At 33.9% G+C, this 125,076-nt stretch overlaps 7 protein-coding genes and 1 long non-coding RNA gene across 10 annotated transcripts; 2 read left to right on the top strand and 6 right to left on the bottom strand.

Moving 5' to 3' along the window:
* Positions 1-10,718: 10,718 nt before the first annotated feature.
* On the bottom strand, positions 10,719-18,506 carry LOC140045192 (carbohydrate sulfotransferase 11-like). The gene is made up of 2 exons (XM_072089995.1): positions 18,457-18,506; positions 10,719-11,761 (listed from the first exon to the last, which is right to left on the bottom strand). The coding sequence occupies exon 2, from the start codon at positions 11,656-11,658 to the stop codon at positions 10,909-10,911; it is 750 nt and encodes a 249-aa protein (XP_071946096.1). The 5' UTR covers positions 11,659-11,761; positions 18,457-18,506; the 3' UTR covers positions 10,719-10,908.
* A 6,363-nt stretch (positions 18,507-24,869) lies between these two features.
* On the top strand, positions 24,870-29,688 carry LOC140043830 (uncharacterized). 3 transcript variants are annotated; one of them, XR_011844416.1, is made up of 6 exons: positions 24,870-25,178; positions 25,997-26,062; positions 26,631-26,714; positions 27,271-27,356; positions 27,923-28,003; positions 28,610-29,688. It is a non-coding gene; the product is annotated as an uncharacterized lncRNA (long non-coding RNA). The 3 variants fall into 3 exon arrangements; XR_011844417.1 differs by having other exon boundaries at positions 24,870-25,200; positions 26,631-26,710; XR_011844415.1 differs by having other exon boundaries at positions 24,870-25,200.
* A 7,441-nt stretch (positions 29,689-37,129) lies between these two features.
* LOC140045191 (peptidyl-prolyl cis-trans isomerase Fkbp12-like) lies at positions 37,130-43,683 on the bottom strand. Its single transcript, XM_072089994.1, has 5 exons — positions 43,603-43,683; positions 43,222-43,282; positions 40,838-40,885; positions 39,216-39,328; positions 37,130-38,944 (listed from the first exon to the last, which is right to left on the bottom strand). Exons 2-5 carry the CDS (start codon positions 43,256-43,258, stop codon positions 38,843-38,845), a joined length of 300 nt encoding a protein of 99 aa, XP_071946095.1. The 5' UTR covers positions 43,259-43,282; positions 43,603-43,683; the 3' UTR covers positions 37,130-38,842.
* Positions 43,684-45,034: 1,351 nt separating this feature from the next.
* LOC140044285 (caveolin-1-like) lies at positions 45,035-46,212 on the bottom strand. Its single transcript, XM_072088763.1, has 3 exons — positions 46,156-46,212; positions 45,756-45,848; positions 45,035-45,328 (listed from the first exon to the last, which is right to left on the bottom strand). The coding sequence occupies exons 1-3, from the start codon at positions 46,210-46,212 to the stop codon at positions 45,035-45,037; spliced, it is 444 nt and encodes a 147-aa protein (XP_071944864.1).
* Positions 46,213-54,656: 8,444 nt separating this feature from the next.
* Positions 54,657-59,492, top strand: LOC140045188 (uncharacterized). Its single transcript, XM_072089992.1, has 2 exons — positions 54,657-54,819; positions 54,980-59,492. Exon 2 carries the CDS (start codon positions 55,257-55,259, stop codon positions 59,085-59,087), a length of 3,831 nt encoding a protein of 1,276 aa, XP_071946093.1. The 5' UTR covers positions 54,657-54,819; positions 54,980-55,256; the 3' UTR covers positions 59,088-59,492.
* An 8,252-nt stretch (positions 59,493-67,744) lies between these two features.
* LOC140043829 (caveolin-1-like) lies at positions 67,745-70,593 on the bottom strand. Its single transcript, XM_072088297.1, has 4 exons — positions 70,508-70,593; positions 69,679-69,913; positions 69,438-69,530; positions 67,745-68,748 (listed from the first exon to the last, which is right to left on the bottom strand). Exons 2-4 carry the CDS (start codon positions 69,910-69,912, stop codon positions 68,455-68,457), a joined length of 621 nt encoding a protein of 206 aa, XP_071944398.1. The 5' UTR covers position 69,913; positions 70,508-70,593; the 3' UTR covers positions 67,745-68,454.
* Positions 70,594-71,653: 1,060 nt separating this feature from the next.
* On the bottom strand, positions 71,654-76,663 carry LOC140045187 (cationic amino acid transporter 4-like). Its single transcript, XM_072089991.1, has 4 exons — positions 76,582-76,663; positions 74,680-76,296; positions 73,609-73,717; positions 71,654-72,800 (listed from the first exon to the last, which is right to left on the bottom strand). Exons 2-4 carry the CDS (start codon positions 76,264-76,266, stop codon positions 72,661-72,663), a joined length of 1,836 nt encoding a protein of 611 aa, XP_071946092.1. The 5' UTR covers positions 76,267-76,296; positions 76,582-76,663; the 3' UTR covers positions 71,654-72,660.
* A 2,746-nt stretch (positions 76,664-79,409) lies between these two features.
* LOC140045186 (nuclear pore membrane glycoprotein 210-like) lies at positions 79,410-110,522 on the bottom strand. Its single transcript, XM_072089990.1, has 41 exons — positions 110,353-110,522; positions 108,517-108,647; positions 107,993-108,124; positions 107,516-107,612; positions 107,246-107,396; positions 105,902-106,034; positions 105,111-105,239; positions 104,544-104,606; positions 103,038-103,144; positions 102,569-102,709; positions 102,301-102,444; positions 100,886-101,041; positions 100,275-100,383; positions 99,925-100,011; positions 99,668-99,816; positions 99,216-99,387; positions 98,768-98,988; positions 98,377-98,569; positions 97,656-97,762; positions 97,271-97,375; positions 96,244-96,345; positions 95,749-95,877; positions 95,020-95,147; positions 94,147-94,282; positions 93,547-93,609; positions 93,269-93,445; positions 92,625-92,837; positions 91,919-92,074; positions 91,464-91,555; positions 90,926-91,097; positions 89,646-89,818; positions 88,613-88,697; positions 88,225-88,354; positions 87,763-87,896; positions 87,328-87,445; positions 86,422-86,556; positions 85,681-85,934; positions 83,978-84,188; positions 82,985-83,089; positions 81,889-81,978; positions 79,410-81,363 (listed from the first exon to the last, which is right to left on the bottom strand). The coding sequence occupies exons 1-41, from the start codon at positions 110,520-110,522 to the stop codon at positions 81,200-81,202; spliced, it is 5,664 nt and encodes a 1,887-aa protein (XP_071946091.1). The 3' UTR covers positions 79,410-81,199.
* Between the last annotated feature and the right edge of the window lie 14,554 nt (positions 110,523-125,076).

Raw genomic sequence — 125,076 nt, 5'->3', positions numbered from 1 at the left:
TACCATAAGTCCTCTAGGTGGATACAATTTATTTCTTGTCTACAAAGTGTACAGTAGTATGCTAATTAGGTAGTTGGAGTAGTTTGGAGAGATACATCTATTTATAAGAGAGTACTGTATATATCAAACTATCTGTGTTGGCCGCCTTTGTATTTTTATATAGGTACCATGTATTGGGATGCAATTTAACAGTTATGAATAAAAAATCTCTATATGATGCTTTAGTGCATTTTTCAGCTGTGAAATATAAAATTGTTAATTGAAAAAGAAAATTTAGGGTGATCATCCCAGTATTTACAGTCTAAATTTGATACTTTATGCAACAATAGGCATAAAACGATTTACTGTACTTATGTGTTGGACCATACTGTAATGTGGCCCAGGTTGACGGGCCAGGAATGATGGTAGTGCCAGTATATCGTTTACTGTAGTTTAGCCTCAAGGCAATACCATGTAGCTGGAGTACCTTGGAGAAATACAGTAGAGATTTATGAGACTTGGTGTGTGATGATTCAGTATGATAATTTCTCCTGTGAAAGAAAAAATTGTTGAACTATGAAGAAAATATTGTAAAATATAACAAGAAAATTATACTATAGTATAATTAAGGGGTAACCGTATAATATATAATAATGCAATGGCAATTACTAATATTATGTATACAATACTACATTTAAATTCATATATTATTTTATTATGATAAGGAAATCTGTTTTAGAATGAGAAAAAGCCGCCCCAACCCAGCTATCAATAAAGCTACAGTATAAACAGAATGAATAGACCATTATTGTAACCGGTCTGGGTATAGGGGTAGTAACAAAGTGCGAGGCAGGGAAGGCATGCGAGGCAAGTCAGAAATTTATGCGAGGCATCGTTTTACCATCATCAAAAAATGCGAGGCATCATTTTATCATTTCTCAAAATTGCAAGGCAGGAAATCACCGAAATTGAAGTAGCCTAGGCCTAGGCCCGCTAGGCCAGTTTCCTTTTGCACCTGCCTTGTATTTTAACCAACTTTATCCTGAATACCACAGCAGAATTAGTAGGCCTACTTTAATGAAGAAAAATCACATAAAAGTAACAATAAATCCATTAAATTGGTGATTTTACAGACGTTGTTTTTCTCGCATTTCGCACACTCAATGTTCAATATTTTGGTTTCTATGGAACGCCAAAAGAGCAAAATTAATTAGAGGGCTAAAAACTCTGTGGAATCCATTTATATTTAACGCATTATTTGGTGAAAATCAAGTACAATTTCAATAGATTTTGTCACTGTCAGTAAGGAAAAATGTTACTGTTCACCGGTGTACTGTTGATAATGTACACGGTTTCGGTAACCTTTTAAAGAATAAAATAGAAAAATTCATCATAATATCCTTAGTAGGATGTCCTATGTCTAGACTAGGTAGTGATGTTGATTTAGGATCGATTATTATTCTTTGAAAATAGAACAGTATCAGCAGTAACATATTACAGCATTTTTATTGACAAATTAACAAATATATTGAAATAAAAGGGTGTCACGAAAGCTCAGACCACGAAAGCTCAGACCCCCTAAGACCTAAGATCACGAAAGCAAAGACCCAACACCTAAGATTACAAATACTAAGATATACTACAGCTTAAAAACAATACTTGTTTATCCATACATAATTTTAAACACAGTAGGTTTCATTTATTACCATAAATATAATTTAATACTACCGCAAAACATAGATAAACTCACATTATTTTCGCCCGTTGAGTAAATGTATATTTTTTCTTTACAACAAACTTGACGGGTTGTTTGTTGGTATATATTTACTCCATTGTGTTGGTTTAGAGGATGTTTTTCTTACGCACCTGCCTTTCTTGTATTTTGACTCCAAATTTGTTGACTAACTTTATCCTGAACACCACACTTTAAAATTAGGACTTATAAGTACTTTCAGAAGGAGAAACACATAATAACAAATAAATAAATCCTTTAAATTGATGATTTTACAGATGTGTTTCTTTGTACTGTATACTGATTACTGTAATGACAATGTAACTCCTCGAGCTCCCCCCATGCTCAATGTTTTTGTTTCTATGGAGCGCCAAAAGAGCAACAATAATAGTACAAGTATAAAAACAGAAAGAAAACGAAACAAAAAAATTTATCATGATTTTTAAATTAAAATTTATTTGCCAGTATTTATTTCTTCGTACTTGCATGATTATACTATTATCATTACAATTTTAATTTTACATTGTTCCATCCACACTCTAGATGGACTCCACAGAGTTTTCAGCCCTCTATATAATTTTTGCTCTTTTGACGTTCCATAGAAACAAAAACATTGAACATGGCCCATGGGGTAGGCCTACTGTACTGTAGGCTAGTCATTTTGTGTGCGAGAAAAACGTCTGTAAAATCATCAATTTAAAAATGTATTTGTTACTTTTTATGTGATTCTTTTTCATGAAAGTGCCAATTCTAAGGTGTGGTATTCAGAATAAATGTTGGGAGTTAAAATACAAGGCAGGTGCGAAAGATAAATATTTGTAATCTTAGGTCTTGGGTCTTAGCTTTCGTGATCTTAGGTCTTAGGGGGTCTTCGCTTTCGTGGTCTGAGCTTTCGTGACACCCCTCGCATGCCTCGCACTTTTGGAAATGATAAAATGATGCCTCGCACAAATATTTGGCATGCCTCGCGTGCCTCGCTGCCTCGCACTTTGTCAACACTCAGAAGCTAACAGGATAAAGTAGTAGCTGTCATGAGTGTATCCGAATGTGTACAGTTAAAATAAAAAAGAATTAGCCATGTTAGCCATTCACATGATAAAATATGAGCTACTGCCTGGGCCAACTTAGAGATTGAAGTTGCTGTTGCAGTGTTTTCGTTTTGTATAAAGTGGAATTTGTTGTCCCTTCACGCGCTTTAATGTGTTATAGTAAAATGGTTGGGTTAGGCCTACTGTCTGGTGGGAAAATGGCTCAATGGTATTTTCGTATATCCCAAGAGTAACTAGACATGAAACTCGTCACTTTGACGAGTTAGTTATCCGCACCACGACAAACGCCACGTGCACGTCATACGTTGGAATATTGCACACAGATAAAGATTATGGCATTATGACAAGAACTGAAGAATATGATATGCTGTTAGTGCTGAATTCTGTCAATTTTGTGTCATATAGTATATACATGCAAACACTACAGTATAATCTGTATACATATTACATACAGTGTAGAATAGGTGAAATTACGGGACCCGCCATTTATTCCAATTTTTAACATGGCAACGGTATCAAAATGAAACACTTAGATAGCAATTTCAGAAGGAAATTATCTTAGGAACAACACATTAACGTGTAGAAGAAATTTGAATACGTAAAATATAGATGCGCACCCTTTTAAATGTGATGAACTATTACGCAAAATATGAAAATAGAACTTTTTTTATTCAACTGGCCATATGATGACGTCACAACATCCGATTGGCAAAATGTTTACATGAATTCGTATCTAAAATCCAATAGCTTCCAGAAAACGTTTTAATCGTGATTATCACATTTTATTCTTACGAGCTATTACAGAATAAAATTTACTGTAAAGATGAAATTAATGACCCACGTAATTGAAATTTTTAAGCATGATGACGTCATAAAAATTAAAATATTTTTATCTCATGCTAAAGAAAGTTGATTGACCTACACAATATATAAATGTAGGAGAAAAAGGAATACAGATAAGCGTGATGCGCTCCATTGAATGTGATGAGCAATAACGAAAGAGACAAAAATCCTATATTTTACATTCGTGTGGCCATACGATGACGTCGCAATGTTTTTTTAGCTTTATCGATGCATGATCCGTTATCTACAACTCATCAACTTCTAGATTTTGTAATAAAAATAAACGGTTTACGGTTTACTTTAGAAACTATGACTGTTTAAAAAAAGACAAAATTTTGACGATTTTTTAAGCTTTTTAGTCGCGTGGAAGCGACTCTATAGTTCACTATGTCGGTCGGTCGGTCTGTCTGTCTGTCTGTCGGTCTGTCTGTCTGTCTGTCGGTCCGGTATCACTATGCGTTTTATCGCTTTCTGACCTTATCTTTATATCAGTTTAATCTAGCTAGGTCAATTTTTCACAGTATATTCCTTATGGCCAGGAATCAATGTGGTTATGTTTTCACGGTGCGCAATAAAAAGGTACGCGGTCTACGCACGATTTAACGAAATCACGTTTGTAATCATATCTTCACAACCATGAATCACAATTAAATAAAATTTGGTACTCATAAATTTCTGGGCATAAATCATCATATGGCAAAACAATTACGTGCGTAGCGCATGTAACGCATGCGTACGCGCGCTTAACATTCTCAAAATTTATTTTCGATGAATAAAAAGTACATTTCAGGCAATTTTAAGCGTTTACAAAATTGCCATGAGTGCGTATATTTTTGCGCGCGCACTGCGCGTTAAATGTTATTGCACACTCTTTTTGCCCGATTTCTGTTTTCTTGATTTACTTTTCAACTCGAAATTACGTTATACGAGCACGTCGAAAGTGACGGGCTACGCACGTGTAAATTTAAAAAAATCAATGTTTTTAAACATTTCAACATTTTTAAACATGTTCAGTAATTTCGGTCAGTATAGTTCACTATGTCGGTCGGTCGGTCTCTCTGTCTGTCTGTCTGTCTGTCGGTCCGGTATCACTATGCATTGTAGCACGCGACTTAATGGCTGTTGGCCTTGTTCATAAAAAACGCGCATGAAATGTTTAATTCAACGTGTTCGTATGGCGTTATTTAAATTGGAAAAGGTCTAAATTGTTTTCAAAATTACTAGGAAAGGCTTGAAAAATATAATTCAAGAGAAAAAAATATGCTACGTGCGCACCGCGTGCGTAAAAAAATGCGCGCCCGTGGGAATTATTGACATGCTCAAAATGACAAGAAACGCATAAAAAGTTGATTAGAAATTAATTTTGAAATTTTAAATGCGCGTGCGCGCGTAACTTCTTGTGAAACATGCCATTTTTAATCCGTAGAAAGTTTACCCCTGATATGACTTAAATTTTGTCAAAGTGTCAATACTAAATGACTTTTGGTTTTTAATCTATGATCAATCATTGAAATTCATAAAATTGCGCGTAAGTCACGTTGCGCAACTATGACGTCATTCAAAAATAGGAGGTGCACAACTTCACGTAAATGCCCATATGTCAAAGTTATGAAATGTTATGTTTACCCATTTTAGAGAAACACGATCCCCAAAAAGGAAGGATGGAAAGAAGAATAATACAGAAAAAAAACTGTTGATCTCATACAATAACAAGGAGTTATCCGCTTGGTATACCAAGCGGATAACTAATAATACAGAAAAAAACTGTTGATCTCATACAATAACAAGGAGTTATCCGCTTGGTATACCAAGCGGATAACTAATAATACAGAAAAAAACTGTTGACTGATTACCTCCATTCTTTAACATTTACATATTTACAATAATATGTAAACTGAGTCCTTGTTTAAAATGTTTAATAGATTGAAAGAATTGCAATGTATACCTAATGAGTGGAATAAAGGTACAATAATACCATTGTTTAAAAAAGGGGATGTAAAAAATCTAAACAACTATAGAGGCATAACATTAAACTCTTGTGTATCGAAAGTCTACAATAGGATAATCGCCCAAACAGTGTCAAGTTTTATTGAGGAATATGATTTATTAGATGAAGTACAAGGAGGTTTTCGTAAGAATAGGCGTTGTGAAAGACCATGTCTTTACCCTTAAAAGCATAATCACAACCAGAAAAGCTGAAGGTAAAAAAACTTACTTTGCTTTCATAGACTTCAAAAAAGCATTTGTCACTGTTTGGAGAGATGGCCTTATTCAGGCTATCAACAATATAGGTATCAAAGGAAGTTTACTTAATATAATTAAGAATCTTTATCTGAATGTACAATGTAAAGTAGCATTTGGAGACACTGTTACAGATTATTTTGGTATTGACGAAGGTGTAAAGCAAGGATGTACTATCACCCTTATTGTTTTCAATATTCATTAACGAACTGTATAAAAATGATTAAATGTAAGAACTTGGGTGTAAATATATGTAATACAAAAATATTGGTAACAGCTGTGCATTCTGCCAATGTACAAATATTCTCTTCCAAAATGGACTTCTATAACGTATAAATACGGATATTGCATACGATGAAATGGGACTCAATTTTAATTTAGTGGCAGAAACAACATTTAGTATTAAATAGTGTGTTGCCCGGGTCACTAGGGCAACACCCTTGGGTCTCGCCCTTGCACAGATTACAAAATCACAAAACATGAAAAACCGTTCAGGCGTTATAGGTTGTGTCGTACTTTTTATTATCCATGGCATTGACTGTATACTGTTTTAATAATGTAAACTGTTTTATTGCGGTAAGGCGATTGAGTGTTATGTGAGATGCGTTAGGAGAATTTATAGGTTGCAGTTGAAATTAGTAGTATTACGTACTGAATTAGAAATTATTATATTAATAAAATAATAGGCAAATAAAGATTCTTGATAGTTAAAATATTCACTGAAAACTGCAAAAGTAAAAGAAGAAAGATGGTATAATTAGTTTATCTTGGATAAGTTAACTTTTGGAATTTTCTATATTTTAAATCTGATTATCAAATTAAATTTGCTCCTGCAAATGTAAATTGACTCCAAAGTAAGGTTAATCTAGGCATATCTTATTCGTTAATTATTATTTTAATACGTATGACAAAACTACTATATCAACAATTTTTATTGAGTACCAATCATTAAAAGGAATTTGTACAAGGGGGCTTTTACTTAGACTTGCCCCAAGTCTGTATTTATTGTCTTTTTTTTTATTTATTTGTTTTTATTTCGACTGCGATTTTTGTCTGAAAATACAGACTTGTGAAACACGTATAGAAATCGATTTGCAAACCGCAAACATCCGATAAGAATGACGTAGGTTATCATACCGTATTTGGCTATATGGGGCGGGCGGTATGTAAATATGGATTTCGAATCAACCAATGATCATTTCAAAATGAAAAAGATCGAGACTGAACAACTGTTGAAATATAAAATCGTGTTGCCAAGTTGTTTTGTTTATTAATTGTTTAGTCCTGGCCTAGGCCTCCTTAGGGCTACTCAACTCGTACGTATTACCTTCCAAATAAAACGCCAATATTTAGGTACATACCACCACCGACCGGCACACATATAACTGGGCTACACCACCACACAGAACAGGACAGGGTCTGGGTGGGAATTAAATAAAATTTTATCTGCATAATAAATGATCCATTCAATGTTTAATTTGGCGGAGAAGCTAGCCTATCATATCAAGACGAGTTTTCATGTTCTTGGGAAAAATCTCATCAAATGTTTACCAGACTACTAGGCATATAAAATCATGTTTAGCCCTCAGAAACTTTCATCAATGTACCCAAGTACACATTGTCTAAACGTAACATAGCGCATGCGCATCGTCTTAGATGTTGAGTCTTTGAAATTCTGAAATATGAATATTAAAACGACGTACGAGTGAGTCGCCAATGGCATGCGGCTGAAACTAGTCAACTGGATAAGTTTGCTGTCAAGTTTTTTTTTTTTGGTAGGGAGAGGGCGGGTGGAAAAAAGTTTTTTTTTTTTTTTTTTTTTTTTTTTTAATGTTAATTTCTCTGTTAATTGCTCGCGAATTTGAGAGTAACAAAACACACTGAATAAAACAACGAGCTCAAACATCTATTCATAATTTGTTTCACACTTTAATTCTGTTTTGGGCGCGTTAGGCCCCGTGTCTAAACTAGCCTATAGGCTAGGCCTACTACACAGTAGGTCGTTGTTAGCAGGCCTAATTAAATATTTTTATTTTTAGAAGTTAGTGTACCGTATATTTCGGTGTATATAAAGTCGCACCTGTGTATAATAAGACGCACCCGACCCCTAACTGAGAGTAAAATATCGGTATTTTGTATATCGTCGATGTATAAGACGGCCGCGCCCAGCCTCAACAAGAAGGGAAGTCCCCCATTCCGTCAGTTCTTTCTAACTTGTTATGAATGAGTTTCGCACCCGCAACATCGAGTGCATGACCGCACGTGTGTGTGGGCTAGCCTCGCTCGATCCTTTTATCGAGAGGCGCACGTTTTCACGGACAATCGTATTCGATTAGTATCTATGTATCCGGGTATGTATCCTAGAAGTGTGTACGGTAGGTCTATGCTATAATCAACTGGAGAATATACTAGTCGAATACTGTGTACACAATGTGGTTGCCAAAAGGAGGGCTCGCTCGCGCTGGGGGTACGACGGTCGTGCGTATAACTATAATACTATTCCAATCGTAAACGTTTTCAAATGAAATTTTATCGGAGCGCCTAAAACAGCTCCATAATAAACAAACCTTTTCATCATATTTAGTACAAAATCACGCTAAAATGCCTTGAAAACTAGCAGGTTGCTGTTACGCTAGTACACTGTAGCTAGGCTAGGCCTACTCTTTAGACTTTAGTAATACTAATAGGCCTACAGTAGGCCTTACCTTAAAAAGCCCAGGCCTAGCCAACGAGGTGGCGATATCTGTGTGTTGAGGCATTTATGTTCGGTGTATAAGACGCACCCTTAATTTAGAGGTTAAATTTGCGTGTCAAAAGTGCGATTATACACCGAAATATACGCTACGTTATTATTTTTATTGTTTCATTCTCGCACACTCGATTTTTACACCTTTTCGGCCAAAAAAAATCATTAAAAAAACTTTTTTTTAAAAAGCGCCCTCAACGTAAAAAAAAAACTTTTTCTTATTTCCGCCCCAAATTTTTGGCGAAATTAGGGGCGGCGGATGACAGCAAACAAACTATTTTTTTTTTTTGGCCTAACTTATGCACCAAGTATTCTTGGAGTCAAACCACGTGACTTATGCGTGTTTCCCCAGACGGAGTATCCAAACTAAAGTAATACACGTATGAAACTCCATATGTGCAAAAATATTTATATTTTTACAAAACTCAGTCTGGAGCCCAGACTAGCTTTTACTATGCATTGTGACAATACAAGACTCCTAAGCCTATAAAAAAAAACATTATATAACTATTTGTACACAAGTCACGCAATTCTATACAGACAATGCTTATCAATAAGTTTAACTTTTCCAAAGAGTAGTTTTACACCATAGTGAATCCACTTTACATTTCAAAAAGGCGTTTCAAGCACGTCAGAAATTGTGTATTCATGGGCACGGTTTGGTAGTAAATTTTGTTCACAAATGTTTACTTACGAATTTCGGCTCCGCCTGTCCGCGATTTACTAAAATACCACGACGCAAATATATATCTGAAGTTAACAACATAATGAAATTAAGATTGAAAATAAATCCAAAATAATTGTGTGTAAGAATAGTAAAATGTCTCAATGTATTTAATATAAACTAGATTTGAACTCGTCACGATGACGAGTTAGGCTATCGCGCAACGCATCGTAATAATACATTATGCTATTTATTAGGCTTAGCCTACAGTAAGCTGCACCACAACTATTGCACAAACAGCATAGCATCGATTAAAATCGTTCAACAAGCGTCAACAGTTGACTGTATTGGCAAAACGGTTTAGTTGACGGTTAGTTTTTATTTTAAACCACTCACGTTTATGTAATTGTTTGAATATGATGACATTTTCAAATTAAAAATAAAGTTCATGTGTCTGAAGGAGAATGTTTTAAGTAATAACATTATTGAAAATTGGAATAAAATTGATAACGTTTACGCGATATGCGCTCTATTGAATGTGACGAACTGTGTCGAAAGAGATAAAAATCCAATTTTTTAAATTCAGCTGGCCATATGATGACGTCATAACATATTTATGATCTAAATTTCACATGAATTCATATCTACAACTCATTGCGCTTTATAATAAGTTAAAAAATAGGGGGTCACCAGCCATCCTGAAGAGCTATAATCGATTCAAAATAGGTATATTTTTACACAAATTTGCATAAAATTATCCATTTTCAGGCGCACGATTTTTAAAGTTTGACGTGCACGTGTGTCATTATTTTACATTCATAATTCATCAAATATGAAAGAAATATACCACAAAAATACTTAGAACATTAATCAAGCGCAAAAACGTGCTTTCTAGGCTGCATAAGGGCTAAGTTGGCAAAAGCGCGGGCGCAACGCAATTTGTTTTTAATGCAAGGCTAGGTCTGCGGGATGGTTTCTTCTTAGTTGCTATGGCAACAGGGATAGTGTTGAAAAGGCGACTGGATGTACCTTTCTGATGGTTATGTTTAGGGTGATCCCTTAATGCTTACATTAGTTGTATTTTGTACTTTTTAATAGTTTTATAGATTTCGTAGATTGTCAGTTATAGTTTTTTCCTTCATAGGTATTAAAGTTTAACAGTAGAAATTCACAGATGTTTCTCATTGTGCTGCATCCATAGGCTCACAGCTCTGTAAGTTTATGTCATAATATAAAAGATAATGTATGTAAACAACAAACTATGAACAATTTAAACAATAATATAGCATATATAATCATATTCATATGATAGCAAGGTTTAAAGTATTTCATATGTACTACTGTATTTGAATATCGATTTGAAGGAATTATACTTTCTGTTATTTTCAGTTATCATACGTACCATACACACATATTCAATCATTGAATAAAACGGTTATACTTAACGGAGCATTTCTAAGCTGTTTAATTTTGTGTCCGTGAAAACCACCGTTTTTTTAGATCTGTTGCGGACAAAAAATGAGGAGAAAAAATGAAATCTTTGACAATAACAATAGGCTATCGCTCTCCCATTTCTAGTATATCGCGTTGCATTGTAGTGATAAATAATGTGTTATTATCATATAATCGTTAGAAAAAATCAAGAAAACTTGACTTATTTTCTATTTTGATTTATGTTAAATGGTATTTTATAGTCAAAAAGTGCAAAATCATATTTGAATTTGTAATATAAATCAGCTAACATTGATACCGGTAAAGTGGAAAAGGCTTTAAATATCTTATCATTATCTGAGCTATACGTAGCATGTGATTTGGAAGGTTCTGGAAAACCTACACTTGTCACATTTGAAAGTGTTAAAATATATTTAGCATCGTTTGTCATATCCTCAAAATGTCCAATGACGTCATAGTGGATATCGCACGAACCGCAGACCTTATACATCTCACTCCAATGAATGTTGCCTACGTTAGAGACTACCATATTAATAAAATCAACAAATTCCACGTCTTCAGTTGCATTTCTATCCCATCTATAGTGACCCTTAATTTTGTTTACATATTTCTCAGTACCTCGTCGTTGGTATTTTCCATCTTTCTTCTTCATTTTGTCAATAAATGCTGATAAAAGTCGTGTGAACGGGTGTCTAACGAACATAAATTTAGTGTAGTTAGCCAAAATGTATTTCTGTTTACTCAATGGGAATGCACCTAGACGGGGTACATGTTTCTTCCACGCACGGCTAACCTGGTATGCGGTAAGTTTCATCACTTGTGTGTAGTTCATATATTCCGATAGTACCAACATTATTCGACACCAACTTACACTTCCGACTTTCGGAGTTTGACAGAAGACAATCTTGTGTTTCTCATTTACTAAGAGGTTTTCCAGCCAGACGTTTTCCATGCCGTAAACACATTTCGTTAGTATGCTTCGTTCGTTTTACATGAATTAACGAATATCTCTTCATGAACTCCTCAATACTTTCTAGTTGTTCTGTTGAATTAGCCTGATGATCAAAATAAAATTTACGTTAAAATAAAGGTTTAAGCTTGGTGCCTATATAGTATTTACAGCGCAACACAAGTCCGTATATACGCGCAACGCAAGAAATTTGACCAATCACGACATGGATGATTCACAACAATCGACTCATTATTTGTCAATTTACTGGCGTTCATGCTCTTAGGACCTTGTGTTGCGTATGGACGCGTTCCTGGTGCGGTGGTACGGTAAGATAGGCATGCAGTCCCGCCTACAGTATCATCAGTCTTAAGTTTTACCCGGGTAGCATTATTTTTTTTCCCATTAGGTTAAGGCAGAAACTATAAAGGGCCTGAATCTTCACATGAATATTCATGAGGTGACACAGGCAAACACTGGAAATAGTTTTCACGCGGTAACCGAAAATGATCTTTCGTCGTGCTGCTAGGGTAGCTGCATGCTGCCAAAACACTCACCAACCATGTAGCCGCACCTACGTACGTATAGTATTAACAATTGAGTGTAAATGAAATTGATTAAGAATTTGACACTAAAATGACGTACATGTCTCATGTTAGTCTAACATTGTACTTTCAGACATATCATGAATTATTTCCTATATATACATGGGAAAAATCTTTGGAACTTCTAATGCAAAAACAAAATAAATAAAAACGTTATAATAATTATATATATTTTTAGACGATGAATATTTATTATGATAATTATATATTTTATTACGAAACATAAAAGCGGTACCGTAACACTTTTACATAACATTTTACAACACAATTTATGATATTTTTGATTAGGTTCTTTGTCATTATCATTACAGTAAAAAACACACATACAAAAAAGTCTGCGTCGATCTTTCTAATACATAATGGTAATGCCGTTTGTAATTAACATCTGGCTAAATGTTTTAATATACTCTTTTGTGGTTAAATCGCCCACCTTTTATATCTATAGTGTCTTGTCAAGACGCTAGGGTATATTTCATCTCTTCTCAATAATCTATTATTGTATATAATACCCTAAAACACGTACTGCTATATCCACTTGTATTCATAGAAATTAGAACGCATTATGCCTATTGGTAACAAATACTCTATTAACTAATTATAAACTATCTAAACTAATTTCTTATTTCTTTTCAGAAACAACATGTTTACAATGATTTCAAAGAGGACTTTCACAAACATTCATTCCTTATAGTACGAACGCAACTGCAAGCGTATCAGCAACGCTCCATACCGAATACTGCTTTTGATTGGGACCAAAATAAAACGCGATGATCGATTTTACCATATTGAACACAAGACTATCGGGCCCTGCGCTAAGACGATCGGGCCCAACGATGAAGACGATCGCGACCACACATTCCGTCCGTGGTCTCGATCGACTGACAACCTCCGTACGCTACCACTCTTTACAAGCTATTAGGCCTACACAACTAAGCCCAACTAAGCTAGGCCTAGAAACGTCTACGAGAGAACTTTCGACGCGAGCTACTTAGGTAGTCCATTGTTTTTCACTTTTTATCATAATTAATCTTAATAGAACGCACATTTAAGACAAGAAATGACCTGGTTTAATGTTTTTAAAGTTATATTTTATGTATTATTTTTACGAAACGTAAATAAATGCAGGTATATGCCTATAGTACAGGCTATATGTGACATTTATCCTATGTAACCTTGAAAAAATTCTAATAAAAGGTCTTTTGGTATTTTCTTGTAGCTTTAGGTGTGAATAAATACCATAACATTTTTGCAGCCTTCTAGTTGCTGCGTTAGTGAGATATTGATGGTCAAAGGTCAGTGACCTTTTTGTGGCATTTGATGGCTCATAACTCCTCAACTCCTGGGTTTAAAAAGACAAATGTTGTGCCTACATCTATGTTTTAGTGGTCAAACAACAAAATAAAGTTTTTGCAAATTTCGGGTTACTTGTGCCATTGGTCAGATAGTCGGGTCAAAGGTCATTGACCTTTATTCATTAATAACTACTGCTAGTGTAGGACCTGAGTAAGATTTGTATGCATTCAATTTAGGAGAGTATATCTCAACTGTTATAGGATAATTTGACCCCAAGGAACAATATGGGATATGTGTCAAATTCGTTATCTGGGGCGAACATGCCCAAAATCGGGGTCAAAGGTTAGAAATGTGTGGTTCTTATATCTCGACAACCACTTGTCATACAGATTTGCTTTTGGTGTCAAATTGTTCAGAATATACATATTTATATTCAGTCTAACACAACTTTTACCCCAAAAAATGACCGGAAATGCTTTTACTGACCTTTGACCAAAAAATGACCAAAAAAACACATTTTCGGGTTAAATTATTCCATAAAATGTCAATGGACACACTGTATGGTATAAAATGAAAGCATATACAATATACTACCCATTGCTACCCAACTTGTATTAAACACTTTTAATTAGGAATATAACTTTATGGAAAATGTGCATAATTGACTTCAGTATTTAGAATTATTATTAATTTATCTTTATCAACTGGTACGACCTTTCCTGATGATTTGAAGTTGGGTCTAGTTACACTTATTTTAAAGACGCCTTCACATACTTGCATGGCAAATTTTCGATCTATTTCTAATGTCGCTTTCTTATCTAAGATCCTTGAGAAATGCGTTGCTTTAGATCTCATACATTTTCTTGACGACAATAATCTGTTCGACCCTCTTCAATCAGCATATAGAAAGCGCCACAGTACAGAGTCAGCCATTCTCAAGGTGCATAATGATATTATTTTAGCTCTGGATAAAGGTAATTGTCTTTTTTCTGTGTACCTCGACCTGTCGGCAGCTTCTGATACCATGGACTATTCCATTATTATTGCAAGACTCTCGTCTATTGGTATCCGTGGATCTGCTCTAAATTAGTTCAAGTCATATTTGTCTTCTAGGAAGCAGCAGGTCCAGATTGGTAGTGTCAAATCCACCTCTATCAACCTGAAATGCGGTGTTCCTCAAGGATCAATACTGGGTCCAGTATTGTTTTTAGTTTACACCTCGCCCATGAGTGATATCATTAAGAGACATTGTGTCCAATATCATGTGTACGCAGATGATACATCAGCTTTAATTCAGCAGAGTTTAATGAGGCGAAGTCGGTTATCGAAGCTTGTGTTGTTGATGTTCAGGATTGGCTAACTAAAAACATGCTCTTTTTAACCCTGGTAAAACAGAAATCTTATTTATTCATTCAAAACACTTCAAGAAATTGGCCATTGCTAGAAACATCAATCACATCATCGTTGGAGGTTAGATATATCGGAGTTGTATTTGACTCAGCAATGATTATGTCCAGACATATCAACAACATTAGTAAATCTGATACCTACCACCTTCGTAACATAAGATCAATTCGCAAATCCTTAACCCACTCCTCGCTTATTAAACTTGTCCATGCACTAATAACATCACGGTTAGACTACTGCAATGCCATTTTGTTTGGTCTACCAAATAAAGAACTTAATAAACTACAACTAATTCTTTTCTTTTTTATACCAAATATTTCATTACAACGCTAGAATTATTTCACCCAAAATAAACTTACATTAATTTATACTCATTTTTGTCTAAATTTAATAAAAATATATGCATATTTTCCAAAAATAACATCACATAATTAAATACAAGTTAGGTAGCATATTGTATGTGCTTTCCTTTGATACCAAATATGTCTTTTCAAACATTTGAATTATTTAATATCATAAATAAACCAAAATAAATTATCTGGTAATGTATACCCATTTTTGTCAAAAAGCAATAAAATATGCACATTTTTCACCAAAGTAGCATCATAATTACAGATTTGTATTACAAGTTGGATAGCAATGGATAGAATATTGTATGGGCTTTTATTTGATACCAAATAGTTCTTCCAAACACTTATTTAAAATTATTTAACATTATATAAATAAGCACAACAATTACACTACTAAATATTCATTTTTTGTATAAAAGTAATCAAATTAGGCACATTTTCCATAAGATTAGATTCCTAATTAAAAAATGTTCAATACAAGCTGGGTAGCAATGGGTAGCATATTGTATATGCTTTCATTTTATACCATACAGTGTGTCCATTGACATTTTATGGAATAATTTAACCCGAAAATGTGTTTTTTTGGTCATGTTTTGGTAAAAGGTCAGTAAAAGCATTTCCGATCATTTTTTGGGGTAAAAGTTGTGTTAGACTGAATATAAATATGTATATTCTGAACAATTTGACACCAAAAGCAAATCTGTATGACAAGTGGTTGTCGAGATATAAGAACCACACATTTCTAACCTTTGACCCCGATTTGGGCATGTTCGCCCCAGATAACGAATTTGACACATATCCCATATTGTTCCTTGGGGTCAAATTATCCTATAACAGTTGAGATATTCTCTCCTAAATTGAATGCATACAAATCTTACTCAGGTCCTACACTAGCAGTAGTTATTAATGAATAAAGGTCAATGACCTTTGACCCGACTATCTGACCAATGGCACAAGTAACCCGAAATTTGCAAAAACTTTATTTTGTTGTTTGACCACTAAAACATAGATGTAGAAACCACATTAGTCTTTTTAAACCCAAGAGTTGAGGAGTTATGAGCCATCAAATGCCACAAAAAGGTCACTGACCTTTGACCCTCAATATCTCACTAACGCAGCAACCAGAAGGCTGCAAAATTTTTTTGGTAATTATTGACACCTAAAGCTACAAGAAAATACCAAAAGACCTTTTATTAGAATTTTTTCAAGGTCAAACCATATATAGCCTCTACTACTAGTGTCTTTAACAACATCAAGAGAAAAAGAGTACAGTAAGTTACTGTCAGTAATTCTGATCTGCGAACGTGCATCAGGGAAGTGTGTTTGTTAAGTATGACGTCATGAGCTCAGGCAGGCATTATGAACATTCATTATTTTATTTTATTTTATTAAACATATTTAGGAAGGATAACATAATTCAGAAAAGAAAAGATCACAAAATTTCTGTTTTGAGATACATATACACGCCCTCTATAGTTTCTGCCATAACTTAATATGGGAAGAAAAATAAGGCACCTGGGTGCGATTTTTTTTTTGCTCAACGAAACTGCCAGCTAGCCAGAATACTGTTTTCTGATTGGATGTTGATGTCACGTGAGATGTTCAAATCACTCACGCATGCAGTTTGCCTCAGTAGTAGGTAATTCCCCCTCGCACTCTCCGACCGGTTGCGACTCGCACTGCTCTAGTCTAGCAATTCACGTGTTGTAGGAATCGTACATTTCAATGGCTCGCTGCCTGAGAGCAGCACGCTGCCTGAAACAACAGACAGAGGCTTACAATTTCCCGCATTTTTATCGTGTCGCCATCGTTGAAATGTTTTTTCGTAACATTTATTGCTCTTTTCTATATGTACAATGTTTGAGATAAAATAACTATAAATAAGAGCGGCTAAACCCAAAAAGCGGAAACTTGTGAAGGGTTTCTTGGAAGTATTTACTTTCCCTCGCCATGGAGTAATCTAATTAATTAATTAAATTTCCATGGAGGAATTCGCCTCTCTCAATGTTTATTTACGTTCCGCGTACGTTTCATGCATTAATTTCAAATTTCACGTGGAAAACCATGATTTATGCGAAGCGATAAGCAAGTCGCACCGCGGTAATCTTTTTAGGGCCTTCATGACGGCAACATCGGGTTGGCACGGTCAAAATACACTTTTGTCATCGTCATCCTTTTATATACTGACAAAAAAAGGCTCTATTCCTTTGGCAGAATTACAAGCAACAACTCATCTAAATATATATTTATAATTCACAGGGAAATAGTTTTTGTGATTATTTATTATCATTTTTTGAAAATTTTCAACAAATGATGTTGGATCATAAACAAAAACAAATTGACACCATCCAGACAAACGTTTTATCGCCAATGCGTGATTTCTTTATTATCCACGTTACGGTATTATCCACAACGATAATCGCTCTTATTTATAATTATTTTATCTCAAACATTGTACATAGAAAAGAGCAATACATGTTACGAAAAAACATTTCAACGATGGCGACACGATAAAAATTGTAAGCCTGTGTCTGTTGTGCAAGGAGCTAGTAGTTGAAATGGATTCCTACAACACGTAAATTGCTAGCCTAAAGTGCAGTGCGAGTCGCAACCGGTCGGAGAGTGCGAGAAGGAATTACCTACTGAGGCGAACTGCATGCGTGAGTGATTTGAACATCTCACGTGACATCAACATCCAATCAGAAAATAGTATTCTGGCTAGCTGGCAGTTTCGTTGAGCGTAAAAAATATCGCCACCCGCGAACGGTAAACGTAAGTTGATTTGGTGGTAAGAACCACGTACCAACCCAGCTTGGTCTCTACTAGGACGCAGCGAATGGACATAAGCCGTACGTAAATAAGCGAATTGACCAATAAAAGCGATGGATTGTCCATCCATACCATTGTGATTGGTATCCGCTTGCGTTGCAGCCACACGTCCTTTCTTGCATTGGGTACGTACGCAATGCAAGAAAGGACCAAGCTTACCTAACGTGCGGTTTGCGATGTTAGTGCAATATTCTGGTTACGGAGAACAAAACATAAAGATATATCTTGAATCGATGATTAGGCCTATATAGTAGGCCTATTTTAATATGTCTGTAAATAGTTGAATCCAATAATTGTTAGTTTAATTGTTAACTTACCACTAGATGAGTGTTGTTACTTAAGTGTACGTGTTTGAGCTTCGTTTTCCTGGTAATCGCCCAATCTATAAAAACAGTACAATTGTTTTTATGATTACTTTGCAATTATATTTTTGCCTCATGGATGAACTTAATCATAGAGGAATTAGGTAGATATGGAAAAAATTAAATGAAAAACTCACAAAATTGTTCTGTGTAAAATATTTCAAAACGAGATAGATGATAATGTTAATCATGTATAATGAAAGTAAATGTGTTATAACGATGTTTGTTATTCTCCAAGGCCCATCAATTTATCAACTTGTATTAAACCAAGGGCTCATAAATTTACCTACAAACTGGGAGATTGGAATGTTCCATTCATCGCAAATCAATACATTTGCATAAACGTATATTAAATCTATCAAAATAGTATTTTTTAAAGAAAATCGGCCTGTCTTCAACATTATGATACTGTTGTCGAGCTGTTCAACCGGTTTTCAGCTATTAACAACAATTATCGTAGGAGGAGATAGGAAAATGCGAAGTATCCTCGTATTATTGTGTGCAGGTATTTTTTCATGAGCACATCCATTAGACAGTGTATACCACGATCGGAAAACACCCCTATTTGGGGCAAATCGTTGAACCTAAATTCGTTTTAATTGTCAATAACTAATTATCTAACTCAATTTAATTAGTAAACAGGGTTACATCAGGTGGTTAAAATCAGTACCCAGATTCTAACCAACTTTATATACCATCGAGTAAACATTCTAGAAATAACACGCGATTTACCGAATTTTGCCCTTACGTAAATTTATATATAGACTAGATGGTACGCTCGCTTCGCTCGCGTACCATCTAGGTCGTGCCCACAGATGGTTCTCGAATACTAATAATGTCAGCGTTAAAAAAATGGCGATTTCAAATGTACGTACCGCAGGACAATAATACATGTCGTTTACAGGAACGAATAAACAGACACTGTGATTTATGTACTCAACTAAAATTAGCACCCTGGGAATTACTTCCGAAAAAGAAACTTGTCACAAAATGAGACCAATTGTTTAAACAAACTTAATTTGTGTTTTATATGTAACATTAGGGTTGAGGGATGGGGAAGAGGATGGTGCAAAGAAGAACAGTAAAACATTGCGATGTAATACTTTTTCTGAAACTATCACCGTCCTAGTCGATTGAAAAGTACAGTACGTGTAACGACACATCACTACGACGTGTATATGTTTATATAATGTATAACAATTTGTGAAAACCACCTCTATTCGGGGCAAATCATAAATTCGATTTAATCTTCAATAAATATTAAATTATCTAACTCAACTTAATTAGTAGGCCTAATGGTTTTCAATTGTTTTTTAGAGCCAATTCATACTTAAGTTGGTTCCTACCCTACCCACCAAAGTTGTTCTGCGTTTAGGGCATGTGATGCACCGTATGCCTATCCTCTACTGGCTTTACAACGCTACTCATGCCAGTGAGTGGGTGGTTTAACTGCAATAATAAAGAGTTGTACATAATATACGGCGACTGAAAACGCTAGCTCATTATCCGTTAAAAAAAAATTATATCCAACCTCTGCAGCACAGATTGAAAAAAAAATGGATCGAATTTCTGTTATGAGTATACAGTACTTGCTTTTACGACGCCTGATGGAATAGACACTTGTGGAACAGAGATTGGAATGTTCCATTCATCGCAAATCAATACATTTGTATAAACGTATATTAAATCTATCAAAATAAAATTTTTTAAAGAAAATCGGCCTGTCTTCAACATTATGATGCTGTACTCGAGCTGTTCAACCGGTTTTCAGCCACTAAAAACAACTATCGTAGGAGGAGATAGAAAAATGCGAAGCATCCTCGTATTATTGTCTGCGGGTATTTTTAAGACGGACATCCATTAGACAGTGTATACCACGATCGGAAAACACCCCTATTTGGGGCAAATAGTTGAACCTAAATTCGTTTTAATTGTCAATAACTAATTATCGAACTCAATTTAATTAGTAAACAGGATTACATCAGGTGGTTAAAATCAGTACCGAAAGTACGAACCAACTTTATATACCATCGAGTAAAAATTCTAAAAGTAAGGCGCGATTTACCGAATTTTGCCCTTACGTAAATTTATATATAGACTAGATGGTACGCTCGCTTCGCTCGCGTACCATCTAGTTCGTGCCCACAGATGGTTCTCGAATACATAGTAATTTCAGCGTAAAAAAAATGGCGATTTCAAATGTACGTACGGCAGGACTATAAAACATTGTCGTTTACAGAAACAAATAGACACAATGATTTATGTAGTCAACCACAATTAGCACCTAGAAACTTGTCACAAAATGAGTTCAAATTTGTTATTTGGACTCATTTAAACAAACCCAATTTTGTATCTATTAGAGTTCAGGGTTTTGTATCTAACATTAGAGTTGAGCGGTGGGGATGAGGATAGGTACAAAGAGGAAACATTTTTTAATATATTCTTTATATTAAATTATTCTTTATATTTCTTTATTATCCACTCAGTAACGAAATTTTTTTTATAGGCCAATAAATAATATACCACTAAATAGAGTAAAACATTTCCGATTTAATACTTTATTAAAACTGTCACTGTCTCATGGTCGATTGAAATAGTAAAGTACCTTTAAAGACCACTAATATGTTTATATTTTAATTATTAATTAATACAAATGTTGAGAAACAACTGACAGTATTAAAGTATTATATTATTATGTGTTTATAATCTAAAAGTAGGGGCTACCCACACTCACAGTGATAAAGTTTATTAGTATATTTGTTTATATTATATCTAACAGTACCAACACACTTTTGATTCAAATGGCGATCAAACGTGGTTAATACCTATTTGCAGTATTGTATAGCATTACAATACTATTTCTGTTTATTCTCCAAGGGTCTATAAATTTACCTACTTGTGTTAAACCATGGAGGTATGCAAGTATGGTTAAACCAAATAATTTGGAATGTTCCATTCATTGCAAATCAATACATTTGTATAAACGTATATTAAATCTATGAAAATAGTATTTTTTAAAGAAAATCGGCCTGTCTTCAACATTATGATGCTGTACTCGAGCTGTTCAACCGGTTTTCAGCCATTAAAAACAATTATCGTAGGAGGAGATAGGAAAATGCGAAGCATCCTCGTATTATTGTATGCGGGTATTTTTCACGATGGACATGCATTAGACAGTGTACACCACGATCGGAAAACACCCCTATTTGGGGCAAATCGTTGAACCTAAATTCGTTTTAATTGTCAATAACTAATTATCTGACTCAATTTAATTAGTAAACAGGGTTACACCAGGTGGTTAAAATCAGTACCGAAAGTACGAACCAACTTTATATACCGAATTTTGCCCTTACGTAAATTTATATATAGACTAGATGGTACGCTCGCTTCGCTCGCGTACCATCTAGGTCGTGCCCACAGATGGTTCTCGAATACATAATAATTTCAGAGTTAAAAAACTGGCGATTTCAAATGTACGTACCGCAGGACAATAATACATGTCGTTTACAGGAACGAATAAATAGACACTGATTTATGTACTCAACTAAATTTAGCACCCTGGGAATTACTTCCAAAAGAGAAACTTGTCACAAAATGAGACCAATTGTTTAAATTTAAACAAACTTAATTTGTGTTTTGTATGTAACATTAGGGTTGAGGGATGGGGAAGAGGATGGGTGCAAAGAGGAACAATTTTTAAATATATTCTTTATCCATTTAGTAACGAAATATTAATTGTTTTCATGTTTTACAAATAATATTCCACTACACACAGTAAAACATTGCGATTTAATACTTTGTTGAAACTATCACCGTCATAGTCGATTGAAATAGAAAAGTACATGTAACGATACATCACTACGACGTGTATTATGTTTATATAATATAACACAATTTGTGAAAACCACCTCTATTCGGCGAAAATCATAAATTCGATTTAATCGTCAATAAATATTAAATTATCTAACTCAACTTAATTAGTAGGCATAATGGTTTTCAATTTTTTCTTAGAGCCAATTCATACTTAATTCATACCCTACCCACCAACGCTACTCATGCCAGTGAGGAAAGGGTGGTGATGTGGGTGGTCTAACTGCAATAATAAAGATGTGTACATAATATACGGCGAGTGAAAACGCTAGCTCATTATCCGTTTAAAAAAAATGTATATCCAACCTCTGCAGCACAGATTGAAATGGTGGGGTTGGTTGAAAAAAAAAATGGATCGAATTTCTGTTATGAGTATACAGTACTTGCCTTTACGACGCCTGAGGGAATAGACACTTGTGGAACAGAGATTGGAATGTTCCATTCATCGCATCGCAACTTTATATACCATCGAGTAAACATTCTAGAAATAACGCGCGATTTACCGAATTTTGCCCTTACGTAAATTTATATATAGATACTGGACAAAAAAAACACACAAAATGAATAGGATGTGGTTTTTAGAAATACACATTAATATTTTTTTCTTTCACGTTACCTAATTTCTTTTCAGTCTTGTTTATGTTACAAGCATAATTGATTCTCTAGTGACATTTTCAAGTTCACATCTAGGCCTACTGTTGATTTTATTTGTGAACATTTTTCTAATGATTTAAAGATGTATTGTCCCCCAAAAACATGAAAAATGAAGATTAGTTAAATCAGACTTTGAATATGTTATTTTGTAGTTTTAATAAAGTTAATCACTTCCATAGAAAAAAAAATTAAAAAAAATAATGTTTTCACTGATAAATTGACAAAATAAATGGTTAAATTCAACTAAAAACACACTGGCTGGCAGCCAATTTGACCGCTTTTTGTTTTTAGATTACAATTTTTTCAGGTAAATACATTTTTTTTCGATCAAATTTTTGGTCAAAGTGGATTCCTATTATACATTGAAATGACATATTAACAAAAATTTTGTTAAGAATAATTTTTTCAGGGGGACAATACATCTTTAATAAAATTTATTTTATAGATACAAACGGTGAACAATGATATTAATTCATTGATATTTCACGTTTTGTACCTATTACAATACATTTTTTTTCGATCAATTTTTTGGTCAAAGTGGATTCCTATTATACATTGAAATGACATATTAAACACAAATTTTGTTAAGAACATTTTTTTTCAGGGGGACAATACATCTTTAATAAAATTTATTTTATAGATACAACCGGTGAACAATGATATTAATTCATTGACATTTTCACGTTTTGTTCCTATCACAATGTCTAGCAATAATGTACGGTTTCCTCAAGTGTATTAGCATTTTAAATCATGTTGTTATTAGGCCTAATTGCCTGTAAATAATACCACATACCATAAACATAAGTAATAGACACTGATTTATGTACTCAACTAAATTTAGCACCCTGGGAATTACTTCCAAATACATAAGTAATATCAAAAATCAACATAAATCCGGCACAGATGAGGACAAACATGAATAACATTCTCACATTTAACCTAGACCAAGCCATTCTGAGCAAATTTCCGCCAATCCGATTCCCCTGTTCATCGACTATACAACAAATCTGTCTGTTCATCTATCAATAACACAAATAATATTGCACAAAGCTCATCTGCATAGACAATATACCAGTTTTAAAGAACTACATCCGGTTCAACCCCCTAACCTACGACCACTTCTCAAAACTGAATGGCGATAGCCAATTTGAAACTTGGTATTATTACAAGAAGAATAGAACTTGTAAGTAAGCTTAATTCTATAGGGACTGGTTATACGTACAGCGACGGTACGAAAGGCAAACAGTTATAGAGCATTCGGATTTAGGACTAGCTTTTTTTTAAAATTATTTAGGACGAGTTTTACTATTTAGGACGAGTTTTAATATTTAGGAGGTATTTTAATATTTAGGACGTGTTTTAATATTTAGGACGAGTTTTAATATTTAGGACGAGTTTCATTATTTAGAGCGAGTTTTACTATTTAGGACGAGTTTTAAACCTTGTATGTCCAGCGGCGGCCAACTTCGGTACGTATAAGAAAAAAACACGTTATACGTTCAACGGCGGTACGTATATCCTTGTCCATTTGTATAATAGCGATTTCATGGCTTCTGATAAATAAAAGAAGATAAAGTAAGACTAAGATCGATGATGATCAAGTGCATACTATCGTCGATTTAAGGGAATGGCAATAAAGACTCATCAACTTTATGTATAGATATAAACACTTTTTTATATTAACTTAAATCAACCGACACTATAATATGAACACGAACCAACTAACAGCGAAAACAATGCCACTAGGTGGCGCACAGTAACAACAATAATACACGATAACGTGTGATGGCGCAACGCCTCTTCCTTCCACATTTCTTTCAAAAACAGAATAAAGTCACAGCTGTTTCAAACATACGAATTAAGTCATGCGCCCTCGACGTTACAAGTCGTATCGCTGGAGTAACAATACATAAACAATTACTTACAAATCCACGTGTGCAGAGTGGAGTCAAACGTCATTTAAAGACATGTTTTAAACAGCCAATGAGAATGAGATAAAAAAATAAAGGGTCGCTAAAAATATGAATATTCATTAAAGAGTCCCTGGGATGAAACAAGCACGTTGTCGTTTTGTTTTTAAGAAGAAGGAATGTAACGCTGAAAATTAATGGGAGGGTGGACCATAAATTACAAGCATAGACCAATTGACGCACGTGAGTGACATTTCCAAATTAGGTACATGTTTGTTTGTCCGTATCTTTAAAAAATGTAATTTTCACTCTAATTCTTTGGTACTGCATGATAATTTAGTTATCTGTGAATGTTATAACATAGTAATGGTCGAGAGGTGATGGTTGAATTTTTGAGCTATGGCCGTTTCAAATTGTGTCATTTTTAGGCTTAGGCTTATGTCTACTCTAGTTGCAACACTGCCTTTCATGTGACAGCTGACCCAAATGAGTTTGGAAATGTTACATTATTTTAATTATTTATGCCTGGCTGGGTAGGGTAGGCATATACCAATATTATAGGCCCTATTTTTATTTTAATACTAGGCCTAGGCCCTTGCTAGACCTGTGTTCTCTAGCAGCCTACTACAGAGAAGCAGCTTTCCGGCTTAGTTAGCCTGGCCTTGACCTTGAGTAGGCTAGCCTACTAGCCTTTATAGGTATTAGTAGGCTACCTAATTAAAATTAGGCCCAGGATCTACGCCTAGGCCTATATATTTTTAATATTATTTAATCATTATAATTAATTTTAGTTTTATTAAATTTACAGTATTCATTACAAAAACTGTAAATTTAATATTATGAGGATTATATATATACCCTATGTAACATGTATGCAATAGGGAATATTATAGGCCTATATGTATGTAATAATTACAATATAAATAATGACAAGCATCATATTAACATTCGGTTTTGCTCATCACTGCATATTCAAATTAGTATGCAATCATATTAAATTTAATAAGTTAAGTTAATTTTATAAAATTGTTATAATAATTATTAATGTTATACTATTGTAGATACATATATAGAGCAGTAACCTGAAGTGGCTAAGCAGATTTGGACCATACCTACCATCTATATAGGTAAGATTATTTTGCTGTTCAAGAAGTAGCAAATATTAAATTGTGTACCATGCTATTAATTTGTAATATTAACAATCAATCACTACCACTGGCTGGGTAGGCTAGGCCTATATCATAGGCCCTATTTTTATTTTAATATACTAGCTAGACCTGTGCTCTCTATCACTAGCAGCAGCCTACAGAGAAGCAGCTTTCCAGCTTATTTAGCCTAGCCTAGAGCAATTAGGCTAGGTATAAGTAGGCTACCTAATTAGGCTAGGCTCTACGCCTATATAGGCCTAGGCCTATTATTATTTAATTATTATTAATTTTAATTAATTAATAATATATTTACAGTATTTATTTAAATAATGTTTCTTATGAGAATACCTGGTTATATATACCCTATGCAATGACATAAGGCATATATGCCTACCCTGTATGTAATAATTACAATTATTATAAATAATGAATTTTAACATTCGTTTTTGCTCATCACTGCATATTCAAATTAGTATGTATGCAACCATATTAAATTTAATAAGCTAATTTTAAGTAATTCTTATAATAATGTTTTACTATTTTTTAGGTACATAGCGGCAACCCGAAGTGGCAAAAACATTTTAAACAGATTTGGACCAATACCTAGCAGCCTACCATCTATATACAGTAGGTAAGTTTATTTTATTGCTCAAGAACTAGTACATTTTAAATTGTGTTTACCATGCTATTAATTTTCAATATTAACAATCAATCACTACCACTGGCTGGGTAGGCTAGGCCTATATTATAGGCCCTATTTTTATTTTAATATACTAGCTAGACCTGTGCTCTCTAACACTAGCAGCCTACAGAGAAGCAGCTTTCCAGCTTATTTAGCCTAGCCTAGAGCAATAGGCTAGGTATAAGTAGACTACCTAATTAGGTCTAGGCTCTACGCCTATATATTATTATTTAATTATTATTATTTTTAGTTTTAATATATTTACAGTATTTTATTTAAATAATGTTTATTATGAGAATACCTGGTTATATATACCCTATGCAATGACATAAGGCATATATGCCTACCCTGTATGTAATAATTACAATTACAGTATTATAAATAATGAATTTAAACATTCGTTTTTGCTTATCACTGCATATTCAAATTAGTATGTATGCAACCATATTAAATTTAATAAGCTAATTTTAATTAATTCTTATAGTAATGTTTTACTATTTTTTAGGTACATAGCGGCAACCCGAAGTGGAAAAATCATTTTAAACAGATTTTGACCAATACCTATACCTATACCTACCATCTATATTATAGGTAAGTTTATTTTACTGTTCAAGAACTAGTAAATTTTAAATTGTGTTTACCATGCTATTAATTTTCAATATTAACAACCAATCACTACCACTGGCTGGGTAGGCTAGGCCTATATTATAGGCCCTATTTTTATTTTAATATACTAGCTAGACCTGTGCTCTCTTGCACTAGCAGCCTACAGAGAAGCAGCTTTCCAGCTTATTTAGCCTAGCCTAGAGCAATAGGCTAGGTATTAGTAGGCTACCTAATTAGGCCTAGAGGCTCTATGCCTATATATTATTATTTAATTATTATTAATTTTTATTTTTAATATATTTACAGTATTTATTACAAATAATGTTTATTATGAGGATACCTGGTTATATATACCCTATGCAATGACATAAGGCATATATGCCTACCCTGTATGTAATAATTACAATTATTATAAATAATGAATTTTAACATTTGTTTTTGCTCATCACTGCATATTCAAATTAGTATGTATGCAACCATAGTAAATTTAATAAGTTAATTTTAATTAATTCTTATTATAATGTTATACTATTACTATTACTATTTTTTAGGTACATATATAGCGGCAACCCAAAATGGCTAAAACATTTTAAACAGATTTGGACCAATACCTATACCTACCATCTATATAGGTAAGTTTATTTTACTGTTCAAGAACTAGTAAATTTTAAATTGTGTTTACCATGCTATGAATTTGTAACTTTAACAATCAATCACTAACACATGTACAGTACAGCAGTAGTACTATCAATCAATAGTAATTAGTTAGTAATTGAAATATAGACATACTATAGTATTACTTTTACATATTCATTATCATTAGGCATTGTTAAAAGGAAATCAATACAATGCAATATTCCTTTAACATTTAAAAATGTACAATATTTTATGATCATTAATGTTAATGAATCATTCTTTGTTGGCTTTCTTGCATTTGTTGGGTTTTATTATTTCATTTTGTATCATTGGAGATGTGAAAATCAGATGAGTCTAAGTTTGACTCTAATCCACACTGCTGTTTTGTGACGGTTGAGTTTGGCATGTATTAGCTCCCCGCCTTGCTCAGAGACCCCCTTCCATTCTCTCATGAATGCAATAGCATGGTGCTCAAGCATATGTAGCTTAGGCTGTATTACACCTGGTGCAATATGCCTGTATTCTGCTAAAAATACTTGTATGATATTTTTATGGAATTAAAAAATACTTAATTTACACATTAATACATTTTATAATTTCAGAAATTTTGTGATGAAAAAGTCAATCTGTGGTGACTGTAGAATGGACCCGAGATCTGACTATCTTAGACATTTAAATAAAAGAAAGTTCTGACAATTTTGTTGAATAGAAATATACAATGTATGATGTAATCTTAATTGAAAATTGGCGCTTTTTAAACTATGTATATAAATTAGGATGAGAAAACAGTTATTTGATTATGAGGTATGTTCATTTAATTAAATTTGTTAGTATAAACTTTCAAAAAGAGTGAAGATATAAAGAAGAAAAGCAGATTATGGAGCAGCTGTACCAGACAAAAAACTGTTCCCTTAAACGCCAGTGTGTTCTTTCACTTGTGAATGTAGTTTTGGCCCAGGTCATAGTTGTTGTTGAAGTGTAGCATGCCAAGCAATTTGGTCCATGCCCTGTTAATTTAAATGTTAGCGTGGTAGTATACAGTATCCATTGAAAATTCGCGAATGGCAGGTTGTATAAATGTATATAGGTTGTAATTTTACATTTGTTAGATTTAGTGCAAATTTGTGATGGTTTTCATATTTTTTAAGTTGTATTTTTTATCCTTTTCTTAAAATTTTGTTCCACAACAGAAGCAAGTAGAACGTAAAGCCTTTTCGTGAAACTGTGTTGCCTACAAAAAAGAAAAGAAATTTTAATTTTACCAACCTTTAATGTTATAATAATCATACAGTAGTTTGAGTATTTTTGTATAGGCTTTAATTTTAAGGGCCTAGCTAGGCCTGGTAGTTAGTAGTTTTACTAAATTTTTACATTTATGATGAATTATATTCAGTTGAAATAAATACAATGATAATAATTAAGCTTATTATTTATTCTATTGTAAATTAAAATGATGTATAGTATGATTACACTACTTATACGTACCAACTAGGCCTAGCTACAACCTAGGCCTAGTTGCGTACAGCCTAGCGAGCGGTTATCAGCCGCGTTCATCGACCTCTCGCCAAATACGCTGTTTCGCATTTAACAAAACAGTCGAGTTTTTAAATGAAAATTTCTTGAGATTTTCACCGTCACCTCCTAACAATTCAATGTCTCATGTAAGCATATATAATCAAACTTTTACCTAGATTTTCCAAGTATTTATGAAAATTACGAATAAAAACAAAAAGTGTACAATTTGACAAGCATTTTTTCAAACTTTCCATTGTTTACATTTGCTAGGCCGATCGATGTTAATTTTTAAAACTTCCGGGTGTAAATAATTTCGTAAACTTGTTGTTATGCTTAATTACTTACTATTTCCAAAAAATCGGTAATTAAGAATCTTATTTTCTAACAAATAGTATAAAAATGGTTTTATAATATTTATGACGAAATTGATTAAATTAATTTAAAGTGTAGTTATAAAAGTTGCAAATGTCGCGAAAGTTGAACGAGATTCAACCACTCGCGCGGCGTCACGCTCAGGCACATATCGCCGTCTGACAATATTGAGGGCGCTTGACTTTTTCTATTTATTTTACATTGGTTGAAACAGCTGTGAAGTAAAAACAAAAATAAAAGTCCAATGGAAAAAAACAATGCAAAGTCTAAGGGTTTAATACCCATTCTCCAGTGTTTTGTCATCTAGGCGGCTGTTTGTTTCTAGTAGAACGACGTTGAGGATTGCCATTAAAAGTGGAAGTTTCAGTAGACAGGCAGTGTATTTATAGCAACCGGTGGAGTGGTGTTGTCAACGTGTCGGATCTTTTGGTGAATGCAACAATGATGTTGGTTGTACACAATAGCAATCTGAGAATCGGACATCGTATAACTTGGAACGGAACTGTGACTAATTAGTAAATTTACGAAGTTGACAGTGGTCGTCCCAGATTTCTACCACCATATACTTATCACGAGGTTTGGTTTTGTCTCGGTCTCCACACAAGAATGCCAAATCACCAAGATTGATAGACCCATTTGTAGAAGTAGGGGTGGATATGAACCATGGGCATTGGACTTGGAGCTAGAAGCATGATTTTGAACGGAGAAAAAAGTCTTTCTTGGATGAGCTGTCGATCTTCGATAGGTAATTGTTGTCCAGTAATTTGGTCCCGCCGAGTCTAGATTTCTTGTGTAGATAGGCCACCCTGTCTAATTCTGGAATTCAAATTAGCAGTTGCGGTCGCGAGAGTAACGGGTGTTAAAGAGTCTCCTTCAGAATTAACATTAGGACATTCGACAAGACCGAGTTCTTTGATTGCGTTTTCTGCGACTGTATTCTTGTTAATTAAACACTGGTCTTCTGTTGCCTTTTTTAAACAATTGCTCATTTTTTCGACCACTAACATGCATAGCGCCATTGATTTTGTACCTCGGTCTTTGAATTGACGCTTTATAAATTGTGTTACAATAATAATAATAATAATAATAATAATGTTTTTAACCCTACCAAATTCAATATTAATACCAAGGTGGAATCTTGATCCAATCCAAGGAAACCTGGTGCGTTGTCAACACGAATAGATTGAGATTATCATCTCCAAGTGGCCTCAGCGCAAAGAGTAACAATGGCTGTACGTAGTTGATCGCGAGTTTCCGAAGTCATGAGAGAGTAAAGAGTATATGATGATACGGTTTCACGGATAACGAACAGGAATTGCCGATATCGGCGCATAACGTCTGCTGCAAATGATTGAGCAATACGATGTGACGGAGGTGATGTTGACTGAGGTTTAAGACTATATGGAATGCTTTTCAATAAAGAAAAGTGATGTTTGTGGATGGATGATGAAAACGAAGATGAACACGGTAAGAAGGCAATCGAGAAAATTACGGGGAACTATACAATACTGTCTCTAGTATGTTGGAAGTGCGAAGACCGTCGCTAGCAACCGTGGCTGATCTTAGGTACCGCTTAACATCGGGAATCTTAACCATTTTCTTAGATGGGCAGGTTCCTTGTGTCAGGTATGAATGAGTGCGTCTAAGATCAGGACATTCTAATTGGCTAAAAATCTAAGTGGCTGCACGGTTAGTAAATGGCATTTTTTAAGTTCCTTCAGTCATGTCTGAGACTGTAAATGCCCGTACCACGGAGTCTTCAATCTCTGCAAAAAATTTGCAGATTGATTTGGCATGAGTGGTTCGAACATTCAGGTGGGTTGCGTCAGCAATTTCGGATATGTGTTGAACATCTACCATGTAGCGACTAATTAATGATAAGAAGGTAGTGACTCTAGAGCTTGTAGAGTATTCACCACGCCGAAGCTTGTTATAGGCTTGGACGCAAGGACGACTATCGGTGAGTACTTGAGTGGTGTGCATAGACTGTATGATATAGGGTGCAAAATGTTGGACAGATGATCCAATACAAAATGCTTCAATCTCATATGGTAACCATGTGACCTGGTATTTTCGAAGTTTTGCATTGAAAAAAACGTAAAGAAATCTTTGCCATTACCCCCTCTCTCTCACTGAGCCATCAGTGACAATCCATAATTGGTCCTGGGCTTTAGGAATGGTAATGGTTTTATTGAGAAGTTTTTTAGTAAGAACAACAATGAAACAGTTATTATTATTATTAGAAATAATTGTATTAATCTGTTGAAGATGAAATGAATAAATACTGGTTAACGCCACAAAAGAGAAAAAAAATGGTTTTATTGTCTCTAAGGGCACTTTGAGCTGTGTTGAATGACTGTAACAGATTTTCAGTCCAGTTAATTTTGGTGATTGATTGTTGACCAGCTGTGACTTTGTCAAGTGGATCCATGAGAGCAGCATATCATTTAAGGACTCGGCTGCGAACCTTACAGGCCCCGACGAATCATCGTAATTCTGTAATAGTTGCTGGAGGTTTAACTGAAGTAAGTGCTGTAATCTTATGTGGACTGGCTCGTAATTGTTCCATTTGACCATATCCACCCTAATATATAGTAGTTTTAGGGCAGACATGTGTCTTTCGTGCCGAAAGGCGTAGGTTATTACTCGGGGTACCCGAGTCTAGGACTCGCTCATCTTCTCCTCTTCCTCTTCCATCTGGACACTATTGAGCCAACGTTCAAGTCCTACTAGTTCTTTACGCGTAATCTGACGGCTCTGAAACATGGCATGCATATACTAGGGTAAATAGGTGAACAAAGCTATAGAGAGAAAATGTTCGTACTTCAACCGGATACAGAATTATGACGTCCTAAAAATGGTACCAATCGAAAAAAGTGCGATTTATAATGTACTACTTCTCCCTTATTCGTTGAAGTATTGAGCTGGGATTTGGCATGCATATACTACAGGGACATGTCCTCAAAGCTATAGAGCCGGATTTTTTAATTTCAAGCCGGATGCAGCCATATGACGTCTCGAAGATGGTACCTTGGTGCCAAACGATTTTCGTCGTAATATAGCCGTGTTTGGTGTAATTTCAAAGGTCCTGACTTGGAGAATAAGAATATATACAGCAAAACATATTTATGATATTATGACGTCACTTCTGCTCCCGGAAATAGCAAAAAATATTTTATTTGGTAACGAGGTTATTGATGTGTATGTGACGTTACATACCCGTCTTATGACGTCATTACAGCTTCTTTTTCTGTACCCCGAGTATCGCACATTCGTGCTTATTTTTAGATAAGGCAGATAGTATTCGTTGCCAATTGCGGAGAATATCTCGGGGTGTATTGCCTCCAATGTCTATAAGTCATCTGCGATTTTTGAGACACATTCTTCTTGAATTAAATAACCCAGTACTCGGCACATAAGTTCTTCGAGGTATGTCTCCGAACCAGGCATGCCCATTGCTGAGCGTGTATAAACTATAATACCTTTGAATGGTGTAGTGACTCCACAATATCTCATGGAGTTGCTTGATTGAGGTCGGTGGAAAAAATAAAGTTCGTTGGTCGTCCAGAAGATTGGCACAAAATGCAAGATTTATTGAAAGTTTTGTTTCGTAGCTTTTGTTTAGACAAGTTGTTATACTGTGGCCTGTGCGGTCTGTTGAAAATAGCAGTGCGACATGCTTTGGAGTGGTCGATATTGCGAAGTTCGTCCAGATGAAAGTGCTTGCGAAATTCCTGGTTTAAGAGAAGTGAGTGATTTATTACGTAGCTCTGCTCCATACTTTTGTTTGACGAGTTGTGGCAAGCCCGGATTTACAAGTTGGAGCCACATGACAATAATTGTGTTTTCCAGTGACGGCGATAAGTCTTCATACGGACACCTCCTCACCATGATGCGTGATACCGCCGTCTTTTTTAAAAGATTGTCCTCGAAAAGGCTACAAATCGTTGATAGAGGTCATGAGGTTTTTCGTCGGTTGGCAGTTTGATTTTTGAGAGATCCAATAAGTGCGCTCCCGAAAACTGGAACCTAAAATGTTGTCGTATTTTCTGCCATTTGTCAGAGCGTGATGTTGATTGCTTTATAATAGAATTCCTGGATATAACTGAGCAAAAGTTTGCGATTTGGCATAACATAAGGTCGAATTGATTTTTTGTAGCGAGGTTTTTCTCGATCCGATTTTTTATAAATCAATGGGAGAAATTAACAAACGATACATGGATTCTCCAAACGATATTGGGTTATTATATAGAATTTATTCACAAACCGTGGCAACTACGTACACCAACTAAATTAAATCTAAACAACAAAATGATAACATTAAAAACGGTATTGTTGGTGGCCTTAGTTACACTGGGCAGAGTATCTTCCTTAATATCTATGGATATTAAGAACATGACAATATCACATAATCATGTGGTTTTTGTACCGTCTAGATTGTATAAGCAACATAGACGGATTATCTATTGATGCCTTTAAAGATTGCACGTGTTGTATTTGTCCGGTGCAAGCTATTTCTAATAATATGTGAATCACACCAGTACAATCAGAGGGTCAAAGACCCAAATGTGTATTAGCCATTCTAAACCATACAAGAAAGTAGTCACGGCTACAATAAATCGTTAAATGGTTGACATTCTGGGTTTGGCAGGAGTTAATACTGACCAATTTAGGACTCATTCAACTCGAGGAGCAGCGGCTTCCTGCTCTGGCCCACAGGATGGGAGTTTCATTGAATAATATTTTAGAGGCAGCAGGATGGGCCTCTTCAACGTTTAGTCGGTTTCTTCAGTGACAGAAACAGTTCTTGGTGGAGGAGCTTCAAAGTCGCCAATTAATTCGAGCCGAGAGAAGGTGAAGTATAATTAATGATTATGCAAGGGTACTTACCTGAAGTATAATCATGATTATACGAATCCTCTCAAGGTGAGAATCAATTCCCGCCCACGAAGATTTATGACAAAATAGCCCTCCTTTGATTCTCATGTTTTAGTGGTTTTAAATATGTATACTGTTCGAAGTACTTCAGTTTATTTTCTGCGTTGTTCTGCAGAGTGTTGATTTTACACGTAGACGTAATTTATTCATGATTAGGGGTTGCAGTCGTTTTTTTCTGTTTACTGTTTTACCCACCCTTACACTGTTTTTGTCAGGTTTACTTAAAGTTATGTTGTATATATAGTAATGCAGGGTGGAAGTGACCCACCCTGGTAAAGCCTAATGAGTTTTGGAAGCGGTCGTAGATCAGGGGTTTGAACCAGAGTTCTTTAAAAACCGGTATATTGCCTATGCAACAGATTAGATACGCAATTGATTCTCACCTCTAGAGGATTCGTACAATCATGATTATAATTCAGGTAAGTATTTATTTTATCGAAACATTGAAACGTCTGTAAAATCTAAATCAAAAATATTAATTTATTACTACATATAATATACATAACAGGGATATTTATTGGGGCGTCATCCGTTCACCCACTAACGAGTTTTACAATAACAAACCATTTTTCCTTACTCAAATTATAATATAGATTACGAGCATTTTATTCGACCCGTTAAGTGCCGTTCTAAACCCAGATGTGCTAAACCTATTAATCTGATTACAACAAAAATAGAATATAGGCCTACTGACTCGTATTAAGATTATTTTTCAAAATCGAAATTATATATATATATATATTTTGAAACTGCGTAGGCATAGTCAATACAGGATATTGTCGTTATTTAAAAAGAAACAGTGATCTTGCTAACAGGTTCTTTGTGGAGCTTGCTAACAAATACAATGTGTATGCTTACACATAATCGTTCACAACAGTGTTGATACAATACAATCACGACTAAATCACCTTCATTGTCACATTCATTTATGGAGTGAGTGCAGAATCTGTTTGGACTTTAGCCTATTCTCATTCCTGGTTATTTTGTACATTGATGACCGAATAAATATTATTATTATTATTAATATTATTAATACAGATCCGTAGTGTTAGTACATACATACATAACATAAGCCTATTTTCCGACAATTGATTACTTTTAAAATACTAGAGATAAACATTGTTTATAACTGTTATTTAAAATGTCGACAAACACTAATAACAATTTACTCAAAGGTAATTACGTCCTGAACGCATTATGATACACTGAATAATTCCTGTTGAAGATAATTGTCATCCACTTTTCAGCTAAAACCCCAGAGGACATACTCAATAAGAAACTGTATCAATGCGAAATCTATTTATGTAAGGCTGAAATTTTTAATATTTTGTAAACTCGACTAATTGATAGGTTCAAGCTGCTGTTTGTCTACACTATCAAACTAGTGGTTTGATGTAAATGTGATGTAACCATATATGGACACGATGACAGCATATCAATACCATATTCGGAGATATCACTACCATATTTGGGTACATCACACATCAAACAAGTTTGGTAGTGTAGACAGAGCTAAAGGAACGCTTTTCCTGTTATACAGTACTTTTTACTCGTTTCACTACATTCCTCAGCTGTTTGTAAAATAAACTTAAGCTTAGATGTTTCCTCGAGTGACTTTTTTTCCATTATTTTGTAGACCTAATTTTTCCGCAAATAAATTCTATTGTTTTTTTATTTCGAATGCTTTGTTTATGGTTTTCTATATTAATGTTATGTATAGTTTGTTATTATTTAAAGCATTACCGACATACCTGGGCTATAATACGAATACAAGCACTACAAATATGTAGCGCAAGTAACTGGTCTCTACCTTGAAAAGGGCACTTCAGGGAAGAAGGGGGTTCTTTTGAAACCTACTAAACCCCCTGGCTACAGGCCTGGAATAACTAAATAGCTACTGAGGTAATAATGAAGCAATGTTCATAAATTTCTGTACATAACAGAACAGGATTTGATAGGCGTTTCTGAAGCTGAGAAGATGTTATAGACCTACTGTACAAGGCGAAGGTTAGGGTAGAAGCAATATTTCGATTGCTTTTGCTTGTCCTGTCTTTTGCTTTTCTGGTTTTTTTTTGGTGCTATTTTTAAAGATCTCCTTTGTATTGCGCTTACGTTGTAGCATTGCGTCTAAGTAAGAACCAAGCGTAATAAAGGTAACTTGTTTGGTTCGTCTAAACCATAATAAATTTGAAGTAAAAACTGTATGTGTATTTTAAAGCAGTGCAGACCATGTCGAATTTGTAGAAAACAAATTCATAGCTGTTCAAACATCTAACAAACACAACAGAAAGTTACAGTAAATTCCAAATTTTATTACTAACAATCTAATTGATAACAATGATTATAATATTAATGTACGAGGTTATCAAAATGACGTGTACGGACAATTCCACAAAATACAGCTTATTGAAAAGAGAGGAGTTCCACTTCGAAGATGAGTGTAGAATTTGGTGGTATAGTGTGAAAAGTTAAGGAAAGTTTGTCGTCATTTTTTTTACACTAAATGTAAATATAATTTTTAAAATCTTTATCAATGGGCGGTTTTATTAGATATAGTTATGCTAATTAAATTGCAGCAAATTAGCATTGGACTGCTAAAGAACGAATAATCTAAAATAAAACTGTCAACTAACTAATAGGGATATCTTTGAGACCCAACCAACAAAGAATCCCCCTAATAGGTGTTGGCTGTTGTGTTAGAACATAAATTGCCCCTCGTTTGTTTCACAGGAAAGTGTCCCCTTAAAGGGGTTTCTTCCGAATAGGTCATCCCAAAGAAGGGAATCTACTGTGAATAAGTGAATGATTTATGATCGTACCAATTATTAAATGCAAAAAAAGTTTTTGGTAGCTGCTTTAATTTTTTTATCTTTAATTTTTGTTTTTAACGATAGACACATTGAGTGGGAATGATAAATCAAGTACATACTAATTGACTGGGGCAAAATCATTAAAAATATTGCCTCTCTGTTTAGAGTTAATTTAAACTTCATTCATTACTTTGATGTTGATGTTTATGAGTTGGTAGCGCAGGAAACAGACATTACTTAAGTTGGGCCCAGAAATACATTAATATATATTACTACTAATCATAATACTATGGTGTAAGTGTGGTTGACGTTAAGAGACAAACATTTACTTTATGGAAATTATCAATATCTCTTTAATGTCAACCATCCCCACCTTATCACTTAAGCCTGTTTTCCTGTCGACGTTATTCGACGATATCGTCGTTGATCGTTAAAAGTTCAACGACGATCTTTTGAAAACGATCAAGTTGAAATGATAACGATAGTACCTTTCCTGTAAATCGTTAAAATTTCAATGTTTATGTAGAAGATCACCGATTATTGTTAACGATAGCGTCGAACAACGTCGAAAGGAAAACAGGCTTTAGACAGTAACTGAATAGTATGATGATAGTAGTATGTCCTGTATTAAAATCGCATCAAGATAAAAACAAGTTTGACATCTCTAAAGGGTGCTATAAACAAAATGATGTGGGGATTGCAATATAAAAACTAGGCTTAGGATTTAGGCTTACCAAGAGTCTAAGACCTAGGCCTGCCAAGAGTCTAAGACCACTCCTACTTGCAGTCATAGACCTAGGCCTGCCACGAGTCTAAGACCACTGCTACAGTACATGCAGTCTAAGAAATATGCTTACCAAGAATTTATGACCACTGCTACTTGCTGTCTACGACCTAGGCCTGCCAAGAGTCTAAGACCACTGCTACTTGCATTCTAAGACTTAGGCCTAGCAAGAGTCTAAGCTAAGATCACTGCTACTTGCAGTCAAATACCTAGGCCTGCCAGGAGTCTAAGACCTAGGCCTGCCAAGAGTCTAAGACCACTGCTACTTGCATTCTAAGACCTAGGCTTGCCAAGAGTCTAAGACCTAGCCTAACCCAAGAGTCCTTTTTTCCCCCAAGCAAAACTATATATTAAATCCGGTCCAGAATGGCATTTTTTTGTTACAGCACCCTCTCAGAAATACCAGACTTGTTGTCTCAAGGTTTAGTTATTAGAAAAGGATATACATCGTGGAATCCCTGAGATCCATATGCATAGTCTGGTGAACAGGTTAACTTGGCCCTCTGTCCTATGCTCATCTGAAATCAAAACAAAGGCAAAATATTTATTTCTTTATTTCACCTGTGTCGACACATTTGAAATTTAAGAATCTCTTATATATACAATAAATATAACTTTCTTTCATATATCAATAGTTGAGTTTTCACTTAGACCATAACTAAAATCATTACATTTATGGAAGTATAAAGTGTGTTGCTTTCTCATAAAAGTGTGAAAATAGTCCATATTTTTAAACTTATCAAAACTGAAAATAGCTGCTTAAACATGACAGTATACGATAGTACATACCTGAGCAACGCCCTCGTCCCATCCTTTGATGACCTGACCTTGACCAAGATTGAATTGAAAAGGTTTGCCACGATCACGAGAAGAGTCAAATTTGTTGCCGTTAGTTAATGTACCTATGAAAAAACAAACATGTTTTACAGTTGCCTTACTGTAAGTGAGTGAGTGAGTGGCCGAGCGGTTAAGACAGTGGAACCGTAATCACGTAGCCATAAAATCGGCAGGGGTTCGAGGCTCACTCACTCCATGGTTCTGGTGGTAGAACGAGTCTTCTCGGATAAGGACTATAAACCGTAGGTCCAGTGTACACAACTTGCTCGTGTCCACTTTAAAGAACCTAGTACATCTTTCGAGACGAGTAGGGGGTTACCCCGGTGTATTAATACATCACAGCCACTGATGACCAACTGGGCCCTCTGGGAGATCAGTCTTTGACTGAAGAGGTCACCCAGTATAAAGATAAAACAAACAATCCAGCACATTACATTTTTGTAAAAATATTAATAAAAACTTCCACTTCCACTAAAGACAGTCTAAAATGTTAATGGATATGTGCTGGAACCATTTGCGTATGAATATTGACTGCGATAGCCTAGTATTTAGCAATACCCCTTTCACACCAAAAGCAAGTGCAAAACTCCGGAGACACTCCGGAGTTGACGCCCCGCTGTTTTGGTGCGAAAGGTAAAATCAAGCAACTCCGGAGTTTAAAACTGCTGGGTTGAACAGCTGAACATTCTCCGGAGAGCGAACTGCGGGGACACCCCAGTGTTTTGGTGTGAAAAGGTACAAACATCAAAACTCCGGAGTTTAAGGTCAAAAGGTCATCCTCATCACACGATCACTCATTGCTTTAGTTTTATTTCAAAATACTTTAAATATCTTTACAAAATATATAGCAGGTTTAAAAAATATAAGTAGTATCAATAAAATATCATATTACTTCTGAGACTTTTGAAAGTAATTATTAAATTAAAAATATTATTAATTTAAATGATTCTAATGATCGTCGCTATGTAAACAAACAAAATAGAGGGCGACATATACAATTTTATTTTATAAACCCCGGTGTTGGTTGGTTGGTGTGAAAGGGGTATCTCCGCAATTTCTCGACGTTTTGAATGGTCATAAACCCTGGGGTGTCTCCGGAGATCACTCCGGAGTTTTGGTGTGAAAGGGGTATAAGAAAAGACTTATGGGTGTCCAGATCACTCAACTGTATCAAACTGCCAAACAGTTAAGACAGTGGAACCGTAATCCATAGCCATAACATTAACAGGACTATAAACCGTAGGTCCAGTGTATGCACACTGCTCGTACACACTTAGTACAGTACATCTTTTGAGACGAGTAGGGGGTAATCCCAGTGTACTACTACTAGTACACACGCAGACTGTCGTGGACAGCCGTAATGGCGCCGTAGTTGGCTGCCGATAACACGATGTAACCCTTAGGGAAGAAGAATGTTGTTGAAAAGGTGTAACATCTAATTCCACAGCACTCTGATCTTCATGAAATAGTGCTAAATAAATGTCGCATTGCATTACATTGCCTTTACTGTAGGAATGTTGTGGGTAAAATCCGTTCGGCAAAAAATAAATGATTCAAAGGTGGTCCAGACTCACCTACATAATGTACAGACACCTTCTGTCCTACTTTGGGAAATGATTTTCCTACAAATAAAAACACACACACTTAATGAATACTGAAAATATAAGTACAAAATGAAGTTCATTTAAAAAACTTGGGTGTTATTGTTAGACTTTAACCTAGGTTAATTCATTCCTATGCTTCAATAGAATACACACTTAAACATTACATTATCAGTGTACATTAAAGATGTATTGTCCCTTTGTCAAATTCCCAAAAAAAATAAAAATAAAAATATTTCGAAAAAAAGTGGGTCATTTTGAAGCATTATAATAGTTATTAACTTTCACAAAAAATTAGTCGAAAAAAAAATCATTTAACTGAAATAGAGACTGTTTTTTTTGTTCAAAAAATAACTTTGACTTCCAGTCAAAGTTTTCGATCAAAACATATCTCATAATGCAACGCGCTTATTTTGCTACTCTGTACGCATAATCATAAAACTTCCTCGCGATCTGTGTGAAAACACCTTCTCAACTGTGAGGAGTTGTAAACAATCCTAATTAACATCATGCATAATGTATACTCATGGTTTGAAATCTTTGTTTACTTTCGCTCGCGACGATTTTCCAGACGAAATGTAATCAAATTAATTTAGCTGTTAATTACGTAAAATTGTTGTTTTTGGGTCAAATTTTCGAATTAAAGTAAAAAACTTTAATATTACCGTATATTTTGGTGTATAAGTCGCACCTGTGTATAAGACGCACCCATAACGGAGACTGAAATATTAGTATTTTTTATGTAGTCAATGTATAAGACGCACTTATTTCTAGGCCGAAATTTTAACATTTTACAATCAAAACAATGGTATTTTACATATAAAACAATGAAATTTGAGACATATTTATTGAATCAAATGATATAATTTTGTTTGATTGCCTTAATATTACATCGTAATCAGTCTCAACTGAACGTTCAGTGAAAAGAGAAATCCCCATATTTGTTCAGTTACGATGCACTGTGTGGGTAGGGCTAGCCTATGTCTATTTAAGTAACTTTAATTTCATATTATTTAAATATATACCTTCTTATTGTGTGTATGACCATTATATAAAATCAATCTAAACGATGTTCAGTTTTTGGGCTGAAAATGAAGCAGGAATATCATGTACAGTATATGAAAATCTTTCCTATGCATGCATGCATTTACAGTAAGGAGAGCACTAACCATGTGCTCCTCCTTGCCTGGCCCAGCACTGTTGGCCATATACATTATGAGATTAGGGGAAGCTACTTAACACAATAACAACACGCTCTTTTAGATATCGCTTGACCTACGAACTATCGCCTACATGATTTTAAATTTATTGGATTGTTGACATAGAGATGTAATAAAATAAACCACCTTGATCAAGGGAAATAGTTTTTGTGTAATTAAAATTTGACACCACCATAATTAATGGACTCTTCCATAAATATGTTGTGCTGTGTGATGAATACACACCTGCGAGTTCAGAGAGTACTTGGCCTGGATAGAATATCTCATGCAAGTACTGTAAATATTAATTATTACAGTCGGGGATGACAATTTATACCTTAATTAAAAATTCAATAAACTTGTTACCACAATGTGGTGATCAACCGTGATTCGACAGGAGTAACTAGCTAGGCCTACATTGCAGAGTAGTACACTATTTTTAATAGGCTAGGTTAGGTAGGTAGGCCTCCTAGCTAGCTACTGTACACTGTTAACTAGCTTTTTAAGGGTGCGTGAGGAAGTTACCGGTGTATAAGACGCACCCAAAATTTAGAGGTCAAATTTGCGTGTCAAAAGTGCGTCTTATACACCGAAATATACGGTACTTTGATATCGCCAATTTAAATTTAGAATATTTTGACCTTCATTTTTTGTGTTTCAAGGGACAATACATCTTTAAACAATGCATTTAATGTATGTAGATAGTTATATAAGTATTTTACTTAATCTACAATTGGTTATTGTAAATAGAGGATTTAACAATTAAAAAAAGTATACTTTGTATTACTATTAATGTTTAGTAAATTTAGAAAACAAAAATACTAAAAATGAATGCTAATGTTTACTATGGTACAAAAGTAAAGGTTAAAATTGTGATATATCAATGAGGGAAAACATAAAATAATGAAAAAAGATAGAAAATGTTTAAAAATTAAAATATGTAATGAAACATTGAATGAATAAAGGTGGTGGTGAACCACAAAGAATACAAAAAAAAAATAAAACATTAAGTTTCTGGACAAAGCAGCTTAATTACTTTTATATATACTGTCTATTATTATAGAAGATTTGAATTTACTTCGAACGAAAATGTAATTAAATAGAATAGGCCTAAAACTAGGCTAGTTTGAATCTTTCACTAATTTGTGAAATACTTACCATCACCAGGTTTGATTGTTTCCACTGTTACTCCCATATTGCTTGTAAATTACGAAGGTTACTACAACAAAAAAACGTAAAGGTTTAATTATTTTCCATTAGGCATAGCTACAGAACCGTCGGCTACAAGTGATAACAAAATAAACGGGGCGAAACGACCACTGAAAATAGGTAAAGCCTCCCGCGGTCATGCATAGACTAGAGAAACATATTATTATTATAGAGCAGGTAAGCCTTCATTCATGACACCAGACAGCTGATTTTAAAATGACTACCCTTATTATTAAAAGCCAAAAATAGCATGATTATAATACAAAAATATTATAGTTTACATTAATTACGTCAGGAAGAACAAATTTATTTGTTTCCAACAATTCTTACCAACTATTTTAATCAGTCTAAAAAATCAAACGCCGCAACTTCGTGAAAAAAAACTCACGCAAAACACATGCACATGCGCAGTAGTACGCATAATATTATATGATTGGGGGGGGGGGCGGGGGGGGGAGAAGTTTCTAGATTTTCCATCACACAGACACGTCACACGCACACATGAGGCCTCTAAAAACAACCATGCCGCACCTAATTTAATTACTTAAATTCTGGCTAAGGCTAATTACTAAATAATATTTTTGCATATGAATGGTTCCAGCTACTGTTACTGTGTTATAACTATTAGCATTTGAACTAGCGTATTCGAAAAACTCAAAACTATAGAGGACGCTAGAAAAAAATACATAAAACTAAAGGCCTATTTACACTAGAGCAATAGCGATGACGATAAATAAATAAACATACGTTTTCCTTGCATAAAACAAAAGAAAGCTGTCTTTGATAAAATTGAAATTTAAAAAAAAAATTCAATTAAATGACGTCTTGATCAGTAAAAACAATTATATCGTTGTATATTGTCACGATTATTGCTCTTACTAAAGATGACGTCATTTGATTGGACGTGTGAAATTATTATTTTCATCAAAGGCAGCATAGATGAATAAAATAAATAATAAATAATTGATTTTGTTTCAAGTATGAAAAATATGTATCTATTTATCGTTGATCATTATCGCCCTATAAATGGGCCTAAATTGCATTGTAGTAAACATGGGTAGAAAATACGATGCCAACTCATTATTTCACTTTTGAAATAATTTTTCTATTCTCTTTTTCTCACGATAAATATCTGAAGAACAAATTGGGAGATTTTGGGAGGACTGAATTATTTTCCTTTCTTTCAAATATGGTAGTGATGTGCCTAAATACGGTTATTGATATGCCCAAATACGGTAGTGATGTGCCCAAATACGGTAGTGATGTGCCCAAATACGGTTATTGATATGCCCAAACATGATAGTGATATGACATCATCATGTCCATATTGATAATGTAGACAAGGCTTAACACTTCCCATAATTTACAATTTGTTTCCTTCTTAAGGAATTAAAGCAAAACAAACACATCAAAGATCAACATTAATTTTTATTTTGTATTGTATTTTTTACGTCTTACTGTTTTAATACCAAATTTCATGTCAAGTAAATTGTACAAATAAATTGATTGATTTTCCCAAATTTAGAACAATAAAGATGATATTTGTATTAATAATATTAATTTATATATGATATAACAATTCGGCATGTTGGTAATTAATTTGTTGGCCATACGTTTTACTGAGAGTTCAAAACTGTTTGGTTTTTGCTCATCCAGGCTGGTTCATTAAATATTACATAGTTATACATTGGATAGTTAAGGCGGATTCACGCAAAATTTCAATTGGTTTCTTAAACCAAGACAAGATGTTTGATTGGCTTACTTAAACATTCTGAACAGACGCCCTAGTTTGTTCTCGTGAAATGCCACTAACGTTCAAACCAAATTGACCACGTAAGTAGGCAAACATCTGGCCAATTGACCCGAACATTGGATCTAGGAACGTGCGCACAAAAAATCGGTTAATCGCACCAATTGGAGTTACAAGATCTAAAATGAGTCGTAGTACAGGTTTTAATACCCAAATAGTGACGTAAGAGGTGACGGCGAAGACTATGCCCCAGACTACCGTGAAGATGATTCCAGTTATCAGAGTTAGTATTGTGTATATAGCAGCCTAAAAATAAAAATATTGTTTATTAAATCAAGAGCAAAGTATGTGTAGGCCTAAGAATGAAATGATTTGCATTATCATTTTATGTAAAGCTTGGTTCCCACTGGTTCTACATAAACAAAAATGCCCTTCTAATAATTGTGTTTGCCACCGTCAGCGTTAATCTTTGACTCCCAGTTATCTATTTGAACCCCGTTGGAAACAAGTTGATATTCTCAAAATTTTAGGGATTATCCAGGCGTAGATACTTGGGTTCTGTTGTTCATGTTTTGACTATTCGACCATTATTGTCATATTTTACGAAAAATCTGTTTTCTTTTGAAAATTGCATTGATATCGATAGGCCTAAAATGATAACATATGATGTTTGCGAAAGTTTTCTTAATTGAAATCTATGGAAGCCCACGATATTAATGGCGTTTTCTCTTACCTGAGTATAAGTAAAGGCTAGAGAAAAGAATGTATTTAATCCTGGAATTCTGAGTGGAGAATTTGGTTGTTTCATGACATCTTCAAATTGAACCTAAAAAAACCAAATAAACAGACATGATGCCTTAACTTCATGAACTACACAGACATACTTTTACATGTGCGTTCAAACTTTATAATTTACGCGCGCGTAAGTGCTGTGATGCAATACTAATGCTATTACCACACACCTGTTGATAATCCATTGCATGTATAACCTCATTTCTTGAATTCCAGATATTATCCGTTGGCTGATAATTTCTTGGTGTTTCTTTAAACTTGTCGATTTGGAAAAGCTACACATTGTCAGTGTGACTTTTTGTAGAGTTGAATATAGTTTGACCTTGATTATTCGACCACACTCCAGTAGTTGGTGGTGGATAACCAGAATAGGCTGGTGCATCAGATTTACTTGACATCATCTTAAAAATCAAAGAATGAAGAAAAGATGAAATGAGTTGCAGGAGATTAATGAGTTCAACAAGGGGATTCACTATCCTCTCCATCCCATAGTGACAGTGTACGTAGACAAGGCTAAAACCGCATTTTGATTTAATTTGTCGGTCAATCTAATTTTAGTTACATGTCTAGTTAGGCCTAGGTCTACTATGTGTTAAAAAATAGTATAAATCAAGTAACTTACATTAATATAGTATTATGTTCAGTGAAAATTGATGATGAAGACTAACTTAAAGCACGGACTTCGAGCGACAACTAATCGAACTTCATGAAAGTCAGAGAGACAAAAACAATGTCAACCTTTGAACGTTGCAATCACGAGTAAATCATTGTTGTATTTGTACTGCCTATATTGTATGCAAATTATCAATTATTAATTATACTTTTTGGAGCATGCTAAAAAAAAGAAAAAAAAAAAAGAAAAGGATGATTAAGATAGCCAACGTCAAGCAAAGAGGCAATAGAACAATATTTTATCGATTTATCAATTACAAATCAAATGTATTTCATTGGTTAGATAACGTCATTAGTAAAACTTTTCACCCGTCCCACAAATCAAGGTACATGCCTATAAACATAATTATAGTAAGTTCAGATTTTGCAAAATATCAGTACCTGTGTCAATTTCTTATTCATTTATATTGTCAAACAATCTAAACCGATCTCACTTCAATCATCTTGAAATTCTGTGTTGGGTATTGATATTAAAACAAAACTGATTGAATTCTATCTAACAAAATAGGTACGGACCTTGTTGAAATTAAAATATTTTCGATTAGCCTAATTAAATAAAAATAAGATATTTCCAATAGGACCAATGGAGATTCAAATTAAAATAAAATGATATCGCATCGAGTAGAAAAGTCTTAAAATGTTGTAAGATTTAATTTGATAATTAGTTCGTATTTTGAGCCAAGGGGTCTACATCCCAGCTAACAATTTAACGTTGAAATGACGTTAGCTAAATGTTACGGTTACGTTTTTTGAATGTTTTGAAATAACGTTCAAATAACATTCAGATGTGGACCCTTTGTGACGTCCGGAGAACGTTATAACTGACGTTAGTTTAACTTTTAAACAACGTTCAGCGAACGTTAGTTGAATGTTACAGTTTATGTTTTTTTAATGTTTTGAAATAACGTTCAAATAACATTCAGATGTGGACCCTTTGTGATGGAGAAAGTTATAACTAACGTTAGTTTAACTTTTACACAACGTTCATCGAACGTTAGTTGAATGTTACAGTTTATGTTTTTTTAATGTTTTGAAATAACGTTCAAATAACATTCAGATGTGGACCCTTTGTGACGTCCGGAGAACGTCAAAACTGACGTTAGTTTAATGTTCAGTCAACGTTCAGCGAACGTTAGTTGAATGTTACCGTTTATGTTTTTTGAATGTTTTGAAATAACGTTCAAATAACATTAAGTTGTGGACCCTTTTTGACGTCAGCTGAACGTTATGACTAACGTAGTTTTAACCCTCGAACAACGTTCACAGAACGTTGAGTCCAACGTTCACCAAAATGTTGGCTGAATATTACCATTACGTATTTTGAATGTTTAGAAATAACATTCAAATAACGTGAACCCTTTTTTGACGTCCGTTAAACGTTATTGTTAACGTTGGGTTTAACCTTGAAGTAACGTTCACTGACGTTATTGAAGACACTCAACGTTGATGAATTTGTCTGCTAATGTGGCCATTGCCAAACAGCTGTTTCGATGTAGTAATTTCGGAACCAATCTCGCATCTCACGGTCACCATAACAAAATCATTAAACAATAAGAATAAAAAATACTCAACCTGTATTAATTAAAAGAAATTATTTATTTATAAAGTATTAATTGAATATATCATACAAAAACAATTAAAGTATAGGCCTAAATGATTCAATATGAATCTCTTGGTGTAAATTTTGAAACCAAACAGTGATTTTTAATATGTACCTATTGAGCTGTTTATCTACTTATAGGTTCATACCAAGTTCTTGCAACCCAAGTCTTGTCATCGTCCATTATATAGGAGGGGAGGTCAACCATTTTGACTACAACTAATTTACAAAATTATTGATTACATGTTTTAACCAAAGAAATTAAAATGACATAAACTAGTATAGTATGAACATTTCCAGACTTCGTAATAATTACCATCTATTAATTAAACAGGTCACAGAAAGATAAACTTAACCATTACCCGAGTGATAAATGGTAGATCCCAGCTTGCTTGCATTCAAACATTGGTATCTTAATTTTGCAATTGTGAATATAAAAAACGACATATAGAACTAAATAACACCTAATAATTGTTCCTTATATATCAAACATAAGAATGATATAAAAATTAAAATGTTACTTACAAATTATATAATGAAAAATTAACCTCAAACTTAGCTGCAATCCAACGGTCTGTCAAGTAAAGGCTTGATAACACAGGCAAACCCTATTGAATTTTGCCGCGATTTTGAGGATTTTTTAGATTTTTTCAAAATAGATTTTGCTATTTTGACACAGTCTATTTTAGGCCTAGGCCTATTTAGTTTTGAAAGGCAAGACAAATTTTCAGATGGCGAAAGAGAGGTTTAATTAATATTTCATTATTAATATTATTATTATTCATATTAATAGGTCCTATCAATTTTCAATTCAATTCAATGTAAACATTTATTTTCTTTCCTTCAATCAATAATAAAACAAATGAATAAGGTATTAAAAAAAGTAAGTACGAGTTTCAAATAATACATTTCATGAATATAATATATAAACACGACAGGCAAAGAACATTAGTTCTAAACCGCCCGGTGATATACTGGAATTTTAATTAATGTTTTATGTACAGACTCATATCGTCGCCGTTTTGATATGTACAGCTAGCTGGTTCTTTATAAAAACCACTCTCCGCAATTTAAAAATAAAAACAGAAAATAAAACATACATTGATTTCTGGCAATTTTCTGATTCTAAAATGGCCACAGTTCGATCAAGGTATTCGCGGAAATGGAGCTGTTTTGAAAGGCATTTTTTATTGTAAAGGTAAATATAACGGTGGCTAAATCATGGAAACATGTTACATAATGGCCCAAAATTGTATGATGTGGGTGTGAAAAAAAAAAGCGATTTTGCGCTGTCTTTTAACAGGTTACCACAAATTTGTCCTGTTTCTGCTGCCAAGAAAATGGAGTTCATTTATTCACACCGATTTTAATTTATTCACACTGATTTTAACCGGTTATTTTTATGCAGCAGAAACAGGCCCTTAGAAAATAGGTAAAAAATTGTCAGCGGGCACTGTGGATGGTGAGTTTTAAAAGGTAAAATGACACATACTTTTTTTAAATTTACAAATTCAAACATATATCATAATGTTCAGTATTGTCTACTGTTTATTTTGAGCTACTAACCAAAAAAATCTGATTTTTAATAGCCGAGATATTTAGGTGGGAACATGAAAATCAAGTGTTTTGTAGAATATCACGGTGCGAAATCAGTGGTATTCATGTCCCAGTGGAGTGTGTTGATGCAATTTAGCTATTTCGTTGCTCAAGAGATTCATATAATAAAAAAGAAATTTCTATATGATCCATCCGTCTTCTGTCTACCCTCTTGCGTGGTCGAATCATAGAGACTGAATTCTGTGGAGATACAATTATACAAAATCTATTGGATTCAATATTGCACCAACAGCTCAGTTATATTTCATTCTAATTTATTTGTTTGCATCAAGATGCACATCCTAGTAAACGTACCTTCCATTTTGATCCACTTGTTTCTTTTGTTTGATGTTTGGTGCATCCGAAGCACCTGTGCAGGTAAAAATGTAAATGACACATTAATGCTAGAGAATTCACCAATTCAATTCAAAAGATTCATTATTCTGACAGGTGTTCTTATGAATTTTAATTTATTCCCCAAAATAGAAAAAAGAATCCATGCATCCTAAAAATATAAACCTATCCTGAAACATAGATGAATGAAATGTTTAATTTTTATATTAACAAATAAAACATTTTAGAATACATTTCATTTTCTTATGCCTATACATCAAAAAAATAAATACAGATAAATTAAAACAGCAAAGGCGTAGTCAATCTCCGGGTGTCAATATGTTACTTATTGAACTACAGATATCCCATAAGGCCTACTAGTACTGTACACAAAACCTTAGTTTTTAATTTAGCAGCTAATACTAATAATAAAATATAATATTATATATAGTCCTATATAGTAGTAGTAGTATCATAATAATACGTCTAGACGTCACTATAATAATACGTCTAGACGTCACTATAATATTACGTCTAGATGTCACTATAATAATACGTCTAGACGTCACTATAATAATACGTCTAGACGTCACTATAATAATACATCTAGACGTCACTATAATAATTACGTCTAGACGTCACTATAATAATTACGTCTAGACGTCACTATAATAATTACGTCTAGACGTCACTATAATAATTACGTCTAGACATCACTATAATAATACGTCTAGACGTCACTATAATAATACCTCTAGACGTCACTATAACAGTACGTCTAGACGTCACTATAACAGTACGTATAGACGTCACTATAACAGTACGTCTAGACGTCACTATAACAGTACGTCTAGACGTCACTATAACAGTACGTCTAGACGTCACTATTACATTACGTCTAGACGTCACTATAACAGTACGTCTAGGTGTCACTATAACAGTACGTCTAGACGTCACTATAACAGTACATCTAGACGTCACTATAACAATACGTCTAGACGTCACTATAACAATACGTCTAGACGTCACTATAATAATACGTCTAGACGTCACTATAATAATTCGTCTAGACGTCACTATAATAATACGTATAGACGTCACTATAATAATACGTATAGACGTCACTATAATAATACGTCTAGACGTCACTATAATAATACGTCTAGACGTCACTATAATAATACGTATAGACGTCACTATAATAATACGTCTAGACTTCACTATAATAATCCGTCTAGACGTCACTATAATAATACCTCTAGACGTCACTATAATAATACGTCTAGACGTAAATATAATAATACGTATAGACGTCACTATAACAGTACGTCTAGACGTCACTATAACAGTACTTCTAGACGTCACTATAACAGTACGTCTAGACGTCACCTATAACAGTACGTCTAGACGTCACTATAACCGTACGTCTAGACGTCACTATAACAGTATGTCTAGACGTCACTATAACAGTACGTCTAGACGTCACTATAACAGTACGTCTAGACGTCACCTATAACAGTACGTCTAGACGTCACTATAACAGTACGTCTAGACGTCACTATAACAGTACGTCTAGACGTCACTATTACATTACGTCTAGACGTCACTATAACAGTACGTCTAGGTGTCACTATAACAGTACGTCTAGACGTCACTATAACAGTACATCTAGACGTCACTATAACAATACGTCTAGACGTCACTATAACAATACGTCTAGACGTCACTATAATAATACGTCTAGACGTCACTATAATAATACGTCTAGACGTCACTAAAATAATACGTATAGACGTCACTATAATAATACGTATAGACGTCAGTATAATAATACGTCTAGACGTCACTATAATAATACGTCTAGACGTCACTATAATAATACGTATAGACGTCACTATAATAATACGTATAGACGTCACTATAATAATACGTATAGACGTCACTATAATAATACGTCTAGACGTCACTATAATAATACGTCTAGACGTCACTATAATAATACGTCTAGACGTCACAATAATAATACGTCTAGACGTCACTATAGTAATCCGTCTAGACGTCACTATAATAATACCTCTAGACGTCACTATAATAATACGTCTAGACGTCAATATAATAATACGTATAGACGTCACTATAACAGTACGTCTAGACGTCACTATAACAGTATGTCTAGATGTCACTATAACAGTACGTCTAGACGTCACTATAACAGTACCTCTAGACGTCACCTATAACAGTACGTCTAGACGTCACTATAACAGTACGTCTAGACGTCACTATAACAGTACGTCTAGACGTCACTATAACAGTACGTCTAGACGTCACTATAACAGTACGTCTAGACGTCACTATTACATTACGTCTAGACGTCACTATAACAGTACGTCTAGGTGTCACTATAACAGTACGTCTAGACGTCACTATAAGAGTACATCTAGACGTCACTATAACAATACGTCTAGACGTCACTATAACAATACGTCTAGACGTCACTATAATAATACGTCTAGACGTCACTATAATAATTTGTCTAGACGTCACTATAATAATACGTATAGACGTCACTATAATAATACGTATAGACGTCACTATAATAATACGTCTAGACGTCACTATAATAATACGTCTAGACGTCACTATAATAATACGTATAGACGTCACTATAATAATACGTCTAGACTTCACTATATTAATCCGTCTAGACGTCACTATAATAATACCTCTAGACGTCACTATAACAGTACGTCTAGACGTCACTATAACAGTACGTCTAGACGTCACTATAACAGTACGTCTAGACGTCACCTATAACAGTACGTCTAGACGTCACTATAACAGTACGTCTAGACGTCACTATAACAGTATGTCTAGACGTCACTATAACAGTACGTCTAGACGTAACTATAACAGTACGTCTAGACGTCACCTATAACAGTACGTCTAGACGTCACTATAACAGTACGTCTAGACGTCACTATAACAGTACGTCTAGACGTCACTATTACATTACGTCTAGACGTCACTATAACAGTACGTCTAGGTGTCACTATAACAGTACGTCTATACGTCACTATAGCAGTACATCTAGACGTTACTATAACAATACGTCTAGACGTCACTATAACAATACGTCTAGACGTCACTATAATAATACGTCTAGACGTCACTATAATAATACGTCTAGACGTCACTATAATAATACGTATAAACGTCACTATAATAATACGTATAGACGTCACTATAATAATACGTCTAGACGTCACTATAATAATACGTCTAGACGTCACTAAAATAATACGTATAGACGTCACTATAATAATACGTCTAGACTTCACTATAATAATCCGTCTAGACGTCACTATAATAATACCTCTAGACGTCACTATAATAATACGTATAGACATCAATATAATAATACGTATATACGTCACTATAACAGTACGTCTAGACGTCACTATAACAGTACGTCTAGACGTCACTATAACAGTACGTCTAGACGTCACTATAACAGTACGTCTAGACGTCACTATAACAGTACGTCTAGACGTCACCTATAACAGTACGTCTAGACGTCACTATAACAGTACGTCTAGACGTCACTATAACAGTACGTCTAGACGTCACTATAACAGTACGTCTAGACGTCACTATTACATTACGTCTAGACGTCACTATAACAGTACGTCTAGACGTCACTATAACAGTACGTCTAGACGTCACCATAACAGTACGTCTAGACGTCACTATAACAGTACGTCTAGACGTCACTATAACAATACGTCTAGACGTCACTATAATAATACGTCTAGACGTCACTAAAATAATACGTATAGATGTCACTATAATAATACGTCTAGACGTCACTATAATAATACTTCTAGACGTCACAATAATACGTATAGACGTCAATATAATAATATGTATAGACGTCAATAATAATACATATAGACGTCAATATAATAATACGTATAGACGTCACTATAATAATACGTCTAGACGTCACTATAACAGTACGTCTAGACGCCACTATAATAATGCGTCTAGACGTCACTATAATAATACGTCTAGAGGTCACTATAATAATACGTCTAGACGTCACTATAATAATACGTCTAGACGTCACTATAATAATTACGTCTACAGGTCACAATAATAATTACGTCTAGAGGTCACTATAATAATACGTCTAGACGTCACTATAATAATTACGTCTAGACGTCACTATAATAATTACGTCTAGACGTCAATATAATAATTACGTCTAGACGTCACTATAATAATTACGTCTAGACGTCACTATAATAATTACGTCTAGACGTCACTATAACAGTACGTCTAGACGTCACTATAACAGTACATCTAGACGTCACTATAACAGTACGTCTCGACGTCACTGAACAGTACGTCTAGTCGTCACTATAACAGTACGTCTAGACGTCACTATAACAGTACGTCTAGACGTCACTATAACAGTCACGTCTAGACGTCACTAACAGTACGTCTAGTTGTCACTATAACAGTACGTCTCGGCGTCAATATAATAATATGTCTAGACGTCACTATAATAATACGTCTAGACCTCACTATAATAATACGTCTAGACGTCACTATAATAATACGTCTAGACGTCACTGTAAAGTTTGACTTTATATCTTGTTTAATGGTTTAGCGCCCTCTCTAGTTCTAGATAATAAGAGTGGGTCAGAGGTCATGTTGACCATGTGAATCTTTGAATTGGTGATTGATACGCACATCTTATGAGAATTCCCGTGAAATATAACCTTAATGTAGACGTAATAGTGTAAGTTCTTTGAGTAGTGCATTCACTGTATTGTACTTTGATATTATTATATACTGTAGCTCTAATGAGTTTTTTGTCTAGTTTGCTTTTGGGAGCTTTATACAGTGGTCTAGGCCTAGCTTTATGCATGTGTTTATGTAATTTGTTATTGTTGTTGCAGATTTCGAACATCTGATCATTGTTGAATTAAAGTTGTTTGGAAACGTTAACGTGTGACACGGGTCTTCTTTACATTCGAAATACTGTGTTCTACGTGCACAGTGAGAAGTGACAGCACTCTGCTGACCTGTTTATGAACCTGCTCATCACGCACTCAAGTTACCGTTCTTTCGGTGTGATACCAATATTTGACTGCGCCAGGAGCTACATCCTTGTATTACTGTATACACAGAACTGTATTCACTTGAATCACCGACTTTAATTTTATTCTATAAAACATGGCTGACCCCGATTATAAGAAATTGAGACGTATTGCCAAGGGACGTTTTACAAGAATTTGTAATTCTATCGTCGCCGCAATTGACCAGAATAAAACAATAGAATATGTACATATGCTGAATGCTGACTTGAAGGAAGCCTGGAAATCAGTAAACGATCGACATGAATCAGTAGTTTTACAGTCTGCAAAGGACGAAGAGGAGAATGAGAATTGGATTGGCCAACTAGGGAAGACATATGATGAAGTAAGAGAAATGATACTTAGACACAAAACACGCATTAATGAACAGCACATAGATTCTGAGGCAATTGACAGAAGGCATCTGCAGGAGGAAGAAGTCCAAATATCAGCAATGAGAGCGAAAAACGTTCGTAGCATACAACATGATGATTTTCAACAACTTTGCGATCAGATAATCCAATTGATTAACAAGAATTCTGTTGAGGGTGTTAAAGCTGCAAGGGCTGACCTTGTAAAATTGATGGAAGACGTAAAAACTGCACATATGCAATACGTTTCCATGCTTCCCAATGAAGAGGCAATAAATGAAAATCTGTGGCTCCAGTCAGTACGTGATAAGTACGGCGAGACCAGTAGTGCTGTTGCTATATTTTTGGAGCACCTCGACAAAAGCAAAACTCAGAAGACAGTAGATGAAAAGAGAAAAGGCGGTATACAATTGGAAAAAATGCGATTGCCAACCTTTGACGGAGATGTAAGGGCCTACCCTAGATTCAAAACAGACTTTCTAAAATTCATTTTGCCTGAGACCACAAGGGATCAAGCAGCATTCGTTTTGCGGAAATCTCTTGGAGAAAAACCTCTACAAGTTGTAGGCGCCGTAGATGATGATATCAACGAAATATGGAAGCGATTGGATGAGCGGTATGGCGACCCAATAAAATTAGCAGATGCCGTTATGCATGACTTTGAAAGTATCGACTCACTCAAAGACGGAGACGACAAAAGATTTGTTGAGTTTGTCGACATCATCGAGAGAGGTCATAATGACCTACGGAAATTAGGAATGGAGAAGGAAATGTCCAACACCAGAGTGGTTAGTGACATTGAGAGGAGATTGCCACCTGCTATTCGAAGAGAATGGTCACGGTCATTATATGATGAAAAAGCAGTAATTGATAGAACTGACAGATTTCCTGCGCTTCTTAAATTTTTAGTGAGGGAAAAGAAAAGTGTAGAATACGAAGTGTCGGGAGTGAGATCGAAGCCGTCTTCGCGCTTTACCATTAACACCACAAACATTGAAGAGAGAAACGACGCACCCAAATCTGAAAACAACAAGAACTGCTTAGTCCATGACATGGGCCAGCATACCACGCCTGAATGCCGGGCTTACATTGCAATGAACCTATCTGACAAAACACAACTTGTTAGGGCCAAGGGTGCATGTTTTGGCTGCCTAGTAAGAGGGCATCGTATAGCTGAATGCAAAAACAAACGACAATGTGGTGTATCTGAATGTTCACGCTTACACCACTCAAGCCTACATGACGATACTGTTGGAGACAATAGTCAACCCAAAACAACATTAAATCACCACACGGGGGTCGCCACTTCTAAACAAACTGGAGCCTGCCTTTTGCAGTTGATGAGCATAAAGGTGGGAGCTGGGCATATGAATGTCTTGTTTGATGGCTGTGCAACGGCATCTCTCGTAACAAACAAATCGGCAAGGGCAGCCAAGCTTAAGGGTCAGCCTCTGAAAATTGCCATTACGAAGATTGGAGGACTAACAGAGGAAATAGACAGTTTCCATTATATTGTACCTCTAATCGACAAACAGGGATCCGTGATCAACATATCTGCATACGGTATTGACCAGATTACGTCAAATATAGAATGCATAGCAGTGCAGCATGTAGTGGGACTATTCAGTAAAGTCCGATTTGAAGAGATCAAGCGACCAACTGGCCAAGTTGACTTGCTTGTAGGATACGAGTACGCAGGTTATCACCCAATAAGAATGGAAGCTGCGGAACATCTACTTTTGCTCGAGAACCGATTTGGAAAATGCTTGGGCGGTTCACATCCAACCCTAAAAGAAAATACAACAACGCTTGTAAAGACTGCAGCATTAATACATCATGTTACAACTTGCAGTTTGGATTCATTTATTAAGATGGCAGGAATGGGTGTTCAGTGCAACCCTCAATGTGGTAGCTGTCGTTGTGGGAGATGTCCCGTTGGCGCAAAGGAATACACACTGAAGGAAGAAAGGGAATTGGCGTTGATCGAGAAAAATCTCAAATTTTGTGGTTCTCATTGGATTGCAGAATATCCCTGGATTAAAGACCCAGCTGAATTGCCAAATAATCGAAACGCCGCACTTTTCGCTCTAAAATCTCTTGAGAATAGGTTAAAAAAGGATCCAGAGAAGGCTGTTGCATACAACACGAAAATGAAAAACATGTATAAAATGAAAAAAATTGCCGGCGCTTTAAATGTTCTAACAGCAAATGACATCAATGAAGCCGAACTCTTGTGGATTATCGAGTGCCAAAAACCAATAATGGACATGCTCATAAACAATGAAAAACGATTCGATGACCAGTATGCTAAGCTATCACCTAGAGTACAAGATGATGGTGTGATTGTAGTAGGAGCTCGTGCGCAGAGGCATATTAACTTTAGCTACAACAACCAAGAAGTACCGCTATTGACAGCAAACCATCGATTTTCGAAACTATATGTTACACATGCACATAATAGGAGTCATTGTGGTGTACAGTCTACCGTATCCCTTGTTCGTTTGAGGTATTGGATTCTGAATTTACAGAGATTAGCCAAAAGCATCAGACACCATTGTGTTCCTTGTAGGAAGAGAGAGAAAGACATGTCCGGACAACAGATGGGACAATTACCTATTGAGCGATTGAAGCCCTCTCCACCATGGTCATTCATCGGTGTTGACTTGTTTGGTCCATTTATAACTCGTGGCGAAGTAAACAAGAGAGCAAGAGGAAAAGCTTATGGAATCATATTCACCTGTTTTGTTACTCAAGCCGTATATCTAGACCTCGCCACGGACTACAGCACAACTGGATTTCTACAAGCATTTCGTAGATTTGTGTCCATAAGAGGATACCCCACTGAGATATACAATCAATTAGTTTCTGCTTCGAAGGAGTTAAAAGGGGTAATTGACGGATGGCAGGAGAGTGATCTTCATGATTTCGGCATCACCAAAGGTACTACTTGGAAGTTTTCAGCCGCGGATTCTCCCTGGCAAAATGGAGTAACAGAGATACTGAACAAAGGTATAAAGAAAGGTATACATCATGCCATTGGTGGACAAGTTCTTCCATTTAACGAATTACAAACCGTGCTATTTGAGGTAGCCAACTTGGTTAACGAAAGGCCAATTGGGAGACATCCAACCGATCCCGAAGATGGGGCATACTTATGTCCAAATACGATTTTATTGGGACGTGCTACAACCAGAGTACCGAGTGGACCATGGAGAGCTACCAATAACATTAGAAACCGTATCGAATTTGTACAAAGCTTAATAAAGTCTTTCTGGGGTAAATGGAACAGAGATTACTTCCCATCATTAATAGTTAGACAAAAATGGCATCATGAGAAGAGAAATATGCAGATCGGAGATGTCGTGTTGGTGCAGGATAGCAACACCGCCCGTGGGAAATGGAGGATGGGATTGGGTTCCAGTGTGTATCCAGACATAAACGGAAAAGTGAGAACGGTGCAAGTTGAATTAAGAAATGAAGATAGAAATGCGAAGCAGACTGTAACTCGTGCAGTGCAACGATTGATCGTTCTAGTGGCAGTAGACGGCATTAATGAATAGTTTGTTTCGTGGGGCGGAATGTAAAGTTTGACTTTATATCTTGTTTAATGGTTTAGCGCCCTCTCTAGTTCTAGATAATAAGAGTGGGTCAGAGGTCATGTTGACCATGTGAATCTTTGAATTGGTGATTGATACGCACATCTTATGAGAATTCCCGTGAAATATAACCTTAATGTAGACGTAATAGTGTAAGTTCTTTGAGTAGTGCATTCACTGTATTGTACTTTGATATTATTATATACTGTAGCTCTAATGAGTTTTTTGTCTAGTTTGCTTTTGGGAGCTTTATACAGTGGTCTAGGCCTAGCTTTATGCATGTGTTTATGTAATTTGTTATTGTTGTTGCAGATTTCGAACATCTGATCATTGTTGAATTAAAGTTGTTTGGAAACGTTAACGTGTGACACGGGTCTTCTTTACAGTCACTATAATAATACGTATAGACGTCACTATAATAATACGTATAGACGTCAATATAATAATACGTATAGACGTCAATAATACGTATAGACGTCACTATAATAATACGTCTAGACAATTGTGAACTCTTTTTGAAGATTTAAAAATACACAAAAATGTTGGGCGCTACTGCAGTTTCGCACTACACTGTTAAATCTTCGATTTTTCTCACACCCACATCATACAATTTTGGGCCATTTAAATGTAACATGTTTCCATGATTTAGCCACCGTTATATTTAGCTTTATCACAATAAAAAATGCCTTTCAAAACAGCTCCATTTCCGCGAATACCTTGATCGAACTGTGGCCATTTTAGAATCAGAAAATTGCCAGAAATCAATGTATGTTTTATTTTCTGTTTTTATTTTTAAATTGCAAAGAGTGGTTTTTATAAAGAACCAGCTAGCTGTACATATCAAAACTGCGACGATATGAGTCTGTACATAAAACATTGATAGGACCTATTAATATGAATAATAATACTAATATTAATAATGAAATATTAATTAAACCTCTCTTTCGCCAGCTGAAAATATTTCTTGCCTTTCAAATCTAAATAGGCCTAGGCCTATATATGTGTAATCGGATTCTATAACACTGGCCTCTATTGTTTCTACATTTTTTTGGGAAAATGAAGCATACATTCTGGCAATTAAGTGATAAATATAAGATGGCGAACATTTCGTAGTGTGTTGACATCGAGTTCAGTATTGTTTAAAATGTTTTGAAAAGTATTGTTATTTAAAAAAAATTACTTCGTAAGTGGTCGAATCGTATAAACATGTTACATAATATTAGGTATTGAGTGTGAAAAAGAAAAATTTAGGTCAGAAATCGAAGATATAACGGTGTGGTGCGAAACTGCAGTATCGCCTAATGTTGTTGTTAAGAAAGGATTCCTAACTCCCAAAACATATGCTCATCATAATACGTTTCTGTATAACAAACCTGTACTAGCCTAATGTGTGCTCTAGTATATATACCGTCGTCATTTACGTCTTTAATTTACTATTTTACAATTAATGACGTATTCATAGATATAAAATAACCTACCTTCCAGAAACGTGTTTGTGTAAGCAATTTGTCTGATAAAAGAACTACCGTAGAAATCCTATTTCTTTGGCTGTGTTAATTGTAATTACTGTGGTAATTGTAAACGTTATCTTGTATGTTCTTACAACGTTAGGAAAATGGCATCAAAAACGTTATGTAAATAAAATTTTTGAATATTTTTCAGAACTTTCTTATAAAGTTAGGTAGATGTTATCAATAACTTTATGGAAAGTATAGTTGTTAACATTATTCCCCACGTTATTATTATTATTATTATTATTATTACTTGTATAGCGCACATTTATACAACATTTAGTTATAATCAGCGGCGCTTCACATCAATTAGTATCGTAACATTGTTTGAAATATAGTGCTTTTAAATGTTTTTTAAACTGATTATAGTCGTCTAAGTGTTTAATGTGACTTGGTAATCTGTTCCAAATTTTGGGTCCTGCTACGGCGAACGAACGGTCAGCAAATGTCTTTCGTTTAGTTCGTGGGATTGTCAGGTTATAATTGCTGGTGCTTGAACGAGTACTGCCTGCGAGAAATATTCCGCACAGTAAGAATATCTCTCAGGTAACTTGGAGCGGAACCTTTATAGTCCATGGGATTTAGCTAAAAAATGACCCTTTTCTCACACAAATTGCAAGAAAAGGTTTTTTTGATGAAATGTGTTCTTTAGACCCTACTGAAGACATTTATCAACGTTAGGACATTTTTCGACAACGGGAAGTAGCCTAATTTGCATAATTAAAAATGGCGGCCATTTTTAATAACGTACTATGTATCTTGGAAACCGCTAGTCACAGATACTTAATTATGGTGTTAAAATCGTTAGAATATATGTATTTATATTCACTTTAATGAAAAAGTTTGTCCAAAAATGAATGGAAGTGCTTTTTCTAACATTATTGACCTTTGACCTTGATTTATCATATCTCAGCAACCACTAATCGGAGATATACAAATTAGGGCTTAAATTGTTCAGAAACTACACATTCATATCCAGTCTAATGGCATGTTTTTGCAAAAAATGGCGGATTCTAACATTATTGACCTTTGACCTTAAGTTATCATATCTTAGCAACCACTAATAGGAGAGACACAAAATATGGCTCAAAATGTTCAGAAACTACACATTTATATTTAGTCTAATGGCATGTTTTTGCAAAAAATGGCCGATTCTAACATTATTGACCTTTGAACTTTACACTACATAAAATCGCATAACTTTGAAAATATTGTACATATGAAATTATTTTTAGTGTCAAATTGTTCAAAACATACATGTTTCTATAGAGTCCAATGACACATTTTGTCCAATAATGGCCTATTGTATGGTTATTAACATTTGAACTATATTTGAAAAGGATTTAAACCCGGAATCTTCTTCATGTAGGCATTCATTAGAACATGTGATTGGGCACTACCGTACTTGTTGTTTAGAATATGGTGGTAATTTAAAGTGCATGTAACCAGTTGATTTAATTTAGTTACTGAAAATATTCACTTTAAAAAAAATATTAGACTATGTATACATACATTATAGGTTTGGATTATTAATAAATTTTAAATTAGGTCTTACATCTTACTCAGGAGAAAGTTGGTGTTCACACTATTAACAGAGCCAACAAAGATGTCGTTTTTTTATGATATATTGTACATACTTTAAATAGGCCATGTCATTTTGCAGGTTTATTAAAGTTTTTTTTCAAATTAGTAATTTATTTTTCGGTCAAATTAAATTGGCATTAAATGGCATATTCAACAAACAAATTTCTAAAGATTATTTAGTTTATACAGGGAGTTGTCTAATAACAACTCCCTGGTTTATATTTTGTGTTAAGGATAGCATCACTCTTGAGGGCATTCTTTTAGGTTGAAACATAGTCTTATTAAGAAGGCCTTTTCTACTACTAGACGAATTGTTGACAACTGGAATTTTAAAAGATCGATATTAATGCAACATATTTAGTTTAGTTTAAATTGGCTATCGAGACTCATAATTAGGCTGACCACCACTTGCAATATTTTTGCCGTATACAGTAAAAACCTCAGTTTCTTATGGAATTTATTTATTATTTCAATATAAACCATTATTATACAGTATGACTACTAGTGGTGTATAGTTTTTAACCTTTTATAATTTGTTTTTGTACTTTTTTTACGTGAATGTATTGTGTATGTACCATGTTTCTATGTGGTTTAATTTTTACCATTTTTAACCATCAATTTTAATTCTTTTAATATAATTATCTTGTAATTCAGCTTCAGCTGCGAAGACGATAAGAAATAAAATAAACAAACGTGTAAACTTGTAGGCAGTTTATGAATGCAATAGTTTATGCTTATAAATTTAATGTACCAATGGCCTACTTTAAACTAAACATAATAAGTCAACGTTGCAACTCTTACATTTTAGAGTGCCAAATCACATGTTCTAATGGATGTCCATATAAAGAAGATTCCGGGTTTAAATCCTTTTCAAATATCGTTCAAATGTTAATAACCATACAATAGGCCATTATTGTACATAATGTGTTATTGGACTCTATAGAAACATGTATGTTCTGAACAATTTGACACTAAAAATAATTTCATATTTACAATATTTTCAAAGTTATGCGATTTTATGTAGTGTAAAGTTCAAAGGTCAATAATGTTAGAATCGGCCATTTTTTGCAAAAACATGCCATTAGACTGGATATAAATGTGTAGTTTCTGAACAATTTAAGCCCTAATTTGTATATCTCCGATTAGTGGTTGCTGAGATATGATAAACCAAGGTCAAAGGTCAATAATGTTAGAATCCGCCATTTTTTGCAAAAACATGCCATTAGACTGGATATAAATGTGTAGTTTCTGAACAATTTAAGCCCTAATTTGTATAGCTCCGATTAGTGGTTGCTGAGATATGATAAATCAAGGTCAAAGGTCAATAATGTTAGAAAAAGCACTTCCATTCATTTTTGGACAAACTTTTTCATTAAAGTGAATATAAATACATATATTCTAACGATTTTAACACCATAATTAAGTATCTGTGACTAGCGGTTTCCAAGATACATAGTACGTTATCAAAAATGGCCGCCATTTTTAATTATGCAAATTAGGCTACTTCCCGTTGTCGAAAAATGTCCTAACATTGATAAATGTCTTCAGTAGGGTCTAAAGAACACATTTCATCAAAAAAACCTTTTCTTGCAATTTGTGTGAGTTAAAAGTCTAAATCCCATGGACTATTAAGCGAACGCCATACAAGACACGCTATTTTGAATTGACATCTATGAGACATCGGAAGCCAGTGCAAGGATCGCATGGCGTTAGTTGCACTGTCATACCGACCTTTCCTGACAATTTTCGCAGCTTGGAGCAGTAACCTCTTCATTGGAGCAAGGGTATTAGCAGGTAGATTTTTGCTTGTATATTATATGTTATATTTTACGACTTTCAGCCCTGTTAATGGTGACGTTTGGTCACTGTAGGGTGATGATGAAATAAAATAAAAAAAAAATAAAAAACTACAATGCATTGGCGTAATCAATATGTGACAGCACGAGCGATTGAACTAGTTGTTGGCAAAGGTCCTTGGAGAGAACGTTAGGTAGATGTTATTATTAGCATTATGTAATTATAATTGTAACGTTATTTTGAACGTTTTTATAACGTTAGGTAATTGATATCAATAATGTTATGTAAATAACATTTATTTAATATTATACTGAACGTTCTTATAACGTTAGATAGATGTTACCTATAAAGTTATGTAAATATAATTTTTAACGTTATTTTTAATGTTCTATTAACGTTACGAAAATGTTATCAATAATGTTATGTAAATAACCTATTTTAATGTTGTTCCGAACTTTCTTATAAAGTTAGGTAGATGTTATCAATAACGTTATGTAAATATCATTTTTAACATTATTTGGAACGTTCTTATAACGTTAGGAAAATGTTATTAATAAGGTTAGGAAAATAACATGTTTTAAATGTTATTCCGAACGTTCTTATAACGTTAGGTAGATGTTATTAATATGTATTATGTAATTATATTTTTAACTTTATTTTGAAAATTCTTATAACGTTAGGAAAATATTATTATTAATGTTATTCATATTGTGAATGTTATTCCGAACGTTCTTATAGCTTTAGGTAGATGTTATTACTAAATTTATGTAAATATAATTGTTAACGTTAGGAAAATGTTATCGTTAATGTTATGTAAATAACATATTTTGAATGTTATTCTGAACGTTCCTATAACGTTAGGTAGATGTTACCTATAAAGTTATGTAAACATCGTTTTTAACGTTATTTTGAACGGTTTTATAACGTTAAGTAAATGTTATCAATAATGTTATGTAAATTACCTATTTTAATGTTTTTCCGAACGTTCTTATATAAAGATAAGTAGATGTTATCAATAACGTTATCTAGATATCATTTTTAACATTATTTTGAACGTTCTTTTAACGTTAGGAAAATGTTATTAATAAGGTTAGGTAAATAACATATTTTGAATGCTATTCCGAACGTTCTTATAACGTTTGGTAGATTTTGTTAATAACATTATGTAATTATAATTTTAACGTTATTTTGAACATTCTTATAACGTTAGGAAAATGTTATTAATAATGTTATGTAAATAAAATATTGTGAATGTTATTCCGAATGTTCTTATAACATATTAGGTAGATATTATTAATAACGTTATGTAAATATAATTTTTAACATTATTTTGAACGTTCTTCTAACGTTAGGAAAATGTTATCATTAATGCTATAATATAAATAACATATTTTGAATGTTATACTGAACGTTCTTATAACGTTAGGGAGATGTTACCTATAAAGTTATGTAAACATCATTTTTAACGTTATTTTGAACGTTCTTCTAACGTTAGGAAAATGTTATCATTAATGTTATGTAAAAAACATATGTTGAATGTTATTCCGAACGTTCTTTTAACGTTAGGTAGATATTACCAATAACGTTATGTAAATATCATTTTCAACGTTATTTTGAACGTTCTTCTAACGTTAGGAAAATGTTACCATCAATGTTAGGTAAATAACATATTTTGAATGTTATTTTGAACGTTCTTATAACGTTAGATAGATGTTACTAATAACGTTATATAAATATCATTTTTAACGTTATTTTGAACGTTCTTATAACGTTAGGAAAATGTTATCATCAATGTTATGTAAATAACATATTTTGAATGTTATTCTGAACGTTCTTATAACGTTTAAACGATGTTATGAAAAAAATATTCTGTGAATGAACGTTATTTGAATGTTATACGAACGTTCGTAGTAAACCTAACCAAACGCTAACCAAAATATAACGTTAGCTGAACGTTATGTGTTTGTGTTTGTCATATAAACAGGTTGGTTGGAGTTCATTAATTCATTCATTATTCAATAGTATATACTATTGAATAATGAATTAATTCATTCATTATTCAATAGTATATACTATTGAATAATGAATGAATGAACTCCAACAAACCTGTTTATATGACATCGTATTTAACTATTTAAAGCATCACTTCTTGAATTCCAGATATCATTTGACAATGAGGGTGGGGATGGGGATGGAAGTGTGTAAGTGTGAGGTGGTTGCTGTTCTCTTCAATTGTTTATTCTCTCGCCCTTTGGTCAGTGACTTCCGAGTTGGGCTGTACTTGTACCGGCACTTAGCCAAGTTTTCTTTTAAGATTAGACCTAAACGGTTATTGTCCCAAAGTGACGACATTCACTATTGTGTACAATCCATATACAAACTGTAAACACAACTGGCCTATAGACTAGAGAGAAAGAGAAAGCCATGTCACGATGATGATCTGTTTACAATATTCGACTGTTCAAATTACAAAATTATCTTAAAAAACTATTGTATTGCTTTATACTTTATACAGAAACCATGGTGGAATAACCGCCATGGGTAGATAACACTTACATCAACTTAAAAATGTACGATAAACGAATTGCTGCTGCTATGTAATGTATTTGCGTATCAACATTTCGAACTTTAAACTTTGTCACGAGAAAGTTTATAGGACGTTATATCTTTTATGTGACTGCTATCTTTTTAAGATCTGGATGCACAGCTTTGTAAACAGTGAAGCTCAATAAAAAAAACCTTTTATTTACATATTGATAGGCAGGAAGATCAACCAATGTTTACCATAGTATGTCGAGTAACTATTTTGTAGATAAAAAGAAATGTTATTTTATTCCAAATTTTATAAAAAAAAATTAATTCAGCTGTGTCAAATAGTCATGTGATTTTCAAAAATTATGTATAGAATACAGTATGACAGCTTGTTGAATAGATTCGGTGAATAAAACATTCATAGAACAACTACAAAAGATAGTGCGGTATCACCCTGTACTCGTACTATGTCTAGAGAGAAAAAAATGCGGGAATCTGTAGTGTTTTCTCCAATAAATTGCCTTGAAATGTATTTTCTTTGAAACAGTGTACAGTGTGAGAATCGGTTGGTAATTACCAGATTGCAAACAACACACAATATCAAGACTTAATTGAAAATGAAAACACAAATTTTAGGTCATAAAAATGATGACTGCGCATTACTGTAACACTCATTGGTACGGTGCATCGCAAAATCTACTTAATGAGTCCAGATAAGCAAAACAATTAATAAAATAATCAACATTTATATTTTACGATTTATTTACAGTGTGTTTACTAGAAATTTTCGTGAATTGCCAAACTTTGCCAGAAAACTCATGACGTAAATTTTGCGATGCACCTGTGACGTCTCAGTAATTTACGGCGACGGACGACTGTACGGCAATATCCTTAATCTCGCGATTGTTCTGAAATCATATGTACATCTCTAATACGTTGTAAAAATGTGGTCCTCGGTCTAGTTGTCCTTTAAGGCATAAAAATAATTACTATGCATGCATGTAAAGTCATAGCCTTAGTCTACAATATCAAACTTTATGTGACAAAAGAGTGTGATTTGCCCAAATACGGGTATTGATATACTCACACATGGTAGTGATATGACATCATCATGTCCACATAATGTGATAGTGTAGACAAGGCTTAACACTTCAAACTTACAATTTCTTCGTAAGAATTTAAAGTAAAACAAACACATCAAAGATCAACATTAATTTTTATTTCGTATTTTATACGTATTCACTATCTTACTTTTGTAATACAGAATGTCAAGTAAATTGTAGTAATAAATGCTTCAATATTATTTATCAAAATACTAAACGATTTTTCCAAATTTAGAACAATAAAGATGTTATTTGTATTAATAATATTAATTTATATAATATAACAACTATGCATGTTAGTAATTAATTTGTTGGCCATACGTTTTACTGAAAGTTCAACCTTTGCTCATCCAGCTGGTTCATTCATTCTGTCTAAAAAAGGACTTGTAGAAGAATACTGTGTAATGATTACATATGTTATGACCAAGCACTCAATGATCTTTCTCTAGACACGTTATCTGATAGAAGGCGTAATCTATGCTATAAGTTTGTACAGTACAGTACAGTTTTCTTTTCCTGTATAGTTTTTTAGGTGTCAATTTTATCCTTTTATATATATAATTACCATTGGTTTATACTTTTATACACATTTTTATATTTAGAATATATAAATATCCTTGTAATTCAGCTTTGGCTGCGATGAAGATATTTGAAATAAATGAAATGAAATGAAAAAAAAATTAAAGATATTATTATGAATGATATACTAATATATATTTATACATTGGATATTTATGGCGGATTATATTTACGCAACATTTCAATTTGTTTCTTAAACAAAGACAATATGTTTGATTGGCTTACTTAAACATTCTGAACAGACGCTCTAGTTGGTTCTCGTGAAATGCCACTAACGTTCAAACCAAATTGACCACGTAAGTAGGCAAACATCTGACCAATTGACCCGAACATTGGATCTAGGAACGTGCGCACAAAAAATCGGTTAATCGCACCAATTGGAGTTACAATATCCAAAATAAGTCGTAGTACAGGTTTTAATACCCAAATAGTGACGTAAGAGGTGACGGCGAAGACTATGCCCCAGACTACTGTGAAGATGATTCCAGTTATCAGAGTTAGCATTGTGTATATAGCAGCCTAGAAATAATAATATTTGTTATTACATCAAGAGCAAAGTATATGTAGGCCTAAGAATGAAATTATTTGCATTATCATTTAATGTAAAGTTTTGTTCCCACTAGCGACGCAATCTACGAAACGTAAGAAAATTCCCTTCTAATAATTGTGTTTTCTCCCGTCTGCGTTAAATCAAACCTGCGATTCTTGCAGCACTATTGCGTCGTCGGTTCCCACTTGTGATTACGCAATACAGCACTTTGCGTCAATACGTCGCTGCGTTGCGTTCTATTGTATTGTTAATCTTTGTCTCCCAGATATCTATTTGGACCCCGTTGGAAACAAGTTGATATTCTCGAACCTTAAAGCTTGGTTCCCACTAGCGACGCAACCGACGCAAAGTAAGAAAATGCCCTTTCAATAATTCTGTTTGCCCCCGCCTGCGTGAAATCAAACCTGCGATGTTTGCGATGTTTGCAGCGCTGTTGCGTCGTCGGTTTCCACCTGTGATTACGCAATACAGCACTTTGCGTCAATACATCGCTGCGACCATTATTTTCATATTTTAAAAAAATAAAAGAAAGCATCTGTTTTCTTTTGAAAATTGCATTGATATCGGTAGGCCTAAAATGATAACATATGAAGTTTGCGAAAGTTTTCTTAAATTGAAATCTATCGAAGCCAACCATATTAATGGGGTTTTCTCTTACCTGAGTATAAGTAAAGGCTAGAGAAAAGAATGTATTTATTCCTGGAATTGTGAGTGGAGAATTTGGTTGTTTCATGACATCTTCAAAATGAACCTAAAAAACAAATAAACACACATGATGCCTTAACTTCATGAACTACACATACATACTTTTACATGTGCGTTTAACAAGCATTATAATTTACGCGCGCGTCGATTTCCATGTGCTGTGATGATGCATTACTAATGTTATTACCACACACCTGTTGATAATCCATTGCATGTATAACCTCATTTCTTGAATTCCAGATATTATCTGTTGGCTGATAATTTGATGGTGTTTCCTTAAACTTGTCGATTTTGATAAGCGACACATTGTCATTGTGACTTTCGTTTGTAGAGTTGAATGTAGTTTGGCCTTGATTATTCGACCACACTCCAGTAGCTGGTGGTGGATAATCAGTATACGCTGGTGCATCAGATTTACTTGACATCATGCTAAGTAATCAAAATAATGAAGAAAAGATGCAAAGAGTTGCAGGAGATGAATGAGTGCACTAAGGGAATTCACTATCCTCTCCAAATGCCGGCTTTAACAGCAACAACAACTACACAGATACTAACAGCAGTTTGATTTAATTTGTCGGTCAATTACATTTTAGTTACATGCCCACACTATTACTTAAAGGGTTACTTTTAGCAGAATGCCTTTTTCGCAAATCAACGTGGTGTGTTATGTGTAATCTATAGATGCTAGGCCTAGGCCTACTGTTATAGTAGTATATATGCCTAAGACAAAAAAGTATACAAAAACAGTCGAAACTGAATTAAAGGAAGAATTGACCGTTTTTAATTAACTAATTTCATGACAAACCATCAGCTATAAACATTTCTTAATACTCAATGCTAATACTAAAATGAACATGTTTTTTTAAAGGCTGCAGCAGATGTAATAATACAACAATTGTAAAACAAAGTCAACCTAATATTTCCTAACTGAACTTGACTAGATCTGTTTACAAATTTACAACATATGTAGTTACGCCTAGGTCTACAATGTGTTAAAAAAATAGTATAAATCAAGTAACTTACGTTAGTATTATGCTCAGTGAAAATTGATGATGAGGACTAACTTAAAGCACGAACTTCGAGAGACGACTAATCGAACTTCGTCAACGTCAGAGAGAGAAATACAAAAACAATGTCAACCTTTGAACGTTGCTATCACGAGTAAATTACTATTGTATTTGTACAGCCTATATTTTATGCAAGTTATCAGTATACTTTTTGGGCCATGCTAACACATGTACTGAAACATATCAGCAATTCAGAACGGATGTCAGCCGATTTTTCTACACCTAAACACACATAAAAGAGATAAAATGGAAATGAAGAGGATATGCATGAAAGGTTTGTCAACAAAATAAATGTCAATTAAAATAATAAAGAGCCCACTCGTGTCGACCCTTTTGAGCGGGAATGGGAGTGTTGTCTTTTTGATATTATTATACTTATAATTGATAATGCAAACGGTCAGATACAGTACGTCTAGTAGGAAAGTGAACGTTTTGGAGGAAAACGGTGCGGAAGCTAAGCGGCGATGATGGCCAGTTTCGTCGAAACCAGTGATGAGTCTCAACAGCCTGACCATCGCACTCAAGGCTGAGCTGTCTTTAAGTCACATCTCTATGTCAGCCATCCTTTTCGGTCTTCATCCTTCTTGTCACCATCCACCTGCATACAGTAAATCTTGTTTTGACATTTTTTATTCTTTCCTTCCTTCCATCCATTCCATTAAAGCCGATTTTTCACTAGGCGAATTTGTTCGCGCAAATCAAACGTTTCGAAGAGAAACAAATCGCCTACTATCTTTCCACTACATGAGCGAATAGCTGCGACGTTCATGTTCTTCGCGTGGTTGCTGAGCATTTCGATTCGCATGAGTGCTCATGAAAGCGTCATATCTCATTTCCTGAACTCTGATTGGTTGCGCAATATTTCGCTTCGCAAAAAGTAGAAACAATTCGAACTAGTAAATTTCGCTGAAGCGAAAAATCAAAGGAAATAGAATTCGTCGAAGAAGGCAGTATGACAGACAGAAACTCGAATACGCATGTGCATAGCATGACGCTTTCGATTCGCGCGAACAAATTCGCCTAGTGGAAAATAGGCTTAACATCAACACTTGTTTGTAGGCATTAACTCTCAGACAGAATACATTGTAAATTGTTTATTAAACGTATATAGTAAAGAGTGTAGTCCAGTCCACCACCAACAATAATGGCGTAGGCTACGTCTATAATCACCTAAATCAAAATTTAAAGATTCACACTTAACAAATTTAAAAGAGAACAGTCTTTTTTCCGATGATGATCAAACAATATTTTAGTACAATAAATGTACAGTAGTATATTTTGAATATTCTATATGGTATAATTTATGAAACTAAAGCATTATGGTATAAATAATAAATAAATATAATTAATACTATGTTTCCCTAACTGATATTATTTTAATTTCAGTTTGATTAATTTTTTTATATCAGTCTTTGTAAATTTGGTATTTCTTATCGTATGCATGCAGTTGTCAAAGCTTGGTTTCCACTAGAGAAGCGAGTTCGAATAATCCATCATTTGTGATTGGTCAAATCACTTGGACATAACGCAAAGTATGTCCTTGTGTTATGCGTCTAGTGGGAACCAATAATAAGGCCAGAGTTTTTTTCTATACGCCGGGATAATAACGTTTTTAATATTGAATATTTGAACAAATAAAACAAAACAGCGAACGGTACACTTATTATAATACCAGATTCTCGGTATACTCTATATAAATCTGTCCAGTAGCATTCAAAAATACGGTTACAGTAAGCGTCACATTGATCACATGTACCCCCTATTATCATATCATGTCCATAGTCCATAACATAATCTTTAGCCTACATGATACACAGGCACCATGTGATACACATGCTGTATTATTAACATGGTATTGGACAAACATTATCCTATGTGGCGGCGATACAGCCATGGGAATCGGGTCACAATTAATAGTTTTAGTTTCATTAAAATTAGCATTTACTTCTTGACGAAGCCGGTAAGCGACAAGAAGCCGGTAATCGACAAGAAGCCGGTAACAGCCGCCGGTAGGCCTACAGAAAGCCGGTAGGCCTCAAGAAGTCGGTACAAGAACCCGATACAAGAAGCCGGTACAAGAAACCGGTAGGCCTCAAGAAGCCGTGATTATTAATATTGAATTTCCCTTTCATTGTCCAGTGAACCGTACGAAAAGGCAGTAGGTCCGTTTTCAGTAATATTTGGGGACTGTTCATCTGTCTTTCCTTCTTCACTGTGCCAATATCCATAGAAACAATATATAGCCATTCCTATATGTTTCATAAGAAGAAAACAGAATTAAATAAAAATTACATTATATCAAGTTAAATGTTTGCGTGCGCGTATTTTCAATGTTTATTTCTCTGATAATTCACAAGGTATGCAGTTCAAAGTTCTGAAGTTATTTATCTTTTTGGAATCTACTACGAATGTTACTAGCAGGCTTCCGTAAAGGAGCCAACAATTAATAAGATTTAGCTGAAAGCAGCAATTGTTGGCAACCATACTCCATCATAAAAATATTAAAATCTGAGACAAATCCAGATTGTCTCGGCTACAATTAATATAGTATTCAATACGTGGATTATTAAGAAGTGACCATTCATTTTCACGACGGACTGTCGTGTCGAAATAGCACTGATGCGCAGACTCAGAAACATACAGTATGAGCATGCGTATAATGACGGTGATACTCAATAGCTGCGTCGTCGTAAAAGACATGAGCCAAAGGTCGCCAATTATTCAGCATGTTGTGTTGTTCGGGTGTTGGTGAGGATAAAGGATAAATTGAAATCTGATTGGATATGCATTTAATGTGCACGCCATCCAGGTCATATAATAATGCTAACCGACAGAATTAAATCATCTGCGCTTTTAAATATTGTATTATTGCGGGAATGGGAACGTAACAGTTATTCAGTTAAATAGACAACTGTTTAAAAGGCTGTACGTTACATTTCTTGTGTAAACAGGGTATTTAGAAAGTTAATTATTGCATAGAATAATTACAACCACGCTAAGGCTGTAAGCTACAGTTTACTGTGTGAACAGGTATTAGAAAGATTAAAAACAAATTACCAATTGCAATCCACAGTATAAATCGCAACCATGTCAGGTGATCCAGTTGCGTCATAAGTATAATATTAATTGTTATGCTGAAAGCCGGCAAAAATGGAACAAACGGAACCTGAAACAATAAGCAAAAGAAATGTCAGGGTTTTGTATAAAGAAACGGAGAAAAACAGTCTAAAACAAACAAGGTTCATGCATTCCGGTGATTAAATCACTCAGTGACACAAATATTTATTGTCATATTCCATTCAGCTGCAAAATTTGAATATTTAACAAAAAAAAAAAGAAGGATTGCACAGGTTTAACTCGAGTGTATTGAACGTTTCTTTTTTATGCTTGTAGATTATTAGTGACTTCGTGTTATTTTGTACACTTGTCAGATTTGCAACATTTCTCTGGGGCTACTCGGTGTTTCTGACGCAATTGTACGGATATTATTTACTTTTACAAACTTCATATTTGGGCTCTCAATTCGTAGGCTAACCCCTACATACTCGGATGTTAGGGTGCATTCACGCTTAGTTAATTTACCCACTAAGTTGGTTTCATAATGTACCAATTATTGCTGCTTTACAGCGGGCTAATCAGCTTTATCTGCGTTGGAGCAAGAGCAGTTAATTCTATTCATGCTTATGCCAAAATACTTGCTTCTGGCAAGATTGTGCTTGATATAACATGCCGAATAAATGTATTATTCCAGGTTATGGGGCTCGTGGAGTTACATTTCACAATACAAGTTTTGACAACAATTTTGTAATATAATTTCGATATGTAGGCTAATTCGGTACATTTTGAACGCACCCAATTCTCTGGGTCTACATTTCATCAGTATCATAGGAATATTCCGTAATGGTAATACAGCATCACATGTGATTCACATGTATCGCCTAGTATCACAACCTAACCCTTAACCATACAGTGACCTTACATGATACATGAACCATATGATACACATGAGATGCTGTATCCGGGTATTCCTATAAAACTGGGCAAATATTGTTGTATGTGGAGATACAACATTGATAATCGCGTATTTAACGTACGTTCTTGTCACGTGAACATGAATGTTATGCCTACCTGTATCTTTCCTTCATTGAAAGAATGATGATGCAACGGTATAATAACAAATGACATCAAACTCAGAATGAACAAAACTATTGTTAAGATTGCAACTGGAACCGTTGAGAGTAAATCTGGGAAGTTGTTTATTAACAGCAAACCCGCTCCTAAACAAAATACGAATCCTAGCAATGCATACGGTACCGCTGCTCCTGGTTCAAGTTTACTTAACAATGGAAGACGGTTAAAAGAGTTCTTCAACCTCCCAGTTAAATCATAGACATATTCGCCATTATCGTCTGCACCTTCTGTTTGCGTAAAAAGCGTCGTTGCGTCATCATAATCAACGAAAAGCGAATCTTTTGATTTTGGACGATAACGTAAAATAATAACAGCTCCCGACATGATAGTGTACGCACAGAGAGTACCAATAGACAAACATTTCACTAGTACATCATACTTTACTAAAATAGCTAAAGCTGCACTCATAGTCCCAAAAGCGATTGTAGCCATAACCGGAACTTGTGAAGTTTGACTAACATTTGAAAATGCTTTGAAGAAAAGACCATCAACTGAAAGCGCGTAAATTAATCGTGCTAAGAAGTATGATCCTGTAATTAAGCTTGTAAATCCCGCCAAAATTACACCGATTGTAACAATGTATCCCATCCAATCGAGGCCTTTCTCAATAAATGCTGCTGAGAACGCCGCATCTGGTATTATTTCCTTATACGTAACAAGATACGTTAAAGATCCAGAAACAATTAAATACGTGACGGAGACAACAGCCAAAGCTGCTCCCAACGCAATGGGAATGCTTTTTCTTGGTGACGTACATTCCTCACTGGATATGCAAATTACTTCAAACCCACTGTACGTCATAAAACAGACAGCAGCGCCCTCTAGAACACCTTCGATTCCGAACGGAAAATACCCACCGTCTTTTGTTAAGTTGTTTACGTCTCCGTAATAAAACGCTACTACTATCATCATAACAACAATTACAAATAGCATGTTAATGCAAATAAATGTCACTGTTGAAGATATTTTGGCGCCAAAAGACACTAAAATTGTAACAAATATGACCAAAGCACCAGCAAACAAATCCGGATACTCGGACAAAAACGACGATTTCCACGGTTCGTCGTTCAAAAAATAATGTGTGATTGCATTTTGTATTTTAAAATCAATCACTGAATCTATAGTCGCACTCATCGCTCGAGAAACACTCGATAGCATTGCAATATATTCTAACACCATATTCCAACCAATTATATACGCCCAAACCTCACCAATACTGACATAAGCGTATATGTAAGCAGATCCAGTTCGTGTTATTTGGGAGCTAAATTCTGCATAGCAGTATGCGGACAGAAGAGCTGCAATTGCCCCTAATGCGAAGGATACCACAACAGCTGGGCCTGCGATATTTTTGGCTACCTCTCCTCCAACAACAAACAGTCCAGTACCGAGCATGGAACCCAGACCTATGTATGTTAGGTCAATGGTGTTAAGACATCTTCGAAACGTAGATGAGGATTCACTGTTACCATGCAATGTCTTTCGTCTGTTGACATTTGAAAAACATTCTCCGAATATACTCATGGTGAAAATAATACCACCTTACTAATGATTCTAAAAAATAAAAATCAAGCTAATACATGTGAGGTTACAACATTATTATGTTATGTTAGCTTTGCCTGATCCTTACGCACCACATTTTCAGTCGGCCAAACTAGTTCCGTATTTATTACTGTATGGCGGCTGCTGGTATTAAGCGAGACGATGGACCACATTAATTATGCGACTAGACTAAGCATAAACATCTGCCAGACTTTAACATTCGCATAGAATATTTAAAAAAAAAGCTTCCACGAGCATGAACTATGTTGAGAGCCTTTTATAAAAATAATAATTTACCTTATAATTATACGTTTCAAATAAAGGTGTACACATTACACTCCACTCGGTTATAACCTCCCAACGTGACGTGTGTGAAATCAACCGATACAAGGCTTAACGGCACAATGAATGGAATAATATCGAACGATAAACAAATGGAAATCAGCGACTGCAAATGACGATTTTTTTTATTATTATTGAACAGAACGAATAACAGCTGGTGTAGCTGGAATAAAGCACATATTTAAATTAAACGATCAAGTAATTGATTTATTGAAATATGACATTGCTAATTTACTGGTAGTAGAAAGTTTAAAACATATTTTTGAAAGATAACTTCTGCAAGAACTGTTGAACTTGCATTGTGTTCGTACTAAATTGTTTACACAGCTAGTGAATAGAATTGTTAAGTTTGATTTCTGAAACCTGGTTAATCTTGGTTCTAACTAGAATGTAACGCTAGAACCAAAGACAAGGGACAGTTCGAATAATCCATAGCTTGTGTTTGGTCAATTACTTGCGTTGCGCTTAAAGCTTGGTTTCCACTAGAACGTAACGCAAGGACGTAAACGCAACGCAAGCGTTTTAACCAATGACAAACGAAGTTATAGACAGTTAGCAATCACAAGCGAATAAGTCATCGCTTGTGATTGGTCAATTCACTTGCGTTGCGTTACGTCCTTGTGTTGCGTCGCTAGTGAGAACCACGCTTAACGCGCCATTGCGTCGTCTACTATATTTTGTTTCCACCAGAGCCTCTAGGGCGCAACGCAAGGACGTAAACGTAACGGAAAGTGGTTACGTACCGGTACATGCTACAACAACTAATGATCCTAATTGGTTAAGCACATCTTTTGATGACAGTTCTTAACCAACTTTTTTGTTTCTGATTGTCGAAAGATTGAAAATAAATAAATAATAAATAAATAATTATGTGGGTTCTGGTTTGGTACAGTATATAAATGTAGTACAGGAACTGACCGAGCGGTTAAGAAATGGGCGCCGTTTACCGTACCTAAAAAGCCAAAAATATCTGCAAGGGTTCGAGGCCGACTCGCTCCTAGTTCTAGTGGTGGAACAAGTCTTCTCGAATAAGGATTATAAAATGAATGTACACAGTTTATAACTGGTGTGCACTTTAAAGAACCCAGTTCATCATTCAAGACGAAGGGGGTGAACTGGTTCGCAAAATAGCCCCCTGAATCAAGGGGATTACAACATAGGCCTAGAGTTTAGGGTTACTATTGGTACCGTAAATCCTCTAATAGTAACCCACACTCCAATAGTAACCCCCCTTCCAATAGTAAACCACCTTATAAGTCAATCTATAATAATAACCCACTACTCTAATAGTAACACATGGGGGATACTATTAGAGTTCAACCAAATGTGTTTATTCCTACTGTTTTATTATTTTGCTATGAGTTGCTGACCGGAAAAGTTGGGGTGGGTTACTATTTTCAGGTGCTCAATTTAAGATTAGTAATAGTAATTTTACTAATTATTATTGTGTATAAATAATTTCATAGTTACGCAATTATATTTATTATATGCTATGCTGTAGTTCAAAGGTCAATAACCATACTATCGGCCATTCTTGTACAAAATGTGCCATTAGACTGGATAGGAACACACAGGTTTGAAACAATTTAAAAAGAAAAAAAATGTCATAAGACCAAAATTTTCAGAGTTATATTATTATATTTGACTAATAGTTCAAAGGTCAATAGTTGTAGAATCGGCCATTTTTTGTAAAAACATTTCATTATAATAAATATGAATGTATAGTTTCTGAACAATTTGAGCCCTATTTCGTGTCTCTCCGATTATTGGTTACTGAGATACGATAAATCAAGGTCAAAGGTCAAAATGTCAGAAATAAGACTTTTTTGAGAAAATGTGTCATTAAAGTGAATATAAAAACATATATTTAAAACATGTTGACACCAAAATTAATTATCTGTGACTAGTGGTTCTCGTGATATAGGGTAATTATAAAAAATGGCCGCCATTTTTAATTATGCAAATTAAGGGCTTAGATGGCCGAATTTCGCTTGGGATCCGCCATATTCGTAATCAGCGAGGTCGAAATATCCTAAATCAAGTGGATCTCAGCTTCTACCCAAAAATGCTTCTTACATCATATTTCAGAGGAAATAGAACTTGTCTAATATAATAACTAGATAAAATAAATAAAAACAATATAATTGCCTTAGGTTTGAATTGTACAACATACTGTAAAAAGAATATATATACAGTAGGAGACCGGCAATATAACACAATAATAAGGCATACCAGCAATTTAAAACAATCCTCCATATTTTCTAACTACTATACCAAGTTAATGAGATCATGGAAACTATTGGGGAAGAAAATAAACGTTAATAGCAACGGAATATAGCGATATTAATATTAACCGTCAAATGATGATTCAATGCTGTCAGTGTGAACAAAAAAATGCTTCCTGTTATAATAAATATTAAAATGTGGGGGTTTACCATTCATACAGAGTTACAATAGATTCAATATAGGAATATTTTTTACACAAAATGTCATTACATTTTCAATTGTTTTGCTCACGAAGTTTAACGTGCACGCGTGTCATTATTTTCGCAATTCAAGTTCACGAAAATGTATTAGAGGGTACTAAATAAACCTCCATTAACGCGAATTTGTCTCACTTAACGCAAGTGCGCTTAGGCCTATACAGTTTCTTAAAAAGAAAAAAAACTCGAATGAGTCTCACAAAATCGGCTTTGTTTTGTAAATGTACTACCAAATATAATTCATAGTCAGAATATACACTGCATATTCGTCAAAATATACGCATAAAAAATGCAAGAATGCATTACAAATTCCAGCAAAATTTAATAACAAATAAACAAAGAAAAATAAAATACAATGATGCCTACATTACATTAGGATTTAGAAATGCAACATATACACAAAAAACACACACAGTACTGAAATACTATCGAAGTCGGTGGGTTAATACTAAAGCTTGGTTTTCACTAGAGACGCAACGCAAGGACGTAAGCGCAACGTGATTGATCGCCAGAATTGTTGCTTGTGTTCGTTCAACTGACGTTGCGTCTACATCGTTATGTTGCGTCGCTAGTCAGAACCAAGCTAGAGACTAGAGACACAACGCAAGTACGTAGACGCAACGCAAGTACGTAGACGCAACGCAAACGAGTTTACCAACGACAAGCGACATTCAGAATAATCAATTGCTCTGTGATTGGTCAAATCACGTTGCGCTTACGTAATTGGGTCAGAGTAGGGGACGTGACAAAATTTCCTGTATGACCCACCCACGCCCCCCCCCCCCCCCCCCGTACCATATTTTACAAGACGGAACCTCTGCGCTTTATTATACGTCCCGTGATTGCAGTTAGGAGTAAATCTTATTCTGCATCAATGGGCAACAAAATGTTTTTATTTTCTTGATTGAAACTTCCAAATAAACTTTATGAAGCTTAACATTAGAGAACATACCAATAATACTATACTGCAGTTGCTGCAGTGACTACCATTTTGTTTGCAAGAAATCATATCAAAGATTACCACTATCAGAAAAGCAATTGTATACAATTATTTTGAATAAAAATTCTTTCCTCACAATTGGATTGGTTGGAATAACAATACATAATAGAAGATTGTGAAGTAGTATGTACAATATACACATAGCCTTGAAATGAATGAATGGCTTTATATTTAATGCCTAAAGCAATTTTTAAATTCTTATTTTTGTAAACACTCCCTGATATAATACAATACACCATACAATTTAATCAGGTCAGGTATTATTATTATTATTTTTGTTCACCAAATCTAATGTCAAAGAACTTTTTAAATCCAATTTATATTTTCAATTTCAAAAAGCAGATTATATGCTGGTAATTTGAATATTATAAACTACCTTTTCGATTTCAGTTTTATCCTTTTTTTTGGGGGGGGGGGGGAAATCTATGTTTTTTTTGGGAATTTTGTCATTATTTTTTATGGAATCAATTTTTCCAACCAATAAATGTACATTAATAACATTAATAATAATAATGATTTATAGAGCGCACTTCCCCACCAAAGTTGCTCAAGGCGCTTGCTTACATCTTACCATATTTCAAAAACTTCACTCGCAAATTATTTAATAAATTTGTAAATCCGATAATTTAAGAAATAGTTATGTAATGAAATAAATAAAATGTGAAATATTGCGCATTCGGTTAAAATGGTTGTATGCACTGCGATTACATCATCCATTTGCTTTTCTCTTGCTGGTCGTTCTGTACAGCAAAAGTACGGCCTTTTTTCGGATAATAGGTATAGGTATTATATGTTCATATTACATCTGTCTGCTAGTGTTCTCTGGTTGGTCGTACAGCGAAAGTACACCTTATTTCGGATAATGGGGGGTGGTGTCTTATATATTATACGCCTGTATTTCATATAATCACGGTTCATGTTACAGAAAGAAACTTCGTAATAATAATTTTCAACATTACTTAAAAAAGATAACAAAATTGTAAAAAAATATTTCACATCAATTTAACAAACATGGGAAAAATAATTGTTTTATTATTTTCTTTTATCAAAAATGATTAACTTTCTTAAACTAACTTATTGTATGGTACTTTCATCCGCTACTTGGTGAAGCAGGTAGGGTTCCTTCTTGGGGGTCATAACCTTTAGTACTCCATAATGTTGGGGAACGCTGTTGACGGGGTCGTCGTCGTGGAGATGTACCATATGTATCATATGGTGATGCATAGGGTGACCTTTTTGTAGGACTCAAATAATCTGAATAAAAAAACAAAATAATAATTTATTTATCCATTAAAATTATAACACTGAAATGCAATATGTAAAAATGTATGATTCCATGGAACTCATGTTCCTTAAATTATTTCCTAGAATATGTTGTATATGTGCATAAATAGAAAAAAAAGTACACTTTCAGAATTTAACAAAGTCTCTCGTTGGGAAGGGGTTGCCTCTCTAGGTTTCCTGAGGGCGTTCAAAGAGGGCGTTTTCTGTATAGTCATAGTATTTGGTTTCACTGGCACAAATAAACCCAATACATACCTTAAATTAAGGTGTAATCATTGTATTTTTACATAGTTTTCACAAATTTGTTTTAATATTTGATTTTTTCCCACACATACAAAATACTATGCAAACATAAAAGTGTGGATGGAGACATAATATTGTTCGTAGGCATCAGCAGATATGCATGCGTACAAGCTGGCGCTTTCAATTCGCCTAGGGGAAAATTGGCTTCAAAGATGTGTAGTATTATACTAGACTACTGTGTTATAATTTTACCTTCAGCGTGAGTGGTATAGGTTGGCGGTGGAGTATGCAAGAAATGGGCATCTGTACGAGGATCATGTGACCTTTGAGATGCAGTCATTGCTGAAAAAAAAAGGGAAACCTAATAAATTAAATTGGACAAGAAAGAATGAGTTAAATTTATGTAATTGTTTACTCTTTAACCTGTTTATGAAAATTTGTTTAGAACCACTGTTTTAAAGCTCAGGTACAGGCATGAATTTAAATTTAAAATCTGGTTAATTGTACATAAATCAAATATTTGTAACAGAAATCAAGATGAAAAAACATGAATTTCCCTTAAAATGGTCAAATACAAAATTCTTCTATAAAAACCAGAAAGACTTTTTTTCAGTAGTTAGGTAGTTTAACCTAGTCATCTGATAACATTTTTTACCACACCGTTGTGCTTATTTTCAACAAGCTTGTGTAACACAAATGAAATCCCCAAAATTATGAAACATAGGGGAAACTATAGATTGATAATTATTGGAATGTATGAACATATATACATAAGGGAAATAAGGGAGGCTTTGTAACTTTTACTTATAATGGATAATAACCCTTATAATGAGGCCTGAACTCACTGTATAAAGAGAAAGCCTAACACAATACTGCTAGTCTAATAACATTTAATGCAAGGTTAGTTATTTATAATGGTCTATTATAAAAAAATACAGACGCTCATAAATCTATTTTACAGATATCATTCAACCTTTTATTGTCTCATTTGAAGTTAAGTTCAGAAGAAGTTAAAAAATATTATTTAGTATTTAGGGTAGGGATACAGTCATAGCAGATTATAAATATCCCTAATGCAACTACAGCCTGCCTGGCCTTATCATTTTCATTTTTTTTAAAGAAGAATTACTGTATATATATTGCTATATCTCAATTAGCTCAAGTTCAAGATGGTGTTTTCCCTAAAACAAGTACAAAAACCAAAATTGGTTGCTTGATATAAACAGAACATCAATAAAAACATTTACAGATCTATTAATCGCTTGTATATTTGTAATTAATTTAGGATTAAAAGGGCAAAACAAAAATAAAATTAACGATTTGATTGAAAACAAATGTCAACACTTACCCACACCTATAATAATGCATATGGTAATTAACATGAGCAGTGGGGTCACGATCACTGAACCGTAAAATATACCGCCCCAACCTGGAATGGGGTCAAGTGAATCTACTAGAGAAACAAGAAGAAATGAATTAATAAAACTCAAACAAAGGTTTGTCAGCTACACTAAGTAAGTAAGTAAGTAATATTTATTGCTTTCCAAATACAGTACAAATAAATAAAACAGTATAATGTAAATGAAATAAAAAGAGAAACATTAAATATAAAAATACAAGACTAGACAAGAAAAAAAGCATGGAAAGCAGGGGATGGCCCTTTAAGCCCAGAGGCTTGTTTCCAAAGGGGTCACTTTATGTGACAAAAAAATGTGATGTGCCCCATATATGGACATGATGATGTCATATCACTACCATATTTGCGCATATCACTACCATATTTGGGGACATCAAACTTTTTTTTTCAAACTGGTTTGATAGTGTCGACAGATCTGATCACTGATGTACAAGGAAAAGTTCATTGTTCTTTATATTTGTTATTTATGTGAGGTAAGTTTTCATCTTCTCTCCTGCTTTTTTATTACCTCCCTTTTTTTACATTCATTCTAGACCCTTTTCATCCCTTCTCTGAATCTTGGTTCCCACTAGCGACGCAACGTAACGCAACCGACGCAACTTAAGGAAATGCCCTTCCAATATTGAGTATGTGCTGCACTATGTTTTACGGTTTTGCCTTATGTTGTTGTGTGAAATCAAACTGATTTGATTTCCCAGAGCGATATTTGCAGCACTGTTGCGTCGTGGGTTCCCCACTCGTCAATACGTCACAATGTATTACGTTCTAGTGGGAACCACGCTTTACCGATGTTTGCAACACTGTTGCGTCGTCGGTTCCCACTTGTCATTACGCAATACAGCATCTTGGGTCGATACATCGCTGCTTTACATTACGTTCTAGTTGGAACCACACTTAGTAACGATTTGCATGTAAAATACTAACCTTTTATTACATTTTCCTCAATAACTGTTGTAACTTTGATACTAATAACTTGTGCTAAGTTAATAACTTCACAATAGAATTCTATATTGGTGGTGGTCTCTCGGACAATTGGTTGAGCGCCATCTAGGAGTTGAACCTGGTAAGCTACAGACCCTCCACCTTTCACAACAGGTGAGCCGATATTAATCAACGATGTATCATTCCACGATATCTAAGTTTAAAAAAATATTTATTTGAGGGATATGGTGTAATAGTATTTACCAAACCTGTGCGTGGAAGGTACACGTTTTTTTTAATTGTAACTTAAAACTCACTCCCTTGTCCTTCGGATGGAACGTTTAGCCATTATTGTCTACATAAACACATGTAGAGATGCTGCTCTTTACCTGAAATAGCAACTAGTAGGCCTACCACTTTTAAATTGCCTAGAAAGGGAGTTACACCGTCAACACTGCCGTTTTGTATGGTGCGTGTCTAAAAGGGTAATATATAGACTATTACAAAAGATCATATCATAGGATAGATGGCCAAAATCACAGATTATGGCTATGCACGATATTTTTATGGTGTTCTTAAATTCTATTTTATTGTTTATGATCAGGTGGTTTAGTATTATTTATGATTTTCAGACAAATTTTTAAAAGCTTTTATCATATGAAAATGGTCGGTCAAAATCAATGTAGTTTTCTCACTTTTCTCAAAAACACAGGAATGTTCTTCACAGAAATGTTTTTAAAAACGTAAAGTAAACTTAAAGTATAAAATTGTATTTTTGTTGTCAAAAGTCAATACAAATTTTTCGGTGGCCCGCTTACGGGAGGTAATTTACCATACAATAATTCTAATTTTTCAGTACCTGATGATGACCTATGGTCGAAAGTATTAGTACAATAAATATTTTATTTTGAGGCAGAAACAAGAACTTTGTTGTTATTTTTATACATGATCCTGCCTATGCAGCACCTATTTCTTTCCTTCAACTGTATACATATATATTCTTTATTTATTCAGCAATAGCATATTGGAGCAAATAAAATAGTTTTCGCTAATCGAGGGTTTGCCTCATGCTAACAAATACTTTACAGTGTATAGAGTATCACGGTGCTGACGTCACGACGGTAGGGGGCGCTGCGTGGTTGCGTTTAGCCTGCCTGAGTGACTCCAATATCACCAATGGTTTGGAATAGGCTTATTGAAGTAGTCATTTTAAAACTTAATAATTTTCAATACAAACAAACTGAAATTTCAAAAGATCACTAAATATTTGTTTTTAATAATCTACTTATTCTTCAACTACAGTTTAAGTTTAAAAAAATCAAGCTATGGTACATAATTTGATAGAAACACAGATCTTTACTGTTTATCAACATAGTGGCACTGAACGCATTTTTTGGTTGTCTAGCAACCATGCAGCGCCCTCTATCGTTGTGACGTGACACCGTAATACTCAATACAGTACAAACAATGAAATAGCAATACATAGCGGAAAATAAAATAATAAAGGACATAAACAAAACAACAAAAACCATAAGAGACGGGCCACTATAAATCAGTATCTTGATAATAAAAATATTTAGATACACTTAAAAGGTCATTTTCAATTTAGTAAAAAAATATATAGATATAAGTATGTTGTTTCTGATTATAGAATACAAAACTGTATATATATATATATTATAATTTATTTTAAAATATTTGCTAACCTTTAAATTCTGTAGTACTTTCTCTGGTCCAGACACTAACAATTCAATGTTCCGGTTTTTACTTGTAAGTTTTGAATTTTGCGGGGAATGAACCTGGAATCCTGGTAGAAAGGTTAGAGTGACTGGAGTTGATTGCACAGTTTTCTGTCGTCGTTGACTATCAACGGTCACTTTTAAATTGAATTGGGTTTCTGATTTAGATTTGAAACGGACAGCCTGGTCAGATATCTGTCGAATTCCACAGTAATATTTACCTAAAAAAAACAAATAGTCACTGATGCTCACTCAATATTTGAATAAAAAGAAAAAACAATTTTCAATCAACAAAAATTCTCGATAAAAGTAACAAACTATAATACATGTGCAAGACAAATGAAATATTTGCATTTCTCCCCAGGTGAGATTCTAACCTAACTTTCCATATCAATAGTTGAGCACATGCACATCCTATTAAACACCTGTATTGTATTGATAATTTGATACAGTATATATTAATACACATTAATCTTCCGCACCAAACGAAGGCAATACAGTCAAATCTCCCAATACCGGACTCTTTGAAAACCAGAAACTCTCCACAAACAGACTTTTCTCGATTGTTGAAAAGGTTAAAAAATTAAAACATTTTTTTTAAATTCATATGCATCCAACAGCGAGCAACTCGCCAATTACAGAGGATGGATAAACTACAGCTCCACTAATAAAAAAAAAACCATTTAAATCTTGCACACTAAAACATACCAGTAACTGTATTAAAAGCTGGATATACATTGAATAGTGCAAGCTCTGGCGTGTTTGGTCGTACAGGATGCAGACTACATTTAAACATTGGTTGAACCAACCCTGCTACCTGCTTGATGATGTCAGAATCCACATCTAATAACAAAAGAAAAAAATCATTTGAATACACCAATTTAATATGTATTAGTTTGACTTTTTTTTTAACATCTAAAAAAAATCCAGTCTTTTTGATTTTTGTCTCTTGGACGATTTTGGGTCACATGGCATGCATTAATATGCACTATTTAACAATTATTAAATAGTACTTTTCAAGATCGGCAAGAATGGAGACACCTCATCAGAATAGTCACGAGTACTCAGATATGAGTAGAACGACGAGTCAGTCAAATAGTACTTTTAATTAATAATCTTTCACCTCATGCCATTAGGTGTACCATTCTGAGTTGAATCCAGACAAGACGTCTTGAGATGGTGTCAGCCGTAGTTTTTAGGTCTTTTAATTTTGTTTCCTTGGGCCTTGTTGCACGATGCTGCCTGAATTGGCCTTAAGGGTGGGAGTTAGATAGTAAGTGGTTGTGTGTGCACGATCGTGTGTTTTACAAAGAGGTTAAATAGTGGAGATATAGCCAAGGTGAAATATACAGCAGTTGAACTATAAACACAGCACTAAATCTGCAGTACACAACCCTTGTAAAGCTCTGTCTACACTATCAAACTTTATGTGACAAACATTGTTATGTGTACCTGGACATGATGATCTCATATCACTACCATATTTGGGCACATCACTACCATATTTGGGCAAATCACTACTGTACCATATTTGGGCATATACAACTTTTTTTTGTCGTCAAACTATTTTGATAGTGTAGACAGAACTTAATGAGACAATAGCATGCTACTTACCATTATTCGTATTACCAAAATCAACATTAACTTCAATAGGTGAATCTTGTTGAACGTTGCTTAATACTGGCAGATTGCTTAAATCAAGAGAAACTCTCTCAATTTCTTTGACCGTGACCTGAAACATTACGTAGCAAACCAAATCATTAACAAATTTGAGGAGGTCTATCGTAAAATTTAGGGCTAATGGATTACAAATTTTGGGAGGGATATACTCAGATTTTTGGGACACATACTCAGTGTGCAGGCTATTTGATTAAAAAATATTGGGAAGTTTATTATCAATTTTCTGGATATTTACAAATGTCTGTCATCAGTTTGCAGGGTATTGGATTACAAATATGAGGAAGTCTATAAATCAATTTGTTTGGTTACATGTTATTTGTGATAAATCAGTAAATTGTATTTCAAACAATTTAGCCTTTCTAGACATACCTGTCCCTGAGTTACAAAGCCATCGGCAAGATTAAGTTCTAATGTGCTTGTGCCAGGACCAGTAGCTATGGCTACACCATCGGAGTTGATTCTTAAGACTGAGGGGTCAGATGATGACCATGTTCCTCTTTGGCCTGTAAAACACAGACCATTATTATGAGACAAAAAAAAATCAAAAACAAGATAGCCTAAATATACAATAAACTAATTGATAAATGCTATTTTAGTGCCACATAAAGGTTATTCTCGTTTACCAAAAATTGAATCGAAAATATAATTATTTACCTGAAAAAACTAATTAGGGTTTTTGGTTGAATTTAACTTTTTACATTATCTTTTTTTTCAACGGAATTTATTAATTATTTTTAAAACTGCAAAATAGCCTATTTTGAAGTCTTTATTTATTAATCTTCATTTTTCATGTTTTTGGGGAACAATACATTTTTACAAATAAATAATTACCTTCTCCTGTAAGAAGAGGAGTTGTAAATTTGAGAACATCCCCAAATGTGACTGGCTGCTCCGATGTGATAATACTACCAACTGCTACACTGGCATAATCTTCTATTCTTGGGTTCCTTTGATCCCAAACCTGAAAGTCAATTAAAAAAATGTTAACAATTTATTTCAAATTTAGGTTGGACTTTTTAAGAGATATTAGCTACCTCTTGTTTTTATGACTTCTTCTTCTTCTTCTTCTTCCAATTTAGTGCAAACTTCAGACTTGAAGACTAAAGCACTTTGGTGGGATGTGGTGCGAGTGAGTTAGTTTTCGTAAAGAACCCCCTTAAATGACGTGATAATATACTAATATCTTTTGAGTATTCGCAGAATCATTTTTAATATTTACCTTAAACAGTGAGCTTCCTTGATGGGCGACTCTAGCAACAAAAGAAATGTTAACCACACCAGGCTGAAGTTGCAAGAGGTCATACCTTGAAAGAAAGAACACAGTTAAAACACAGGCTAGAGGTACTTTACATTCTACAATACATGTACCTTCAACATTCAATATAATTAAATTCCAGTTTACCAGTTTACATTTATTTATCCAAACGCAACAAGAAATAGAAATTTATGTAGTTGTTTATTTTTAAGTTGTTGTGTACAAGACGATAACATAATGACAAAAAACAGCGAGTGGGTCACAATTTGAGGATGTGTGCTAAATCTAAAAATCTCACTTTTTATTTTAATGCCTATCATGACCATCACAGAGTATTATTCACACAACATCATTAACATTTTTTTTCTATGTTTAGAAACAAAGGGATGTACAATTCATTTTATCTAGTTGCAGTTCGGTCATTCCATCTCAGATCACCCAATCAGTTAAACCATACCTCCTTTCAACGTAAATTTCACGGTCAAAATATCACTCCAAGTTTCACCCAATACAAGAGTACACAAAAACACAATAATACTAAATCTTTATTTTACAAAAATACCTTGGTTTTCAAAATTAAACCTGTATATCTAGAGATATGGCTATTTGAAATGTGGCGGCCGCAACATTTTCCGCCAAAAAAAATGAAAAATTTAAATTGCAATATCTCAAAGACTAGTCTGATGAAGTTAAAATTTGAAAATTTGGCGAAACTCCATGTAAACTGAAGGATGTAGGGTTTAAAAATGCATCTTTTTTTTTGGTGAACTGAGATGGAATGACCCAGTTACAGGATCATTTCTGACAAAGCTCAATTGAGCAAAGACAATAATTTTTTATATATTAAGGGAAATCTTTACTTTATTTCAGAAGCAATGGCCTATATCCACTTACTGATATTTCACAGACACATTTAGCAATTATTTTTTATGACACATGACTAAACAGCAATTACTTTGTATGACATGTTAAATGAACATGATAAAAAATAACGAACCTATTAAGTCGATGCTCAACATTAATGTTAGTTGAGTCAAACTTGGCACCAACGTTGTCGTAAAAACTTGTTGAAAACTCTAAATTTAGACCGACTGGGAAGACGTGTAGTTTCTTGTCTGTGGTCGTTAACTTTGTATCGCAGTTGATGTAGACATACAAGACAGGCTTCACCTGAACATAATTAGATATATAAAAATATATATAAAATAAAATACTTCTTAATATCAATGTTCTTTAAAGACATATTGTGACTGTCCCCCCCCCCCTCAATTTTGTTTTTTCCTCCTGAATATACCATTTTAATGTCATATAATAATTATTCAATGTGCCCAAAAACTGGAATAAATTTTATTTTATTTTATTTTTATTTTATTTTATTTCATACTCATCCAACAGCGAGTAACCCGCCAATTACAGGATGGATAAACTATTTAATAATTTCACAAGACAAACATATACACAAGATGCTCTACATAAACAAAGACTTATTATTGAGTCTTTGGGAGTGGAGTTGTAAATTGTCGTGAGAAAAAACCCTGACATATGACAGGACTTGAACCCAGGACCCTTAGATTGGTAGCCAAGCATCATAACCACCAAGCCACAGCTCCACTCCCACCAAGCCACAGCTCCACTCAAAAAAAATATAGACAATACATCTTTAAAGATGTATTGTCTCCCAAAATCATGAAAAATAAAGATTTTTAAAATCGGACTTTGAATAGGCCATTTTGCAGTTTTAATGAAGTTGTTCACTTCCATAAGAAAAAAAAACGGGGGGAAAAAAATTATTTCCCTATAAAAAGACAAAATAAACAGTTAAATTACCCAAAAACTCATTGTCCTCCAGACAATTTGACCATTTTTTGCTTTAAATTACATTTTTCTCAGGTAAATAAATTTTTTTCAGACCCAATTTTTTGTGAGAGTGAATAACTATTATGTGACATTAAAATAACATATTCAACAAAAAAATAAAAAAAAATATTTTTTTAGGGGGACAATATATCTTTAACAGTACTTTGAGATGAAAGGTGATAATGAAATATTGTCATAGTATAAGAAAAAAGCAAATAAGATAAAAGTTGTATTAATGAAAATATTAAAAAACAACAAAATGACAAATTTAAATAAAATTGTTACCAAGAATATATATGAATATTACAATGTAGCGACATTGTATTAACAAAGCAAAAAGATACAATATAAATACTAAAATAGATCATTGAGAGGAAACTGTTCTCTAAAATACAATATTATGGATAAAGTTATTTTTACCTTTACAAGAACAATGGTTGACTGGTTCAATCCGAACCGTTCATGTGCGACGACAAGCACGGACACTTGACCAAGGGCATCACTGGACGTCACTACACCCTGATGATTGACAGTGACAATAGATGATGCTTGGTCACCAAGAATACTGTAAGATATAGTAGCAGACCCATCTCTGAAAGATAATTACAACAATATTATAAGAACATTTGATGCAAAATGAACTTAAAGCTCTGTCCACATTATCAAACTTTATGTGATTAAAAATGTGATGTGCCCATATATGGACATGATGATGTCATATTACTACCATATTTGGGCACATCACACTTTTTTGTCAAACTAGTTTGATAGTGTAGACAGTAACAATAAACAATCTTATATTTGTATAATAAACAAGTAAAATAAATAAAATGATTGATTCTTTTAAACAAGAAACGGTGAAAATGAGAAAAATTCTAACATACACACATTTATTCATTTAAAATGAGCAAAATTATAATGTATGGTTTCTGTTTCACCAATCAATATTGTACCATACCTGTTTGTTTTGATCAATCCATTTGTGTTTGGGGTCATCAAGAATGTACTATCACAGTTTGTAGGATGTGTTAGGGAAAGCTTTTCAAAGACCTGAAAAACAATGATAGTAAAATCGGTTCTGTTAGTTTTGTTTTTTACTGAGAAAGCGAAACAATATGGACAATAAGTTTTTTATTTATATCTGAATGATTATTATTCCCTATTCTTAATCAAAAAGTTTCTTCTGTGTGTTTTTCGATTTCTGCCTTCTCGAATGGTGTAGGCCTCTTGTTAAAATGTTTAATAAATGTTTTATATTTGTGAAATGGGGCAAATAATTTCATTCGGTAAAATGATTTTCCTCCATTGCAGTAATAAACATTTATTATTTGTATAATAGTTAAGTGCTGAGCTCACTCATTTGCATAAAAACCGATGTTAACTGATGAAAACCACAAAAAGAATGTCACATACCTGAATTTGAACTTCATCGACAAGCACTGCATTGTTTGATATCTGGTTAAAAGCTCCAGGACTTTGCGATACTCGCAATCTTAGCAACGCCTCCCCTGCGTTCCTCGTACGCACTCTCATTGCAACATTGTGCTGTGCTTTATAATACACACCACTCTATAGTACAAACAAAAACAATTCTTATATAATATATATAATAATAATATAGAAAACAGGCATACTACAAACTTACTGCTGGAGACAATTTTGAAATAAGTTGTCTGCATACACAATAGAACTCCATTAAGGGGACATCTTACTGTCCCTTTAATAGGGGTATCCTCTAAATACGGATTAGCCCTAATGTCAAAACATATAACTCTCATTTGTGTCTTGGGAAAGTGTCTCTTTAAAAGGATTTAATCCAGATTTAATTCCAATTAAAAATAGCTGATAATTAAACATAAATTAACTCAATTTTACAATGATGTATTGTTTGGTTTATTTATTTCATGTTTCGTTTCGTAAAACGTTTGACAAAACATAATTTGAGTATGTAATATATTATTTTTTGACAAAAAAAGAGATATTCCTTGTTTTATCATGTATAGGGATTTTTAACACAATACCAAAATATTATCTATTAGCATTATTTTGTGTATTCATTTTAATATCCGTTGTTTATCACAAGAGAAAACAAAATAAAGAAAGAGGTAAATTCACATACCTGGGCAAATACAGGCTCAACAGTGATAACATCCTCATTGCTGACACTCCATTCAAAGAGTAGAGGAGGAGTAGTACTGCCAAGGGTAAACGGTGACTCACTATCTGATAGGCCTGTTGCGTACACAGGCATTTCAGACTGTGTCTGTAACCGAAGGAGTGGTGCAGATATACGGACGTCTTCCAGGCTAATTACGGACACGTCCACATAATCCTGCAGAAAATAAAACAAAAGAAAAGTTACTTATTTATTTGACTGTAAATTGTTTATTAATGTATATTCATTTCACTGAATATTTCAGACTTAACGTAATGCAAAATCAAAATAGATTTTGTTAATTGTCTAGTATCTGAGAATGTATTGCCCTCTTAATTTCTTGGTGACTGACACTGATGCAAAACATTGGTTGCCCATTGGGACCAACCATTTTTATTTGTCCTATATTCATTTTGGTTTGCTTTGCACTGAGGGCAACTGATTCTGTAAGCCCAGGGATTCATGTTTTCATATCATCATCATTGAAAAGAAAACCTGATAACCAAGAACCTTGATTAATTAAAAATGTAACTGAGAATAGGTTTTGCAGAAAATATGGGCTTGTATGAGCCTAAACGTTAGTTAGAAAATTCAATTATAACTCGTACCTCAGAATAAACAACACTTCCACCATTTTCATCACTTCCAACAGCCTTTCCTGTAACTCGTGTATGGCCTAAATTGAGGGCCTCCACAATACCACTACTACTGATGCTGGCAATCCGTTGCTGGCCTATGCTGAACTCTACTAGCGACTGTGGCTGAGGACCACCCGTGCTGCGTACCTAAAATAATTTAAAAATCCTTTTGATTAATACAACTTTTCGAAAAAAGATAAGTGGAATATTAAAAAATGTTTTTTCGCATAATTTGAAATAATAAATACCTGAAACAATGATCCAACTAGCAGAGTGATGTTTCTTGGGTTGAGGCGAAGAGGAGGAAATACCTACAAGGCATGAAAAAAAAATTTTAAAACCATTTCAAAAGTCTAACATAATAAAATTAAACGCAAATGTTAAACTCAATACAACTTCACAAACATAAATGCAATTTATAACTTAATTAAGATTTATTTATTAATTAAGATTTTTTATGTCTGTTTTTTTTCTTTAAATGTCGGAAGCTTATAGGGTTTTCCTCTTGCTGTCATCCTGTTTATATATTTATGAAGAGCAACACATAAAACAAACAAATCTAAAAATTAATTGGGTTTGAGAAGTCTTTTTACAACTCTTGCCCGAAACTTAAAAAATTAAGATTTATTTTATTTTGAAATATCTTTTTTTTATTATAAAATTTTATTATAATTTTCTTCTTGTATTTTAACATTGTCCTTATTTTATGAGGGCTCCCCACATTTTGTGTTTGCAACAGATTTAAAGGCAGAATGCCCGCATGTATTTCGATAGAGTATGTATTGTATCTCAATATTGTATTATCAACTAAAGTACAATATTCTATCAATTACTAATACTTCTCTAACCTGTATGGTCTTAACCTTGCTGTTGATCTGCCTATCATGTATAGATGCAGAGGCTACAAGGTTAGTGCTGCCTAGGTTTCTACCATGAATAACAAACTGCGACACATTGGGGTCAGATGAGGTATGAATAAATGGCCTAGAAAACAAAAATGTTAAGAAAAATAATTAAAAAAAAGGATTAAAAAAAATGTAATATACTAAAACAAAGTTCAGAAATGTCATTTAAACAAAAAATCTTCTTTTGCTGTCCATTGTGTACGGATGACTACGTGGGTACAGTTAAGTTCTGGCTGCTACAAATGCATGCAAAAGAAATCCCTTTTTATTGGGCAATGATCGTGTGCAGTGTGTGCAAGGATGATTAAAATGGCCAGTGTTGGTATTAGAGAAGGAATACTTGGAAGTAACTAACAATGCATCTTAGTGTCTACAAGGCAATTTCAACAGGATGGTAAAGCTCCCGAGATGAAAGGATTTATGTGTAGCTGCACCGTGTGCTGCCGAGAATATGTACCTACAGTACTGTTGGTATTTGTCACACCTAACCTAAGACCTAAGATCAAAGGACTGTTAATAGTTCCTATCTTGGCAAGGCGAGCTCAGTGTCCTTTTGTTAGATTGCCTTGGTATCTATTTTTGGATAATTTAAAAGTTAAGCTTGACTGATCAACACATTTACAGGTAGTGTTGTTTGGATGGTATTTTAAAGCTCTGTCCACACTATCAAACTAGTTTGACATAAAAATTGTAATGTGCCCAAATACGGTAGTAATATGACCAAATATGGTAGTGATATGACATCATCATGTGCATATATGGGCGTGTCACATAAAGTTTGATAGTGTAAACAAGCTTAAGGAATGTTGTACAAACCTGATGGAGACGATTTCAGAGCCTGCAGTTAGCTTCAACCCAACAAGTTCTGAAACAGATGCGACTAGTGGATTGTTTGATGCGTCAAGTACATGCACTTTAGCCATGACCTCATGCTCAACTTGAACCTAAAGGAAATTGAGGATCAAGTAAACGTAATGAATTCTTTTAGTTTTAGAAAATAGTGAGTTTAAACAATTTTTTTTACCAAATTTGAGTCTGGTTACATTAATGTTGGTTATCTTTTCTGAGTAACCAAAGCAAAGGTGTACCAGCTTTTGATGTGATTAACACATTTCAAGAGGGCATCATCAAAATAGTAATGTGCATCTGTTGAAAATTACATTTTTTTCGACATTAGGCCTAAACTAATCTATTTGACAAACAGTTTCGTTGGTGACTTTTCAATTAAATATGGTTTTATTAAGATGCATATATTGCGCAAGATATCAGGTTGGTTGCATAGCTTTTAAAACTTTTCTTGGTAAAGCATCAGAATGTAGACTTTCCAGATTACCTGCTTGCACCGTATCAACCCGTGCTACCAAGGGATGATTTTGTTATTCCTACACCCAAAACTGAATAAAAATAGATATGGATTTTATATCTAGCTTCCTGTCTGTGCTCCATAGATATAATTAAACGCACATTCAGAAATGAGAGTACAGATCTTTAAGATAATGTATAACCTTGGAGAATAAAATATAAAAATAATAAAAAAAGAATTACTTTATCTACAACTGATAATTCAATACTGTCTATTCCTGCTACTTGAACTCTAGCTGAGGTCTGGCGGGTCATCTCAATACAAAGGTCTTGCACAGTGACCGTTTGTATGCCATCATTTTGTGGAGATACCTAAATAATAACAAGAAATAAAAAATATTTGTTTATTTCTAAAGACGAACATTATACAGGGAGCTCCAGCTCCAGCTCTTTTCATTAGAGTACAAGTTCTTTAACATACACTTGAATCAACGACTTTACATTCCATCTGAAGTTATGTACACTGTACAATATGTATACAGGACCAATGGCTTTACATCACAGAAGTACAAGAATACTGTACAAAGTACTTTAATGCGCACTGTATATACACAGGTGCGACAGCTTTACATCCTATCTGAAGTATGAGATGTCATATTAGTAGGTACAAGATATTTGTTGTACTAAAAAGCACACTGAAATCAACTTCACTATTGCATGTATTCTAGAAATAATTACCTCTACAATTCTCTTCTTGTCATCGTATTTAATAGATGTTATATCTTTAGCGCTTTCCTTTATAAGGAAGTGACCAGATCCACCAGTGATCTTCAACATTGCCTGAAAAGAAATGAAAAATAGAACGAATTTATATGCAAATGTAACTTACGGTAGACACAAGATGTTATTAATGTGACAAGAATTATTAAAGATGTATTGTCCCTTGAAACACAAAAAAATGAAGGTCAAAATATTCTAAATTTAAAGTGGCCATATCAAAGTAATATTAAAGTTTTTCACTTTAAGTCGAAAATTCGAGCCAAAAACAACAAGTTTACGTAATTAACAGGTAAATTAGTTTGATTACATTTCATCTGGAAAATCGTCACGAGCGAAAGTAAACAAAGATTTCAAACCATGAGTACGCATTATGCATATGCTAAATTAGGATTGTTTACAACTCGTCACGGTTAAGAAGGTATTTTCACACAGATCATGAGGAAGTTTTATGATTATGCATACAGAGTAGCCAAACAAGCGCGTTTCATTATGGGATATGTTTTGATTGAAAACTTTGACTGGAAGTCAAAGTTATTTTTGTAACAAAAAAACGTATGTATTTCAGTTAACATTTTTTTTTCTCGAAACATTTTTGGTGATAGTTAATAACTATTATGATACTTCAAAATGACCCACCTTTTTTCGAAATCTTTTATTTTTTATTTTTTTGGAATTAGTCAAAGGGACAATACATCTTTAATGACAACTGTTTGATTTTATTAAATATCATAGAAAGAAAGAGATGGAATCATGTCCAATGACATATTGAATGATCCTTTAAATTCATTTATAATGGTGGTTTCCACTAGACGCAATGCTAGGATGTAGAACCATGTAAGCAAATTGACCAATCACAAGCAACAGCTTGAATAATCCATTGCTTGTAATTGGTCAAATCACTTGCATTGAGCTTCTAGTGGGAACCAATTAATTAATAAACTTTATTCAATCAAAGTTCATAATTGACAGAAAACCAATCACAAACCTTGTTTGATGGATGGTTAAAAATGGTCACATCTATTGGGTCAAAGGTCACCTCCTTTACCAACAAGAAACTTAAGAAGTCACTGAGAGGTGGTTCAATTCGCTCCTAGAAAAAATGGGTTAAAAAATGAAAGAAAAATTATTACAATTTTACCAATAATAATGTAGTACATTATAAAATAAATAAATGTATATATAGTTATTATTTACACTTAACCTCTGGCTTTATTATGTAATACTAACTACTTTAATAAAGTATGAAGGAATGCAAAAGAAGTGTAGTGATTGAAGTAGAGCAAAACCTGTGCAACTAGTGGTCATAAATTCCAAGACCCATAAATAAAAATTAAAATAGGACTAAATAATAAATAAGATTTTTTCAATACCTTTTGCTTAATACCGAGTTTCTTGAACAATGTAGCACTGTAACTATTGGTGGTTGCTGTTAGTGTAACTGAACCAGGCCTAGCCATTAACACTGCCATCTGATATGCTGTCAAGAGGACAAAATTAGATGAAACACACAATCAAATTTAAAAACAAATTCAGTTGTGAGATACACCCGTTACTTTCAATTATACCCTCTTTTAAGCCGATTTTCCACTAGGCGAATTTGTTCGTGCGAATCGAAGGCGTCAGCTAATACGCATGCGTAGAGAAGGATTTGGAAGATGTAAACATGAATACACATGCGTACAAGTTGGCGTGTTCGATTTGCGCGAACAAATTCGCCTAGTGGAAAATCGGCTTTTAAAAATAGCTTTCATACGAAAGTTTGGTTTCCACTAATAACATAGACGCAACGCTCTGATGATTAATCGCATTATGATTGGTTAATTTACTTATGGTAGGCTCACTTAAAGTCCATAAATAATCCCCTGTATTCATAAAAAAGAAAGTAAAAGTACCTCCGATAACCTTTTCTCGAGTAAAGCAGCAGATCAGCTTACTGTCTACATTATCAAACTAGTTTGACAAAAAAGTGTAATGTGCCAAAATATGATGTGATATATACCCAAATATGGTAGTGATATGACATCATCAAGTCCATATAAGGGCACCTCAGATCAGAATTTTGATATAGTATACACAGCACTTATGTCTCACCTTTCAATACTTTTGATCCAAGTACTTCTCCGTCGATATCAGTGTATACTGTCTGTGGTGTTGCAGTAATGGAAAACTGAGTATTTGTTGATTCCCAGGTAATCACAAGTGATGTAAAATTATCAAACTGACGTCCTAGGCTATCTGCCGCAAATACCAGTATCTCAAGTTTGCCAGACATTTGCACTGGGATCTGTAAATAAAATGATTTACAAAATTCAGTCTGATAATAAATGTGACATTTAAATACACAGATCTACCGTTTATTTCCTACAGAACAAAAGTGGAATTAACAAAATTAATAATTAAAATTTAAATAATTTACATTGTGGAATATACTGTACATTGTGGCTTGTTTGTCCTAATTATATCATATTACTTTGCTACTGACCTGGTTTGAAGAGTCAAGGGTCAAAGGGCAAGGTGGATCTTGTGTTGGCTGTGTTATCTGAGGTCGAAGGTGAAGAGTTGCAGGAGGAGCACAGGCAAATTGAACAGTTGTCTTGGCAACAGCTGGATACTGGTTCTTAGTGGCTGGATTGTTTCCCACGGTAACTGTGAACGTCTGCTCACAGAACTCCAGACAGGTCACCTCGAAATAATGGTAATTTTCTTCAATTTGAAATAAAAAAGTGTAAAAAATATTTTATAATTATAATAATAAATAACTATTAACTGATTAAAATTTCATTTAAATTTTTAATGAAAAATCAATGATATAATATTAAAATGTTCATATAATGGAAGAATGTGTATATAGAGTAGTATTAAAACTTATATTTCTCCTCTTTTGAATACATAAAGGAAGCATCAATAATTAGTACAACAATTTTACTTACTATTCACACGCACACTCTTGACATGATTTGAAGACACTGCGTTTGGTTTTTCCGGCACAAGATTTCGATAGTATTTAGAAGGGTCTAGAACCCAAGGCTGTGGGCCACCAGAAAGCACCAGTCTTTTTGACGAGCCTAGACTCACCACAGCTACGTCACTAGGGTCTAAAACCTATACGAAAAATGAGAAAATTGCGATTAATTTATGTATTTGTGATTTATTTAGTCCTTTTAAGGTAAAACAAAATAAGTGTGTATACAGTAGAAAAACTTCAGAGCTAACAAAGTGTTCTCTTTAATATGGGTTTCAACTAAAGATGGTTGGCTGTTGGGTGCTAAATATTGCCCTGTGTTTGTTTTGTGGGAAAATGTTTTCTTAACAGGGGTGTCTGAAAGGTTAATTAATTTTTTCATTTTTAAATAATGTCCAAATTAAAATACAGAATTTTTACATTTAATGGCACATATGCTGCTATGGTGACTGTTGCTTGTAGTTTGGTGTCACCTTGTTGATAGGTAACGGTCAAGCGTGAGTGACCGATAGATTCAGCCCGCAGGAAAAGCATAGTACAAGCACTCTCAGTCACTTCTGTATCTTCATCTAAAAAATTAACAAATTATTGTTTAGGAAAATTGACCCATGACATTTATAATGTTTTTCTTCACTTTTAAATCTTTCTAAACAAAAACAAACAAATTCTTGGCTTACCTTCTACTATTTTGAATACTGTATTATCTGATAGTTGTTTCTCTAATGGTAACAGCTTGCAGTCTGTGCACTTCTTCTTCTCACCACCTAAACAAAATCAAAAGGACAAAAATAAGGTATTAGCTTTTTTTTCTCCAAGGCATTCTAACAACAAGGTGCTAAGCTCCGGTGATCAGTCAGTTTATCATCAACAAGCAGTCAAATGGCTTCTAATCCATCCATCTATCTATAATTCAATGTCGCAATTCTTCATATATATGGCTCCAAGTTAGACCACTCTGCAATACTGCCACCTACCAAAAGGTAAAACTAATTTCAATATGAATGGAATCATATCTGAGCTATGTTACCTTTTATGGTTTGTGCATAGATGGCAAGTGGAAGAGCCAATGTTGACCCCAATTCAGCTTCTACTTTTGAATCTAAGAACAACATCTCAATTGGTCTCAATACATACACCTGTAAAATAGTTAAAAATTTGATTTAATTTGCATAAATGAATACACCTGTAAAAATGTTTTTTACTTAAAAATATATTTAGGCAAATTGCCAAAGGTAACCATAAGCGAATTCATTCATTATCCAGGTGGCAATCCTGTTCATAGACATTACACAAGATGCTCTTAAACAGTTTTATTACAAGTCTTTGGGAGTGGAGTTGAAATTTGTCATGAGAAAAAATCCTGACATGACAGGACTTGAACACAGGACCCTTGGATTGGTAGCTGGCATCCACCAAACCACAACTTGACCATGTTCAATTTTTATTTACAAAGAAAAAATGACCAATTATATCAACCAATTAAAATTTAGACATGTAAAATAGGTAAATATCAGACTTAATTTACATAATGTTAAATTATACAAACATTCAATTTACATAGCCACACATGTAACAAATATTGATAGTATCTTTGAATAATGTTAAGTAGTATGGTCTAATACAATTTATACAACCAACCTTGCTGGACCCAGTGTGGGCACTGTTGCGTACATCTGCCGCTGTTACCGTGGTTTCTCCAAGCATGGTTGCAGTGGTAACCATACCATGAACATTCACATTAGCGACCAACTTGTCCGACGACGACCATGTGTGATTTCCCGTACCACCTGTTGCCTACGAAATTAAGAACATTTTCAGTGTAAATAACAATGCACTGAATGCTCTGATATCGCACAATGGAGGAAATTGATACTTTATTTATCTGATGCATCTTTTAAGAGCAATAATTGATTGAAGTCATGTGGGGAACGATCTTTTGTGGTCGCTGCTCCAAAATTGTGGAACTCTTTGCCTTTGGTGATTCGTGAGTCTCCCTCCATTTCGATCTTTAAAGCTCACTTGAAGACTCACTTGTTTCGTTCTGTGCGAATTCATTATTTTTTCATAAACACTATATTCATTTTATTGTTTGTTAGGCAGGATAGTCAGATGCTCAAATCACTATGAAACTTGTGAATAAATAGCTAGCTTGTCTTGACAAGTTAGTGAAACATCTGTGTGGTGATATGAGATTCCATTTTCGGACTTTTTCTGTTGTCTTGGTCAATTTATTCGGTTTTTTTAGGCTATTTCGTGGTTTATTATTATCAACATTTTCATTTTCACACTTGTGCTAAACAGCGCAAAGAGACTATTTGTATTTTGCGCTATATAAATTTAAAACCATAATAATTTGTTCAATGTTTCTAATAAAGTGTAAAAATCACTTTAATATTTTAATAATCAATTAATCAAGAGAGCTTAAACTTTGTCTACACTATCAAACTTTATAGCTTGGTTCCCACTAGAATGCAACGCAAGGACGTAAGCCGTAAAGCAAGCGAATTGACCAATCAAAAGGAACGGTTTCAATAATCCATCGCTTGGATTGGTCAATTCGATTACGTTGCGGCTTACGTCCTTGCATTGTGTTCTAGTGGGAACCAAGCTTAAGTGACAACAAAATTTGATGTGCCCAAATTATGGTAATGATATGCTTAAATATGGTAGTGATATAACATCATCATGTCCATATATGGACACATCACATTTTTTTGTCACATAAAGTGATAGTGTAGACAATGCTTTATAGTACAGCTTATAGCATGGCTGCAGTGTGCACTTTAAAGAACCTAGTACATCTTTCGAGACGATTAGGGGGTTACCCCGGTGTACTAGTTCACACACACACACTGTCGTGGACAGACGTAATGGCACAGTAGTTGGCTGCCGATAACACAATGTGACCGTTAGGGGAGAAGAATGTTGTTGAATAGGTGTAACATCTAAGTCCACAGCGCTCTGATCTTCATGAAATACATGTCTAAAAATATACACAGTATTGAAAATGAAAGGGATTCAAGCAATGAATGCAAAAGAAAATCACAAAATACCTTTAACTTGTACTGATAGTGAGATTGCGCTGATCTTGGTTGCCATGGAAACACAAGCTCTGGGGGCGACACAACTAACGGTTTGTAGATATTGACTTCTTGTTTACCGACAACTGGTATTTTCAACTTTTGTACACTTCCATCCTAAAAACAACGGCAAAATTCAATATAAACTTGCGAAATAAATATATCTAAATTATTTAACAAAATGTGTTCATGTTTGCAGGGTGTGAAGGAGTCAAATATTCTATTTATTTTCAATACTTACAGGCAAGGACACAGCTATGAGCGTTGCCGCAATCTCGGCCATACCATTCTTCAGTGTTTGCACCCGATGGTACGTTCCATTATGTGAGGAATAAAGAACTTTGAAATACTCCACGGGAAAGACAGCTTCCATACGGATATTCTGAAAACATAATGGGAATTATTTTATAATACTTTTTATTTTCCACCTAAAACTTCTTAAAACCAGATCACTTCTGAAATAACCGTCTTCTTGTAATTTGTAATATATAATTTTTCTACTTTAATTGAGAAATCTGCCATCAAATTGACAGATATCATTTTGTTGTTGAGGACTTTCTGTAGAACCATAGTTTATTAAAATGCTTGTTTTTTATCAAATGTAAACAAAATAGGCCTTTCTAGGCCTCTGTTTAACTTCAATCTGTAAATTATTTTTAAAATTACAATAAATAAATTTCGATATTTAAAAACAAGCATTATTTACTTACATCTGATGGGAAGATTTTGTTGCTGTTGCGATCATATATTTCAACAAGAATCTCATAGTAATTGCCAAGCTGTAGAACATAGTTTCTACCAGGAAGAACAACAAAGCCTATGACGAAAGAGAAAGAAACATGCTAGTATATCTTTCTTGTGTAACTAACTTATGTTATATAATGTTCACCTGAATAAATTCCTGTCATTTGATTGGACAATTGTAGGCGCAATAATACGCACTATTGAACGGTCGCAACAGCGCCGCCTATTCGGTGAATGATGAAAGGTTATATTTTACCTCATGCCATATTTGTAACATTTAAATTATAATTACGAAAGTATTAGGTACATATTATATACAATCAAATATACACAAAGCTATATATTAACACTTTGACTGCCAAACACGAAGATCTTCGTTTTTGGAAACACAACGCTTGACTGCCAAAAACGAAGATCTTCGTTTTTCGCGTTTTTTTACGAAATCCGGTAGATAGGTTAATTATTGGTATATACTATAAATATGAACACTATATTCGGTCTGGACCGTGAATATTTTACAATTTAAAAGTAACTAATCTGGTTACGAACGACTGTCAAAATGGTACCTGTTGAAATAACAAACACCGCGCATCACAGTAGCGCGTAGAGCGATGGCTTGGCGCATTGTGTATCGGTCGCGCGCTAGCTATGCCGCCGAAGCATTACAAAGGTTTTTGTGGATTGACATGTTTGTTTGTTATCTGAATAAAAAATAATGGAGTCATTTTCAATATGAAGTCTTTAATTTTATTATTGTATGTAGGCCTATACCCTAATTGTTTTGGTGTTTTACTGAAAGTGACCGAGTTTCACGCAACAAACTTATTTTGAAATGGTATGGTTATTATCATCAGTTTACTATCTCCTAGGCCTAGGCTAGTAGTGTACTAGGCTAGCCTAGCCCTAGTCGTAAAACGGTTCCGGACCAACTTTAGGCCTGGTTAACTAGGCCTGGTGTCTTTACTATGTGGATTTTGGCGAAACATTGATGTAAGATTTATGATTTATAAAATGTAATACATTTTTCGATAGTGATAACTTGTTTTTATAGGCCTATATCGGTGCCGTGTAAGTAACTTTTTCGTTGTTTGTTGATCTCACCGGGCGATATTTTCATATTGTGATGTCTTGCACAAAATCGCGAATATCTCGACTTTCTTGCGCGAAACTACGAAAAATTCAAAAAGTGGGTTACTTTCATTTTACTATTACGATTTACATATTGCGATTTAAAAATCGTTCTTGGTACCATTGTAAAGCTAAAATCTTTATGATTATTTTAGTCTAAATTACATATAAATCAGATCACATACATGGTTTCAATCAGCTTTAATAAAAACATAGAATTGGGCTAAAAACGCTGGCGGTGGCAGTTTCTAACTGGAAAAACCTCTGGCAGTCAAAGTGTTAAGCAAATTACATAATACACAAAGCTAATTTGTCAATTAATTATTTGAAAACTGTATACATACCTAAAAATTTTGGTTCAACCACATGTATTCCAGCAGATGGTTGGCTAATTGGATCTTTTACATCTGGTGGTATCATTAAAGAACTTATCTTTGGATGGTCAATGAACAAAGTGTATAAAAACATTTGAATATTGAAGAGGGGAGGTGGAATGGAGATTGGAGATTTATTTGTTAGGCTATAGCTTGCATTCTAGGTTTCTAGATTTAAAATGTGTAGGGTAGGTAGGTAAAGATACATTATTATATATTGTAAAATGAACTGTTATAATAGGTTATAGGATGTGAAAGTGGACATAGCTACTTTGGGAAACTCTATTCAGAGGACACCCAATTAAGAAGACACCCAATTAAAAGGACACACCTTTTAAAAGGACACCTCAATTAAGAGTACAACCCAAGAGGACACCTCTATTATGAGGACACACTGTGAAATGAACAAGGAAAAATATATGTTTTAACAATACAGTCAAACCCTATACAGGAAACACGACTACTAAGAAGACATTTTGTTGGATCCTGAATGTCTCAACTTAATAGGGGGTTCTACTGTATAAATAAAAAGGATACTTTTATCAATAAGAATAACTTCAGTAGTTCCCAACTGAAGGGCGGTCACTTTTAAAGTTTTCTCATCTAACGAAGCTATCTTAGTGTTTGCCAATTCAAGACGGTATTGTAAAGATGGCATCGTAAGAACTGCAAGAAAAGATAAGACAATTAACCTTTTGAAATAAAATTTGTAGTGGAGACGTAGCCTAGTAGTTAAGCATGCTTCTTTTTAATTGAAAGGTTCGACCCTCACCTAGTACTACGGTTTTAACTCATGACTGTTTAACACCACTCACTTAGCCTAAAATGATACTTAGTTTTTAAGCATGATAAATGCAAAGAAAAACTGCAAAATAAATTTTATGACTGTAACTTTCTGCAATTGTTGGTTTTATTGTTGTGTGAAATGTACTTTTTTCACATAGGTCAAAGGTCAAATGCTCAAAAAGTGGAATTCAGTGACTCAAAAAGTCAAACCGTACATATACAGGCCTCGTATGGGATACGGGCCACGCCTTCAATAGGTTATAATTATATTTAAATAGGCTCTTCCTTTTGCAATTAGTGTGAACACAATATGATCATTTTGTGGACACAGATGATCATAGTGTGGACACAGATGATCATAGTGTGAACACAGATGATCATAGTATGGACACAGATGATCATAGTGTGAACACAGACGATCATAGTGTGAACACATATGATCATAGTGTGAACACAGACAATCATAGTATGAACACAGATGATCATAGTTTGAACACAGACAATCATAGTGTGAACACAGATGATCATAGTTTGGTGCTGACCTGTGAACTTTCCTTGTCGAAATTTCTCAACTTGATACTGTACTTGAGAATGTACCAGGATGTAGACATCATGTGATGGATTAAGCATCAGGTTGTCAGTGACAATAAGCCGTACAACACTTGCATTTGCAGACTAAAAAACAACAAAAATAGAAGCAACAATGATGGATGGGAAGTTAAAATCAACTGTGCCAACTGAAGTAAAAAAAAACATTTTTTTTGCCGAAACATCTATACCTACCACAAATGTCGTATGGGGGTATGAAATTCTCGGAGGCACCAGGACAACATTACTTTTCATACTGATTTGTGTTAAATCAATATCAATAATTGTGTATATTATACAGTACCATCAATTATAAAAACCTCACACTCTGATATGAGCAGGCTACATCTGACAGTGATTTTATACACTTAAACATCTAATAGTATTCCATATAGATTCATATGTGTTGTTATTAATTTATAGATATCAAATTACTATATGCGATATGAATAAACTACAGTACTGTTAATGATAATAGGATATAAAGCATTTTAGTACTAAGTAGTAGAATAGTTCAAAATCTAGGCCTTTAAAGCTCTGTCTACACTATCAAATTTTATGTGACAAAAAATGTGATGTTCCCATAAATGGACATGATGTCATCAATACCATATTTGGGCACATCACACCTTTTTTTTATAGTGTAGACAGAGCTTAACACCTTTCAATCAAATATGAATGAATTGCTTCAGTTTATCTTCCAAAATGATAGCTCTGTGTGAATACAGTTAATAGTCAATGAACAGCAGCAGGTGATTTTATGGTATTATGTACTATAATGCCCTGTTTCAAACTTTGTTACCAAATTCTTTGAAATGATACATTTTCAGGAAGTAAGAATGTTTGTTCATGTTTATCTACATTCAAAATATTAATAAAATATTATTAATATCTAAAAGTAATAAGTAGTATTTTAAAATTCATTTTGTATTCTCAATGGGTGATTTCATTAACTACCCTTCTAAAAGCTGGCAACTCAGCACACAGAACAAACAAATACACAAGAAGCTCTACATAATAAACAAAGTTTGGTCTTTGGGAGTGAACATATTAAAAAAAAAATAATAATAATCTGACTGGATTTGAACCCCGGTTTCTGGGATCAGTAGGCGAGAATCTCCACTCAATATTTTAATAAACTTTTGGTTAATTATTAAACAAATAAATATATAAATTAAAAATAATAATGCTAGTGGTAATACTCAACAAACAAGACTAAACAATATAACATTCTTGCTGGTGGTTCAAATTTTCTACTAAATCTGTTTAAATTTAAAATAAACAATTATTAAACTCACTTTAAATCCTCTAGCTTTAAGTTTTACGCTGACCTTGGCTGACCCAGTAGTAATTCCTTCTATCAGAATTCGATCTCCCTGTTTTCCCCCCGTTTCAAACTCCGCAATATGTGGAAGTGGAATGTAGTAAGTCTCAAGGAATGAAACCATGCTAAAAAATTAAAATTCATTAAAATTGAAAAATTATTAAAATTTCCTATAGAACAGTGCACATGACATATTGACTAGCATATTTCAAACTTTTAAATAATTAAGTTTGTTTTGATTTACCGTAGTACATTGTTAGCTTCAAGAAATTCCGCACCCTCGTAGTCTGATATGAGGCTCCACTCAAACTCTAGACCTTGCAAACTGCTAAATACATTTCCTATTGAATATAAAAATATCAGAATAAAACATCTTAGCTAATAAGTCTTAAAATACAATTCAAGCTATTTAAAAAAAAATTGTTTAAAAATTCAACTGAAATTTGCATTACTTTCACTTTCAAATATCTATAGTTAAATTCCCAACAACCATAGTAAAACTAATAGCATAGCAATACCAAAAACTAGGAGTTCTGTACCCCTTTTCATTGCTTTTATGGTAGAAAATTAATGTTAAAATAAAGAAATAAATGAATTCACAAATAGTTCTGCACTCTAGTTGAATATTGTTCAGCTATTATTTATACAGACAATGAATACAATCAGTATTGTCAATTGTATAACTGTCTCCTGGTAACCATCGTAAACTCGGTGACCTTACCCTCGTCGTCTTGACCTCTTACAACAATTTCTTCCGGTGGTTCATCAAGATACAGCACCCTCGTTGTTGTTTCAACATGTATTGAGTATATGGTGTCTACTATAACATCACAGCGTACAATATGTCCACTACCTGTAAGATGGTAAAACTAAAGGTTTTTCTGATTTTATCTGTAGTAATTTCATTTATTTTGTATATATATATATTTTTTAACAGGCCTTGTCTTTTGAGGTGTGGGATAGCGTTTTAACTCATTTATCACAACAGCCGACTTAAATTTGGTTATCTTCAACAAACCAAGATACAAATGGCACACCGAGGCACATCCTGAACAAACTGAAATGTGTTGAGGAGTGCAATTTGTAGCATTGTATGCAATTTCAATGAACAAAGTTTTTATACTGTATAAAGCTCTGTCTACACTATCAAACTAGACAAAAAAGTGCCATGTGCCCAAATATGCTATCATCATGTCCATGGGCACATCACATTTTTTTTATAGTGTAGACAGAGCTTAAGCATACCTTGTTCCTCTGCAAGAATAATGGCAGTTTTTCGAGATGGATGCATCGAAAGTGCCGTCACGGAAGCCATTTTGGAGCATTGCTCGTCACCTAGTGCCTGGACAGAGGCTACTTCTGGCTTTGTTGAACGCCTGTAATCAAGTAGAAATGAAAGATTAATTACTTTAAATGAAAATACTAACCCTGTAGGCTGGTAGAAAATTTAAAAAAAAAAAAAAATAAATAAATTGAATCAAACAATCAAAACTCTCAGACAGTATCATCAGTCGACATCCAGTAAAACAACACAAGAGCAAAATTAAGAAAATCAATATAGTTCGTGGAGCATGGCACTGACATTTTAAAAGTTATCATAATTTTCTACAAGTTGGTCTTTAGACTTTCAGTATTATAATTAGGCCTAGGCCAATAATACAGTATAAAAGCATGTCTGTAGAAGTAACTTATCTTAGGCCTTCTATTTCTAGTATAGCCTAGGCCTAATTTAAATGTTAATTAAATTAGTATTGTTGATTGATATCTACTGTAGTGTAGAAAATAACAATTTCCAATGACCTCAGATGGAATAAACACTTGGAAACCGTCGCTGCTAAAGCAAATAACACACTGAATTTCCTCAGACGTAACATAAATATCAAAAACCCCAAAGTAAAAGAACAAGCCTACAAATCACGTGTACGACCAATCCTGGAATATGGAAGTGTAGTCTGGGACCACCACACAGATGTCCTAAAGAAAAAAGTAGAGAAAATTCAACACCGTGCTGCAAGATTCACTCTCAGTAGATATGAACGTACAGCCAGTGTCAGTGCCATGCTTTCTAGAAGTACCTCATTCCGCTTTCTAGAAGTACCTCATTGTAAAACCAGCAGACTTAGGTCGTCTCCAGTTCCCACCATGGTGGATAAAATTAATAGGCACCACTAGCTCTTTTTTAGATATGTAATAAGTGAATGTTTTAAGGTTTTTTATTCTTGTATGTTTTTAATTGTATGGTACGATATCTAATTTTATTAAGATGTTTCTATTTTTATAGCAATTTTAACTAATTTTTAGTCATTTGTAATACATTTCATTTCAGTCCTTGACTGTCGTTTTGTAATATATTTTTATATACCGAATAAATAAAAAAAATGCTCCACGAACTATCTTGGAAAAGCCTGGCTGAAAGACGTCAACTCTCAAGACTATCAATGTTCTACAAGATACACAACAACCTTGTTGCAATTATTGATATGGACAAATACTTAAGCACCAAAAACCTCACTGCCCCTTCTCGCACAGAAAACAGCCAAGCATATAGTATTCCACGCTCAAGTCGGGACTATCATCGATCAATCAAGAGATTGGAACATCCTAGCAGAATCAACTGTAAAGGCACCAACTTTTAAATCATTTAAGGGGGTTCTTTACGAAAACTAACTCACTCGCACCACATCCCACCAAAGTGCTATAGTCTTCAATCAAGTCTGAAGTTTGCACTAAATTGGAAGAAGAAGAAGAAGGGGCCTAATTTTGTATGAACTGGGTTACTGGCCCAAATTGTACCTCTCTGGCAGAGTCAGAGAGGTACAATTTGTGCTGTGTGTGAGTATATAATATATAGCCTATGATGGATGAATGGAGTGGAGAGTAGGCCTCTAAAGTAGACTGTCTAGCCTAGTTCGCTACAGGCACGACGGCTAGGCCTCAGGCCATAGTTTCATTCGCGGTTCATTCCTACTACTACTAGGCCTAGTCCTAGTTAGGCTAGGCCTAGGCCTAGTTAGGCCTAAGGCTAGTACTATTACTACCGTACCGGTAACTCAACACAAACAATTGCGATCGGTTCCTTACCATGTAAAACAGCCTTCTGTTGCTTGTAATGTAAAATTTATAGGCCTTGTGGCTTGATAAGGCAGTAGTATTTTCGGGACATTTAATTTATAGCAAATTCCGGAAGAAATATACATAAAAATTAACAAATGAAAAAGACCAATATCGAATACGACCGCCATTTTGCACATGGCCACACAGCGCCCTCAGTGATCTTGTAAACAAAAGATTCATGTGAAACAGCGCCCTAAACGGTAACCTATTTATAAGATAACAAGTTTTTTTTTTTAATTGCCACAGCACACATTTTCTTAAAAATAATAATATGAACACGAGATTACTCCTCTCTTCTACCTAAATCAATTTTTTTTCTAAAAATGATTTATTAACAATTTTTTAAGTACTTAATTATATCAGCTGCTGCTTTAACGGATTTTTTCGGGAGTTTTTCAAACTTTCGTAAGTTATGGCTATTTATATTAACAATAATGCTTTCAAATATTTTTGGTGAATTAAATTTAATTATGCGTCAATGATGCTTATGCTTATTATTATACAGAAAATTACGAAATAAAAAAGGCAAATCAAAAATATCGCCCTTTGCACATTGCCACACAATGCCCTCTTGTCTTGTTGTTGTAAACAGAATACAAGATCGAGGCAAACACCGCCCCAAACGGTCACCTACAAGGTAAAAAAAAATTACCCAAAACAATTTCCCTACTTTTTAAAATTGTCATATTTTATTTAAAAACACAAAAAAATAAGGTCAAAATATTCTAAATTGAAATTGGCCATATCAAAGTAATATTAAAGTTATTCACTTGAAGTCGAAAATTCGATCCAAAAACAACAAGTTTAAGTAATTAACAGGTAAATTAATTTGATTACATTTCGTCTGGAAAATCGTCGCAAGCGAAAGTAAACAAAGATTTCAAACAACGAGTATGCATTATGCATGATGCTAATTATGATTGTTTACAACTCGTCACGTTTGAGACGGTGTTTTCCCACATATCGCGAGGAAGTTTTATGATTATGCATACAAGTTTTATGATTATGCATACAAGAGTATACCAATGTCACTGAGAAAGAAATTATTTAACCAATGTGTGCTATCAAGTATGACATATGGTTCAGAGACATGGGCAATAACAAAGGAACTTGAACAGAAACTTACAACTACTCAAAGAGCAATGGAAAGGAAGATGATGAACTTATCGCTTCGAGACAGGGTAAATCATACAATCATAAGAAAAAAGACAGGTGTTACAGATATAATGGAGAAAGTAAGACAATCAAAATGGAGATGGGCTGGGCATGTGGCGAGATTTCAAGATAATAGATGGACATACAGATTAACAGAATGGCAACCAAGGGTAGGAAAGAGGAAAAGAGGAAGACAAAAAAGAAGGTGGAGAGATGATCTAACAACATACATTGGAACGGCTGCATGGACTAGGACAGCAAGAATTAGACAGAAATGGAAATGTTATGAGGAGGGCTTCATTCAACAATGGATGAACTAATTGCCTAGATAGATAGATAGATAGATACAGAGTAGTCAAAACAAGCGTGTTGCATTATGAGATATGTTTTGATCGAAAACTTTGACTGGAAGTCAAAGTTTTTTTTCAAACAGAAAAACGTCTGTTTTTCAGTTAAATGATTTTTTTGGACAAATTTTTGGTGAAAGTTAATTACTATTATGATACTTCAAAATGACTCACTTTTTTCGAAATCTTTTTTTTTTGGAATTAGTCAAAGGGACAATACATCTTTAAATATATCAATCAATAAGAGATTAAACAAGTGCGCCATCGTGCGTCCTATATAATTTCAATTTGTGTGTATGCTGACAAAACGTTCTCTCTTAATGCGTTGTGTAACAACAATATTTGCGATTATTTTTGTTCAATATATTACATGACATGACATTGCACATAGATACTAACATCGTCACAGACTAAACTATCTTTCAAATTCTTCCGACTGTAAGTAATCATTGCCATGGGATTTTATCTGATGCAGTTGATTCATGAACTATGATTTATTTTCATAATATTTGAAGTGAGAGGTAAGAACTTTTAGTGTCGATACAAATAGGCTTACTTCGAATATTTGCATTTAATTGTGTTTTAATGTTTTAACTGTTGTGTAGTTGACTATTAAGGCTGTGTTTCCACTGATCTCAAAGTGTCTTCAGGCACCAACAGTAAATTAATCAATGTCCTATCAGATAGGTGGTAATTCCCCTGGTATAGGGGTTATTTGTGAACCAGTTCACCGGTTTAACCACTAAACTCGTCTTGAATGATAAACTGTGTTCTTTAAGGTGCACACGAGAAACGTGAACACTGGACCTACGGTTTATTTCAATCCCAATTTATTTCCACAATATAACATAGATGATTATACTCAATGACATAAATGTGTGTTAATAAATAAAATGGTATAAATTCAATGAAAAGTAGTCATGTGGGGGGAATCATATAAGTCAGAAAGAATTTAAGTTCGACCCACCCAAAGATAAACATTAAATAAAAAAAATAAAAAAATAATTACATAAACTGATAATATATAAAAGAAAACAAAGCTACAATTTTTATTTAATCTTTTTATCCGATATTAACTAGTCTTATGAAAAATATATTGTACGTTTCATATCTAGAACATAGTTCTTGTATTCTAATTTAAATTTTGAAGTAGATGCAGTTTTAATATTCACATGGATTGAATTCCAAAATGTAGCTCCATGGTATCTCATAGAGTTCTTGATCAAATTATTTGAACATTTATATTCATTTGAATTGTTGTGTATTTTGACTATGTAGTTGACTATGTTTCATAAAGTAGTTATTAAATTTGTGAGTTTATTATTTTCGTATTTGTCCATAAAACAAAATGTTCAAAAATTATTGCAAACTGTTGATATATAAATATATTTAATGTTTTAATGATTTAATGATTGTTCTTATCCAAGAAGACTTGTTCCACCACCAAAAATAAGAGCGAGTCGGCCATAGCATTTATGTATTATTGTTTAAATAGTTATATACGTTGAAGTTATTTAAATATACATTTTGTCAAAAGTAAACTTTAAGAGTGAAACCTTTGTATATAGAGAACATTTTTTGGTAAAATTAAGTTCCATCGTTTGTCATGATAAAAACATGTTACGGTACTGAAGTGTATTGTTACAAAAACAGATAACATTAATAGTTTCGAGTTACTAAAAATAAAATGATTTGATTTTTATCAACCATACACAATTATTAAATTTTATTTAAACAGAAACGCATCTGAGATATAAATGCACGAACAAGATCATGCGATAATATTATTGAGGACATTTGATCGAGTTTTTCTAAAATTCCTGGTGACTTCTACACGTCTGAACGAATAACGGTATAGTGGCCCCGGGCTTATTGAAAAGGAAATTTGATCGAGTTCTTTCCAAAATCTGGGTAACTTCTAAGTTTAAAAAAAAACTTTATCTATTTAAGGGACGGGGGCTATATTAGCAATTTGATCAAGCGCTTTCTAAAAGTATTGGTTCCTTCCAAGGTTTAACGCAAAAGATGATTATCATTTTAAAGGCCGGGGGAATTGGAAAAGGTATTTGATTATACAGTGTTTTCCGAAAGTCTTGGTAACTTGAACCACGTCTGAACGTAAAGCTCTGTCCACACTATCATACTAGTTTGGCAAAAAAAAAAAAGCGTGATGTGCCTAAATATGGTGGGAAATATGCCCAAATATAGAAGTGATATGACATCATCATGTCCATATATGGGCACATCACAGTATTGTTCGTTACAAAAAGTGTGATAGTGTAGATAGAGCTTTAAGGATGTCATTTTAAGCTGGTTCAGGTTAAATCAATAATATCGCCAGCAAACAGTGTTTCACCATCGGTATTGTTAGTATATACATAATGTATTGCCGCAACATTATTGATACTATCTTGAGAAGCTATTAGCAGTAAACGTTCATTAGAAACGTTTTCACTTGTTATTTGGGTGATATATAAATCTTTTTGATTGAAATCATACGTGTTATTGTTCGTTATGGTATTAAAATGCAATAAACGTAATGTGCATGTCATTCGGGAAAGTAATGAGAATTTGTAAGTTTCAGTTGCTTTAGTGTGGTTCTTTTTATAGAATTTAATAACATTTCATCTTAATCCACCCGATTCTTTATTAATGTATATTGTATTTTAGATTAAATTTATTTATTTTCGTATAATATTTAAGTTGTATAAATATACTGAAAAGTACATAAATAAAATATCCTAAAACTAAACATAACCAATTAAAACAGGAATTCCTACGTTGTTTTAACAACGTAGTAATTCGTGTGTATGTTTTTAATTAATTATTCAATTATGATTGTCCTTTCAATTAAAATTTCTATGTTTTAGCCCAAAAAAATCAATTGTTTGTTTTAGGTGGGAAGAAAAACCCTCTCTATAATAGCATTTAATTTATAATCCTATAAGGACAGATCATACAATACAATGCATAACCATATAAACAAACGTATTCATAGAATAATTAATTATGTAAACATTTTTAATTAATTGTCTCTTTGAAAAAAAATGTTTTAAATATAAATTTATATGGTAATTATAGATAATTGATTATCTGCCATCATTATAACTCTACAAGTCGTTTGGTAGATGATATCACCGTATAAGAGAAAAAAAAAACTATGTAATTAGGTTGATGATATTTTTACGCAGAGTCTAATTTTAAAGTAATACTTGCAGCTAATAATATATTATATTGGGCTAACAAATGCGTTTTAGTAGTACATTTTACTGGCAAGGTAAGGCACTTTCATAAAGAAACCTAAAACCATTGAGCGTCTGAAAGTGACATATTACCGCTCTCTTCGAGGCTTTTAACGCGATTAGCAAAGCATATCAACGACATTAATTTCCATCCAACAAAATTACCAACATTAATTATTGGACTATGGAGCAGTCAAGCTTAAGCCGTGTTTCTTGTTCACAGCACGCCTTTTACACACTTTAATGTGCCGTCGAGGAATTACTACTCGGCTTCATGTTGTTAATTATCTTTAGCTGATGACGGGAAATTTAAAAGGATAATTATGAAATATTGTCCTTCTTGGGATATTCACTTTCGAACACGACTTTCAGCGTCGTTGGCATTCGTTTATTTTAGGTAAAAATAACTCAAACACGCTGGATTTAATAATCGTGAGACTTGCTTTATAGTAGGCCTACTTTATCATAGATCGGTCAATACATGACTGAAGTGACCATGTATGTTATTGTTTGCTTCTTTGTCATTCTTGTGTTACTTTCAGCAAGCTTTCGACCAATTTGCAATTCTGGTAAACTTTAATTATGTACGCCTAGAGTGCTTAAATAATAAATATTATTTAGTATCAACCCACGTAAAGTATTGATCATCGTTACTTCTTCGTCATCGCTTCATCCTCATCATCATCACCACCACCATCTTAATCACCATTATCACAATCATCATCGCCATCATCATACTCGCCATCCATAACCATCACCATCTTCATCATCATCTTCATCATCGCCATCATCATTATCATCATCACCATAACTATCACCATCTTCATCATCATTATCATCATCATCATCATCATCATCCTCATCATCATCATCGTATCGTCGCATTTGTATAGGCAACATTAATTTTAGCTTTTCTCATATGCATGGTTACCATACGAATCTAATTAACTGCTTTGTAATTATAGTAATTACCTATAAGTAGTTCACCTTTGTTTTCCGACAAGGGAAAAGTGAAATTACTTAATTAATTTCATTCTTCCCTGGATTTACATTCACCAATTACTACTTAGTCGGTTCATTGGTGATCATTGCTAATTAGCCTAGAAAGTGACATTAAGTATATTTGTACATATAATAATGTTAAGCCCCTGCAATGTAGAAATGCGTCTCTTACTGTTGTTCCATTGGTGTGGACACTGAAGAGATAATAACAAGAGTACATTCAATTAACATGATTCAAGCAGTATGAACTCTACGAAAACTCCAACCGAATTATCCTTATCCGCTCTCTGCACTATCAAACTAGTTTAGTTTGACCAAAAAAATGTAATGTGTCCAAATAATGTTAGCGATATGCTCAAATAGTGATATGACATCATCATGTCCATATATGGTCACATCACATAAAGTTTGATAGTGTAGACATAGATTAACACAAATAATTTTGGTAATAGCATTTATGAACATTTAGTCTAGTTCTGTCATTTAAAATGCTCGTGGCAATTTTACATGAAGATGATCTTACCATTCTCTTTAATCCAGAGATGTAATGCATATACTTTGGCCTTGGATTTTATGACGTCATCTATCACTTGTAAATTGCAATATATTTTACCCAACAAGTTCAATATTAATGTCAAGCACTCTTTAAAGATGTTACAATTTTTTAAAATCTAAAATTCTTCACTATTGCCTCGCGAGTGACACGTGTGTAGGTGTGTGTCCGTTTTGCTAACAGAGATATTTGTTTATATGAAGGTAAACAATTATTAATTCTTCAATTTTAAATCATCTATCCGACTTGGGATGTTAATTTAAGAAGGTTTGAACAGTACTGTACTCCTATACTACACTACAAAAATGGGTTACGACAAAGGGCGCATGGCAAATAGTAGGCATATTTAACTTCTAGTAACAAGATGTTAAACAGAAGTATCTGCTGCAATAGCTAGACAAAAACGCACAGATACTAAAACTACAAGAGTAGGCCTACTTTAAATATTTCTTCTACCGAGACCTCAATTTTTAGGAACATCCACCCACCTTTTAGGCTTGGTTCCCACTAGCGACGCAACGTAAGCACGTAGACGCACGAATGAATGACCAATAATAAGCGACAGTTCGAATAATAATATCGCTTGTGATTGGTCAAATCAAAAGCACGAAAAAAGAGTAAATTGTAACATTGTAAAACAATTCGTTAAGGTCGTATACAAGGTAAATATGGACGAGTAGGTTCGTTATTATGTTATGTCTGTTTAAAATGTCACCTTACAATTTGCAATATGAGTAAACTGGTCAACATCCAAATTCAATATCCAATTTAATGACCGTTTCCAATTACAGAATTACTAATCCTGTCTCCAATTATAGTTATGAATTAAATAATTCATGACGAATCTATCGCGTGCACTCCTCACAAATTTACATTAAATGGAAATACAGGTTTATGGAACAAATCGGGTGTAACGCCAAATCAAGTAAAATTACAAAATTAGGTTCCCATTGTCTGTATCCGCGCAGGGCTAAGGTCACCTTAATTTTGCTTAGATTGTCATTAGATACAGTAACTATGAAATTAAAAAAATATCCCGACACCAATTAATTAGAGGTATGCATAATTATATGAAACACATTAAATTTAGCGACTTAAATAATATTTTTCTTGACAAGTTTGTTATTTGCCCAATTAAGAGTCTAAATTCACTACTGGCTTTTAATTATGAATATTTTTTGTTTATTTTATTTTTTTTTTCAACTATGAAAGATGAGTACATAATTAATGTATTATGTAATTATTGGAGCAAGTAAAACGCGTTCTTGACCTTTAATTTGTGTAATTGGACGAATCAGTTATCCACTGACAGTACGGGTAACGCCAGTAACTTGACTAATCACAAGCGAAAGTCTACATGATCTGTCGCTTATGATTGGTCAATTAACTTGAGTTTCGTGTGCGTCCTATAGCGTACTAGTGGGACCAATTTTAATGTTTGTAATTGTTTTATTTCACCCGCTACATGAGTGTATTGTCGCTAGACATGATATAGAGAACAAGAATCGGATGGAAAATAAGGTCATGCATAAAGCGATTTACAGATACGATTAAATATATGCATGTATACAGTACTTTAAATCATATTAAAGACTACTGTGGGTTAAGTCCCTGCAGTCATCGAATTCATTTCAGCCAATCTAGAAAAATGAATAATGATATGAGACAAAATGCGTGTGATTATCGTCAAGGTGTGTAACACAACACCGCTAAATCTATCATCATCCTCCGGTCCACGTATTTTCCGAGCGACGTTAGATAACCAACGAAGTATTCAGGCAAAATTCACAAGGGGTTTATTTGATTAATAATTTGAATTTATAATCAAGGTTAGTTATTACACTTTTTTTTTCCTTTTTTATTATTAGATACATTGAAGCAATTATAAAGCAATATGACTTAATCTCTTACATCTAGAAATGTTAAATGATTTTATTAAATTAAAAGATGAGTTCTTTTTAATTGTGGTAGATAAGGTGTGTGGGTTCCTGTCCATGCTGTCCTTATCATCCCCTCAATCGAGTACTTATTTAATCCCTGTCTACACTATCAAACTTTATGTGACAAAAAAAATGTGATATGTCCAAATACTGTAGTGATATGACATCATCATATATGGGCACATCACATTTTTTTGTCACATAAAGTTTGATAGTGTAGACAGAGCATTACATCTGAATCGAGTTTAATCCGGGACTTTCTGTGTAGTCAAGTGTCTTAATTACCTGTATGATTTATGCATAATTTATGCAAGCCATTTCAATTTACTGCCATTTTTTAGAATCGTGCATTTTAGTATGGTTTCATCGGGGAAGAATGAAATTCAATTAATATAATTTCACTCTCCTCTAAGTTCATGTTTTAACAATACGTAGGCTTACACCTCAAGTCCTAAATTGTACAAAATGAAAAAAAAAAGTGATTGCCAATCCATGTTAATTTAAGGTTTTGTGGAAAAGGCTATTTTTAAAATTCTTTCATTGTTTTGTATTATGAATGTATAAAGAAAATGAATGAATGCTGGGAAAGTAATTGTTACTTGCCAATTACCTACCTACATTGTTAAATGTTTATAAAGCTTAAAACCGTTATGTATCTATGTCATGCTCTCAAGGCGATGTTTTTATTAGGTATAGTATAGACAGAGTAAACATACACAGAGAGCATTTATCTCCATTGGCCACTACAGCCTGCGTACATAATTATAGGTAATATACTTTGATATAGTTAGGACTCTCATTGCTGAGATGGTTACTTTCACTAAACATTATTATTTATTCATTATTTATTTATTTGGCAATTGGTCATGTTCTGTTGACCAAGAATAATTATACGAATGTTTCTGTTTGTTCCACTATGGGGCGCCATGAGCAGCAACAGTATCAGGCTAAAATACGTTTGAAACAAAAAAAAATAAACATGTATTTTAACAAGGCCATATACATGGCTGCAGTCGCGTGCTCAAATTCGTGTTTGTGCCGACCGACCGACCGACCAACCGAACGAAAAAATTAACTCTTGAGAAGAAATCAAACGCGTATTTAAAAATGTACACTTATATTTGATCAACTACACTGTGCGTTTAAAGAATTTATACGTTAAACCTAATTTAAAGGCAATATTCATCTGTTGATGGAGCAAAAATGAGATATGCGAAAAAAAAAACATCTTCACGAATCACCAAAGTGAGAATAAGAATTGTACAAAATAATTATATTTATATAATATTCTTAAGTATAGCTAGAGTACCAATTCAAACTTATAATACGACCACCACAATGTTCTTTTTTTTTTCGTGTTTTTATAACATACCGTAAGATAGATGTGTACTGTATATTCTTCTGTTGTCATTTACAAATAATGTTATAAGACTACAATGAACGTAACTGTACCATTGGTTCTTTTATCTGTGTATTTTATCCCGTAATTGTGATGTATTATTATTGACCATAATTAAATAAAAAATACCATTTTCCAGCAAGCGAAATTAAACTCTAGGCAACAAACTATTATTATGATTTTGTAATGTATAAGAGAAGCAAACATTACATCACTCATTTAGTAAATCGTCTGTTGAATTTCTAGAAATGTTTTCTCTATTACTTTAAATGACTCAGCGATCAATCATAAATGTTCCAAATTTGCATAATTGTCATCGTACATATGCAATCTCGTCAATATTGTAAGGTACTTACTTTAACTAGGCATCGATGCAAGAAAAATAATTAAATGAAGTAATGTGAATATTTGAGCATGAGTTTGTGGTTTTTTTGTTGTTGTTTGTTTATGACTTTATGCTTGGTTTTGCTTTTCATGTAGAATCGTCCTTAGTTTAAGTAATTTCTCTCTATCCTGTTCGAAAACATACTCTATACATTCTTATGGGACATTTGAATAACGTTGCTTTGAATTGCCATTAACAATAAACGGGTCGTTCTTGTGATAATTATAATAAACACATATTTTTATTGACTCTACAGCTCACTATGTCGGTCGGTTAGTCGTTGGAAAGTAACGTGTTAAATATGGTTCCCACTAAGGCTATTGACCAATCACAAGCTGCGGGAAATCAGACGCATTTGTCTTCCAGTTATAGAAAGCATAGTAAAACACGGATGTATTTGTTTTTTAATTTTTTTTAATTTATTTATTTTTATTTTTATAAAATGTGGACTTTTTCAAACAAATTAAATGAATTATTATTTATAAAATGTTTATTACTAATAACATTTTGTAAGCTAATGCTTAATTTTTTTTTCTAAATATAACTGTTCAGACGAGAATGAGTTGGAGATTTAAACTACACATAATTCAATACTGATACATTTAATATTATTACGCTGAAATAAGCAAGACGTTGTAAAGACAACTTGCTATCTATCAGACAATTTAACCTATTGCATTTAATATAAATGGATAGGTATAACTACACCGAGTTAAGTGAGTTTAAGTGTATAATACTCTTCAGTTCTCATTAAAAACATATCTAAAATGGAAAAAAAGATTGATTGAAGGTAATTCAAAAGCATTCTGATTTCTTCAATTATTGAGCACGTGTCTAATGCTAGCTGAAAGCAGGCTAGGCAAGTGCAAGGTGATGGCGTTAGAAATTAGGCTCAGTCAGGAGATATATCAATTTAGATTACAATTCTTAAATCATTTACACACATTTAGAGGGCCGCAATCTACTTGGGCTCACCAGGACGTACGTACGTTCAGCGCAAACATTTTACAAATCATAACATTCTGCAGATTCGTCGCCTATATATTATATATGCGTTGCGTCCTAGTAAGTTAAGCACCAAGCTTACCACTGGGTAGCATAATGTAGGCATATCTTAATGTATTTGTAATCACTTTCGTCATAATGGATCGGCCAAAATGTTCCTTCCCATCCTATATTAATATTTAATTATGAAAATGATGGGTCATTGATCCATGAAAAATTTACAGTGCTCACTCTATGCCTGGTTTCCACTTGAAAGTATGCGCACTGCAAGTGAGTTGACCAATCAAATAGATTCGTTGGTCAGATTACTTGCGCCACGTCTTGTTGCTTCCAAGTGGGAATTAAGCCTGAAGGAGAGTTCATCACATCATTCTAGAGTGGTAATATCAAAGCCGCATAATGGCAACATAAGTAATATTTCAAACTACTTCCGTAGCTCATAACTCTTCATAACTGATGATGTGCACATTAATGTATTTGTACGGTAGAATACCTCTGTTAGTTATTCTGTAAATGTATATATTGAGTGTCAATGAACTTGCTTGATATAGCCAGTAATATCGAAGATCCTGTTTCGTTTATTGCATTCGTAATGTAATCTATTGAGCAAATACGCAAAAATAATCAATTTGAATAGAGCAGCTAGATATGTTGACACACACACACACTTTTAGTGCTGTATCATTTTCGTGGTGTTATTATCTGCTAGTTTCTGACTTGCATTTGCATTTTATAATACACGCTCTAATCAAAATAATAGCTTTGTTATTTACTGAACTAGACAGGTCTGACAAAAAGATGAGTATATATTTTTTGAATGATACTTACATACCTTGTCATCTACCATTCAGAGGTAAATGAAAGCAGTCTTCATCATAATTCTCCTCTTCTAGTTCAGAATTATATGTTATTAGTTTTAAATCTATCTAACATAGCTTTTCTTCCCCTTCTTTTTTGTTTACCATCATATCTTCCTTATGTGATGGCGCTAGTTACACTTCGTTATGCATGAGTAATTTATTAATGACGTAATGCATCAATGAGCATAAATAGAGAGGAAGATCTGTACTCGTCGTTCATTAGAATATGAGATAGAGTCCGGCATTCTCCTCAATCTATTGTAATCAGCCAAAGATGATGTTGTTAATGAAAGTGGAATGAATTTAGCTAATTGTTGTTTTGTACTTATTATTGACCGACTTAATACTTCTATCACAGATTTATTTTACAACAATCCTCCGGCCTTCTCTTAATCTGTCTTCTTCTCTCTGTCCTATTCAATGTTTTCGTTGCTTTCCTCTTGAAATAATACGAACATAAATTAATGATAAATCTTGTTGATGAATCAGATTTACGTAATCTTTTATTGTTATTCTTTTTTGTTTTAAGGCCATTCAAATTGATAACAAATTTGCTCTGGGATTTATTCTGATAATGGAGACATTAGTGCTTAACCAAAAGAGACAAATGACATACAGACGAATTAACGAGTCTGCTTAAAACAACACTCTGGGCGACAATTATATTGAGACATATATATTGAAATCAGTCACACACTCACTAAAAGCTTGTCACTATAACAAAAGAGGATAAAACCCAATCTACACTACTAAATTAGTTTGAGAAAAAAGTGTGTTGTGGCCAAATATGGTACTGATATGCTTAAATATGGTAGTGATATGACACCATCATGTCCATATTATGAGCACATCGCATTTTTTGTCACATACAGTTTGATAGTGTAGCACATACATTGCCGAACATTTATGGTCAGTTTGACATTTCGTTAACCTAAATACTTTGACATTAGCGGAAAAACGCAGCTATAACAATACTTTCCATTTCATTAAAACATTTCAGAAGACCTAGCAGCTGTTATAGTAGTTGACAGGTTGAGCGTTTCTATTTTCTCAATCCAGCGATTGGACGGTCTCAGAACTATAGTCCATCGCGGTCTTAGACTTGGCAGTATGAAGATATAATAGATACATTATCTTCACAGACCTGGACTATGGATTTTCCAGTTATGCGGTGGAATTTTCCCTTCTATATGTTTTGGACGTAAATCTAAATGAAACCTAAGTATTTTCTTCAAATCCGTGTCCGAATGTATTATCGTGGATTTCAATACTTGTACTTTTCACCTGACTCGCATCGTGGATGTCTAACCAATGCTGCCCCAGGAATATTTTATACATCTCTTATGTGGTTCTGCGATCAACAGAGATGTTGCTCTCTGTCAGTTTTTGTTCTTATTTAATAGGCCTATACATACTTAACGTGGATGTAGCCTCCTAACACTGTACGGTACTATAATAATCTACAGTGAGTTCATAAACATATGGAGAGAAAATGAAAATACAACTACATTTTCCATAATTGCCGTTTCAAATTGAATAAGCAAAATCACGCGCGGGAGTTTCATCACGTCATCAACTGAAGCGCAAGACGCTTTGATGTTTTCGCAAAACGTTCATCTAGAAACGGCGGCCTAACCTTAAATAACGTCGTGGTATTTCTCCTCTGGTCAGTTGTTTAAAGTGCCTCTATTACACGACACAACCAAACAAACACACTCACTCCAAATATAATTAAACGCCAGAAGCCTTGCGTTTCCTCATCTATAGACACAGTCTTAAAGATATACGTATAAAACACAAAATTAAATACGCGTGCTAGATTAATAATCTCATGTGTACATCATATTTAATCCTAATTTAAACCAATTTTAATAAGTTAGGATATAAAATACGGAATTGCAAAAAGCAAATAGATTTTGACCAATAATTTAATCTGAAGAGCTACATTATACATCCTTATAGGTTTCATCAGCTTTTAGAGAACTTCAGTAAAATATTAAATACACTTAATTCCTCTTAGCATAAGAAATATAATGTTTAATTTTATTAATGGAACGGAATTTTTCTAAATAGGTAGAATATTAATTATAAGGTCGAACAAACGTTAACTGATGTCTTTGTATTTAATTTATAACCGTTTAACATAATTAATGAAGCAACTCAATCAACGAAATTGTATATTACAAATCATATTTATTTTACTGATCCGGATATGTGTAGTGCTATTAATGTTTAAATTCACTGAAACAATTGTATAAATATCGTATTTATTTTACTGATCCGGATATGTAGTGCTATTAGTGTTTAAATTCACTGAAACAATTGTATAAATATCGTATTTATTTTACTGATCCGGATATGTAGTGCTATTAGTGTTTAAATTCACTGAAACAATTGTATAAATATCGTATTTATTTTACTGATCCGGATATGTAGTGCTATTAATGTTTAAATTCACTGAAACAATTGTATAAATATCGTATTTATTTTACTGATCCGGATATGTAGTGCTATTAATGTTTAAATTCACTGAAACAATTGTATAAATATCGTATTTATTTTACTAATACTAATACTTATTGCTATTAATGATTGAATATTGATTAAACATTGAGTACATTGACTGTACTTTGTAAATGGTAACATAATTAATACAATAACAGAGATAGCAAACAAAAATAATACTTTAATACTAACGTGGTCGGGACCGAATCCGGTGGCGCAATGACGTAAGCGCAAGACGCAATGACGTAAGCGCAAGGTGCAATGCGTAACGCAAATACTCTAACCAATCATAACTGCT

This window comes from Antedon mediterranea, chromosome 3 (assembly GCF_964355755.1).
Source record: "Antedon mediterranea chromosome 3, ecAntMedi1.1, whole genome shotgun sequence".
Taxonomy (NCBI): domain Eukaryota; kingdom Metazoa; phylum Echinodermata; class Crinoidea; order Comatulida; family Antedonidae; genus Antedon; species Antedon mediterranea.
Note: the sequence above shows the minus strand (reverse complement) of the source record. Positions and strands in the feature narration are given on the sequence as shown.

What these genes read in the sequence shown, in the direction of transcription:
- LOC140043829 (XM_072088297.1), bottom strand. Translation starts at nt 69,912, where the DNA reads ATGATGTCAAGTAAATCTGATGCACCAGCGTATACTGATTATCCACCA. An exon ending in ATGCAATGGATTATCAACAG is followed by an intron (nt 69,531 to 69,678) that starts GTGTGTGGTAAT and finishes TTTGTTTTTTAG; the next exon opens with GTTCATTTTGAAGATGTCAT. An exon ending in TAGCCTTTACTTATACTCAG is followed by an intron (nt 68,749 to 69,437) that starts GTAAGAGAAAAC and finishes TATTATTTCTAG; the next exon opens with GCTGCTATATACACAATGCT.
- LOC140045188 (XM_072089992.1), top strand. Translation starts at nt 55,257, where the DNA reads ATGGCTGACCCCGATTATAAGAAATTGAGACGTATTGCCAAGGGACGT.
- LOC140045191 (XM_072089994.1), bottom strand. Translation starts at nt 43,258, where the DNA reads ATGGGAGTAACAGTGGAAACAATCAAACCTGGTGATG. An exon ending in AACAATCAAACCTGGTGATG is followed by an intron (nt 40,886 to 43,221) that starts GTAAGTATTTCA and finishes TTTTATTTGTAG; the next exon opens with GAAAATCATTTCCCAAAGTA. An exon ending in GGGACGAGGGCGTTGCTCAG is followed by an intron (nt 38,945 to 39,215) that starts GTATGTACTATC and finishes TTTTGATTTCAG; the next exon opens with ATGAGCATAGGACAGAGGGC.
- LOC140045192 (XM_072089995.1), bottom strand. Translation starts at nt 11,658, where the DNA reads ATGGAAAACGTCTGGCTGGAAAACCTCTTAGTAAATGAGAAACACAAG.
- LOC140045186 (XM_072089990.1), bottom strand. Translation starts at nt 110,522, where the DNA reads ATGTGCAAAATGGCGGTCGTATTCGATATTGGTCTTTTTCATTTGTTA. An exon ending in AGTTATTCTTATTGATAAAA is followed by an intron (nt 104,607 to 105,110) that starts GTATCCTTTTTA and finishes TGATACCACCAG; the next exon opens with ATGTAAAAGATCCAATTAGC. An exon ending in TCCTCTTCTTACAGGAGAAG is followed by an intron (nt 87,897 to 88,224) that starts GTAATTATTTAT and finishes TGTGTTTTACAG; the next exon opens with GCCAAAGAGGAACATGGTCA.
- LOC140044285 (XM_072088763.1), bottom strand. Translation starts at nt 46,212, where the DNA reads ATGTCAAGTAAATCTGATGCACCAGCCTATTCTGGTTATCCACCACCA. An exon ending in ATCCACCACCAACTACTGGA is followed by an intron (nt 45,849 to 46,155) that starts GTGTGGTCGAAT and finishes TGGTTTTTTTAG; the next exon opens with GTTCAATTTGAAGATGTCAT. An exon ending in TAGCCTTTACTTATACTCAG is followed by an intron (nt 45,329 to 45,755) that starts GTAAGAGAAAAC and finishes TTTTATTTTTAG; the next exon opens with GCTGCTATATACACAATACT.
- LOC140045187 (XM_072089991.1), bottom strand. Translation starts at nt 76,266, where the DNA reads ATGAGTATATTCGGAGAATGTTTTTCAAATGTCAACAGACGAAAGACA. An exon ending in TCAATGAAGGAAAGATACAG is followed by an intron (nt 73,718 to 74,679) that starts GTAGGCATAACA and finishes TTATTGTTTCAG; the next exon opens with GTTCCGTTTGTTCCATTTTT. An exon ending in TATACTGTGGATTGCAATTG is followed by an intron (nt 72,801 to 73,608) that starts GTAATTTGTTTT and finishes TGAAACATATAG; the next exon opens with GAATGGCTATATATTGTTTC.